This window comes from Talaromyces atroroseus (assembly GCF_001907595.1).
Source record: "Talaromyces atroroseus strain IBT 11181 chromosome Unknown scaffold_3, whole genome shotgun sequence".
In the NCBI taxonomy this organism is placed as follows: domain Eukaryota; kingdom Fungi; phylum Ascomycota; class Eurotiomycetes; order Eurotiales; family Trichocomaceae; genus Talaromyces; species Talaromyces atroroseus.
Genome location: NW_017971435.1, coordinates 81 through 143,492, shown reverse-complemented (window position 1 = coordinate 143,492; position 143,412 = coordinate 81). Strand labels below are relative to the sequence as shown.

The following is a 143,412-nucleotide window of genomic DNA, read 5'->3' as shown; positions in this document are numbered from 1 at the left end:
TTGTAAAACATTTGGCAGCTGCGCTGCCAAAGGCACGACCAGCGAAGAGACAAGCCTGATCTCAAAGCTATGGCGACACCATATGACCCAGAAAAACGGCGGCATTGACGACCTGGACATTGCATCGGAATGTGCCGACCATCTACTCGCCGGCATCGATACTACAAGCGACACCCTGATGTTTCTGATCTGGTCCCTATCTCGACGGGAGCATCGTGACTTCCAAAAGAGGCTTATACAAGAAGTCCGCGATATGTCTACTGAGAGCATCAATTCTGATGGTGTCCCCATGGTAGACAAAACCGACAATCTGCCATATGTAGACGCGGTCATCAAGGAAACACTTCGCCTATTCGCCCCCTTACCAGGATCCGAGCCACGCTCACTCTCGCAATCGTCGACAATTGATGGCTATGCCATCCCAGCTCGCACCGTAGTCTCCATTTCGCCATATACCCTCCATCGCAACCCAGATGTGTTTCCGGACCCGTTCAAATTCAACCCCGAACGCTGGCTCAACTCGTCCCAGAACCTGGCCCAGATGAAAAAATGTTTCTGGGCGTTTTCGAGTGGAGGGAGAATGTGCATCGGGATACAGTAAGGATTTCTACTTTCCCCCTTCTCCCCCCTAACTTTCATCCTCTCAATAGTATGTAATATGCTTACTTTACCATCTCATAGTCTTGCCATGGCCGAGATGACTACACTGGTAGCTGCGATATACCGCAAGTATACGACGACAGCTGTTGCTGGGTTTGACACTTTATCGCCGGGCATCACAAGTCGATATGAGGTGTTTTACGACGAAGGTTGTAGTGGTGTACGGGTAAGTCTGATCCAATGAACTGATTTCAATTCTGTCTACATTTCACTTACAAGGCTTACAGGAACATGAATGCCGGATTGAGTTCAAACGTCAATGATGAGTTGGGCATTAAATAATCATTATAGAAATTCATAAATGGAACTATAATATCCAATAATTAACAATCATCATATTGGTAATATCAATTTCCCCGTCTGCCGGAGTGCATCTCGCCAGTCCGTCATATCCTCGTTTGCATCCATGATAGCCCAGATCTGCTGAATAATTTGCCATTGCCTTCTGAAGTTCCCGATCCCATATCCCTGTATTCGGGTCCACCATTCGATCCATGGCTCTCGGTCCGTTGCTTCGCAGGAGGCAATGAAAGCCGGCCACGACATTGGTGCAGTCCGTTTATTTGCACCAATGTAATCTTCCTTTAGATTCTCGGCCTGGGTGAGGTTGACCCAGATCGAGCGGACTCTACTTTGTATGTTGATAGAGTTGTTGTGGCTGGGTATTGTGCGATGGTAAAAGATCAAGACGGCCGCATGGAAGGCGCGCGCTTGACAGTGTACGATCTCCAGATTTGTCTGCTGATCCGATGTTATGAGATAAAACGACTCTGAATCGATGTGCCATGTCAAAAGCTCATCTCGCAGGATTTCACACTCATGAACAAGGTCGGGGGGTGTCGGTCGCCCTTTATAGAAGGCGAGGTGCTGGGCGATATCGCACGTCTTCCATAGAAGGATGCCTAAAATTGGGGTGACGCCGTAAATATACTCGACACTTCTATCGTTGCTAAGAAAACGTAGCGGACTCGACAATAGGGTTTCCCTCGATTTCCACGGGAGCGGCTCGACATCATGCGATGTAGTCCGAGCAAGAAGGGTGAGAACATTGCAGATACTCTGCACCTGGTTATTTGCATCACTAGGCATGGTGATAGAATGAGGCAACTGACGCAACTGTTTACAGCCGTTCAAATGGACTGGGAAGTCGGACGCATCTTCTTCGACCATAGTCTAGGAGTCCAGTGAGCAATAGACAACGAGAATCAAGGTGGGACAAGACTACATACGTCAATTGTAACTAAAGCAAGCATTGCTGTTAGATATACAGTATATAGCTGTGGATTGGTAACCTGAATGGGGATAGAGTTTAGAGCCTGAAGGGCTTTGATTCGATGTCGAATACCAAGTGTATGGAAAATAGGAGAGGCATTAGAGGAGGTGTTGGTAGCGTTGTGAAGGTGAAAAGCAGCTGATGAGAGTAGACTGTGGAATAGGGAAATCGAAGCGCAAGAAGCGGATGTAGAAGTTTGCGCAAGAAAGAGATCTGGGCATCCTTGGAGCGCAGAGGGGAAGTAGATTGTTTTCCACGGGTTGCGTGGGTGTAAAACTGGCTGAAGCAAGTCAGCCACATGGTTCATGTAGTGATGCAAGAGGATAGACGTGTAATGGTCCTGAAACAGGGGCATCGAAAGTTCGCGGTTGTGTGGAAAAAGTAGGCGCCGTCGTTTGGCGCGGGGTTGTGGAACAGAAACTTGTAGATTTGCGTCTTCTTCCTCCTCTTCTCGTTCTTCTGTTTCTTGTCTTTCGTGTACTACACTCCAATGAGGATGGACCTCACGATCCAGCAAGGATGGTGATTGGCTAATTGGGCTCAAGGCAGCTTGAGGCCGATCTGTAGTGCGATGATTGTTTAACATGGCCCGTTCTCGGGGGGGGAAAGGCAATTCGTTATCCAGAAATGCAGTGACGTCCTCACTTGGTGCAATTTCAGAATAGCGATCTTCTCGCAGACCAGTTGGTTCTATGTTCTGAGCGAGATGGTCATCCGGCTTCCCGCTATCTGTTAGGGTATCTGGGTGGCTGAGAGGAGCGGGACTGAGCTTGGCGCTAAACATGGAAAACGGGCCCATAGTGACAGTACTAGGCTCAGATGGATTTGAAACCGCATCAAGCCTGGATAAGATGCGAGAAATATCGTCATCCGATAGGCTGGCCAGATTGGGCTGATCTAACGGGGTAGGTTAATCTTCCATTGGCAAAATTGATAGTATAGCAATACATCGTAACACGCACCTGGGTGGATCTTCCTACGCCGAGACCGCTCACCAGCGGGCTTTTGCTTCTCGTCCGTGACCCAGCACAAAGTGACCGCGTAGCCGGCACACGCTAGCCCGGCGTGCTCACAGACCCGACAGCCATCTGCCTGGCGCTCGTCACATTTGACCTTGCGCGACCTACACGTCCAGCAGCTATATGGGACATCGCTTTGTCAGTCGAGCTATACTTTCGAGGTAGAATCCCGGGGAATGCCTACCCGGTGAATGTGACGGACTTCAGCTTGTTGGACAGCCGTTCGCGTGGAATGGAAGAGCGGGGACTCGGAAGACTGCTCATGCTTGAAATCAGTGATCAATCGATCAGAATTACCGTCACGATAATGGCAATTCTCCTGAGCGGCGGACAACGGCCCCTCTAAGACTGGCTTGCGGTGTGGTTCAACTTATCGACAGGAACAAATTGATGGACGAGCAGAGAAAATGGGAACCGCAAGGGGAAGGAGCCAGCGAGGCACCGCTGATAAGGAGATAAGCGCACCACGTCATGTGATTCTTGATTGCACGTGAGTTTGTCATAAAATTTAACACTCTTTTGGCAGTATTTTACATTTTTAAATTACAGCGGGTAGCGTGCAAATTCCGCATTTGCATCTGCCCGCAGGCACCCCTGTCCAGTACGGCTGACATCTGATCCAAGCATCCAGAATTACTCGTGGGCCACATCCACCCCCGGCCCAATATAGTTCTTTCGGCCATGCACAAACCACCACAGGGCCACCAAGGCACTCAAGCCAGTCACTATCACACAGGTGTAGTTCATTGACTCGGCGGACACGGGCATGGTATACGGGAAGCAGAAAACCACTATGGTAACGACAATATATGCGCAGGCAACAGCGTTGACCGCAGCCCCGTACCGGCCCAAAGAGAAGGGCCCTGGGCGAAGATACTTGCGTCCCGAAAGCATATGGGGCAATATCGCCAGCAGATAGGAAATGGTCGTTAGCACGGCGTACGAGCCAATGAAAGCGTTGAACGCAGTAAGAGATCCGACGTAGATTGCCCCAATGCATGTCATGAAGATGCCACATGCCAACGTGGAGTAAAATGGGCTGCCCCATGTGCGGCTAACTGCACCAATGTGACGAGAGAACGGGGTCGCATCGCCCCGGCCAAGCGCGTAGAATGTCCTCCCAGTCGTGATATAGCAGCCTACGGTTGCGCATAAAATCGGGCAGATACTCACTACCAGGAGGCCCACGGAGCCTGCTTTAGATCCCGTTGCCTGTAAGTAGATATCCCCCAAGGGGCAGATTGAGTCTCCGTTGATGATGGCAGACAGGTCATTGGTTGCGTAGAAGATAGCAACAAGGTAGCAAAACCCCGTGATGAGCCCCATTATCACCTGGCAGGCCAAAGCTTTGGGGATACTCCTACGCGCGCTAATGCAAGTGGTGTTAATAGCCAAAACGATCTTCGGATCTCGCGGTAACGTATGACATACTCTGGAATTTCTTCGGCAATGTGCGTAACACAGTCGATGGCACCTATCGCAAAGGCGCCGTTCAACATTCCTGAAATGAATACGAATCCTGTACTGGAATAACCCGTCAAGTTATTCCACTCTTTCCAGATTACGGCGTTCGAGGCATAGCCGGAGCCCGTTTGACTGGGCATGACGGCACATACAATCACCGCAATAAGGAAGCCTGCCATGATCAAAAAAGATCCCAGCCGACTAATGAACGAAAGCGCACGTTGAGCAAACATGACTGTGAAGCAGCAGCCCCACGAAATGATAAGATAGCAGATGTAGATCTGCCAACGCTCTGGGACGAAGTCTGGGTGGTAGAGGCCGTAAGCGTACACGATCATGTTGGAGAGCATGACACAGTTACTCGCGACGGCGAACGCCCAAGCTAGGCCATTCAACCACCCTGCAAACCAGCCGCAGATTCTGCCATATCGGGGCCCGGCCGTGATAGTAGCCCATTGGTAGACTGCAAGCAAGGTCAATTCTCAAAGACTTAGATCATATCATCTCGGTCATTTTATGCGTACCTCCTCCGGAAGACGGGACTGCCGAGGCCAGTTCGGCGATGGATGCTCCGATGAAGCCGTAGAAGATTGACACAACAATACTACGCGAGATATTAATGAATCGAACGGTGGAAACATATCATTTTCCGTGGTAGCAGAGGAGATCGAAGTGCAAGGAAGAAAGCACGTACAACTCATAAATAACTCCGGGAGAGCCGCCGTTGTAAAGAGAAGCAACCTGCACGATCCGATATCAGCGTACGGCTCAGGGGTTTGATGGGCTAGCATAATACTTACAATGCCACCGCCTAGAACAGCCCAAGAGTTTCCGGTGGTGACACCAGTGGCACACGCACTTATAAGGCCGAAGCTCTGCTCCAGCACTGGGGTGTGACTGGCGACACTCACTTCGATCTCGCTGCCATTTGACCTCTGATGGGGGCTGGAAGATTCCAGGTCGCCCTCTTTTGTCTTCAAAGTCATGCTGAGGATAGATTCAGAGTAACAATAGCTCTTTGGCGATGTTGATACCTAGGTAGATTGTAGCTGTTGCTGGTGGTATAGGCAGTTTGTGCCTGCCACGATACCCCCAATATATATAGTCAACCACCATTTAGGGGGTGCTCTTATCTGTCAAGGAAAAACGTTCTTACACATCATTCTAGAGATAGTTACTGAGCCAGCCTGATGACAATAATAGCGTTTCGTCACTATAGATATCAGTCTTTCAACTGATAGCACTCGCTGGCAGTTGCCCTTCTCGCTGGCGAGTTTTATCGAACAGATTATCATCCCGAATTTGACACTAACGACTAGAAGTATGTAGAAGTGGGAACCGGGATATACCAACTAGAGTGCGTACAGAAATGTAAATTTCATGGGAAATAATCCATATCTAGTCAGCCAGCCATATCATAGCATGCAATGCGCGTACATGTTCATGGCTGCGTATCAGTTACAAAATACACGCTGTGACGGGGCCCATATTATATTACCGCTAGTCCGAGAGCGGCATTAGCGTTGATATCGCTGGCGACTGCCTTTTTGATTTTCATCTTTTTATCGAGAGACTTCTCTCTGGATTGGCATAAATAGGCCCGACTACTGTCAATGGAACTGTTGTGATACAAGAATCGATCTCTGCCTGATTCAATATGTCGTTCTATCTCGCGAATCAACATATCCTTATAGAAGGACCCCAAAAAGCCTCTGTTGAAGATTTACGGGCTGAATTCTCTAGTAAGCTTGACATTTTCTTCTACATTTGGAGACTTCAAATGCTCACAACGCACAGAGGCTTGCGGCGCCGATAGTGTTGTTGTGATAAAGAAGATATCGGAGAATCACAGCGGTAGTAATGACCTGGCTGAAATTACCCGCGAAGTTGGGTCAGCCTTCGTCGCTCTGAACGATGAAATCGATGTATTCGTCATTGATTCTCGATCTCATGCACCGTATGGCAAGGACCCTATCTGGGAAGTGCCTCTCAGCGAGTGGGATCTCAAAGACAACGCCCAACCCGCCCTACGCGGAGTGTTGTCTTCAATCAAATCTTTTCTTCAGCACCAAGTTCAAAAGTCCAAGTCCCAAGAGGGAGCAGCCACTCTTAAGCCTTTTTCTATCGTGATTCTAGGTTACCGAGAGGCCTTCGGAGGCTCCCTGGACGAAGTCATCTTGAAGTTGCAACGGGACATCTCCTGGATTCACACCAATTCCTTTGTTAGTTTCATCGACCTCCCGCAACCTGCGAGCGAAGTACGTGCGGAGGCGATTTTAGCAGCAGTTGGTATGCTGTTATCAACTAAGCCTAGCAGTGGTATCGTGTCTCTGAACTCCATCTTGGCAACGTACAAGGCCAAGGCCGGGTCTGATTATAGCTCTCGTCCTGATGTCGAGGAAAACACCCAAATCTCCATCCCAACCTCACTCAGCGCAAAGAAACCAAAGGTCAAGATTGCCCTGTCGTTTGATTTTGACGCACTATCTGCATTCCTGGGAACGGGGGACCACCCGGACAATAACATGTCTGACTACAGCACGGGCATCTTTGCCGGGCGTATTGGTGGTCGCCGATTGCTGCGCATGCTAAAGAAACACCAGGTAGCTGACAAGGTTACTTGGTTTATCCCTGGGCACACGATGGAGACATTTGAATCGACAGTTAAGGAAATTGTTGAATCAGGAGCGGAGATTGGTCTGCATGGCTATGCCCACGAGGGCGCCTACCAGATGACACTAGAACAGGAGAGGGATGTGTTGCAGAAATGCATGGAAGTGTCACTGCGGCTTACTGGCAAGAAAGTACGTGGTTACCGGGCCCCCATGTACCAACTGCGTGAGACGACAATTGGGTTATTGAAGGAGTTTGGATTTCTATACGATTCGTCCCTCAACCATCATGACTCGCAGCCATATTTTACCCCGACCGACCCGCCTGTCCAGAGAATTGACTTTGAAAAGCCGGCTAGTAGCTGGATGCGCCCTACAGCACTTGCCCCAATGAACACACCTTCAGGCCCTCCCCTTGTGGAAATCCCAACCGGCTGGAATAATGAGGATATGATGGCGCTCCAATACTTTCCACACTTACATAACAGTCACGGGCATGTTGACGTCCGTGTTGTTGAGCAGAGATGGAAGGATATCTTCCTCTGGCTGTGGGAGAACGCCGAAGCTGAAAGCCCCGACGGCACTTTTATATTCCCGCTTTTGATGCATCCCGACACAAGTGGAATGGCTCATGTTGCAGCCATGGTAGATCGTTTTGTTGGCTGGCTCCGCAGCTGGGGCGATTCGGTCGAGTTCCATACTTGCGCGAGTATTGCTCAAGACTGGCTAGATAAGGAAAGAGTGCAGATAGATTGAACAGTACATTTTATAGCTGACAATTCAATTCCATGTACTTAAATGAATCAAAATCTTGTCACTCGCCCAAATATGTATGGTCCTTCTCTTCACTAAACACGATAACGTGGCCACGGTTGCCCTAACATGTTGGCAGCTGCAACACCTTGGCGCACATCAGTGAACTCAGTATAGGCATGAAGACGCGTTATTTGAAAATTTAAACTTGGTACTAAATGGATCAGAATTATTCTTAATCAGTGCCAGCATATTTAAGGAACTTCAATATGGTGAATGCAAAGAGTTGGCTGGTCGCTGTAAGTCATGGCTCTGCCCTATTATGCCGAGGTACTGTTGCCTCATAATTCTACTCATAGCAGTATACTTAGCGTTATTCCCGACGCATGACCCGTGCACCAAAACACGGTCCTCAAAATTAAAATGGAACAGCATCTATTCCAGCAAATGGTTAAAAAAAAGTAGAGCACCAATGCTTCTATTGTTCTTGTTAACTCATGACACTTGGGAGTATAGCTTCCATGACCTTGAATGAATTTATTGAGTTGATGCTTTTCTTCACGAAGAAAAAGGGGATTAACACCACTACCTTATCTGGAGAACTAAAGTTCTGCAAAATATGGCGAGATTTGACTTCAGGATGGTCAAAGGTCTGCTCTCTACCAATATGTCAGGCCCTCATCATTGGAAATGAAGCTCGGGAAGCCCTTCGCCAGTGCTTTGCCTCGAGTAATCCGATAATCTATGTCGTCAAAAATAAAAGAACGGCTTTCTGTTGCAATGGTATTCTTCAAAAGTCTGAGAAACTTTTATTAGTCATGCTCCGACTTTGAAGTTCATAACCTGGCCGAAAGTAGATCATACGCAACGGAGGCTGAAGAATAGATAAGTGAAGCGAAGCTATCTATTCATTACATCTGTGAATCCTACGCTGTCTTCATGTAGTAAGAAAACTCTGTACTGAACTCATCGTATGCATTCTGAATCCGGAAGCAACATCCATTTTACGTTATTTAGCAATTTACTCAACTATTAGAACAAAAGTCTATTAACAAAGTCAGTAGTCAGGTATGACCTGCGTGGAAAGTATATAATCTTATCGAAGTGAAGCGGATCAACCAACCTGGACTTCCGATGTTAATATTTGTCATTTCCCGCGCCGCCGCAGGGCACAGATGTCGCTAGGTACAACTTTATATTTGATATAGACTCATAGTAGATGCACATGTTGGAATATAGTTCAGGCAAGCCTACCAAGTACTTACTCCTTTGGGGCTAGGCCCTGAGCCGGTTACTCCTAGAAGTTAGCCGACTCCAGGGCACAACACCGTCAACACCAAGAGTTTCCAACAGCCTTGTCAGGGAAAGCTTCCCTGAACTAACTTTGAAAGAGAGGGGGTTTAAGTCAATGGCAGAAATAATTAGTGGAGCAGCACGGTGTCGTTATGGAGACGGGGATCCGAGGCAGCGGTAGACTTGGACGCCAAGAAGAGTCAAAGCCACGCTGAATACCAGTAACAGAAGCCCCAAAGGAGAAATCGTGGATGTTAGGGTTTAGTGCAAACATTGATATACGGGGAGCGGGATCTGGTTCCTCGACTTGCATCTCGCGCACGAGCATCTTCGCCTCGGTTGTTGGATTGCAGACCGAGATGTCGAATCATGAATCATGCAGCTGCCTCACGGATCAAAACCCTATTAGTATTCTGAGAACCCGACTCGCTGAGAAATAGGGGTTCAGCACACCAATAACAATCGACTGCCCATTGAATAAAGTGTACAGTCCCCGTATCATCAAGCCACTTTTACACGGAGACCCGAGAAAACATTCCAAAAATTGGCCATCGCGTTAGCGACAAGCGGGGAGCATAAGGATGTTGATATTCCGGTCATGTAAACATGATCGGCATCTGCTCAATGCCTAGCTGGGACCGGAAAGTACATAAGGGAACAACTTTGCTCTCGGAATACGACAGTCTTGGTTGAGTGAAACTAGTTTATTTTCTACTTTTCATGTCCAAATTCCTCCTGTAAATGTGACATCGGATGAGAATTAGTTGGCTAATTTTGCTCAGACCCTGCGTTTATGTTGGGCGAGAGTGGAAATACAAGGCACCAGTTAGCGCGGTCAACAATGAAGGATGGCATCGACCCCGAGTGGCAAGAGCTTGTATTCGATCCAGCCCAGAAAGGACGTTTCCTAGGTGTTGGCCTAATCGCCTGTGTATCTGTCGTCGCCACAGGCTGTTTACTCGGTTTCCTGACCTACCGGATGATCTTCTGGCGACGTTATTATACGCGGCCGCTCGCAGAGAATCAATACGTCGTTCTGATCTACAACCTGCTCTTGGCCGATCTCCAGCAAGCCATCGCCTTTCTGATTTATCTCGTTTGGGTGGATCGTGGCAGGTCACAGTATTATACCGCGGCTTGCTACTTGCAAGGCTGGTTCATCCAAACAGCTGATCCCGGTAGTGGTCTCTTTATCCTGGGAATCGCCAGCCATACTGCTGCCGTCATTCTTCGGGGGCGCCAGCTTCCGTATGGCGTCTTCTGCGGCTGCATTATTGCTCTTTGGATGTTTATTCTGATGCTTGGATCTATACCAGTTGGGATGTGGGGAAAGAATGTGTTTGTCGTCTCCGAGGCTGGTTGGGTACGTACTCGTCTTCATTATTAGGTTCAGCTCACTCGTGCTCACAGAATCAACTTTGATTAGTGCTGGCTCAGTCCTGCACACGAGGATGAGCGACTTTGGGGTCACTACTTTTGGATTTTCATCGCTGAATTCGGAACCATCGTCCTTTATGGCCTCATGACTATCTACCTTCGTCGCCGTATGCAACAATCCTCGGCTGCAATGCAAACCCAGCAAGAATCGCTGCGCCGCCTCAACCGCGTAGTTATTTACATGGTGATATACCCTGTTGTCTACGTTATTCTGTCACTACCCCTCGCCGCCGGTCGTATGGCAGTTAGTCGCGGCGTCGTGCCCAGTAAAACGTATTTTGCTGTAGCCGGTTCGTTCATGGCTCTGTCCGGCGCTGTGGACGTGATTGTTTATACCATCACACGTCGTCATCTACTTCTCGATAGCGACGGAAGTATCCCGACCAAGCCATATTCAAATCAGCGCAACGAGTCTAGGATCCCGGGAACAAGTATTTCAACGATCATAGCTGCAGGGAAGGGGAACAAACACAAACAAGGGAAATTTGGCTCGCGGTTCCGCACGACAGAATCCTATCAGATGGACACGATCGACTCGCACGGTGAACGCGATCTGTCAACGGATGACATTGTTTCGAAGATGGATAGGGAGTATGATCTGATGCATCAAGGGGTTTACCAAGAAACGACGATCGAGATTGTGCATGAGCCGGCAGTCGGAGATAGGTCTGAGGCATTAATGTCGGCGACGAGGAAAACTAAGAGGAATAGCGGTGGCTTATGAACATAAAGAATTGATGCGGCGGATTCCATTGAGTTACGCTCTCGTCTCGCAGTTGTAAGCCAACTGTCAGCGAAATCCCTTCGCGTTTTAGATAAATATTGGATTTATTATGAACAGAGTACGAAACATCTTGCAAACACGGAGTGGATATCTGAAATTTCAGCCATTGTACTGAATGATTTTAGTCACTCGTGGTATAGTCTCAATGCGATAAACGGAGGAAGGGTTTACACCCATTTCATTTTCTCCTATTGCAGAAATCTCCACTCCGAGCAGCCCCAGGTAGCTTCGTAGGTCGCTTGTTACCTTAGCCACTTGATCTCTACACGATCTGTGTGTGTTCACACCGTCGGAAATGTTCTAAAAAGCTGTCTTGCGCATATACTTTGTCTCGAGCATCGAATGCCCAGTTCTCGGCCCGACTGCCGATAATGCCCTTTTCGAGAGCAAGTTGACAGCCGGCACATGAGATCCCATCTTCGACTTTTCCACTTTGCTTATTGTAGTAAGGGAGTGCACATGCTCCCATAAAATTGGATTTCTGCTTTCGTTCCGAGTCTACTTGCTGGGTTTCTGGCACTGCGTGCGGTTGCCCTCTGCAAGTCAAAATAGCTTGGTGAAGAGAAACGACCATAATGCGGGATTTGTGTACCGATTCCTGCATCGAATATATTCTAGGTAAAGACTTGAACGGCTTCAATTGCTCTAATTCCCCTTTGATTAAATGGAATTGCTTCCGGACCGACGCAGGGGGTTCGCACCTGGGTTACCGGAGCCTCCTGAAGGCATTTCAAACAGCATCGCTTCCAAGCTAGAAGGGACATGAATCCACCAAATTCGCGGCAAAGGTTACAAGGCTTCGTGCATAGTGCACTGTAAAAGTCGAAGAAGGTAACATTACTGGCGAGTCGTGTTCGTAACAAGGCGCAGAATAGGTTCAGTCCAAGCGAGACTACTACCTGGTGCTTGCTGGGAGAGTCTACCAGCTGTCGCGATAGAAGAATTATTTGTCGACGCGAATAGAGAGTGTACATCTAAATGGAACAACGTGTCATGCAAGAGCTCAAAGGGTAGCCGATCAAGAGAGCCGAGGCCAACACTCGCATTCCGGGGGAAGATGTTGCAATTCAAGGATGAATATTGACGTGTTCACGAAGTGAAAACCAGATAACGGACAGGGTGTGTCTTTGCGATGGTAGGCAGCGGTTCGAAATGGCGTCCGCTTGTTCTTCGTCGTAATGATAACTGCCGGCGGAGCGATAACCGCGGGGCATAACGATGCTCAGTCTCGAGACCTGTTTTTAGTTGAGAGAACCCTAGTCGTCGGAAATTATCATTATATCGCCGGGTTTCCCCTGAATTGATTCCCTATCTACTCTATGCTTGCTTGAATTATGAGTTGCGCAACACCTGAAAGGAAAAGTAACGTCAATGGGACTAGGAAGGAAGGCGAGAGAAATCAAGAGGTTCATATTGGTTGCCCTATTGAACGTTGGGGAAGCTCTGGGATCTTGTCTCTTTCCCACACAAATGACAGTCGTACGTCGACGTTGATGCTCTGGGTAGGAATATAAGAGACCCCAGGCTACTATGCGGGAATTTGATTTTATTTACTAGCTCAACAGGGGCATCTGGTAAGTCGGCTCGGAAGGTTAGTTTGCCCGGTGGTTTAGTAATACATATACCAAGGGTCCAGTCTGTAGTTTGGATATTTTCTTACTGATCGAATAGTCACTCCTTACACACTTTACTGAGATCCGCTAACAAACTCGCCACCATGCATGTAGACTGCTACTAGCAAATGCTTATTGGAAGTAAGATAGGTAGATAGACGGATATTCAAAGACAACCCATTGGCATTTGAGATACTTGGCGTCTGGTGTTCGGAAGGAACAATTTGTTGAATCAAAACCAATTCATTTTTCAAAGGAGCCCTAGGGCTTTAGGATGTTGAGAGTAGCGAGTAGACTTTTAACAGCGGATTTTTGGCCATTAAGCCACCAGAAAGGGACCCCTTCTGGGGCTTTTCTGGTAATCGTATAAATGGTGCCTTTTTTGTCAACTTTGAATACGAGAACATCTTTTCGTAATATCTTAATTGGAATTACCATAATAAAAACGTATCCCATGCTGAATATTCTATAATTTGCGCGTCAGCCAGGCGATTGTCCAATGTCAAATATTTTATTCCCAGATACTATGATTTTCGCCATACACAACACTTTGGATCTTCACAGCCAAACTGTGGTGCATCCCTGTTTTTTTCGGATAAACGGTGGGTGACAACAGAATAAAAGTTCAGAAAGATGTATCAACCAGCATTTGACTTTGAAATTACAAACGGTGCCCGCTTCCGTTTCCAATACAGTAGTATCATTCTTTGAGAATTTGAAGCGACAATTTCATGAAACATTATGAATAGAATACTTCATTGGCAAAGGTCACAGCAGTGGCAGCGTGTTAACATGATACTCCGCGAAAATTTCAGCCAGTACTAAAGCCCTAGGCCTATGTATCTCGCTTGTGCCCCAGCTGAGGTGAAGCAGTTGATGTGTCTGGATATTTTTCTCAGGATTCCGGGGTTCTTGGTAAGAATTGCATACTGCAGGACCATGGCAATTTTTTACAATTAGGGCTATAAATAATAACCCTAGTTTTCTGTAGAATGATGTACGCCAGTCTCTATATGGCTAGGCTCTGCAACAGGATCGTAGATCATTGGTTAGCATGGGCGCGCTTAACCCTGTGTGGACTAGCGCAATTCTCTCGATCTGCATATTCAACTGTTTGGACATCGTAATTAGAGGCCTTGCGCAGGTGGGTCCTCAACTAAATCTTCACAACTATTGCCTTTTTGGGCAGGCGGTAGCACTAGCGTAGAAACCTAAAGCCTTAACGCTAAACTATAAAAGGAAGGAAGTTGAGGACTTATATGTGACGGCCTAGTACGATTTGGCTTGGCGGCACGCGGTTACTGCGGAAGTACCCGCGGGCCGCCTCCCGTGGACGAATCATATGCAGGGAAGATGTGGGGCTAGATATGCCTTGTGGGGATTACCCCGTGTTTTGATTCACGCTGCAGATTGCCGGAGGATCTATGTGATATCAAGAAGGGCAAATGGCCTTCGCCGGCCAGTATTCTATATTGTTGGAACCTTCCAGAAATCTAGATTACTAGGCACCGGCACACAATGGAGATAGCCCACAGGTATCCGAAGTAGAAGGAAGTATAAGTAGGAGGAAGGGGGCCGGTAGTTGTTCTTTTCTCTTCTTCTTCTCTCCAGTTTAGTCTCTTCGTGTTTAGCGACCAAATAGATTTGGCATTGCATCGTCACATTATATATAAAAGTTTTATATAAGTCCTCAACTTTAATCATAGTTAGTACCTGTCGGAAACTTCGGTTCGATTACCGTCGAGTATAGCTAGGATAGCTATTAATGGGCGAAGTTAATAGGCTTCTGGTATACAAAAGTTGTAAAAAATAAATGAAGTCTTAAAATAAGATAGAATATCCTGATTAATGTGACGGCCTAGTACGATTTGGCTTGGCGGCACGCGGTTACTGCGGAAGTACCTGCAGGCCGCCTCCTGTGGACAAATCACATGCAGGGAAGATATGGGGCTAGATATGCCTTATAAGGATTATCCTGTGTTTTGATTCATGCTGCAGATTACTAGAGGATCTTTATAATATTAAGAAGGGCAAATAATCTTTATTAGCTAATATTCTATATTATTGAAACCTTTTAGAAATCTAGATTACTAGGTATTAATATATAATAAAGATAGCTTATAGATATCTAGAATAGAAGAAAGTATAAATAGGAGAAAGATAATTAATAATTATTTTTTTCTTTTCTTCTTCTTTTTAGTTTAGTCTCTTAATATTTAGTAACTAAATAAATTTAATATTATATTATTATATTAGACTAAACTCTATTTACTTATTAATACTAATCCTTATAAATCTATAAGCAGATTAACACCCTAATTTTAAATAACTTAATATACTTAATTTAGAATCACTTTTTTTCTTATTTTATTATTCTTAAATCAAGATCTAGATTCTAGACTTAAAAACTAAGATAATTTAACTACTTAAACTGGTGTTAGAGAAGCTAGATGAATATTATCTATTATATCTTTCTTTAAAAGTAGAAGATAATAAAGAATAAAAATCTTAGAATATTAAATATAAGATATTTAAAAAATATATAGATAAGAACCTAGTTATATTATTTAGTTAATTAATATAAGAACAGTATAAGAACTTATATTAAATTAATATATTAGAGAAGTAATAAGATATTTATAAAGAGACTATTATAAATTAATATAAAATAATAAAGGAATTAGTAGAAAAATAAGACCTTTTATAATATTAATTTATTAAACTAAGTCTTAAAGAATTCTCTTTTATTATTAAAGATAGCAGTAAAAAGACTATTAAATTTTTTAATAAATTAGTCCTAATTAATAAAAAAAATTCCTCCTTTAAATCCTAGCTTATTAGAGTTAAAGATAAATTAAAGGCTAATATTAACTATTATCTAGACTCCTTAACCTATATAATATATATATAATATATATACTATAAAAAAACAACAAACCATATTCTTTCTTAATTCCAAGATGATGCTATTAAACTATATAGGGATATTAAGAATATTTTTAAACATCTTAAGACTATCTACTATAATATAAAATAAGTTATCAATATAAAGACTATATTTTATTACTTAATTATAAAGCTAAATAACTGATTTCAGACCTTCTTATTAACATTTATATATTATACTTAAAAATTAAAGACTTTATATATATAATAAAAAGATAAGTTATATAATAAGCTAAACCCTAAATTAATAAAATTAATAATTAAAGAGATAAATAATAACAATATTTCTTATTCTAAATTTATAACTCAATATACTTAGATAGCTAATCACTTAGAGTAGATTTAGGAAATTAAGAAATATATTCATTTATATAATAATAAAGAAGGTTAAACTACAGAAATATTATATAATCAATCTAATACTAATACTAATAATAGCTTTAATAATAATAATAAGGAAGCGCAACAGAACTATTTAAATAAGAAAGAATATATTAAACTTTTTAAAGAAAGAAGATATTATTATTATAAGATCTAAGAATATTAAGCTAGTGATTGCCTTTTTAAGAATAGCTAATCTAGGAATAATGTTACTAGATAATTTAAGATAATAGATAAAGATAAGTAGGTTATTATCTAGGAAGAAGATTCTAATTTAGAAAATAATAATGCTTAGGAAAAGTCTTTATCCTAGATAAAGTTTATACTAATTTATATAAATTAGATATTAGATAGTTAATAGGATCTAATAAAGAAAGTTTTATTATACTTATATAACTTGCTTAAAGAACACACTTAATATCTATCAAAATATTGATTAATATTAAAGTAAATAGATTAGCATTTATTAATATCTATTTAGTTATATTGCTGGCAAGATTTTTTAATCTTAAAATAATACCCTTAAAAGAGCCAGTAAGAGTGAAAAGATATAATAAAAAGAGATAGAATAAAATCTCTTATATACTTAAGTTAATATTAGTTATTAATAGGAGATATTATATTAAAATGCTATTTCTAATTCTTAATATTAGAACACATAATATAATACTAGATAAGATGTGGCTCGCTAAGTATAATATCTTAATAGATTGTTGAAATTAATAATTAATTTAGCCTAAAGATATCTCTCTAAAAGATTAAGTTATAAAAACTAATTATTATATAATTCCTAAGGCCATTTTATAATAGCTAAGAAATATTAATCTATAATATTAGAAGAATATAATGTGTTATAATTATTTTATAGAAATAAAGGACTAGATGATAGAAAAATTTAATCTAAGCTACTCTTAGATCTAAGGCTTAGAAGTGAAGAATCTTGCTAACTAATTAGAAGAGAAAAAAGTCTAATTAGATATCCTTCTATCTCTGCTTAGAAAGGCTATTTTAATTATACAGGGCTGTACATATTAGTGAAATTATTAGGAATCACTTAAAAGAATGAGAAAAGCCTTAACTAAAGCTCTAGAAGAAGAAATAAAAGATAAATTAAAGAAAGAATTCCTAGATATAAAGTAAGAATAGGTGCGTTAAGAGAAAGTCTAAGAAATATTAAAGAGAATAGATATAGTACTTATTAATATAGTAAGATTTAGTATAAGTACTAGGATAAAAAATTTAGTCTTATTAATAATAAATCTTTATAAGATTGATAGTACTATTAAGATAAAAAAGAATCTACTAAAATCTGTAATACTTAATATTAAAAAAATCTAGAAATAATTATTAGAGATATATAGAGATTATATAAATATATTCTTAAAGAATCTATTAAATCAGTTATTAACACTTAAATCTTATAATTATAAGATTGAACTGACTAGGAAGAATATATTAAAATATAACCCTTTTTATAAGATAATCTTAAAAGAATTAGAAGTAGTATATAAATATATTCTTAATAATCTTTATAAAGGATTTATTAAACTAAGTAACACCCCTTTTACATTATTAATCTTAATAATCAGTAAACCTAGAGGGGGAATATAATTCTATATTAACTATTAAAAATTAAATATTATAACTAAAAAGAACTAATATCTTCTACTTTTAATTAATAAGGTTCTTAATCAAATTAATAAAGTATAGATTTTTACTAAATTAGATATTCAGTAAGATTTCTATTAAATAAGAATATATTCTAACTTAGAAGATTTAACCATCTTCTATATATAATATAGCATATATAAATATAAAGTAATGCTCTTTAAAGTGATAAATAGACTGGCAACATTCTAATATATAATTAATAACATCTTTATAGATATACTTAATAGATTTATAATAGCCTTTATAGATAATTTATTAATTTATAATAAAAATGAACTTAAATATTAAGTATATATTAAAAAGATACTTTAACATCTCTAAAAGATAAGATTATAAGTGGCATTTCATAAATATAAATTCCATATTAAGTGAATTAAGCTTCTTAGATTTATTATTATATTAAATAATATTAAAGTTAACCCTAAAAAGATTAAAGCTATTTAAAAATAGAAGTCTCTAATAAATATAAAAAGAGTATAGTTATTTCTAGAATTTTATAATTTCTATTATATCTTTATTAAATATTATAGCAAGATATTATAACTATTTAATTAACTGACTTAGAAAGGAACATTTTTTATATAGAGTAATACTTATAATATAGCATTCTAGAAACTTAAGAAAAAACTAATATTAGTCTTAATTCTTAAGTATTACTAGTATAATTTAGAAATATAATTAGAAACTAATATCTTAAGAGAAGTTATTGCGGCAGTATTATCCTAATAATATATTAATAACAAGTAGCACCTAGTAACCTATTTTTCTAAAATAATAGACTCTATATAAGCTAAATATAATATTCATAACTAAGAAATACTAGTAATAATATAAGCCTTGGAGACATAACAAGCTAAGCTTTAAGAATTAACTAGAAATAAACCTATCTAGATTCTTACTAATTACTAAGCCTTAGAATATTTTATAATAATAAAAAAGCTTAATAGCAGATAAGTATAATAATTAAAAACCTTTTTTAAGTATAATTTTTATATTAAATATTAATCTAGACTCTTAAATAAAAGAGTTAATGCTTTAATCTAATATATAAAAAATAACTAATAATCTAAAAAAAAGGACCTCTCACTATTATCTTCTAGTTAATTTAACCCTCAGATTATAAAAAAACTTTAAGAATAGAATTATATATAAAAAGTAGAACCTAAGTTAGAAATCTTAATTATTATAGATAATATGCTATATATTATTACTAGAATCCTAAAGAGTAATTAGAAGAATTAGAAGACTATAGATTATTATAAGGCGGCTAGGGATTCTAGATCTAACTAAGATTTAACTAATAGTTAATTAATATTTAAAAAGAGATTTTATATACTAGATAAGAGAGATCTTAAAGTATAATTATTAGATAAAATATACTAATAATCTGCTATTATTTACTCTGGAAAGAATAAGATAAAGAAGCTATTAAGAGAATAATATTATTAGAAAATATAGAACTAGGATATTAAGTAATATATTAATAATTATCTTATATATAAGAGAATAAATATATGTAAAGACTTACTACTAAGATTATTAAAACTACTACCTATATTTATTTAATTATAGCAGTATATATTAATAGACTTTATATCTTACTTAAAGGATAAATATAGTTTTAATATAGTCTTTATGGTAGTAAACTAACTAAATAAAAGACTAAGATTAATTCCTTATACTAAGAATATTATAGCTAGGAAGATGGCTAGATTATAAATTAGATATATATTCTTTAAGACTAGCCTATTAGATTTAATAGTATTAGATTAAGAGGGACAATTTATATTAGAATTCTAGATAGAGATATACTATATTTTAGAGATTAAGCTGAAGCTATTAATAATATATTATATATCTATAGATAGGCAAATTAAAATTATAAATTAATATTTTTTAGTTTATTTATAATCTTATATTAGCTTTTACTAAGATAATTAATCTAAATAATTATTAATAATAAATTTTACTATAGCATTCTTATTTTAAGAATTAATTAGACTATTACTATTTAAGATTAAGAGAGATTTTATATTAAGAATATCTTTTAATTAATTATTACTAAATGATAAGAACCTTATATAGAATTAGAAGTAAGCCTAAATCTAGATAAAATATTTATAATAAATATAGGATTATATAAGATAGAATATAATATAAGTATAAAAATAATAAAAAATATAGGTAAATAAATATTAACAAGAGATAGATTTTAATATTAAGAATAAAGTTATATTAATAACTAAGCATTTTAATAATAAATAATCTAGCTAGAAGCTTTCTTATTAGAACTTAAACTTATTTAAGATTATTATAAAAAAAGAAAATATATTTAAGTTAAAGCTTTCTAAATATTTTTAAATATATTTAATCTTTTTATTAGATAAACTTTAAAAGATATATTTAATAGAATTATTATTAAGGCAGATTGAGGACCCTTTACTATTAGTTAAAATTAATAATTATAATAAATAAGAAGTTAAATAGATTCTTAATATATAGATATATTATTAAAAATTATAGTACTATATTTAATAGTAAGGCTATAATAATAATATAATATAATACCTAGTAAGAAATTTTAAGAATATATTAAATATTATAAAGACATTCTATAATTCTTATCTAGAAAAACCTAGACTATTATTATATTTGAAGAATTAGCTATAGGCAGTTAAGAAGAATAAATTCTTATTTAATTATAATAAGGATAATATACTATTATTAATTTAATATTTAGGATAAATATTACTTAGAATAGAAAATAATATAATGGTCTAGTATAATTTGGCTTAGCAGTATATAATTATTATGAAAATATCTATAGGCTATCTTCTGTAAATAAATTATATGTAGGAAAGATATAAGGCTAGATATATTTTATAGGGATTATTCTATATTTTAATTTATGCTGTAAATTGCTAGAGAATTTTTATGATATTAAGAAGGGCAAATAGCTTTTGCTAGCTAGTATTCTATATTATTGAAATCTTCTAGAAATCTAGATTACTAGATATTGGTATATAATAGAGATAGTTTATAAGTATCTAGAGTAAAAGGAAGTATAAGTAGGAGGAAAATAGCTAATAGTTATTCTTTTCTCTTCTTCTTCTCTCCAGTTTAGTCTCTTGGTGTTTAGCGACCAAATAGATTTGGTATTGCATCGTCACAATTAATAGAAGATCATATACTTAAGTTATCTTAGTTAATTTAAGATGATAGAAGAAAACTAAATATATAATAAATGAGTGTCCTTTTATAATTTTCCTTTATTATAACTATTATAGCTATTTTCTTATACTAGGCTCTGACAAGTCTAATTATATCTATTATAGCTATATGCTAACACCTAGCTCTAATAGCTATAATAGCCCTAATTCTGATATATCTTAGCTCTACTAATAGCATTTTTAGATAATCTTTTATTTCTATATATTAGTTGTCAGAGAATCAGAACGTCACAGCCAATGGATATGGAACGCTAATGCGTGGGGACAAAAGATTATCCGAAGATGCCGCTAGTGAAGCTAGGACATATCAGGATTAGGGCTATCATGGCCATCAGAGCCAGGTGTTAGTATATGGCTATAACGGATATAATCAGACCCGTCAGAGCCCAGTGCAAGAAAATAGCTATAATGGCTATGATGGAGGAAAGCTATATAAGAACGCTCATTTACCATGTATTTAGTTTTCTTCTATCGTCTTAAATTAACTAAGATAACTTAAATATACAATCTTCTATCAATTAGGATACTCTATCCTGCTTTAAGACTTCATTTGTTTCTTTACAACTTTCGTATACCAGAAGCCTATTAACTTCGCCCGTTAATAGCTATCCTAGCTATACTCGACGGTAATTAACCGAAGTTTCCGACATTAGTATTCTATATTTATTAGCTATAACATTCTAATTCTTTAATAATCCTCTTCTCTAAAGACTAGCGTCTCAATAGCTTAATAAATAGCCTGTGTTTCCCTAGAATATAGATAATTAATTCTAACTTCCTAAATATTCTAAATATATAATCTTATAGTTTTATATTAACTATATCTTTAAAGAAAAACATTTTTAAGAAGAATTTTTTTTTAAGAATTGAGTTTACTAAAGTCATTCTTATAATTTCTTATTTTTATTATACTAATCTTAGAAAGTTGTATATAAAATCTAAAATTTCTAAATATTATAGTGAGTATATTTATATAATCAATTATTATTATATAAATATATCATCTTCTAATCTTGCTTAGAAGAAGCTAATTAAGGTATAAAATAAAATTTATCTTTAATAGAAAAAGGCTCACTTAAAACTTTTAGAGATAATAGCTTATTTAAAATAACTTAAGAAATAAGATAACCTTTTTTAAAAAATAATACTAATATTAATCCTTTTTAAACAGCTAATCTATTCTCAATTACTACTTCATCATTATATAATACTATCTACAGTATTTTATCATTTCTAATAACTTCTACCATCTTTCTATAAAAATCTTTACTTTTTATTATAATTATTATTGCTAGTATTATCTTATTATTATAGTAGATCCCATCTTTATCTTTTACTAGTATATTTATTCATAGTTATTATATTCTAATTATATAATCTACTCTTCTATTTAACATATCAATAATAATATTTTCTTTTCCTTTGATATGTTTAATTCAAAACTTAAACCTTAATAAATATTTTAATTATCTAATTTATCTATTAATAAGCTCTTTTATCATCATAAAGTATTTTAGATTATAATAATTACTTTTTATAACTATTTCTTCTTTAACTTCTTATAAATAATATCTCTATTATTTAAATACTTTAATTATTATAAGTAGTTCTCTATTATAAATATCATAATTCCTTTTTATAATGGTAAATTATCTAGAGTAAAAGATAATAGATCTTAATTTTCTATTATTTTCTAATTATTCTAAAATAATTTCTAATACATACTCTAATACATCTAATTAAATTATATTTAGTTTTTTCTAATTATAAAACATAAGAATTAATACTTCTTTAACTAATTTCTTAATTTTCTTAAATACTTGCTATTATTATTCTATCTAATTAAATTCTTAATCTTTTCTTAATAATTTTATAATTAATTATATTATTTCTATATAATTTTTTAAATATCTTTTAATGTATCTTATTATACCTAGAAACTATTATATTTTATTAACATTTATTAGGATAAGCCAGTTAAATATTATATCTTTCTTTTTTAGTTAAATCTTTAATCCTTTTAGTATATAAACTATTCCTAAGTAATTAATAGTTGTAATGTCAAACTTATATTTCTTGATCTTAAGCGTTAATCCTTTATTTATAAATGCTGTTATAACTAGTTATATATGTTTTTTATGTTTCTCTAGATTTTATAAATATATAATGATATTATTAAAGTAGACTGTAATAAATTTATTTAAATATTTCTATAGAACATATATTATATATTATATAAATTATGCTAGTAAGTTCTTTAAATTTATAGATATAACTATCTATTTAAATAATCCTTTATTTATAAGGAAAGCTGTTTTCTAAATATTATCTTTAGCTATTTATAGATTATAATAACTCTATTAAATATTAAAGACTATTATAATCTTTACTCCCTATAAAAAATCTTTCTTTTATTTCTAATAAAACATCTTATTTATATTATCTACTATTCTATTATTTAATGCTCTATAATTAATAACTATTTACTTAATCATATCTTTTTTATTAATAAATATTAGTTATACTAATGCTTTTCTATATTCTAATCATATATATATTACTTTATAAAATTTATTAGTAAACTTGTTCTTAAGTTCTAACTTATCTCTTAATTTATAATATTACTTAACTAAAGATAGTATAAATCCTTCTTTCAGTTTAATTTATACTTCAAATTCTTTATTATATATTAATAATTACTATTTCTTCTTTATAAATAATTCAATAAACTTATAATATTTCTTAAATAACTTTATTAAAACTTTTATAAGTTTCTTTTTATATAACTTCTTTAGTTTTAATTTTATTTTTTATATCTTTTCTATAATTCTTATTTTTTTAATTATTTATGCTTATTAGATTATCCTAATTTCTCTTATTTCATTATTTCTAATTTTCATTTTATTTTTATCACTTAGATTCTTTTAATTATTTTATAGCTTTTCTCTTTATACTTTATTTCTATTATTAATATATGCAATATCTTCAGTAAACATTACCTTCCACTTCTATTTATCTATTTTCTATCCTAATTCTTTAGTGACTAGTAATATATTAAGACTTTATCTTAATTCCTTATATAGCTAAATAATTTCTTTAATCTTCTTCTTGATGATTCTTATTTATAATACTATATTATTAACTATCACCATTCTATTTATCTAGTCAATTACTAGGTTCTATATTTGTAACTATGTTATTCTAAATACAGTATTATAGTATTCTCTTAATACCAGTGCAATATTAAGTATAACTATTATAGTATGTTATCCTAATCTTATAATAACATTTAATATCTATTTCTTATAGTCTTAACTGATTGTTTTTTTATTAATTAAGATAATCATTATTTATTTATTTATTTATATAATAAATATTTCAGCTTTTTTTATAAATTTTTCTCTAATATAGTTATAAACTACTTCTAAATCTAATAAGATTCTTATATTTTTTCTATTGATTTTTACTAATATCATAATTATTTAACTAACTATTCTTAATTCTATAGTTATTATAATAAATTCTATTATAATTATATATTTTTCTTAAAATTATTATTTCTATTCAAAAAATTCCTTTATACTAATTATATATTATTTATATAATTCTTTTATCTAGCATTCTATTATTATAAGATTATTATAATAAAGATATATTAGTTCTTTACAAATATATTAATATTTTAATCATTCTTATAGACATTTTATTTTTAATTTCAGAATAATGGATAAAGTGTTTAAAAACCATCCTGATATTGTTTTTAATCTAATATAAAGTTTACATAAATCATTATAATATATTATCTAGTGAACTTTATAATACAAATTTCTTTTAGTAGATAAATAATAATAATAAGAATAATTCTCCATATATTTATTTTATCTATTACAAAAGCATATTCCTCTTTTATATGAAATCTACTTGTATATTGCTACTAGAGATAAATGTATTTGTTTATGCTTTTAATACATATAATATATCTATTTATTATATTTCTTACATTCCCTAATATGGTTCTTCCATTTCTATTAAGATTCTTTCTAGCAGATTGTATTAGTAGATATATAACTGTATAAATTATCTCTCTAAAGATTTATAACATTCTTCCATGCTTCTGTTTTTATTTCATCCTTAATAGGGTTTTCTGTTTGTTCTTAATATAGGTCTTTATGGGTTATTATCCTTGATCCATCGTCCTATAATATTGATTGAGTATGAAATAACTCTTTTAAAGGGGAATCTTTTCTAATACCTTTTACACTAGATTCTCTTTCTGTCTCTTCTTTACCAGGATAACCTTCTTTTCTAAATGATTCTTAAATATAGCTTGTCTAATCAATTTATTCCTTATAATTATGAGATTAATATTTTATTCTTATATTAATGTTTACTTATTTCATCTATTTAATACTTCTTCTAAAGTTAAATCTTTCTTATTTTTCTTCTCATATACTTTAATATTATATCTTATTTTTACTTAAATTATTAAGTATTTTCTTTAACTATACTAGTATATTTTCTTTATTTATTTATCTTATTTATTCTACTCAGATTCTTTTATAATTTATTATCTATTCTAGTTATTATTCTTCATCTTTAACTAACTATTTTAATTCTTTATTAAAATTAATCTTATTATTAACTATTCCATTAGCTTCATTAATATTAACTAAAACTAGTAAGATCATAATTACAATCTGCTTCTTTAAACCTAAAGTAGCCAGTTTCTAGTTCTTTTTTAACTTTTAATATTTATTTATAAAATAATCTAATTTTCTATAATTAAAGTAAATTTTATCTTTTCTTAACTTATCTTTTTTTTCTTTAAACAAAATTACATTCAACTATATAACTATATCTCTATTATAATCTTATAATAGATTTCATTATATTATCTAATTCATTCTAAATTATAAGAATCTTTTATATTTTTTTTATTATTAAAACTTTTATTTCTTTTATTTTATCTTAAACAGTTTATTATTAATCTTAACTATTATTTTAATAAAATTATTAATATCTATTAATCAATCTATTTTAATTAATTCTATTTAAACTTTTTCTTTTAGCATATTTTTAAATATAGTAATCTACACTCTATCATTATATCCTAATAGTACTATTATCTTTTAAAATTCTATTACTAATTTCTAGACTAATCTAATTTATTATAGATATCTTAATTTTTATTTAATAGTATATATTTCATTAATATTCCTAAATAACTATATAAATTATTTCTTAAAGCTAGCATAACTTATAAATATTTTAATAATAATTGCATTCTAATCTTCTTATATTAAATTATAAAAATTATTTATTATTAGCTATATCTAATTAGCTATATTATTAGTAAAACAAGTTATAATAAAAATTATCTTATTATAGTCTTATTTAATCTTATTAGCCTTTATATATATACTTATATTTATTAAAAATAACTTAAGTTTAAAATATATTCTATTAAATTTTATTAATTTAAATAACTTAACTTTATTAGTAACTAATAATAAATTTAACATTATCTAAGCTTCTAATTATTTAATATAATCTTTTTATTTAATTTCTTCTTATTCAAGTTATTTAGAATATTTCTTAAACTAATTTATCTAATTATTCTTAACCTTTAGCTTATTTTTAAATTGCTATATATATTTGACTATCTAATTAAACCATTCTTTAAGAGTAGTATAGCAGGCTAATATCTTATTATCTTTATTATAATATATTATTATTATATATTATTACTATCTTATAACAGCTTAGACTGCTTATTACAATTATTACTCTAAGATAGATAAATTATTATTATCTATTATCTTAAATATTTAAATAAAGACTTTATCTTTTATATCAAGGATTTTAAATTATTAAAAACTTTAATTAGATTACTATTAAATATAATTAGAATAACTATTAATAGATAAAGTTAATAAATTTCTAATATATAAAAGTTATAATAAAATAAATAAAGTCTTAAATAAAATAGAATATCTTAATTAATAGAAAATTATATATTTAAGTTATCTCAATTAATTCAAGACAATAGAAAAAAACTAAATATATAGTAAATGAGCATCCTTTTATAGCCTTTCCTTTATTATAATCATTATAGCTATTTCCTTTCATTAAGCTCTAATAAGTCTAATTATATCTATCATAACTATGTACTAACAACTAGCTCTAATAGCCATGATAGCCCTAATCCTGATATATCCTAGCTTTGCTCATAACGTCTTTCAGATAATCCTTTGTTCCCACGCATTAGCGTTTCATATCCATTGGCTGTGACGTTCTGATTCTCTGACAAGTAGTTTTATAATTAATTATATTGTTTCTACATAATTCTTTAAGTATCTCCTAATATATCCTATTACGCCTAGAAACTGCTATATTTCATTAATATTTATTAGGATAGACCAGTTAAGTATTATATCTTTCTTTTTTAATTAGATCTTTAATCCTTCTAGCATATAAATTATTCCCAAGTAATTAATAGTTATAGTGTCAAACTTATACTTTTTAATCTTAAACATTAATCTTTTATTCATAAGTACTATCATAACTAGTTATATATATTCTTTATATTCTTCTAGTTTTTATAAGTATATAATAATATCATTAAAATAGACTGCAATAAATTTGTTTAAATATTTCCATAGAATATATATTATATATTATACAAATTATACTAGTAGATTCTTTAAACCTATAGATATAACTATCCATTTAAATAATCCTTTATCTATAAGAAAAGCTATTTTCTAAATATCATTTTCAACTATTTATAAGTTATAATAATCTTATTAAATATTAAAGACTATTATAATCTTTACTCTCTATAAGAGATCTCTTTTTTATTTTTAATAAAACACTTTATTTATATTATCTACTATTTTATTATTTAGTGCTCTATAATTAATAATTATTTATTTAATTATATCTTTCTTATTAATAAATATTAATTGTGCTAATACTTTTCTATATCCTAATTATATATACATTACTTTATAAAACTTATTAATAAACTTATTTTTAAGTTTTAACTCATCTCTTAATTTATAGTATTACTTAACTAAAAATAATATAAATTCTTTTTTTAGTTTAATTTATACTTCAAATTCTTTATTATATATTAATAATTATTATTTTTTCTTTATAAATAGTTCAATAAACTCATAATATTTCTTAAATAACTTTACTAAAACTTCTATAAGTTTCTTTTTATATAATTTCTTTAATTTTAGTTTTATTTTCTATATCTTTTCTATAATTTTTATTTTTTTAATTATTTATGCTTATTAAATTATCCTAATTTTTCTTATTTTATTATTTCTAATTTTTATTTTATTTTTATTATTTAGATTCTTTTAACTATTTTATAGCTTTTCTCTTTGTATTTTATTTCTATTATTAATATATATAATATCTTCAGTAAATATCACCTTCTATTTCTATTTATCTGTTTTCCATCCTAATTCTTCAGTAATTAATAGTATACTAAGGCTTTATTCTAATTCCTTATATAGCTAAACAATTTCTTTAATCTTCTTCTTAATAATCCTTATTTATAATACTATATTATCAACTGCCACCATTCCATTCATCTAGTCAATTACCAGATTCTACATTCATAACTATATCATTCTAAATATAACATCATAGTATTCTCTTAATACTAGTGCAATATCAAACATTACTATCATAGCATATTATCCTAATCTTATAACAATATTTAATACCTATTTCTTATATTCTTAACTAATTATCTCTCTACTAATAGAGATGATTATTATCTATTTATTTATCTATATAATAAATATCTCAGCTTCTTTTACAAATTCTTCTCTAATATAATTATAAACTACTCCTAAATTTAATAAAATTCTCACATCTTTTCTATTAATTTTTACCAGTATTATAACCATTTAACTAACTGCTTTTAGTTCTATAGTTATTATAATAAATTCTATTATAATTATATATCTTTCTTAAAATTATTATCTCTATTTAAAAAATTCTTTTATATTAGTTATATATTATTCATATAACTCTTTTACCTAACATTCTATAGTTATAAGATTATTATAATAAAGATGTGCTAGTTCTTTATAAATATATTAGCATTCTAACTACTCTTACAAACATTTTAGTTTTAGTTTTAAGATAATAAATAAAGTGTTTAGAAACTATCCTAATATTGCCTTTAATCTAATATAAAGTTTATACAAATCATTATAGTATATTATCTAATAAACTTCATAATATAAATTTCCTTCAATAGATGGATAATAATAACAAGAATAATTCCTTATATATTCATTTTATCCATTACAAAAGCATATTCCTTTTTTATATAAAATATGCTTATATATTACTACTAAAGATAAATATATTTATTTATGCTTTTAATATATATAATATATTTATTCATTATATTTCTTATATTCCTTAATATAATTCTTCTATTTCTATTAAGACTCTTCCCAATAGATTATATTAATAGATATACAATTATATAAATTATTTCTTTAAAGGTTTATAACATTTTCTTATACTTTCATTTTCATTTTATCTTTAATAAGATTTTTTATTTATTCTTAATATAGATCCTTATAGGTTATTATTCTTAATTTATTATCCTATAATATTAATTAAGTATAAAGTGACTCTTCTAAAGAGGAATCTTTTCTAATACTTTTTATACTAGATTTTCTTTCTATCTCTTCTTCACCAGGATAACCTTCTTTTCTAGATAATTCTTAAGTATAGCTTATTTAATCAGTTTATTCCCTATAATTATAAGATTAGTATCCTATTTTTATATTAATGCTTACTTATTTTATCTATTTAATACTTCTTTTAAAACTAAATTTTTCTTATTTTTCTTCTCATGTACTTTAATATTATATCTTATTTTTATTTAAATCATCAAGCATTCTCTTTAATTATATTAATATATTTTCCTTATCTGCTTACTTTATCTATTCTACTTAGATTTTTTTATAATTTATTATCTATTCTAATTATTATTCTTCATTTTTAATTAACTATTTTAATTCTTTATTAAAATTAATTTTATTATCAGCTATTTCATTAGCTTTACTAACATTAACTAAAATCAGTAAAATTATAGTTATAATCTACTCTTTTAAATCTAAAATAGCCAGTTTCTGATTCTTTTTTAACTTTTAACATTTATCTACAAAATAATCTAGTTTTTTATAATTAAAACAAATTTTATCTTTTCTTAACTTATCCTTTTCTTCTTTAGACAAGATTATATTTAACTATATAACTATATTTCTATTACAGTTTTATAATAGATTTTATTATATTATTTAGTTTATTCTAAACTATAGGAATTCTCTATATTTTTTTTATTATTAAAACTCTTATTTTTTCTATTTAATCTTAAATAATTTATTATCAATCTTAACTACTATTTTAATAAAATTATTAATATCTATTAATTAATTTATCTTAATTAATTCTATCTAAACTTTTTTTTTTAATATATTTTTAAATATAACAATCTACACTCCATCATTATATTCTAATAATACTATTATCTTTTAGAATTCTATTACTAGTTTCTAAGCTAATCTAGTTTATTATAAATATCTTAGTTTTTATTCAATAATATATATCTTATTAATATTTCTAAATAATTATATAAATTATTTCTTAAAGTTAATATAGTTTATAAATATCTTAATAATAATTACATTCTAGTCTTCTTATACTAAATTATAAAAGTTATTTATTATTAGCTATATCTAATTAGCTATATTATTAGTAAGGTAAATTATAATAAAAATTATCTTATTATAATTTTATTTAATCTTATTAGCTTTTATATATATACTTATATTTATTAAAAATAACTTAAGTTTAAAGTATATTCTATTAAATTTTATTAGCTTAAGTAGCTTAACTTTATTAATAACTAATAATAAATTTAATATTATCTAAACTTTTAATTATTTAATATAGTTCTTTTATTTAATTTTTTCTTATTTAAGTTATTTAGAGTATTTCCTAAGCTAATTTATTTAATTATTTTTAACTTTTAGCTTATTTTTAAATTGCTGTATATATTTAACTATCTGATTAAACTATTCTTTAAGAGTAGCATAATGGGCTAGTATTTTATCATCCTTATTATAATATACTACTACTATATATTATTACTGTCTTACTGCGGCTTAGACTACTTATTATAATTATTACCCTAAGATAGATAGACTATTATTATCTATTATCTTAAATATTTAGATAAAGATTTTATCTTTTATATTAAGGGTCTTAAATTATTAAAAACTTCAGTTAATTACTATTAAGTATAATTAAAATAGCTATTAATAGACAAAGTTAATAGACTTCTAATATATAAAAGTTATAAAGAAATAAATAAAGTCTTAAAAGCAAGATAGAATATTCTAATTAATAGAAGATTATATATTTAAATTATCTTAATTAATTTAAAATGATAGAAGAAAATTAAATATATAATAAATAAGCATTCTTATATAGCTTTCCTCTATTATAACTAATATAACAATGGCTCTGTTCGCTCTATTCTAACTAATATAATCAATATAGTAACAGCTCTGCTGGCTCTGTTACCCTAACCTTAAGGCTTCACAGGTAATCCTTTGTTCTGATGTGCATTAGTCTCGTAGTGACTAACCTGATCCATTGGCTGTGACGTTCTGATTCTCTGGCATTTCTATATATCTTCTTTAGATCTATATTCTTTCTATCTTATAAGATAATAGATATGTCTTTTTTCTAACTTATATTATAATATTCTTTTAACTTTATATTCTTTATTATCTACTACTTTATTTTTATTTATTAAGTTAATTATTAATTCTAATAATAAGATATAAAATATTAGATATATTTGTATTCTTACTAATAACTAGAATTTATAATTATTATTTATAAGTTTTTCTTTAATAGTAAATAGCCTAAATTTAACTATATCAAATTTATTACTTAGTCTTATACTTTTGATATTAAAATTTTTTAATCCTGATATTTATTATAGAAGATAAACTCTCTCTTCCTTTTTAAATGCTAGCACATCTTTGTGCTTCTTATTATAATATTTTTTTATTCTTATTTCTACCTATTTAATATCTTTTAACAAGTTGCTATATATCAATTGCATATATATTGCTTAAATATTTATTTTATTTAATGCTTTTTCTTATTTAATATTCTCCTAACTTATTCTTAGAATTTTTTCTAGATTAGTAAAATACAGTACTTGTTTTATTAATATATTTATTATATTATTTATTATAAATTGAGTAATTAGTAGTAATTCTATCTAATTATTTTAATTCTAATCTAAGTAATATCTTAAATATTATTTAACTGCTTAAATTATTTATTTAGTCTAGCTATTAGTCTATTAATAATATATAATTAATAGATTATATTCTATTCTATAATTTTTCATAATTGTTTACTAAAATTTAGATATAAATAATTTATCTTAGTTAAATATAATCTTGTTTAGTAATCTAAATATTATAAATATTTCTTATAATATTAGTATTGCGTATTATTATACTATTAAACTCTTTAATATTGGTTTTAAGATAATATATTTTATAAGTTTATCTATAATAATAATAGCTTTAATATACATAATTTTTAAAATAGGATCTTTTAACTCTAGTAAGCCTTATATAAAATCTATTATAATCTTTTATTATACTTTTATTAGTGTCTCTAGAATCTATATTTTTCTATATAATTGATAGTTAATTAGTTTATTATAATTATAATTATTATATTTCTTAATATAATCTTCAACTAATTTTCTTATTCTTAGAAAGTAATATATTTATTATATCTTTTTTACTATTCAGTTAATTCTATAATATCTTTTGATTGGTAAATTATAGTTTATTTAAATAATTTCTATAATTATTAAAAATAGTACTAATACTGATTCTCTCTAAATAGTTAATCTATTCTTAATTACTGTTTTATTATTGTGTAGTATTATCTATAGTATTTTGTTGTTCTTAATAGCTTCTATTATCTTCTTATGAAAACCTGTACTTTTTATTATAATTATTATTGCTAATATTGCTTTATTATTATAGTGAATTCTATCTTTATCTTTTATTAATATATTTATTTATAGCTGTTATATTTTAATTATATAATCTGCTTTTCTACTTAATGTATTAATGATAATGTTTTCTTTTCCTTTGATATATTCAATTTGAAATTTAAATCTTAATAGATATTCTGATTATTTAATTTGTTTATGAGTAAGCTCTTTTATTATTATAAAGTATTTTAGATTATAGTGATTATTTTTTATAATTGTTTTTTTTTTTAATTCCTTATAAGTAATATCTTTATTGCTTAAATGCTTTGACTATTATAAATAGTTCTCTATTATAAATATTATAGTTTCTTTCTATGATAATAAATTATCTAGAGTAGAAAATAATAGATCTTAATTTTTTATTATCTTCTGATTATTTTAAAATAATTCTTAATATATATTTTAATATATCTAATTAAATTATATTTGGTTTCTTTGGATTATAAAATATAAAAATTAGTGTTTTTTTAACTAATTTCTTGATTTTCTTAAATACTTATTGTTATTGTTCTATCTAATTAAATTTTTGATCTTTTTATAGTAGTTTTATAATTAGTTATATTATTTCTATATAATTTTTTAAGTATCTTTTAATATATCCTATTATACCTAGAAATTACTATATTTTATTAATATTTATTAAAATAAACTAGTTAAGTATTATATTTTTCTTTTTTAATTAGATCTTTAATTCTTCTAGTATATAAATTATTCTTAAGTAATTAATAATTATAATATTAAATTTATATTTCTTGATTTTAAGTGTTAATCTTTTATTTATAAGTGTTATTATAATTAGTTATATATATTCTTTATATTTTTCTGGATTCTATGAGTATATAATAATATTATTAAAGTAGACTGTAATAAACTTGTTTAGGTATTTCTATAGAATATATATTATATATTATGCAAATTATATTAATAGATTCTTTAAATCTATAAATATAACTATCTATTTAAATAGTCCTTTATTTATAAAGAATATTATTTTTTAAATATTATCTTCAACCATTTATAGATTATAATAATGTTATTAAATATTAAAGATTATTATAATCTTTACTCTCTATAAGAGATCTCTCTTTTATTTCTAATAAAATATCTTATTTATATTATCTATTATTCTATTATTTAGTACTTTATAATGAATAATTATTTATTTAATTATATTTTTTTTATTAATAAATATTAATTATGCTAATATTTTTTTATGTTTTGATTATATATACATTACTTTATAAAACTTATTAGTAAACTTATTCTTAAGTTCTAACTTATCTCTTGATTTATAGTATTACTTAATTAAAGATAATATAAATCCTTCTTTTAGTTTAATTTATATTTTAAATTCTTTATTATATATTAATAATTGCTATTTTTTCTTTATAAATAGTTTAATAAATTTATAATATTTCTTAGATAATTTTACTAAAACTTCTTGTCAGAGAATCAGAACGTCACAGCCAATGGATATGAAACGCTAATGCGTGGGAACAAAGGATTATCCAAAGATGCCATGAACAGAGCTAGGACATATCAGGATTAGGGCTATCATAGCTATTAGAGCTAGATACTAGCATATAGCTATAATAGATATAATTAGACTTATTAGAGCCTAGAGCAGAGAAATAGCTATAATAACTATAATAGAAGAAAGCTATATAAGGATGCTTATTTATCATATATTTAATTTTCTTTTATTATCTTAAATTAACTAAGATAACTTAAGTATATAATCTTCTATTAATTAAGATATTCTATCTTATTTTAAGACTTCATTTATTTCTTTATAACTTTTATATACTAAAAGCTTATTAACTTTACTTATTAATAATTATTCTAGCTATATTTGATAGTAATTAATTAAAGTTTTTAATAATTTAAGATCCTTAATATAAAAGATAAAATCTTTATTTAAATATTTAAGATAGTAAATAATAATAATCTATCTATCTTAAAATAATAACTACAATAAGCAGTTCAAACCATAATAAGATAGTAATAATATATAATAACAGCATAATATAATAAAAATAATAAAATATTAGCCTACTATACTATTCTTAAAGAATAGTTTAATTAAATAATCAAACATATACAGTAACTTAAAAATAAGTTAAAAATTAAAAATAATTAAGTAAACTAGCTCAGAGAATATTCTAAACAATTTAAATAAAAAGAAATTAAATACAAAATTATATTAAATAATTAAAAGCTTAGATAATATTAAGTTTATTATTAGTTACTAATAAAGTCAAGCTATTTAAGCTAATAAAATTCAATAAAATATACTCCAAACTTAAGTTATTTTTAATAAATATAAATATATATATAGAGACTAATAAGATTAAATAAAATTATAATAAGATAATTTTTATTATAACTTACCTTACTAATAACACAGTTAACTAGATATAGCTAATAATAAATAACTTTTATAATTTAGCATAAGAAGATTAGAATATAATTATTATTAAAATATTTATAAATTATACTAGCTTTAAAAAACAACTTATATAGTTATTTAGAAATATTAATAAAATATATACTACTAAATAAAAATTAAAATACCTATAATAAATCAGATCAGCTCAGAAACTAGCAACAGAATTCTAAAAGATAATAACATTATTAAAATACAATAATAAAGTACAGATTACTATATTTAAAAATATACTAAAAGAAGAAATTCAGATAAAATTAATTAAAATAAATTAATTAATAGATATTAATAACTTTATTAAGATAGTAGTCAAGATTAATAATAAATTATTTAAGATTAAACAGAAGAAATAAGAGTTTTAATAATAAAAAAAATATAAAGGATTCCCACAATTCAGAATAAACTAGGTAATATAATAAAATCCACTACAAGACTATAATAAAAATACAATTATATAACTAAATACAATCTTATCTAAAGAAGAAAAAAATAAACTAAGAAAAGATAAAGCTTATTTTAATTATAAAAAATCAGATCATTTTATAGATAAATATTAAAAATTAAAAAAGAACCAGAAATTAGCTACTTTAAATTTAAAGAAGCAGATTATAATTATAATTTTACTAATTTTAATTAATGCTAGCAAAGCTAACAAAATAGCTAATAATAAAATTAATTCTAATAAAAAGTTAAAATAATTAATTAAAGATAAAAAATAATAATTAAAATAAATAATAAATTACAAAAGAATCCAAGCAGAATAGATAAAATAAGCAGATAAGAAAAATACACCAACACAGCTAAAAAAAATACTTAATAATTTAAACAAAAATAAAATATAATATTAAAATACATAAGAAGAAAAATAAGAAAAATTTTATTTTAAAAAAAGCATTAAATAGACAAAATAAATAAGTATTAATATAAGAACAGGATACTAATTTTATAGTTATAGAAAACAAACTAATTAGATAAGCTATATTTAAGAATCACTTAGAAAAGAAGATTATCCTAGTAAAAAAGAAATAAAAAAAGAATCTAGTACAGAAAGCATTAGAAAAGATTCCCCTTTAGAAGAGTCACTTTATACTTAACTAATATTATAAGACAGTAGATCAAGAACAATAATCTATAAAGACCTATATTAAGAATAAATAGAAAACCTTATTAAGGATAAAATAAAAACAGAAGTATAAGAAAATGTTATAAATCTTTGAAGAAATAACTTATACAGTTGTATATCTATTAATATAATCTATTAGAAAGAGTCTTAACAGAAATAAAAGAACTATATTAAGGAATATAAGAAATATAATGAATAGATATATTATATATATTAAAAATATAGATAAATATATTTATCTCTAGCAGTAATATATAAGCATATTTTACATGAAAAAGGAATATACTTTTATAATAGATAAAATAAATATATAAGGAATTATTCTTATTATCACTATCCATTTATAAAAGGTCATATTATATTATATTATAAAGTTCACTAGACAATATATTATAATAATTTATATAAACTTTATATTAGATTAAAGGCAATATTAGGATGATTTCTAAACATCTTATCTATTATCCTAGAACTAAAACTGGAATATCTACAAGAGTGATTAGAATACTAATATGTTTATGAAAAACCAGCATACTCTTATTATAATAATCTTATAACTATAGAATGCTAGGCAAAAGAGTTATATAAATAGTATATAACTAGTATAAAGAAATTTTTTAAATAAAGATAATAATTTCAAGAAAAATATATGATTATAATAGAATTTATTATAATAATCATAGAACTAAAAGTAATCAGTCAAACAATTATGATATTAGCAAAAATTAATAGAAAAGATATAAGAATTTTATTAGATTCAAGAGCAATCTATAACTATATTAGAAAAGAATTTGTGAAAGAAGCTAAAATATCTATTATATAGATAAATAAATAGGCAACAATCATCTTTATTAGTGAAAAAATAATTAGTTAAGAATACAAGAAATAGGCATTAAATATTATTATGAGATCAGGACAATATACTACAACAGTAATACTCAACATCATATTAATATCAAGAGAATACTATAACGCTATATTTAGAATAATATAATTATAAATGCAGAACTTAATAATCAACTAGACAAATGGAATAGTGACAGTTGATAATATAGTATTATAAACAAGAATTATCAAGAAAAAGATTAAAGAAATTACTCAGCTATATGAGGAATCAGGGCAAAGCCTCAGTACGCTACTGGTTATTAAAAAATCAGGATAGAAAGCAGACAAACAGAAATGGAAAGTGACATTTACTAAAGATATTGCATATATCAATAATAGAAATAAAATATAAAAAGAAAAGCTATAAAATAATTAGAAGAATCTAAATAATAGAAACAAGATAAAAATTAGAAACAATAAAATAAGAGAAATTAAGATAATTTAATAAGCACAAATAATTAAAAAAATGAGAATTATAGAAAAGATATAAAAGATAAAACTAAAACTAAAAGAATTATATAAAAAGAAACTTATAGAAGTTTTAGTAAAGTTATTTAAGAAATATTATAAGTTTATTAAACTATTTATAAAAAAAGAATAATAATTACTAATATATAATAAAGAATTTAAAGTATAAATTAAATTAAAAAAAAGATTTATATTATTCTTAGTCAAGTAATACCATAAATCAAGAGATAAGTTAGAACTTAAGAATAAATTTATCAATAAATTTTATAAAGCAATATATATATAACTAGGATATAGAAAAGCATCAGCACAATCTATATTTATTAATAAAAAAAATATAATTAAACAAATAATTATTAATTATAAAGTATTAAATAATAAAATAGTAGATAACATAAACAAAACATCTTATTAGAAATAAAAAAGAGATCTTTTATAAGAAGTAAAGATTATAACAATCTTTAATATTTAATAGGATTATTATAATCTATAAATAGCTAAAAATAATATTTAAAAAATAGTTTTTCTTATAGATAAAGGACTATTTGAATAAATAGTTATACTAATAGATTTAAAGAACCTACTAATATAATTTACACAATATATAATACATATTCTATAGAAATATTTAAATAAATTTATTATAATCTACTTTGATAATATTATTATATATTTAAAAAATCTAGAGAAATATAAAGAATATATATAACTAGTTATAATAGCACTTATAAACAAAAGATTGACACTTAAGATCAAGAAGTATAAATTTAATACTATAATCATCAATTACTTAGGAATGGTTTATATACTAGAAGGATTAAAGATCTAATTAGAAAAAAAAGATATAATACTCAACTAGTCTATCCCAATAAATATCAACAAAATATAGCAGTTTCTAGATGTAACAGGATACGTCAGGAGATACTTAAAGAATTATATAAAAACAATATAACCAATCACAGAATTATTATGAAAAGATTAAGAATTTAATTAAATAGAATAATAATAGTAAGCATTTGAGAAAGTTAAGAAATTAATTAGGAAAGCATCAATTCTTATACTTTATAATCAAGAAAAACTGAATATAATTTGACTAGATGTATTAAGATATATATTAGGAATTATTTTAGAATAACTAGAAGATAATAAAAAATTAAGACCTATCGCCTTCTATTCTAGATAATTTACTATTATAGAAAGAAACTATAATATTTATAATAAGAAACTACTTATAGTAGTTAAAGTATTTAAGTAATAAAGATATTACTTATAAGAAGTTAAGGAAAAAATAGTTATAAAAAGTGACTATTATAATCTAAAATACTTCATAATAATAAAAGAGCTTATTAATAGATAAATTAGATGGTCAGAATATTTATTAAGATTTAAGTTTTGAATTGAATATATTAAAGGAAAAGAAAATATTATTACTAATATATTAAGCAGAAGAGTAGATTATATAATTAGAATATAATAACTATAAATAAATATACTAGTAGAAGATAAAAATAGAATTTACTACAATAATAAAGTAATACTAGTAATAACAATTATAATAGAAAGCAAAGGTTTTCATAAAAAGATAATAAAAACTACTAGAAATAACAAAATACTATAGACAGCATTATATAATAATAAAATAATAATCAAGAATGAATTAGCTATTTAGAGAGGATTAATATTAATACTATTTTTAATAATTATAGAAGTTATTTAAATAAACTATAATTTACTAATCAAAGAACATTATAGAATCAATTAAACAATAAAAAAGATATAATAAATATATTACTTTCTAAGAATAAGAAAATTAGTTAAAGACTATATTAAGAAATATAATAATTATAATTATAATAAATTAATTAACCACTAACTATATAGAAAAATATAAATTCTAGAAATACTAATAAAAATATAACAAAAGATTATAATAGATTTTATATAAGACTTACCAGAGTTAAAAGATCTTATTTTAGGAATTACATACACTAAAGCTATTATTGTTATAGATAAGCTTATAAAATATATTATCCTAAAACCAATATTAAAGAGTTTAACAATACAATAATATATAATACTAATATTATAAAAAATATTTATAATATTTAGATTACCAAATAAAATTATATCTAATTAAGATAAATTATTTATATCTAAATTTTAGCAGACAATTATAAAAAATTATAAAATAAAATATAATCTATTAACTATATATTATTAATAGACTAATAGCTAGATTAAATAAATAATTTAAGCAGTTAAATAATATCTAAGATATTATTTAGATTAGAACTAAGATAATTAGATAGAATTACTATTAATTACTTAATTTATAATAAACAATATGATAAATGTATTAATAAGATAAGTATTACATTTTATTAATTTAAAAAGAATTCTAAGGATAAGTTAAGAAAATATTAAATAAAAAGAAGTATCAAATAAAATAAATATCCAAGCAATATATATATAATTAATATATAGCAACCTATTAAAAGATATTAAATAAATAGAAATAAGAATAAAGAAATATTATAATAAAAAGCACAAAAACGCACTAGCACTTAAAAAGAAAAAAAGAGTTTATTTTCTATAATAAACACTAGAATTAAAAAATTTTAATATCAAAAGTATAAGATTAAATAATAAATTTAACACAGTTAAATTTAGGCTATTTATTATTAAAAAAAAACTTACTAATAATAATTACAAACTCTAGCTACTAGCAAGAATATAAATATATCTAATATTTTATATCTTATTATTAAAATCAATAACTAATCTAATAAATAAAGATAAAACAACAAACAATAAGAAATATAAAGTTAAAAAAATACTATAACATAAATTAGAAAAAGAACATATCTATTATCTTATAAGATGAAAAGAATATAGATCTAAAGAAGATATATAGAAATTTATTAAATATTTAAATTATTCTAAAAAAATTCAGGAATAGAGACAGAAATATAATTAAGAAAAATAGAAGGATTAAAGTTAGTATTAAGAATAAGATTATTATTTTATAAAGTAAAAATAATAGCTAGAAGCTCTTCAGCCTCTTATTATTCTTTTACTTATTTTACTTTTATCTCTTCTTCTACTTTTTCTAACCTTTCTAATTCTTTAACATCCTTTATATCTATTTAGATAAATTCACCCATACACTTCTAGAAAAGAGTATCTTATTTTTTAAATCACTCTAAATAAGTTATTACTTCTAAAAACTTTAAATAAGCTTCTTTTTATTAAAGATAAATCTTATCTTATGCCTTAATTAGCTTTTTCTAGGTAAGATTAGAAAATAATATATTAATATAATAGCAATTGGTCATATAAATATACTCACTATAATATTTTAAAATTTTAGATTTTATGCATAATTTTCTAAGATTAGTATAATAAAAATAAGGAATTATAAGAACAATTTTAGTAGACTCAATTCTTAAGAAGAGATTCTTCTTAAAAATATTTTTCTTTAAAGATATAATTAACATAAAATCATAAGATTATATATTTAGAATATTTAAAAAGATAGGATTAATTACTTACACTTTAAGGGATAAGCTATTTATTAAGCTGTTAAGATATCAGCCTTCAGAGAAAAAGATTATCAGAGAATCAGAATATTACAGCCAATAGATATGAAATGCTAATATATAGGAATAAAGGATTATCCAAAAATACTATAAATAGAGCTAGGACATATCAGGATTAAGGCTATTATAGTTATTAGAGCCAGATGCTAGCATATAGCTATAATAGATATAATTAAACTCATCAGAGCCTGAAGCAGGGAAATAGCCATAATAACTATAATAGAGGAAAGCTATATAAGGACATTCATTTACTATATATTTAATTTTCTTCTATTATCTTGAATTAACTGAGATAACTTAAATATATAATCTTTTATTAATCAAGATATTCTATCTTATTTTAAGACTTCATTTATTTCTTTACAACTTTCATATACTAGAAGCCTATTAACTTCGCCCGTTAATAGCTATCCTAGCTATACTCGACGGTAATTAACCGAAGTTTCCGACACTTCTATAAGTTTTTTTTTTATATAACTTTTTTAATTTTAGTTTCATTTTCTGTATTTTTTCTATAATTTTTATTTTTTTGATTATTTATGCTTATCAGATTGTCTTAATTTCTTTTATTTTATTATTTTTAATTCTTATCTTATTTTTATTACTTAGATTCTTCTAATTATTTTATAACTTTTTCTTCTATGCTTCATTTCTATTATTAATATATATAATATCTTCAGTAAACATCACCTTTTATTTCTATTTATCTGCTTTCTGTTCTAATTCTTTAATAACTAGTAGCGTATCAAGGCTTTGCCCTAATTCCTTATATAGCTAAGTAATTTCTTTGATCCTCTTTTTAATGATCCTTATTTATAATACTATATTATTAATTATCATTATTCTATTTATCCAGTTGATTACTAGATTCTATATTTATAACCATGTTATTCTAAATACAGCATTATAATATTCTCTTAATATTAATATAATATTAAGTATAACTATTATAGTATAATATCCTAATCTTATAATAACATTTAATGCTTGTTTTTTATAACCTTGACTAATTATTTCTCCACTAATTAAGATAATTATTACTTATTTATTTATCTATATAATAAATATCTTAGCTTTTTTTACAAATTCTTTTTTAATATAATTACAGGCTATTCCTAAATCTAATAAAATTCTTACATCTTTTCTATTAATCTTTGCCAATATTATAACCATCTAATTAATTACTTTTAATTCTATAATTATTATAATAAATTCTATTATAATTATATATCTTTCTCAGAATCATTATCTTTATTTAAAAAACTCTTTTATACTAGCTATATATTATTTATATAACCCTTTTGCCTAATATTCTATAGTTATAAAATTGTTATAATAGAGGTATGCTAGTTCTTTACAAATATATTAACATTTTAACTATTTTTACAGATATTCCAGTTTTAATTTCAAGATAATAGATAGAGTGTTTAGAAACTATCCTAATACTGTCTTTAATCTAATATAAAGTTTATATAAGTTATTATAATATATTATCTAGTAAATTTTATAATACAAATTTCCTCTAGTAGATAGATAGTAATAATAAAAATAATTTTTTATATATTTATTTTATCTATTATAAAAGCATATTCCTTTTTTATATAAAATATACTCATATATTGCTGCTAAAAGTAAATATATCTATTTATTATATTTCTTATATTCCCTAATATAGCTCTTCTATTTTTATTAAGATTTTTTCTAGCAGATTACATTAGTAGATATACAACTATATAAATCATCTCTCTAAGAGTTTATAATATTTTCTTATACTTCTATTTTTATTTCATCTTTAATAGGGTTTTTTATTTATTCTCAGTATAGATCTTTATAGGTTATTATCCTTAATCCATTATTTTATAATATTAGTTAAATATAAAGTAACTCTTTTAAAAAGGAATCTTTTTTAATATCTTTTATATTAGATTCTCTTATTATCTCTCCTTTACTAGAATAACCTTTTTTTCTAGGTGATTTATAAATACTATTTATCTAATTAATTTATTTCCTATAATTATAAGATTAGCATTCTATTCTTACATTAATATTTACTTATTTTATTTATTTAATATTTTTTTTAAAGCTAAATCTTTCTTGCTTTTCTTCTCATATATTTTAATATCATATCTTATTTTTGCTTAAATTATTAAATATTCTCTTTAACTATATCAGTACATTTTCTTTATCTATTTATCTTATCTATTCTACTCAGATTTTTTTATAATTCATTATTTATTCTAGCTGTTATTCTTTGTCTTTAACTAATTATTTTAAATCTTTATTAGAATTAATCTTATTATTAGTTATTCTATTAGCTTTACTAGTATCAACTAAAACTAGTAGAATTATAATTATAATCTGCTCTTTTAAATCTAAAATAGCTAATTTCTAGTTTTTTTTTAATTTTTAATATTTATTTATAAAATAATCTAGTTTTCTATAATTAAAATAAGCTTTATTTTTTCTCAGCTTATCTTTTTCTTTTTTAGATAAAATTGCATTTAGCTGCATAACTATATCTTTATTATAGTCTCTTAGTAGATTTTATTATATTATCTAATTTATTCTAAATTATAAGAATCTTCTATATTTTTTCTATTATTAAAATTTTTATTTCTTTTACTTCATCTTAAACAGTTTATTATTAATCTTAACTGCTATTTCAATAAAGTTATTAATATTTATTAATTAATTTATTTTAATTAATTCCATCTAAATTTTTTTCTTTAATATATTTTTAAATATAGCAATTTGTACTCTATTATTATATCTTAATAATACTATTATCTTTTAGAAGTCTATTACTAGTTTTTAAGCTAATCTAGTTTATTATAAATATCTTAGTTTTTGTTTAGTGGTGTGTATTTTATTAATATTTTTAAATAATTATATAAGTTGTTTCTTAAAGCTGGTATAATTTATAAATATTTTGATAGTAATTATATTTCAGTCTTTCTATGCTAAATTATAAAAGTTATTTATTATTAGCTATATTTAGTTAGCTGTGTCATTAGTAAGATAAATTATAATAAAAATTATCTTATTATAGTTTTATTTAATCTTATTAATCTTTATATATATATTTATATTTATTAAAAATAACTTGAGTTTAGAGTGTATTTTATTAAATTTTATTAATTTAAATAGCTTGATTTTATTAATAATTAATAATAAGCTTAATATTATCTAAGCTTTTAATTATTTAATATAATCCTTTGATTTAATTTTTTTTTATTTAAATTATTTAGAATATTTTCTAAATTAATTTACTTAATTATTTTTAACTTTTAATTTATTTTCAAGTTATTACATAAATTTAATTATCTAATTAAATTATTCTTTATAAGTAGTATAATAGGCTAATATCTTATTATCCTTATTATAGTATATTACTATTATATATTATTGTTATCTTACTATTATTTAAACTATTTATTATGGTTATTATTTTAAGATAGATAAACTATTATTGTCTATTATCTTAAATATTTAAATAAAGACTTTGTCTTTTATATTAAGGGTCTTAAATTATTAAAAATTTATCGGAAACTTTGGTTTGATTACTGTCGAGTATAGCTAGGATAGCTATTAACGGGCGAAGTTAATAGGCTTCTAGTATACGAAAGTTGTAAAGAAACAAATAAAGTCTTAAAATAAGATAGAATATCCTAATTAATAGAAAATTATATACTCAAGTTATCTCAGTTAATTCAAGATAATAGAAGAAAACTAAATATATAGTAAATAAGCATTCTTATATAGCTTTTCTTTATCATAACTAATATAGTAATAGCTCTATTCACTTTATTCTATCTGATATAGTTAATATAATAATGGCTCTGCTAGCTTTATTACTCTAACCCTAAGATTTTATAGGTAATTTTTTATTTTAATATATATTAGTCTTGTAGTGACTAATCTGATTTATTAGTTATAATATTTTAATTCTCTAATAATCCTTTCCTCTGAAGGCTGATATCTTAATAGCTTAATAAATAACTTGTGTTCTTTAAAGTATAGATAACTAATTCTAATTTTCTAAATATCCTAAATATATAATTTTATAATTTTGTGCTAATCATATCTTTAAAGCAAAATATTAATAAGAATAATCTTATACTACAAATTAAGTAATCTAATATAGAATTATCTTTATCTTGTCTTTATTACTCTTTATTAAATAAAATTTGCATAAAATCAGAAATATTATTATACTATAGTGAGTGTATACAGAATAGTTATTATAAATATATTTTAATAGTTTTATTAGATCTTATATAGAAAAAGTTTTTTTATGCTTAAGAGTATTTAGAAGAGGATAGTAATAAAGTAAATATTAAAATTAAGACTTTTCTAGCAAAATATGCTTATCTTAATAAATAATAAAAGTTACTATAAAAGTGTACTAGTTAATTCATTTAGTCTGATATTAAAGATATTAAAGAATTAGAAAGATTAGAGAAAGTAGAAGAAAAGATGAAAGCAAAATAAGTAAAAGAATAATAAAAGACTTAAGAGCTTTTAGCTATTACTTTTACTTTATAAAATAATAACCTTGTTCTTAGTACTAATTTTGATTCTTCTATTTTTCTTAATTATATTTCTATCTTTATTCCTAAATCTTCTTAAAGTAATTTAAATGCTTAATAAATTTCTATATATCTTTTTTAGGTCTGTATCCTTTCCATCTTACAAAATAATAGATGTGTTCTTTTTCTAACTTATGCTACAATATTCTTTTAATTTTATATTCCTTATCATCTGTGGCTTCATTTTTATTTATTAGATTAATAGTTAATTCCAATAATAAGATATAAAATATTAGATATATTCATATTCTTACTAATAACTGGAGTTTATAATTATTATTTGCAAGTTTTTCTTTAATAGTAAATAACTCAAATTTAACTATATTAAATTTATTACTTAATCTTGTGTTTTTAACATTAAAATTTTTTAATTCTAATATTTATTATAGAAAATAAACTCTTTCTTCCTTTTTAAATACTAGCGCATCCTTACGCTTCTTATTATAATATTTCTTTATTCTTATTTCTACCTATTTAATATCTTTTAATAAATTGCTATATATTAATTATATATATATTACTTAGATATTTGCTTTATTTGATGCTTCTTTTTATTTGATGTTTTCTCAACTTATTCTTAGAATTCTTCCTAGATTAGCAAAATATGGTACTTATCTTATTAATATATTTATAGCATTATTCATTATAAATTAAGTAATTAATAATAACTCTACTTAATTATCCTAGTTCTAATCTAAGTAATACCTTAGATATTATTTAATTACTTAAATTATTTATTTAATCTAGCCATCAATCTATTAATGATATATAATTAATAGATTATATTTTATTCCACAATTTTTCATAATTATCTGCCAAAATTTAGATATAAATAACTTATCTCAATTGGACATGATTTCACTTAATAATCTAAATATTATAAACACTTCTTATAACATTAGTATTACATATTATTATACTATTAAATTCTTTAACATTAGTTTTAGAATAACATATTTTATAAGTTTATCTACAATAATAATAGCTTCAGTATACATAATTCCTAAAATAGAATCTTTTAACTCTAGTAAGCCTTATATAAAATCCATTATAATCTTCTGCCATGCTTTCATTGATATTTCTAGAATCTATATTTTTTTATATAGTCAATAATTAATTAATTTATTGCAATTATAATTATCACATTTCTTAATATAGTCTTTAACTAGTTTTCTTATTCTTAGAAAGTAATATATTTACTATATCTTTTCTACTGTTCAGTTAATTCTATGATATTTTTTAATTAATAAGTTATAGTTTATTTAAATAACTTCTATAATCATTAAAAATAATATTAATATTAATTCTCTCCAAACAGCTAATTTATTCTTGATTACTACTTCATTATTATATAGTACTATTTATAGTACTTTATCATTTCTAATAGTCTCTACTATCTTCTTATAAAAATCTATATTTTTTATTATAATTATTATTACTAATATTGCTCTATTATTATAGCGAATTCTATTTTTATCTTCTATTAATATATTTATTTATAGCTGCTATATTCTAATTATATAATCTACTCTTCTATTTAATATATTAGTAATAATATTTTCTTTTCCTTTGATATATTTAATTTGAAACTTAAATCTTAATAGATACTCTAACTATTTAACTTGTCTGCTAGTAAGCTCTTTTATTATTATAAAATATTTTAGATTATAATAATTACTTTTCATAATTATTTCTTCTTTAACTCTTTATAAGTAATATCTTTATTACTTAAATGCTTTAATTATTATGAGTAGTTCTCTATTATGAATATTATAGTTTCTTTCTATAGTAGTAAATTATCTAAAGTAGAAGGTAACAGATCTTAATTTTCTATTATCTTCTAATTATTCTAAAATAATTTCTAATGCATATTCTGATGTATTTAGTTAAATTATATTTAGTTTTTCTAGATTATAAAGCATAAGAATTAGTGCTTCTCTAATTAATTTTTTGACTTTCTTAAATGCTTATTATTATTATTCTATCTAGTTAAATTTTTAATTTTTTCTTAATAGTTCTATGATTAGTTATATTATTTCTGCGTAATTTTTTAAGTATCTTCTAATATATCTTATTATGCTTAGAAACTACTATATTTTGTTGATATTTATTAGAATAGACCAGTTAAGTATTATATTTTTCTTTTCTAATTAGATCTCTAATCCTTCTAGTGTATAAACCATTTCTAAATAATTAATAGTTATAATATTAAATTTATACTTCTTAATCTTAAGCGTTAATCTTTTATTTATAAGTGCTATTATAACTAGTTATATATGTTCTTTATATTCTTCTAGATTTTGTGAGTATATAATGATATTATTAAAGTAGACTGCAACAAACTTATTTAGGTATTTCTATAGAATATATGTTATGTATTGCGTAAATTATACTAATAGATTCTTTAAATCTATAGATATAATTATCTATTCAAACAGTCCTTTATCTATAAAAAATACTATTTTCTAAATATCATCTTTAGTTATTTATAAATTATAATAATCCTATTAAATATTAAAGACTATCATAATCTTTACTCTCTATAAGAGATCTCTCTTTTATTTCTAATAAAATACCTTATTTATATTACTTACTATTTTATTATTTAATACTCTATAATTAATAATTATTTACTTAGTTATATCTTTCTTATTAATAAACATCAATCATGCTAATACTTTTCTATGTTTTAATTATATATATATTACTTCATAAAACTTATTAATAAATTTATTCTTAAGTTCTAGTTTATCTCTTAATTTATAGTATTACTTAACTAAAGATAGTATAAATCCTTTTTTTAGTTTAATTCATACTTTAAATTCTTTATTATATATTAATAATTATTATTTCTTTTTTACAAATAGTTCAATAAACTCATAATATTTCTTAAGTAACTTTGCTAAAATTTCTATAAATTCTTTTTTATATAACTCCTTTAGTTTTAGTTTTATTTTCTGTATTTTTTCTATAATTCTTATTTTCTTGATTATTCATATTTATTAGATTATCTTGATTTCTTTTATTTTATTATCTTTAATTTTTATCTTATTTTCATCACTTAGATTCTTTTAACTATTTTATAACTTTTCTCTTTATACTTTATTTTTATTCATAATATATATAATATTTTCAGTAAATATTATCTTCTATTTCTACTTATCTACTTTCTATCCTAATTTTTTAGTAACTAGTAGTATACTGAGGCTTTACCTTAATTTCTTATATAGCTAAATAATTTCTTTAATCTTCTTCTTAATAATCCTTATTTATAATACTGTATTATTAACTGCTATTATTTTATTCATCTAGTTAATTACTAGATTCTATATTTATAACTATATTATTCTAAATATAGCGTTATAATATTCTTTTAATATTAATATAATATTAAATGTAACTATTATAGTATATTATCCTAATCTTATAATAATATTTAATACTTATTTCTTATAACCTTAATTGATTATTTCTCTACTAATTAAGATAATTATTACCTATTTATTTGTCTATATAATAGATATTTCAGCTTCTTTTGTAAATTCTTCTTTAATATAATTACAGACTACTCCTAAATCTAATAAGATTCTTACATCTTTTCTATTAATTTTTACTAGTATTATAATTATTTAACTGACTGCTTTTAGTTCTATAATTATTATAATAAATTCTATTATAATCATATATCTTTCTCAAAATTATTATTTCTATTCAAAAAATTTCTTTATACTAGTTATATATTATTTATATAATCCTTTTGCTTAGTATTTTATTATTATAAGATTATTATAATAGAAGTGTACTGATTCTTTATAAACATATTAGTATTTTAACCATTTTTATAGATATTTCAGTTTTGGTTCTAGAATAATAGATAAAATATTTAAAAATTATCCTAATATTGCCTTTAATCTAATATAAAGTTTATATGAGTTATTATAATATATTATCTAGTAAACTTCATAATGCAAATTTCCTTTAATAGATAGATAGTGATAACAAGAATAATTTCTTATATATTTATTTTAACTATTATAAAAGTATATCTCTTTTTTATATAAAATATATTTATATATTACTACTAGAAGTAAATATATCTATCTATATTTTTAATATATATAATATATCCATTCTTTATATTTCTTATATTCTCTAATATAGTTCTTTCATTTCTGTTGAGACTTTTCCTAGTAGATTATATTAATAGATGTGCAACTGCATAAGTTATCTCTTTAAGGATTTATAGTATTTTCCTATACTTCTATTTTCATTTTATCCTTAACAGAGTTTTTTATTTATTCTTAATATAAGTTTTTATAGATTATTATCCTTAATCCATTATTCTATAATATTAATTAAATATAAAATAATTTTTCTAAAGGGGAATTTTTTCCAATATCTTCTATACTAGATTTTCTTATTATCTCTCCTTTACTAGAATAACCTTCTTTTCTAGGTGATTTATGAGTACTACTTCTTTAATTAATTTGTTCTCTATAACTATAAGATTAATATCCCATTCTCACATTAGTGCTTACTTATTTTGTTTATTTAATATTTCTTCTAAGATTAAATCTTTCTCACTTTTCTTCTTACATACTTTAGTATTATATTTTATTTTTATTTAAATTATTAAATATTCTCTTTAGCTATATCAGTGCATTTTCTTTATCTACTTACCTTATCCATTCTACTTAAATTCTTTTATAATTTATTATCTATTCTAGTTATTATTCTTTGTCTTTAATTGACTATTTTAATTCTTTATTAGAATTAATCTTATTATTAGTTATTCTGTCAGCTTTGCTAGTATTAACTAAAACTAGTAGGATTATGGTTATGATTTGCTTTTTTAAATCTAAAATAGCTAGTTTCTAGTTCTTTTTTGGCTTTTAGCATTTATCTATAAAATAATCTAATTTTCTATAATTAAAATAAGCTTTATTTTTTTTTAGCTTATTCTTTTCTTTTTTAGATAAGATTATATTTAGCTATATAACTGTATCTCTATTATAGTCTTATGATAGATTTTATTATATTATCTAGTTTAATCTAAATTATAGAAATCTTTTATATTTTTTTTATTATTGAAATTCTTATTTCTTTTATTTTATTTTAAATAGCTTATTATTAATCTTGATTGTTATTTTAATAAAGTTATTAATATTTATTAATTAATTTATTTTGATTAATTTTATCTAAACTTCTTCTTTTAATATATTTTTAAATATAATAATTTATATTTTATTATTATATTTTAATAGTATTATTATCTTTTAGAATTCTATTACTAGTTTTTAAGCTAATCTAGTTTATTATAAATATCTTAGTTATTGTTTAGTGGTGTGTATTTTATTAATATTTTTAAATAACTGTATAAGTTGTTTCTTAAAGCTGGTATAATTTATAAATATTTTGATAGTAATTATGTTCTAGTCTTTTTATATTAAATTATAAAAATTATCTATTATTAGTTATATCTAATTAACTGTGTTATTAGTAAGGCAAGTTATAATAACAATTATCTTATTATAGTTTTATTTAATCTTATTAGTCTTTAAATGCATGTTTATATTTACTAAAAATAATTTAAATTTAAAGTATGTTCTATTAAATTTTATTAGCTTGAATAGCTTGATTTTATTAGTAATTAGTAGTAAGTTTAATATTATTTAAGTTTTTAATTATTTAATATAATTCTTTTACTTAATTTTTTTTTATTTAAATTGTTTAGAATATTCTTTAAGCTAATTTACTTAATTATTCTTAATCCTTAGCTTATTTTTAAGTTACTATATATATTTAACTATCTAATTAAATTATTCTTTAAGAGTAGTATAATAAACTAATATCTTATTATTCTTATTATAGTGTGCTGCTACTATATATTATTACTATCTTACTGCAGCTTGGGCTGCTTATTATAGTTATTACTTTAAGATAGATAGGCTATTATTATCTACTATCTTAAATATTCAAGTAAAAATTTTATCTTTTATATTAAAAGTTTTAAATTATTAAAAATTTTAGTTTAATTACTATTAAGTATAGCTAGAATAGCTATTAATAAATAAAGTTAATAGATTTCTAGTATATAAAAGTTATAAAAAAATAAATAAAGTCTTAAAATAAGATAAAATATCCTGATTAATAGAAGATTATATATTTAAGTTATCTTAGTTAATTTAAGATAATAGAAGAAAATTAAATATATAATAAATAAATATTCTTATATTATTTTTCTCTATTATAACTAATATAGTAATAGCTTTGTTTACTTTATTCTATCTAATATAGTTAATATAACAACAGCTCTGCTAGCTCTATTGCTTTAACCCTAAGACTTCACAGGTAATCCTTTGTTCCGATATACATTAGTCTCGTAGTGACTAACCTGATCTATTGGCTGTGACGTTCTGATTCTCTGACAAAATTTTAGTTTAATTATTATTAAGTATAATTAAGATAACTATTAATAGGCAAAGTTAATAGATTTCTAGTATATAAAAGTTATAAGAAATAAATAAAGTCTTAAAACAAGATAGAATATCCTAATTAATAGAAGATTATATACTTAAGTTATTTTAGTTAATTTAAGATAATAGAAGAAAACTAAATATATAGTAAATAAATATCCTTTTATAGCTTTTCTTTATTATAGCTATCATAGCTATTTTCTTATACTAGGCTTTAATAAGTCTAATTATATTTATTATAGCTATATGCTAACACCTAGCTCTAATGGCTATGATAGCTCTAATTCTGATATGTTCTAGCTCTGCTAGTGTTATGAAACCAACCTGTATGATATTAGGCAGAAACTAGTACTATTAAAGGAAGGTGTTTAGTTAAAGCAGCTAATATTATAACCAGTTATTCATATATATTAATATGTAAGATAGTTACTAAATATACAAGTTTATAGCTAACATAAGAAACACATGATCAGTATATACTATAATATATATTATAGGGTGTAAGAGAAATATATATAGTACTAGATAGAATTATTAGATATATAATCAGGTATATATTCTAAGATATATATAATATAGAGGATATTAACTATATAAATATACTTATTCTTATACTTAGTTTTTACTCAGCATAACTCTTTAATCTAAGTTATTTAATTATATATTAAGAGGGTTAGTAAGATAAATCTACTTAAAGTATTATAATACTTTAAGATGTTTCTTTTATTTTAAATTATAATTAACTAATCTTTATTACTGACTAGTCAGAATTATGTCTGATCTTATTGACAAGTTATCCTCATGAACCTTTGTGTGGTTCAACCATCGTATTGTACTTTGACACAACTAGTGACAACTAAGGTGGATCTAGGCGCGTGACAGCTAGTGGCATTTTCAGATAATCCTTTGTTCCCACGCATTAGCGTTCCATATTCATTGGCTGTGACGTTCTGATTCTCTGACAGTACCTCTTAATAAGACTAGATTAGTAAGATTTACTAGGATATTTCTAAGAAGGGATTTAGTATGTAATTTTATTAATAAGTTAACTTTCTACCTATTTTCTAATATAAGAAAACTAAACTCTAAAATAAAGGATTTTGAAGTTAGGGATATATCTTCTTTAGAGGGTGGCCTTTCTATCTTATTAATGCTAGCGTTGCCTTTAGTTGTCGGAAACTTCAGTTGGGTTACCGTCAAGTATAGCTAGGATAGCTATTAATGGGCAAAGTTAATAGGCTTCTAAGATCAAAAGGTCTCGATAGATGAAAGAAATAAGAATAAGATTATAAATATTCTAATTAATAGAAAATTATATATTTAAGTTATCATAGTTAATTTAAGACAATAGAAGAAAACTAAATACAAATAAAGAAGCATCCTTATATAATTTTCTTTTATTATAGCTATTATAGCTATTTCCTTATACTAGACTCTAATAAGTCTGATTATATTTATTATAACTATATACTAATAACTGGCTCTAATAGTTATAATATCCCTATTTTTAATATGTCCTAGCTCCATTTATAATGTTTTTAGATAATTCTTTATTCTTACATATTAATATTTTATATTTATTAACTATAATCTTCTAATTTTTTAATAATCTTCTTCTCTAAAGGCTGACATCTCAATAGCTTAATAAATAGCTTATACTCTCTAAAATATAAATAATTAATTCTAATTTTTTAAATATTCTAAATATACAATTTTATAATTTCATACTAACTATGTCTTTAAAGAAAAATATTTCTAAGAAGAATCTTTTCTTAAGAATTAAGTCTATTAAAGTTATTCTTACAATTCCTTGTTTTTATTATACTAATCTTAGAAAGTTATATATAAAATCTAAAATTTCAAAATATTATAGTAAATATATTTATGTAATTAACTATTATTATATAGATATATTATCCTCTAATCTTACTTAAAAGAAGTTATTTAAGATATAAGATAAGATTTGTTTTTAATAAAAAGAGACTTGCTTAAAGCTTTTAGAAATAATAGTTTATTTAGAGTAATTTAAGAAATAAGATAGTCTTCTTTAAAAGTGTATAAATAAATTTATTTAAATAGATATAAAGAATATTAAAGAACTAAAAAGGTTAGAAAAAATAGAAAAAAAGATAAAAGTAAAATAAATAAAAAAATAATAAGAGATTAAAAAATTTTTAACTACTATTTTTACTTTATAAAATAATAATTTTATTTTTAATATTAACTTTGATTCTTTTATCTTTCCTAACTATACTTTTATCTCTATTCTTGAATCTTTTTAAAATAATTTAAGTGCTTAATAAGTTCTTATATATCTTAAGTCTATATTCTTTCTATCTTATAAGATAGTAGATATATTCTTTTTTTAACTTATATTATAGTATTCTTTTAATTTTATATTCCTTATTATCTGCTATTTTATCTTTATTTATTAAATTAATTATTAGTTTTAATAATAAGATATGAAATATTAGATATATTTATATTCTTATTAATAGCTAGAATTTATAATTATTATTTATAAGTTTTTCTTTAATAGCAAACAGCCTAAATTTAATTATATTAAATTTATTACTTAATCTTATACTTTTAATATTAAAATTTTTTAATCTTAGTATTTATTATAAACAATAATCTCTCTTTCCCTTTTTAAGTATTAATATATCCTCACACTTCTTATTATAATATTTCTTTATTCTTATTTCTATCTATTTAATATCTTTTAATAGATTACTATGCATTAATTATATATATATTACTTAAATATTTGCTTTATTTGATGTTTCTTCTTATTTAATATTTTTGGAACTTATCTTTAGAATTCTTTTTAAATTAATAAAATATAATACTTATCCTATTAATGCATTTATTGTATTATTTATAATAAACTAAATAATTAATAATAGCTCTATCTAATTATCTTAATTTTAATCTAAGTAATATCTTAAATATTATTTAACTACTTAAATTATTTATTTAGTCTAACTATCAGTCTATTAATAATATATAATTAATAGATTATATTCTATTCTATAATTTTTTATAATTATCTACTAAAATTTAGATATAAATAGCTTATCTTAATTAGATGTGATTTTACCTAGTAATCTAAATATTATAAATACTTCTTATAATATTAATATTATATATTATTATGCTATTAAACTCTTTGATATTAATTTTAGGATAATATATTTTATAAGTTTATCTATAATAATAATAGCTTCAGTATATATAATTCCTAAAATAGAATCTTTCAACTTTAATAAATCTTATATAAAATCTATTATAATCTTTTACCATACTTTCATTAGTATTTCTAGAATCTGCATTTTTCCATATGATTAATAATTGATTAATTTATTATAATTATAACTATTATATTTCTTAATATAGTCTTTAACCAATTTTCTTATTCTTAGAAAATAATATATTTATTATATTTTTTCTACTATTTAATTAATTCTATAATCATTAAAAATGATACTAGTATTAATCCTTTTTATATAGCTAATCCATTCTTAATTACTGCTTTATCATTATATAATGCTGTCTATAGTATTTTGTTATTTTTAATAATTTCTACCATCTTCTTATGAAAACCTGTGCTTTTTATTATAATTATGTCAGAGAATCAGAACGTCACAGCCAATGGATCAGGTTAGTCACTACAGGACTAATGTACATTGGAACAAAGAATTACCCGCAAAAGCCTTAGGATTAGGGCATCAGAGAAATTAGAGGATTTTTATAATAGCTATAATAGAGGGAAATTATATAAGGACACTTATTTATTCTATATTTAGTTTTTTTCTATTATTTTGAATTAACTAAGATAATTTAAACATATAATTTTCTATCAATTAGAATATTCTATCTTGTTTTAAGACTTTATTTATTTTTTTATAACTTTTATATACTAGAAGTCTATTAATTTTACTCATTAATAACTATCCTAATTATATTTAATAATAATAAATTAAAGTTTCTGACAATTCAAGACCCTTAATATAAAAGATAAAGTTTTTATCTAAATATTTAAAATAGTAAATAACAATAATTTATCTATCTTAAAGTAATAACTATAATAAGTAGTCTAAGCTATAGTAAGATAGCAGTAATATATAGTAGCAACACACTATAATAAGGATAATAAGATATTAGCCTACTATACTATTCTTAAAGAATAATTTAATCAAATAGTTGAATATATATAGCGACTTAAAAATGAGCTAAGGGTTAAGAATAATTAAATAAATTAGCTTAGGGAATATTCTAAACAACTTAAATAAAAAGAAATTAAATAAAAAAATTATATTAAATAACTAGAAGTATAAATAATATTAAATTTATTACTAATTGCTAATAAAGTCAAGCTATCTAAGTTAATAAAATTTAATAGAACATATTCTAAACTTAAGTTATTTTTAATAAATATGAGTATATATATAAAAGCTAATAAAATTAAATAAGATTATAATAAAATAATTTTTATTATAACTTACCTTACTAATAACACAGCTAACTAGATATAGTTAATAATAGACAACTTTTATAATTTGGTATAGAAAGACTAGAATACAATTATTATTAAAATATTTATAAGCTATACTAGCTTTAAGAAATAACTTATTGTCAGAGAATCAGAACGTTGCAGCCAATGGATCAGGTTAGTCACTACGAGACTAATGCACACCAGAACAAAAGATTACCTGTGAAGCCTTAAAGTTAGGGCAACAGAACCAGCAGAGCCATTATTATATTAACTATATTAACTAGAACAAAGTAAACAAAACTATTACTATATTAGCTATAATAAAGAAAGGCTATATAAGAACACTTATTTATTATATATTTAATTTTCTTCTATTATCTTAAATTAACTATAATAACTTAAATATATAATCTTTTATTAATTAAGATATTTATAATCTTATTCTTATTTCTTTTATCTACTAAAATCTTTTAACCTTAAAAGTCTATTAACTTTACTTATTAATAACTATCTTAACTATATTTAATAATAATTCAACTAAAATTTCTAACAATTTAAAACCCTTAGTTAAAAGAGAAGTCTTAAAGATAAATAATAATAATATCTTAAACCTTAATTTTAATAACTCCAAGTCCTAACTCATAAACTACTAATACTAATAATAAAAACATCACAGCACTATTATAATATATTAAAGAACTAAAATAAGCAATAATTAATAATAAAAAAAAAATAAGTCACACATCTTAAGAAATTAAGATTAAAATAATAACTTTATTTAAAGAAAAATATAGAACCCTTAAGATATACCTTACTTAGATATAACTTTATTTTATACACAATAGTGAACAAATTATAAGTAAGTCTAATAAAGTACTAATAGCATTAAGCTTCTTTAATAGAGAAACTATAAAATAGTTTACTCTATATATTACTAACTAATATTATATATATAATAACAAAGAATAAAGAAATCCTAAAATAATTATAATATTTTTTAGTTATTAATACTACAAAGAAAAACTTAACTAATTATAAGGAACTATTAATAAAAAAATTAAAACCATTAATAAGATTTAATATATTAAATAATAGATCTTAGTTAAAGAGTATATTTCAAAATTTTTATAGATATTAGAAAGACTTTTATAGAATAATCAAGGATTTAAAGACTAGTTTTATAAAGAATTAAAAGATAATATTAAAAATCAAATCTTAATAATAATATTATAACCTAAGATATTTTAAGCAATAATAGAAGCAGTATCTTAGATTGATTTAACTATCTATACCTAATAAATAGAAAAGGGAGAGTTTAGAAAAAATAAGATAAATATCCACTAAAAATAAACTAAAGATAAAAATAGAGATATAATAATATAGTTAAATATAATCTTGTCTAAAGAAGAAAAAGATAAGCTGAAAAAGAATAAAGTTTATTTTAATTATAAAAAACTAGATTATTTTATAAATTCATACTGAAAGTTAAGAAAGAACTAGAAACTAATTATTTTAGATTTAAAAGAGCAAATCACAATAATAATTTTATTAATTTTAATTAATAATAGTAAAGCTGATAGAATAATTAATAATAAAATTAATTCTAATAAAGATTTAAAGCAATTAGTTAAAGATAAAAAATAATAATTAAAATAGATAATAAACTATAAATAAATCTAAATAGAATAGATATAATAAACTAAAGAACAAAAGACTTTAAAATAACTAAAAAAAATACTTAATAACTTAAGCTAGAAAGATAAAAAATAAAAATAGAAAAGACTTAATCTTAAAAGAAGTATTAAATAAATAAGATAAATTAGCATTAATATAAAGAAAGAATATTAATCTTATAATTTAAGAAAAGAATTAATCAGCTAGGCATTTCTTATATATTATCTTAAAAATATTAAAAACTTATTAGAAGAATATAGTAAAAATATTAATTCAGAGAAAATTAACATAGAAGATTTTAATATAAGAGATACTTAAGTAAAATCCCTATTAGAAGAGTTACTTTATACTTAATTAATATTACAGAATAATAAACTAATAATAATAATTTATAAGAATTTATATTAAGAACTAAATAAAAACTTTATTAAGAAAAAACTAAGAGAAATATAAGATAATGCTAATTAACCTTAAAAAAATAACTAGTATAATTATATATTAGTAAATATAATTTATTAGAAAAAATCTTAAAAAAAATAAAAAGATTATATTAAAGAATGTAAATACTATAAAGAATAAATATATTATATATACTAATAATATAGATAAATGCATATATCTCTAACAAATATATATAAATATATATCACATAAACAAAGACGACACTTTTGCAACAGAATAATTAGATATATAAGAAATTACTTTTATTATTACTATTCAGCACTAAAAGGAAATTTATATTAGGAAGTACATTAAATAATATATTATAACTCATCATATAAAATATATCTTGCAGAAAAAGAATAAAAGGAATAATTTTTAAGGATCCTAGAAGTAATTAAAGAATTAAGACTTAAATATCCACAAAAATAGATAGAATACTAGTGTATCTATCAAGAACCCATATATTCCTATTATAATAACATTACAATCACTGAATACAAAGCAGAAGGACTGTATGAATAGCATTACCATAATATTAAAGAATATTTCAAATATTAATAAAAATACCAAGAAAGATATTGTCGGAAACTTCGGTTCAATTACCGTTGAGTATAGCTAGGATAGCTATTAACAGGCGAAGTTAATAGGCTTCTGGTATACAAAAGTTGTAAAGAAATAAATAAAGTCTTAAATAAGATAGAATATCTTGATCGATAAAAGATTGTATACTTAAGTTATCTTAATTAATTCAAGATAATAGAAGAAAATTAAATATAGGATAAATAAATATCCTTATATAATTTTTCTCTATTATAACTATTATAAAAATCTTTTAATTTCTTTGATCTATAGATCATAGCTATTATAGAAATCCTTTGATTTCTTTAATGCCCTAATCCTAAGGCTCCGCAGATAATCCTTTATTCCGATATATATTAGTCCTATAATAACTAACCTAATCTATTAGTTATAATATTCTAATTCTCTGATAATCCTCTTCTCTAAAGACTAATATTTTAACAGCTTAATAAATAGCCTATATTCTCTAAAATATAGATAACTAATTCTAACTTTCTAAATATTCTAAATATATAATCTTATAGTTTTATATTAATTATATCTTTAAAGAAAATAATCTTAAAGAACTCTCTTCTCTTATATATTAAGCAATTTAATATCATCTATTACTTTTTATATAACTAGTATAGTAATTTAGAAAAAATTTATATTAAAGCAGAATTCTCTAAATATTATAATAAATATATTTATATAAATAATTATTATTATATTAATATATTTATATCTAAAATAGCATGAAAGTGTCTTTCTAAAGTCTAGAAGCATCTTTAAAAAGAAAAAGAGTAAATTTTAGCTAAAATTCTTTATTTATAGAAATAGTAAAAATTATTAAAGAAATAAGCTAATAAATTTCTCTAAAAAGATATAAAAGATATTAAAGAATTAGAAAGACTAAGAAAAATAGAAAAAAAGGTAAAAGTAAAATAAATAAAAGAATAATAAGAGGTTAAAGAGCTTTTAGTTATTACTTTTATTTTATAAAACAATAACCTTATTCTTAATACTAACTTTAATCCTTCTATCTTTCTTAATTATATTTCTATCTTTATTCCTAAATCTTCTTAGAGCAATTTAAGTGCTTAATAGGTTTCTATATATCTTTTTTAGGTTTGTATCCTTTTTATCTTATAAGGTAATAGATATATTCTTTTTCTAACTTATATTATAGTACTTTTTTAATTTTATATTTTTTATTATTTACTGCTTTATCTTTATTTATTAAATTAATTGTTAGTTTTAATAATAAGATATAAAATATTAAATATATTTATATTCTTACTGATAGCTAGAGTTTATAATTATTATTTGTAAATTTTTCTTTAATAATAAATAATCTAAATTTAATTGTGTTAAATTTATTACTTAGTTTTATATTTTTAATATTAAAATTTTTTAATTCTAGTATTTATTATAAAAGGTAAATTTTCTTTCTCTTTTTGAGTGCTAGTACATCTTTATGTTTCTTATTATAATATTTCTTTATTCTTATTTCTATTTATTTAATATCTTTTAATAAATTATTATATATTAATTATATATATATTACTTAGATATTTGCTTTATTTAATACTTCTTCTTGTTTGATATTCTTCTAATTTATCCTTAGAATTCTTTTTAGATTAGTAAAATATAATACTTATTCTATTAATGTATTTATTATATTATTTATTGTAAATTAAGTAATTAATAATAACTCTATCTAATTATCTTAGTTCTAATCTAAGTAATATCTTAGATATTATTTAACTGCTTGAATGATTTATTTAATCTATTTATTAATCTATTAATAATATGCAGTTAATAGATTATATTCTATTTTATAATTTTTTATAAATTGTTTATTAAAATTTAGATATAAATAACTTATTTTAGTTAGATATAATTTTGCTTAGTAATCTAAATATTATAAATATTTCTTATAATATTAGTATTATATATTATTATGCTATTAAATTCTTTAATATTGATTTTAGGATAATATATTTTATAAATTTATTTATAATAATAATAGCTTTAGTGTATATAATTTCTAAAATAAGATCTTTTAACTTTAATAGGTCTTGTATAAAATCTATTATAATCTTTTATTATGTTTTTGTTGGTGTTTTTGGAATCTGTATTTTCTTATATAGTTGATGATTGATTAATTTATTATAATTGTAACTGTTGTACTTCTTAATATAATTTTTAACTAATTTCCTTATTCTTGAAAAGTAATATATTTATTATATTTTTTTTACTATTTAGTTAATTTTATAATGTTTTTTAATTAGTAAATTATAATTTATTTGAATAACTTCTGTAATTATTAAAAATGGTATTAATATTAATTCTTTTTAAATAGCTAATCCATTCTTAATTACTATTTTGTCATTATATAGTGCTATTTATAGTATTTTATTGTTTCTAGTAGCTTCTACTATTTTTTTATAAAAATCTGTGCTTTCTATCATAATTATTGTCGCTAGTATTGTTTTATTATTATAGTGAGTTTTATTTTTATCTTTTATTAGTATATTTATTTATAATTATTATATTCTAATTGTATAATCTGCTTTTCTGTTTAATGTATTAGTGATGATATTTTCTTTTTCTTTGATATGTTCAATTTGAAACTTAAATCTTGATAAGTACTCTAATTATCTAATTTGTCTACTGATAAGCTCTTTTATTATTATAAAATATTTTAGATTATGATGATTGCTTTTTATAATTATCTTTTCTTTAACTCCTTATAAGTAATATCTCTATTGCTTAAATGCTTTAATTATTATAAGTAATTCTTTATTATAAATATTATAGTTTCTTTCTATAATAATAAATTGTCTGGAATAAAAGATAATAAGTCTTAATTTTTTATTATCTCCTAATTATTTTAAAATAATTTCTAATATATACCTTAATATATTTAATTAAATTATATTTAGTTTCTCTAAATTATAAAGTATAAGAATTAATACTTCTCTAACTAATTTTTTGACTTTCCTAAATGCTTATTATTGTTGTTTTATTTAATTAAATTCTTGATCTTTTTATAATAGTTTTATAATTGATTGTATTATTTCTATATAATTCTTAAGGTATCTTTTGATATATCTTATTATATCTAGAAACTATTATATTTTATTGATATTCATGAGGATAGACCAATTGAGTATTGTATCTTTCTTTTTTAATTAGATCTTTAATTTTTCTAGTATATAAACTATTTCTAGATAATTAATAGTTGTAATATTAAATTCATACTTTTTAATTTTAAGTGTTAATCCTTTATTTATAAGTATTATTATAACTAGTTATATATATTCTTTATATTCTTCTAGATTTTAGGAGTATATAATAATATTATCAAAGTAGACTGTAATAAACTTATTTAAATATTTCTATAGAATATGTATTATGTATTATATAAATTATACTAATAGATTCTTTAAATCTATAGATATAACTACCTATTTAAATAGTCCTTTATTTATAAGAAAAGCTATTTTCTAAATATTATCTTTAGCTATTTATAGATTATAATAATTCTATTAAATATTAAAGACTATTATAATCTTTGTTCTTTATAAAAGATCTCTCTTTTATTCTTAATAAAGCGTCTTATTTATATTATCTACTATTTTATTATTTAGTACTTTATAGTTAATAACTATTCACTTAATTATATCTTTTTTATTAATAAATATTAATTATGCTAATATTTTTCTATATTCTAATTATATATATATTACTTTATAAAACTTATTAATAAATTTATTTTTAAGTTCTAACTTATCTCTTAATTTATAATATTACTTAATTAAAAGTGGTATAAATTCTTTTTTTAGTTTAATTTATACTTTAAATTCTTTATTATATATTAATAATTGCTATTTTTTCTTTATAAATAGTTTAATAAATTTATAATATTTTTTAGGCAATTTTGCTAAAACTTCTATAAGTTCTTTTTTATATAACTTTTTTAGTTTTAATTTTACTTTTTATATTTTTTCTATAATTCTTATTTTCTTGATTGTTTGTATTTATTAGATTATCTTAATTTCTCTTATTTTATTATTTCTAATTTTTATCTTATTTTTATTATTTAGATTCTTTTAACTATTTTATGACTTCTCTTTTTATGTTTTATTTTTATTGTTAATATATATAATATCTTTAATAAATATTATCTTCTATTTTTATTTATCTGCTTTTTATCCTAATTCTTTAGTAATTAGTAGTATACTAAGACTTTATCTTAATTTTTTATGTAGCTAAGTAATTTCTTTAATTCTTTTCTTAATAATTCTTATTTATAATACTATATTATTGAATATTATTATTCTGTTTATTTAGTTGATTACTGGGTTCTATATTTATAACTATATTATTCTAAATATAGTATTATAGTATTCTTTTGATACTGGTGTAATATTAAGTATAACTATTATAGTATATTATCCTAATTTTATAATAATATTTAATACTTATTTTTTATAATCTTAACTAATTATTTCTTTACTAATTAAGATAATTATTACTTATTTATTTATCTATATAATAGGTATCTTAGCTTTTTTTATAAATTTTTCTTTAATATAATTATAGACTGCTTCTGAATCTAATAAAATTCTTATATTTTTTCTATTAATCTTTGCTAGTATTATAACTATTTAATTAACTACCTTTAATTCCATAATTGTTGTAATAAATTCTATTATAATTATATATCTTTCTTAGAATTATTATCTTTATTTGAAAAATTCTTTTATACTAGTTATATATTATTTCTATAACCCTTTTACTTAGTATTCTATAGTTATAAGGTTATTATGATAAGGGTGTGCTGGTTCTTCATAAATATATTAGTATTCTAACTACTCTTATAGATATTCTAGTTTTAGTTCTAGGATAATAGATAGGGTATTTAGAAATTATTCTGATGTTGTCTTTAATCCAATATAAAGTTTATATAAATTATTATAATATGTTATCTAGTAAACTTTATAATATAAATTTCCTTTAATAGATAAATAATGATAGTAAGAATAATTCTTTATATATTTATTTTATTTATTGCAAAAGTATATTCCTTTTTTATATAAAATATGCTTATATATTGCTGCTAGAGATAAATATATCTATCTATATTTTTAATATATATAATATATCTATTTATTATATTTCTCATATTCCCTAATATGATTCTTTTATTTCTATTAAGACTTTTTCTAGCAGATTATATTAATAGACATGTAACTATATAAATCATTTTTTTAAAGGTTTATAATATTCTCCTATACTTCTATTTTCATTTTATCCTTGACAGGATTTTCTGGTTATTCTTAATATAGATTTTTATAGATTATTATCTTTAATTTATTATTTTATAATATTAGTTAAATATAAAGCAATTCTTCTAAAAAGGAATCTTCTTTAATACTTTCTATACTAGATTCTCTTGTTATCTCTCCCTTACTAGAATAACCTTTTTTTCTAGATGAGTCGTAAATACTGCTTATCTGATTAATTTATTCTTTATAACTATAAGATTAGTGTTTTATTCTTATATTAGTGCTTACTTATTTTATTTATTTAATATTTCTTTTAAGACTAAATTTTTCTCATTTTTCTTCTTATACATTTTAATATTATATCTTATTTTTACTTAAATCATTAAGTATTCTTTTTAGTTATATTAATATATTCTTTTTATTTACTTATCTTATCTATTCTACTCAGATCTATTTATAATTCATTATCTATTCTAGTTATTATTCTTTATCTTTAACTAACTATTTTAAATCTTTATTAAAATTAATTTTATTATTAGCTATTTTATTAGCTTTACTAGCATTAATTAAAATTAATAAGATTATAATTGCAATCTACTTTTTTAAATTTAAAGTGGCTGGTTTTTATTTTTTTTTTTAGCTTTTAGTATTTATTTATAAAATAATCTAATTTTTTATAATTAAAATAGACTTTATTTTTTTTTAACTTATCTTTTTTTTTCTTAGATAAGATTATATTTAGCTACATAATTATATCTCTATTATAATCTCTTAATAGATTTTATTGTATTGCCTAGTTCATTCTAAACTATAAAAATCCTCTATATTTTTTCTATCATTAAAACTCTTATTTCTTTTATTTTATTTTAAATAACTTATTGTCGATATTGACTATTATTTTAATAAAATTATTAATATTTATTAATTAATCTATCTTAATTAGTTCTATCTAAATTTCTTCTTTTAGTATATTTTTAAATATTGTAATTTATACTCTATTATTATATCTTAATAGTGCTATTATCTTTTAGAATTTTATTACTAGTTTCTAAGCTAATCTAATTTGTTATAGATATTATAATTTTTATTTAGCAGTGTATATTTCATTAATATTTCTAAATAATTACATAAGTTATTTCTTAAAGCTAATATAATTTATAAATACTTTAATAATAATTATATTCTAGTTTTCTTATATTGAATTATAAAAGTTATTTATTATTAACTATATTTAGTCAGCTATATTATTAATAAGATAAGTTATAATAAAAATAATCTTATTATAGTTTTATTTAATCTTATTAACCTCTATATACATGCTTATATTTATTAAAAATAACTTAAGTTTAGAGTATATTCTATTAAATTTTATTAGCTTTAATAGCTTAACTTTATTAATAATTAGTAGTAAATTTAATATTATCTACACTTTTAATTATTTAATATAGTCTTTTTATTCAATTTTTTTCTATTTAAGTTATTTAGAATATTTTCTAAATTAATTTATCTAATTATCTTTAACCCTTAACTTGTTTTTAAATTACTATATATATTTAACTATCTGATTAAACTATTCTTTAAGAGTAGCATAGTAGATTAGTATCTTATTATCCTTATTATAGCATATTACTATTATATATTATTATTATCTTGCTATAGCTTGGGCTGCTTATTATAGTTATTACTTTGAGATGGATAAATTATCATTATTTATTATCTTAAATATTTAGATAAAAACTTTATCTTTTATATTAAAAGTCTTGAATTATTAGAAATTTTAATTTAATTATTATTAAATATAACTAAAATAGTTATTAATAAATGAAGTTAATAGGCTTCTAGTATATAAAAATTATAAAAAAATAAATAAAGTTTTAAATAAGATAGAATATTTTAATTAATAGAAGATTATATATTTAAATTATCTTAGTTAATTCAAGATAATAGAAGAAAACTAAATATAGGGTAAATAAATATCCTTATATAATTTTCCTTTATCATAGTTATTATAGAAATCTTCTGATTTCTCTAATCTATAGATTATAGCCATTATAGAAATCCTCTGATTTCTCTGATGCCCTAACCCTAAGGCTTCACAGGTAATCCTTTGTTCCGATGTGCATTAGTCCCGTAGTGACTAACCTGATCCATTGGCTGTGACGTTCTGATTCTCTGACAATTATTTAGATTATTTTATTTAAAAGAATAATCTTTTTTTTAATTTTTTATATAAGTATTGTTTATCTTAAAATAAAGTTTATATTATAGATTCTAGAAGCTATAATTGTGCCTTATATATTTATTATAATTATAAATATAAAAAGTATTTTTATAGCTTAAAAGAATAATTACTTTTTAAGAAGAAATAAAATAAATTAAAGTCTAATCTTGAATTAGTTAAGCTTTAATTAGAATAATATATAAAGATATAATAAAAGTTATTTATTAAGATTTACTATATTTAAAAATAATAAAAGTTTTTTAAAGAGTATAATAATAAAATGTTGAATTATAATATAAATATTATAAATATTCTTAATAAGAAAAATCTTAAAGATTTTATTTTAATTTCTTTAAATGAGTAGCATTTTAATACTATTATATTTTTTTTAGATATTGAGGTATTATTTGCTAATCCTAAATTATTTCTATTAAATGTGCTCTTATCCTAAGATTTTCTTCTCTTAGATTCTAGTATTAATAGAATTCCTCAATCATTTTTCTTGCTCTAGTAAGGTTTTTGATAACTTTCTAAATACTTTCTAATTTATTATACTCTTTCTATTTTACTAAATATCTTTTGCGGTTTCCTAATATTTTAGTTATTAATATCTTTTTAATTTTATAAATTTCTTGTTCAATAATAATCTTAGTTTATATTTTTATATTTTATAGTACTAATTCTAATAATAATATATAGAATACAGGATAAATTTTTATAAAGTCTAATAATTTAAGTTTATAATTAACTTCTCTAATTTTTTCTTTAATTTTAAATAATTCTAGTTATAGGTGATTAAGTTTATTATTTTCTTATAATATCTATAGATTTTTTTGAGAGAAATAGATCTTTTTCTTTTTTTTAAAATTAGATTCCTTCTAATTCTTATAATTGTATTTTTTTATATTAATTTATTCTTTATACTTTATTTCTTATTGTAAGTAGAGATGTATAGCTTTTATATTATTAATTATTCTTTCTATAGTTTCTATTACTAGCTGATTGTAGTATGGTTATTCTAGTATTTTTACTTCTCTTCTAGTATTTATTATAAATAGTATTATCTTTGTTGTAGATTATTTGCTTATATTATATGTTAGTTATGTTATTAAGAGTAGTTCTATCTAATTATCTTATTAATAGTTTATATAATTTTGTAGATATTATTTAAATGTCTAATTTATTTATTCTATTTATTTATTAATTTATAAATAATAAGCTGAACTTAATTATTATTTTTTTCCTATTAGATTTATTATAGATTTCTATAGTTGTGATATAAATGCTAATCCTTTATCTGATATTATAATTTTTAGTATACTATAATGTTGGAATACTTATTATAATAGTGATTTAGCTAATAGTAGTATATCTATTTTTTCTATTATTAGTATAAAGTATATATATTTTATTATTCTATCTACTATTACTAGGATTGAGTTATGTCCTTCTAACTTTAGTAGTTTTATAATAAGATTTATTATTACCTATTGCTATGGATATTCTAGTGTCTGTAATGGTTATATTTATCTGTATAGTTTATGTTTTATAACTTTATTTTTTGGTATATATTGCATTCCTTAATGTAGTTATATATTATTTTATGTATATTTAGTTAGTAGTAATTTCTTAATATTCTTTTTAGTATATTATTAATTCTTAGATATCCTGCTGTTAGTTTATTATAATATATTTTAATAATTTTTTTTTTAATTATTTTTAATATATAGATTAAACTATACCAAAATATAAGTCTTATTTTATTAATAATTATTTTTTTATATTTTTCTTCTTATTATATATTATTTAGTATTTCTTAAATAGTTTTATTGTTTACTGTTTCTTTAATAATCAAATCTTGTAATTCTAAATTAGTATTATATTTTATTATTACTACTAGAGTAGTAATCTATAGATTATATTCTAGATTTCTATTTTCTGTTTTCTTAAGTAGTATAGATTCTAGTATTTATATTTCTTCTTTATAATCTAGTTGTCTATTAAGTGTGTCTATTTATTTATTATCTTTTTCTTTGTAGTGTTTAATTATAAATTAGTATTATAATAATATTTCTAATTATCTTATTTGTCTTCTTGTTAGTACTTTAATTAATAGAAAGTAAGTAAGGTTTTTATAATCTATAATAATTTATATAAAAAACTTAATTCCTTCTAAATATATTCTTTAATATCATAATACTATTACTATTGCTAGTAATTTCTTAATATATATATTATAGTTTAATTCTATATTAATCATCTTTTTTAAGTAGTATATGATTACTCTATTTTTTATTTTATCCTTCTTGTATCATTATTGCTTTAATAGTATAGTTAGAGATGTTAGTTTTTAATATTATTAATTTATTATTATTAAATTATGCTAGTATAGATATAGTTATTAAATAATATTTTGCTTTTTTAAAGGCTTCTTTCTATTCTTTCATCTATTTATATCTGATGTTCTTTTTGAGTAATCTAAATATAGGTGCTATAATATTTGTATATTCTTTAATATATCTTTAATAGTAATTGATTATTTTAATAAATAACTATAGTTTTTTAATATTTTTTAATGTAAACTAGTCTCTTATTACCTGTACTTTTTCTTTATCTATTTGTATTCCTTTCTACATGATTTAATATTCTAAGAAATTAGTTTCTTATATATAAAATTTATATTTTTCTAGTTTTACTTGTAGTTTTATTATCTTTAAATTTTATAATACTATCTTGATATGCCTGATATAATCCTCTAAGCTATTTAAGAATATTATTATGTTATTAAAATAAGCAATGATAAAGTTATATAGGTAATCTTTGATGACTAAGTTAATATATCTTTAAAATATTACTAGTGTATTAGTTAATTTAAATAGTATAATTAGATATTTATAATGTTTATATTTTATTTTAAATATTATTTTCTATTCTTTCCCTTCCTTGATTCTTAAATAATTATATGTATTAGTAATATCAAGTTTAGTAAACTATTTTTTTTCTTTTAATCTTATCCTATATTTTAGTGATTAATAGTAAAAAGTAAACATCTTTAATTATAATATTATTGAATTATCTATAGTTGATGCATAATTATAATTTTATTATCTCTTTTTTTGGTATAAATAATACTAGATATCCTATTAGTGATATTAATAGTTATATATTTTTCTTTTCTAGTATATTATTAATATATTCTTTTAAAGTCTTGTCTTCTAATTTTAATATTTAATATATTTTCTATGATTTTAGTTTTTTATCTTCTATAAATAGAATAATATAGTCTTATTTACTATACTCTAGTAATATTTTATATGTTTTATTAAATAAACTTCTGAATCTTTTATATTCTTTAAGTAACTTATTTTTCTTTTAATTAATACTCTTAAAACTTTATTTCTCTTCTATAATCTTAATAATGATTTAATATTATACCTTTAATTTATTAGATGATTTATTTTAAAATAAGACTTTTATTTACTTCTTATCTAAAGTAATTCTTAGCTTTACTAGCCCCCCTTTTAGCTTAATAGCTTTTATAGTCCAGGTTTCATAGTTATATCTTATTAGATTTAACTAATCTTACTTTTAATAGATCTCTAGATTATACTTCCTTAACTAAGATATATTAAGAATTATATTATCTCTTCTTAATTTTATAATATTAAAGTTAATGCACTTATGATATATTTTAATGCTTATTATAAGCTATATGCTTTTATTTTTAATAGTACTATTATTTATAAGTTATTCTCTATTTAGTTCTATTAATAATAGTAGTTTATATTTTTTGATTTTTAGTTGTCGGAAACTTCAGTTAGATTACCATCGAGTATAGCTAAGATAGCTATTAACAGGCGAAGTTAATAGGCTTCTAAGATCAAAAGATCTCAGTAGACAAAAGAAATAAGAATAAGACTATAAATATTCTAATCAATAAAAAATCATATACTTAAATTATCACAGTTAATTTAAGACAATAAAAGAAAACTAAATACATAATAAATAAATATTCTTATATAATCTTTCTCTATTATAACTAACATAACAATAGCTCTATTTACTCTATTCTAGTTAATATAATTAACATAATAATAGCTCTACTAGTTCTATTATCCTAATTTTAAAACTTTACAAATAATTCTTTATTCTAATATATATTAGTCTTATAATAATTAACCTAATCTATTAAATATAATATTTTAATTCTCTAATAATCCTCTCCTCTAAAAACTGACATCTCAATAGCTTAATAAATAGCCTATATCCCTTAAAGTATAAATAACTAATTCTAACTTCCTAAATATTCTAAATATATAATCTTATAGTTTCACACTAACTATATCTTTAAAATAAAATATCAATAAATATAATTTTACATTATAAATCAAGCAATTAGACATAAAACTACTTTTATCTTATCTTTATTGCTCTTTACTAAATAAGATTTACATAAAATTAAAAATATTATTATACTATAATAAATATATATAAAATAATCATTATAAATACATCTCAATAGCTTTATTAGATCTTATATAAAAAAAACTTCTTTATGCTTAAAAGTATTTAGAAAAAGATAGTAATAAAATAAATACTAAAATTAAAGCTCTTTTAATAAAATATACTTATCTCAATAAATAATAAAAATTATTATAGAAGCATGCTAATCAATTTATCTAATCTAATATTAAAAATATTAAAAAATTAAAAAGATTAAAAAAGATAGAAGAAAAAATAAAAATAAAATAAATAAAAAAATAACAAAAGATTAAAAAGCTTCTAGCTATTATTTTATAAAATAATAATTTTATCCTTAATACTAACTTTAATCCTTCTATCTTTCTCAATTATACTTTTATTTTTATTCCTAAATCTTCTCAAGACAATTTAAATACTTAATAGATTCTTATATATTTTCTTTAGATCTATATCCTTTTCATCTTACAAGATAATAAATATATCTTTTTTCTAACTTATATTATAGTATTCTTTCAATTTTATATTCTTTATTATCTACTACTTTATCTTTATTTATTAGATTAATTATCAATTCTAATAATAAAATATAAAATATTAAATATATTTATATTCTTACTAATAATTAGAGTTTATAATTATTATTTATAAATTTTTCTTTAATAATAAATAACTTAAATTTAACTATATCAAATTTATCATTTAATCTTATACTTTTAATATTAAAACTTTTCAATCCTAATATTTATTATAAAAGGTAAACTCTCTCTCCCTTTTTAAATGCTGACGCGTCCTTATACTTTTTATTATAATATTTCATTCTTATTTCTACCTATTTAATATCTTTTAATAGATTACTATACATCAATTATATATATATTACTTAGATGTTTGTTTCATTTAATATTTCTTCTTATTTAATATTTTCCTAACTTATCCTTAGAATTCTTCCTAGATTAATAAAATATAGTACTTATCCTATTAATATATTTGTTACATTATTTATCACAAACTAAATAATTAATAATAGCTCTACCTAATTATCTTAATTCCAATCCAAGTAATATCTTAGATATTATTCAACTACTTAAATCATTTATTTAGTCTAGCTATCAGTCTATTAATAATATATAGTTAATAGATTATATTCTATTTTATAATTTTTCATAATTATCTACTAAAATTTAGATATAAATAACTTGTCTTAATTAGATATGATTTTACTTAGTAATCTAAATATCATAAATACTTCTTATAACATTAATATTACATATTATTATACCATTAAATTCTTTAATATTGGCTTTAGAATAATATATTTTATAAATTTATCTATAATAATAATAGCTTCAGTATATATAATTCCTAAAATAAAATCTTTCAATTCTAATAAACCTTATATAAAATCTATTATAATCTTCTACCATACTTTTATTAATATTTCTAGAATCTACATTTTTCTATATAGTCAATAATTAATTAATTTATTATAATTATAACTATTACATTTCTTAATATAATCTTCAATCAATTTTCTCATTCTTAGAAAATAATATATTCACTATATTTTTTCCACTATTTAATTAATTCTATAATATCTTTCAATTAGCAAATCATAATTCATTTAAATAACTTCTATAATCATTAAAAATAGTACCAATATTAATCCTCTCTAAACAGCTAATCCATTCTTAATTACTACTTTATTATTATATAGTACTGTCTGCAGTATTTTATCATTTCTAGTAGCTTCTATTATCTTTTTATAAAAACCTTTGCTTTCTATTATAATCATTATCGCTAGTATTACTTTATTATTATAATAAATTCTATCTTTATTTTCTACTAATATATTCATTCATAACTATTATATCTTAATTACATAATCTACTCTTCTATTTAATGTATCAGCAATAATATTTTCTTTTCCTTTAATATATTTAATTTGAAACTTAAACCTTAATAGATACTTTAATTATTTAATTTATTTACTAGTAAGCTCTTTTATTGTTATAAAGTATTTTAGATTATAATAATTATTTTTTATAACTATTTCTTCTTTAACTCTTTATAAATAATATCTTTATTATTTAAATACTTTAACTACTATAAGTAGTTCTTTATTATAAATATTATAATTCCTTTCTATAATAATAAATTATCTAGAATAAAAGACAATAAGTCTTAATTTTTTAGTATCTTCTAATTATTCTAAAATAATCTTTAATATATATTCTAATATATCTAATTAAATTATATTTAGTTTCTCTAAATTATAAAGCATAAAAATTAATACTTCTTTAACTAATTCCTTAACTTTCTTAAATACTTATTATTAATATTCTGTCTAATTAAATTCTTAATCTTTTCTTAATAATTCTATAATTAATTATATTATTTCTATATAATTTTTCAGATATCTCCTAATATATCCTATTATATCTAGAAACTACTATATTTTATTAATATTTATGAGGATAAACTAGTTAAGTATTATATCTTTTTTTTCTAATTAAATCTTTAATCCTTCTAGCATATAAACTATTTCTAAATAATTAATAATTATAATATCAAATTTACACTTCTTAATCTTAAGTGTTAATTCTTTATTCATAAATACTATTATAACTAGTCATATATATTCTTCATATTCTTCTAATTTTTATAAATACACAATAATATTATTAAAATAGACTATAACAAACTTGTTCAGATATTTCTATAAAATATATATTATATATTGTATAAATTATGCTAGTAAATTTTTCAAACCTATAGATATAACTACTTATGTAAACAGTCCTTTATCTAACGTAATCGGTAAGCGAACCGGCCACGTAAGCGAGCCGGCCATCTCTTTCCGGAACGGCGCTCTATATTGATTTATTATATTACAACGCGTTAAAATGCCACCAATTCGCAAAAAAGACATCCTAAAATCTGCTCAGGATAAGGGAAAAATTGAATTAGCTATTTCCAACTTAAAAAATAGAAGAATTTGCAGTATTTATGAAGCTGCTTAAATCTATATAGTCGCTTGTATAACTCTCCAAGATCGGATACACAGAGTGTCATATCGACAGCTAATATATACTAATAGCTATAAATTAGCTTAATCTGAAGAGGAATCCCTTGTTAAATAGGTGTTTGATTTAAATTAATATAGATTATTCCCCCAGCACTCTCTTATATAAGAAATAGCTAATTATCTTCTCTTATAATATAAGACTCAATAGATTAGAGAAAAATAGATATATAATCTTGTTAAATAGCACCTAGAGATTAATTTTAAATTCTTATAAAAATATATTTATAAGCATGCCAAATATGAAGATCTAAAGATTATAAAAGAGTATTTTAACTATATATAAGATACTATATCTTAGTATAAAATTTTTTCAGAAGATATCTATAATTTTAATAAGATTAGCTTTATAATAGGACTTTATATAACTATAAAGATTATTATTAAAAGTAATTAATATACTCAGCTAAAACTTTTACAGCCTAAAAATTGAGAGTGGGTAACTATAATTAAGGTAATAAATTTAACTAAATAGGCTCTGCCTCTATATATTATCTTTAAAGCAAAGAAAAATATATAATTAGGCTAGTTTAACAAGCTTTTAAATAATTAAAAAATTAATATTAGTAAGAATAGCTAGATTATAGATTAAATAGAATTAGAATAGCTCAAAATCTATTTTATTTCTCTTATTAATAGTCGTATAATGGGAAGATATTAAATATTGATTCTTAATAATTATAAAAATTATTTAACAGCAGAATTTAATTGTATATATATAGAGAATAATATTATCCTAATCTATATGCCATCTTATTCTTCACATCTCTTACAGCCTTTTGATATTAGTTGTTTTACAGTTTTAAAGCAATATTATAGACAACTAGTTGAGCAGCGGATAAGGCTTAGTTTTAATTATATTAATAAAATTAACTTTTTAACAGCATTTCTAAGTATTTATATAGTGGCATATAAAGCTCAAACTATCTGGAATAACTTCATAGCCATTAGATTAGTATCTTTTAATCTAGATTAAGTTATACAACAACTTAGTATTTAATTAAAGACCCTAATATTTTTTTCTAATCAATCTAGTAATATACAATCATCCTATTTATAAATACCATAAAATATATATTAATTTATACGGCAGTTAATTATAATTAAGAAATATATAAATAAATATATAAGAAATTCAAATTAAGTGATTAATTAGATAATTATGTGAATATTAAAAGTATATAAAACAACTATGAATGACCTCTTGCTTATATAGAAAGAAAACTATAATTTACAAGCTGCGCATGAAAAAGAGAAGCAAAAGTATAAGAGATTTAATAAATAGATATTTATTAAGTAAGGGGTTACTAGAAAGAAAGCCTAAGCACTTATATAAGGTTAGATTAAAACATCTTAAGCTACTATTACTGCTTTGGCTGAGTCAGAGCTCCTAACTTCTCAATTAACTATATACTGTTAATTTTGCTGCAGTAGTTATAGTGCTAAAGGGTATAAAATTAACTGATGTCCTAGTCGTACTGTTAATTAATTTTTTATATGAGAAATGTATGTGGATTTGAAAAATATGATTTGAAATCGATATAGAGCGCCGTTCCGGAAAGAGGTGGCCGGCTCGCTTACGTGGCCGGTTCGCTTACCGATTACGTTATAAGAAAAGCTATTTTCTAAATATTATTTTTAGTCATTTATAGATTATAATAATCCTATTAAATATTAAAGACTATTATAATCTTTACTCCCTATAAGAAATCTTTCTTCTATTTCTGATAAAATATTTTATTTATATTATTTACTATTCTATTATTTAGTACTCTATAATTAATAATTATTCACTTAATTATATTTTTCTTATTAATAAATATTAATTATGTTAATACTTTTTTATATCCTAATTATATATCTATTATTTTATAAAATTTATTAATAAACTTATTCTTAAGTTCTAGCTTATTTCTTAATTTATAGTATTACTTAACTAAAAATAATATAAATCCTTCTTTTAGTTTAATTCATACTTTAAATTCTTTATTATATATTAGTAATTATTATTCTTTCTTTATAAATAGTTTAATAAACTTATAGTATTTCTTAGATAATTTTATTAATACTTCTATAAGTTTCTTTTTATATAATTCTTTTAGTTTTAATTTTATCTTTTATATTTTTTTTATAATTTTTATTTTCTTAATTATTTATATTTATTAAATTATCTTAATCTTTTTTATTTTATTATTCTTAATTTATTTTTTACTTCTATCACTTAAGTCTCTTTAATTATTTTATAGTTTTTCTATATTTTATGCTTTATTTTCTTTATTAATATATTTAATATCTTTAGTGAATATTATCTTTTATTTCTATTCTTTTATCCTTTATACTGATCTTTTAGCTTCTGATAGTGTATTAAGGATTTTTCCTAATTTCTTATATAGCTATATAATTTTTTTAATATTCTTCTTAATCATTTATATCTTTAATATTATTTTATTAATAGTTACTATTTCTTTTATTTAGTTAATTATTAGATTTTATATTTATAATTATGCTATTCTAAATATAGTATTATAATATTCTCTTAATACTAGTACAATGTTAAGTGTAATTATTATAGCATATTATCCTAATTTTATAACAATATTTAATGCTTGTTTTTTATAGTCTTAATTAATTATTTCTCTATTAATAGAGATAATTATTACCTATTTATTAATCTAGATCATAAATAGTCTTGCTTCTTTTATAAATTCTTTTCTAATATAGTTATAAACTGCTTCTAAATCTAATAAAATTTTTATATCTTTTCTATTAATTTTTACTAATATCACTACTATTTAACTAACTATTTTTTATTTAGTAATTATTATAATAAGTTTAATTATAATTATATACTTTTTTTAGTATCTTTATTAATATTTAAAGTATTCTTTAATATTATAATAATATTATTTATATAATCCTTCTGCTTTACATTTAGTGGTTATAATATTATCATAATAGAAGTATATAGATTCTTAATAAACATACTAATATTCTATCTATTTCTATAAACATTTAAGTCTTAATTCTTTAATTACTTCTAAGATCTTTAAAAACTATTCTTTTTATTTTTTTTCTATAAGATATATTTTATATAATAAGTTATAATATATTATCTAATATACTTCCTAATATAAATTTCCTTCTAGTGCTAGATAGTAATAATAAAAATAATTTCTTATATATCTAGTCATTTTATTATAAAAGCGTCGTCCTCACTTATGTAATATATATTTATATATATTTGCTAGAAGTATATATATTTATCCATATTATTAATATATATAATATATCCATTCTTTATAATATTTACATTCTTTAATATAATCTTTTTATTTCTTTTAAGACTTCTCCCAGTAGATTATATTTATTAATATATAATTATACTAGTCATTCTCTTAAGACCAATTAACATTATCTTATACTTCTTTTAGTTCTTTCTTAATAAGGTTTTTATTTATTTCTCAGTACAGGTTTTTATAAGTTATTATTATTAGCCCATCATCCTATAATATTAATTAAGTATAAAATAACTTTTTTAATAAAGATTTTACTTAAGTATCTCTAATATTAAAGTCTTTTATATTAATTTTCTCTAAATTAATATTTTTACTGTATTCTTCTAATAAGTTTTTAATATTTTTAACATAATATACAAGAAATACCTAGCTAATTAATTCTTCTCTTAAATTATAAGATTAATATTCCTTTCTTATATTAGTGCTAATTTATTTTATCTATTTAATACTTCTTTTAAAATTAAATTTTTTCTATTTCCATTTTTCATCTTTCTTACTTAGATTATTAAGTATTTCTTTTAATTACTCTAAAGCCTTCTGCTCTTCAGTTTATTATATTTATTCTATTTAGATTTATTTATAATTTATTATTTATTTTAATTATTATTCTTTATCTTTAACTAATTACTTTAAGTCTTTATTAGAATCAATCTTATTATCAGCTATTCTATTAGCTTTATTATTATTAATTAAAACTAGTAGAATTATTATTATAATTTGCTCTTTTAAATTTAATGTAGCTAATTTCTAATTTTTTTTTAGCTTTTAGTATTAATTTACAAAATAATCTAGTCTTTTATAATTAAAATAAGCTTTATTCTTTTTTAGCTTATTTTTTTCTTCTTTAAATAAAATTATATTTAATTATATTATTATATCTTTATCTTTATTTTTAGTTTATCTTTAGTAAATATTTATCTTATTTCTTCTAAATTTTTTCTTTTCTATTTATCAGGTGTAGATAATTAAATTAATCTAAGATACTACTTCTATTATTACTTAAAAATTTTAGATTATAATATTATTATTAAGATTTAGTCTTTAATATTATCTTTCAATCTTTTATAAAACTAGTTTTTAAATTCTTAATTATTCTATAAAAGTCCTCTTAATATCTATAAAAATTTTAAAATATATTCTTTAATTAAGATCTATTATTTAATATATCAAATCTTATTAATAGCTTTGATCTCCTCATTAATAATTTCTTATAATTAATTAAATTTCTTTTTATAATATTAATAACTAGAAAATATTATAATTATCTTAAGATTTCTTTGTTTTTTATTACTATATATATAATATTAATTAGTAATATATAAAGCAAACTATTTTATAGCTTCTTTATTAAAAAAGCTTAATACTATTAATATTTTATTAAATTTATTTACTATTATATATAAAATAGAATTATATCTAAGCAAGATACATTTTAAAGATTCTATATTCTTCTTTAAACAAAGTTATTATTCTAATCTTAATTTCTTAAAATATATAACTTATTCTTTTTTTATTATTAATTACTACTTATTTTAATTTTTTAATATATTATAATAGTGCTACTATATCTCTATTATTAATAATTATAATATTCTTATTACTAATATTAATAGTTTATAAGTTAAAACTTAGAATTACTAAAACTAGAATTTAAGATATTATTATTACTTATCCTTAAAACTTCTCTTTTAACTAAAAGTCTTAAATTATTAGAAATTTTAATTAGATTATTATTAAGTATAATTAGAATAGCTATTAATAGATAAAATTAATAAACTTCTAAGATTAAAAAATCTCAGTAGACAAAAGAAATAAAAATAAGGCTATAAATATCTTAATTAATAGAAGATTATATACTTAAATTATTATAGTTAATTTAAAATAATAAAAGAAAACTAAATATATAATAAATAAGTATCCTTATATAGTCTTCTTCTATTATAGCTAATATAGTAATAGCTCTATTCACCTTATTTTAGTTAATATAGTTAATATAGCGATAGCTCTACTGGCTCTATTGCCTTAACCTTAAGGCTTCGCGGGTAATCCTTTGTTCCGATGTGCATTAGTCTCATAGTGACTAACCTGATCCATTGGCTGTGACGTTCTGATTCTCTGACATTAGTATTCCTAGTTTATTTATAATCTATAGATTTATATAATTTCTAATTGCTTCTAAATTAATTATTACTTAAATATATTGTCCTAGTATATTAACTTTAATCTTTAGATACTTTTTATATGCTATTACTTTTAATATTTTTTTTTCTTCTAGAGTAATAATAAGTAGTTATAGTTAATTAGTTTCTTATTCTAATTCTTTATCTTTTAATGTTATTTATTTTTTTTAAAAATCTATAGAGGTTATTATAAAAGTCTAAATCTTTTTTTTAAAATATAATATATTTATAAGATTCTATTTTATTATTTTATTTATTAATTTTTTTTTTAATTTCTCTTTACTTTTTTTAGTACTTCTTATTTGATATATCTTATTTTTTAAGGATTCTTTTTTCTTTAATTAATTCCTGTTAAGTCTAGCTTAAGCTTAATATAGACTTTTAATTTTTCTAACTTCTAGTTTTTATTAATTATTAGAGATTAAAGTATATTTTTTTTATCTTATTCTTTAATTTTTCTATAATTAATAGTTCTTTTTATTTATTTTTTTTTTATTTAGTAGCAGTTTTTTAGAGATTTGATTTTTTCTTTTTCCTTAGGAAATTATACAGTATTAACCTTGATATTTTAGTATATTAGATAATTATTATTATAGTAAGTTATTTATGATAATCCTTAATATCTAGGATAATCTATTTTACTATATTAATATTAACAATTATTTATGCATTCTAAGATCTTATTTTTCTATTTATCTTTAATATTAATTTCTTTATATAATTCTAATATCTTATTTTTTTAAGTATCTTAAATTCCATCCTCATTTTCTTAGATATCTTGGTCTCTTTCCAGATTATATATATATTTAAGATATATTGTTTTTTTATGTAGCTATCTAGCTTTTTTAGTTCCTAAAAAGCTGCTATAGATATTATTGTATTCATAGATATTATATCTTTTATTAGTTATAACTTTATTATTATATCCCTTATTATGCTTTATAACTTTAAATTATTTTTTCTTAATTATTTTAAGTTATTATTCTTTAATTATCTTAAATTATTATTTTAATTAATTTCTATATTTTTATTTATAGTATTCTTTCTTTTGATAGTTAAAGCATTTTATCTTACTTTTATTAAATTATCTTTTTAATTTCTCATTAATTGTTGCATTAAGTTTTATTAGTTATAGACTATAAAAATCTTAATACTTAAATTCTTTATTTATTTAATTTTAATATTTAGAGATAGATTTTATCTTATATCTTTATTATTTTTATATTTCTTTTCTTTTTTATTTTATCTTATGGAATTTGTTATCAATTTTAATAGTTTATTTAATAAACTTATTAATATTGTCTAATTAATTTATTCTAATAAATTTTATTTATATTTCTTTTTTTAACATATTTTTAAATACTATAATAAGAATTTTATTATTATAATCTAATATTATTATAATCTATTTAAATTATACTGCTAATTATTATGCTAATCTAGTCTAGTATAATTATTATAATTGTCTTTTAGCATTTCATGTTTTATTTATATTTTTGAATACTAGTTTGAACTTTTTCTTGAATTATTTATAAAAGCCTAATACTTTTATAATATTAATATTCTAATTCTTCTTTTCCTTATTATAATATTTGCAAAGTATAGGTTTAATCTATTAAAAAGCTTCTCTTATTAAGTAAGTTACTATAAAGACTATCTTAGATTTTTCTGTTCCTAATACTATACTATTAATTATAATATATATATTTATTTATGTAAGAAAATTCTTTAGTTTTATTTATTTCCTATTAAAAATTTATGGTTTTAGTATCTTAAATTATTTTACTACTATAATTGCTTCTAATTCTTTAATACATTTTTAAAGTATTTCTTTATTAATAGAAGTTACTGTTAATCTAATATTTAAAGTAATTATATTCCTTATTATCTTAAATTAGTCTATAAGTATTCTTTTTCTTTATCTAAACTTCCTTATCTCTTATAATAGTATTTATCCTATATTATTTCTTAAGATTAAGATAATAGCTCTTTTATTATATATCTAATTCCATCCTAGTTATTACTAGTTATATTAAGATATAATATAATAATTAAATTATATAAAGATTTATAAAAGTAATTTATTAATAAGATTAAATATAATTCTGATTAGTTAATAATAAAAATTAATTAATTATAACTTAAGATAAAAGAAGCACTTTAAAGTATTATAATACTTTAAGTAGATTTACCTTACTAACCTTCTTAGTATATAATCAAATAACTTAGATTAAAGAGCTATACTAAGTAGTAATTAAGTATAAAAATAAGTATATTTATATAATTAGTATCTTTTATATTTTTTCTACATCTTAGAATATATATCTAATTATATATTTAATAATTCTGCTTAGTATTATATATACTTCCCTTATACCTTATAATATATATCATAATATATACTAATCACATGTTTCTTATGTCAGTTATAAGCCTGTATATTTAATAACCGCCTTGCATGTTAATGCATGTGAATAACTGGCCGTAATGTTAGCTGCTTTAACTAAGCACCTTCCCTTGATAGTACTAGTTTCTGCCTAGTATCATGCAGGTTGGTTTCGTAACAATAAATAGCTAAGTAACTAAATAAGAACTGAGCTTTATATAGTTATAAAAGAAATACTAGATAATATAAAATAATATATATAGCAAATTCTAAAGTAGGAGTATAATACTAATAATTATATTCTATATTCTCTAACTGGAAGTATTATAGTATTTATACGATTTAATAATATATAAATTTAAAATAAATTTATTAGTAAATTATATATAATTTAATTCTTTAAAGAAATAATGGGTTACCTAAAAAGATATTTGATTATACTATTATCATAAATATTAAGAAAGAATTTAAATTAAATATAAAAGTTAATAAATTTATATCTTTTCTACCTATATTATTTAAGCAAAAAGTATAATAATATTAGTATAATTTAAAATAGGACTTCTCAACAAGTTAATTTATTTATTTTTAGTATAAATTAAAGCCAGTTTAGATAAGAAATCAATGAGTAAAATTAAGTGGATTTAAAGGCTTATAGTAATACATTAAGATGATCTTAGTTAGTACACTTTTAGTGTTGTAAGGCCTTGTAAGATGGCTCTCGCTAAGAAAAAATCCACTAGGCTTAATATATACTAGTGTAAGACAACAAGGCTTTAAAAAAGGTAAAACTGGCAGTATTAAGTTGTGTAGGTTTAGTTGTGAAACCGGCTGCGCAAGGTCTCTATTATATACGTTGATTAGGGCTTAAACGTCCAGATGATCAAGTCACTTACTAGTAAATATTGTGAAGTAGTCTAAAGAGTCTATTCGACATTATTCTCATTGCTGCGGAACTTGCAGCCGATGGCGCAGGGTGGCGTAGCGATAACTTGCCACTGCATCGTCCAAATACTAAAAGTGGCCTAACAAGGCTCAACTTTGAGTCAGCGCAAAGTAAAACACCACGCGCTAATTCTCTAGCACCGGCCAAATGTAGCCCAAGTTGGCCTCGGCCGTGTAGCCGCAATAGGCAAATGAGGCTGAGAAGGATCTGAAGACAAGAATATTAAGGCCAGTGACGCAGATCAATCTACGAAATGCTCTCTCCCAGAAATATTATTATCTTGACGGAGATCAAATGTCTTCCGCAGGTGCAGAAACGCCTGTCGCCGGAAATGGCGTTAGCAGGACCGACAGCCACAACCACGACCTAAACTCGCGGGACGAGGCTGTTCTTCCCCTGCTGCCGTTACAGGTGTGAGTCAGTCACATTTCGTGTCTTTGCTTATTGTTTCGAATACAGCGAAAGCTAAGAAAATTGACCTAATCAATGTAATGCAGCTTGGCTGAGGTACAACGCCGACGCAACGAAACACAGCCTGGCGAATCCGGTCTTCTTCAGACGATCTATGGCGTAAAGCAGGCTGTCCAACTTACCGCTGATGATGAGGACAAGTTACGCCTAAGCGCGCGCCCTCTCTGTCGAGAATGGCTCAAATTGATGCCGAGTCTCGGCTTCAGGATGCTTCAAATTGCCATCCTCGCGGTGTATGTCTATACGCCCACCCCTTCTAATCTCCATTTGTAACGAGCATTGGTATTGGTTCTAATTGAAACCAGCATATTGGCATTTGGAGGCAAGCAGCAGGCCTTCAACCTGAGCGATGACCAAGTCGGGCAAAACATCGATGTATCCGTCGACATCCAGCTAGCTGTGTTTGGCGTCGTCAACAAACTACTCGACTACCTCATTGATACGGCACTTGACCATGCAGTCTCTGTAACATTGACACTGTGGATGGCTTGTAAGTTAAGCGTTTGTGTTAGTCAGTATACACGCACAATTAACTTACCAACGGCCACAGGCTCAATAAGCGATCGATTTGCTGGTATCAAAATCGACGATTTCTCCATGAAAGAGGAACTATCCAAGCCGTGGATTGCCATATGGGCCTGCTTACAACGTTGTCGGAAAGGCGATTCCTGCCTATTCTCTATCGCACGAGGGCTTCTGTGTCTAGCTGTCTCCTTGTCGGTCGTGCTGCAGGGAGCTAGTGTCAATACTATCGGGATGCCAAAGGCCCGATGGGCGCCTACCTATACTAGCGGTGTTCCTGGTGCAGGAAACACCTTGGAATTGCCCCTTATGCGGATTGTAAGTGCCAATGTCGATGGATTTTGGTCCCAAGCTGAGGCGATGACCGGCGAGCCAACAGCGGACGCAATTGGACAGATCGTAGCAGGTCTCGAGGCATCTGCCACCTTCATCGGTCTGTCGGGTTTGTGAGTGGTTTCGTCGGTCTTTTGATCTGGATGGAGTAACACTGATCAAACTAATTTTGTTAGACGAAATGCCATGAACAACGACCGAACTCAACCGGGCTGGTACGAGGCATATAAGTCCTCGGGGAGCTATATCACAGGGATCCATGTTCCTACAAATACCTCCCAGAGTTCTATTCAGACTGTCTCCTTGCAGTTTGGTGGCATCAACGCTATCTGGCAGTCGCAGTCTTTGTATGGGAATGCATGGGCTCGTGGCTCTACCGGCTATACAGGCAATCTGAATTTGACTCTGCCATTCCTCGAGACCGTATGCGCCCCCAGCACGAACCTCACGACTACCGCGAATAACACGATGCTTGCCCAACATCCAGTCGATATGAACTCGACTAAGGCCATGATCCAGGTTCTTGTCGGCGCATCAGGAAGTTTTACAGGTGCCAACTGTAGCGTAACGTTACGTCAGGGGCTTTTCCGTATGTTTTTTCGTCTTCCTTGATCATGAATATGTCGTTGAGACTTGTTCAATAATTAGACATCTAAATATTTGCTGAGTTGACCCCGGGAAAAAGCCACCGCAGTTTGGATCGTCGATGGAAATAGCCCAGATGCCTCGCTTACCAATTACAACAATTCATGGTGGCTTACTAATGATCCTCTCAACCCTCCCATCTACATGTTCCCCTCAACTCTTGACGACACGGCTTTTGTGGCCGATCTGGCCGATATCTTCAACGGAATCTCCCCCAATCTATTTGGACTCATCCAGCGCGGACCGAGTTTGACAGACCACTTGGTTGCGCTCTCGCGGCAATTTGTCAGCCTCAACCGGACAGCGTGGAACTCGGAAGCTGCAGGTATGACGCCCATTATTGGGACCATGCTAAGCCAGATCCTGAGTACGGCGACCTGGGAAGAAGAAGGCGATCCTGATAACGCCACGGTAATAAACCGGCCGGTGATATGGCAGACTTATGGATCTAGTCCGCGATTAGGGTGGGAGTGGACTATCGCTCTGGCGCTGGCAGTCATTCTGATTGTGACGGTGTGGGATATTTTTCTCATTTTTTACTACCATTTCTCTGGAGCACCGGTGACAGATCCTGGTGATCTGTGGTTACGGAAGCCCGAGGGTATTCAGGGGATGGGAACGAAGGAACTATTCGAAAAGGTATATTACTTGCGAGAGACAGATAGAGAGGTTTTTATTACGGTGGACCGAGACGCTGGCAAGGTTCTGAGAAGGGATTCCGAGTATACATGGCGGCATTGATTGGACAGAACTAGGATATAAATAATACAAGTTAAGTACTTCACTAGTAGCAGCTTTCCAATGTTTCTGTCGATTATTTGTCGATCTCACTTTCTCGAATTACGTGAGATATATAGCCATTAATATATTGGAGATATTCCGCAAGCGACGTTAAATTGCTCCCCGGGGGGGTTCTTTGGCTGACATCTCCGATACAATTAAATGCGTACATAGAGAACCACGAGATGAACCAAGTAGAAACTGCGTATAAAGACTTAGTGTCCATCGACAGAGTTTTCCTTTTTGGTGTTCTGACGCCGCTTTAACTAGGATACCGGATCAACAATCATGACCCTTATTTACAGAAACGGAAAGGTGGCTCGGCCCGTTGCCGATGACGTGTTGGCCGAGCCCGCTAGCTGTGGGACTTTTGCATTGACCGGCGGCACCAAGTGGACCTTGTATCTTGGCATTGTTGACGCATCTAAAAGCGGCAACTGGGCTCGTAGGCATGTTTTAAGTCGCTGTAATGCTGACATGTCGCTTTTGCTTCTCAAACATGTTTGTTCTTCATGTTGGTCTAACTCGTCTAATCTATTGAGTGATCTCTCGAATGCCCTTGTTCAACTTTATAGGCCTTGTCCAGAAAATCTCTAGCCAGCCCTATGTCACGCACGTGTTTCTTGATGCCTTTGGGTTCACACCGTCGGGTATGACAGCAGAGGCCTACCGTGAAGCAATGCGTTATCTACCGTCTGACTTTGCCTCTCAGTATCTCAATTTTCATATTGGCAATACTGGTGCTCCATGCGAAAAAGATCTCTATCATTTCGAAGAGCGCTCACCGTACTGTAGACCTGTTCAAAGACTGTAGTAACACTGACTATGTAAATTAGTCTTACACAACAGCAATGCAGAAAACCATGACGCATCGCTAAAATTCGCTGCTAGAGAAACCGCTCATGTGTGGATCGAGTTTGCATATGGAATCGAGCCCTGGGAGGCGCACACTTTCAACAAGAGGGTTCGAAGAGTTTGTCCGGCAGTAAAATGGGAGATAATAACTCCAAAGGCGGATAGAATCAGAGATTATGGTTATTTGAAACTTGTCGGGAAACATTTTGATAGGGTGAGAATCGTAGGACGAAGCACATTGAGCCAGCAGGTTCGGGGAGAGTTACTAGGCCTGCCACACTAGATTTAGATAGTAGACATTGTACAAGAAGCGAGGCTCAAGCTAGCAATACATAAAGACGATCCAAATTTTTGGGGAATTATTCTTCCGTTTATTCTGAACCGTATCTCCTCAAAATACAGTTCTGGTGAGTAGCTATACTGTTATTGATCAGCTGGGCGACCGCTTATTTTCTTGACACAGGAGCCAGGCGCATGTCAATCCTTTTAGCTAGGGTCTCTGGCCTAATATCCATCTCGAAGATGTCCATAGGTAAACCAATGGTAGTGCAGGCGTTCGGAATCTGTGATGAAGTCAGAAACTTTATTCTCGTCAATAATGATCTTAGGAAAACTCACGTCCACAATACCTGCAATATGGCCTTCAACCGGAGCGGCACTCAGAAGAAGATAAATCTGATAGTCATCATAGCCATATCGCTTTAAATACTCGATAACTCGAAGGCAGCTTTGGCGATAAGCTATTGTTGCGTCTAGAAAATGCTGTTTCCCGTTTTCATCGACGGAGAAGCCCTGAAATGTGGCGTATGTTAATATCTACCCAAGATTTTTAAAGATTTTGGATCCCTACCTCAAAATACAGCATTCGGCCGGGCCCGAATTGGGGCTGCACAGGGCCAGGGATAAAGATTGGAGATCGTCCATTGACCATGCCAAGTTGCTCTTGGCCGTTCTTGAGCACGGTAAACTTGATTGTGATCACGCCGGCCATTTCAATGGCACCGCAAAATGAAATTTCGCCATCTCCCTCTGGGCCTCGGTGAGTAATAGATCACTCTTCTTTTTAGTGGAAAGAAAACGTACGCGAGAAGTGGAGATCGCCAACACTGAACTTTGCCCCAGGAACATGAACTGGCAGGTATACCTTGCTGCCCCGTGACAAATTTTTAATATCACAATTGCCGCCGTGCTCTGGTCTTCCGGGAATTGTGCGTGCACCCTCTGCTGCAATTCTCTCAGCAGTAGCAGGATCAGCAGATCCAGGATGAGAATTGGTGATTAGTGGAGGGTTTGCCACGGTGCGTGAGGAACCAGATTTCTCTTGGATCAATTCGGCTTCACGGCGATTCCATTCAGCCAAAATCTCCGCCGATGGAGCGCAGCCTAAAATGCCCGGATGAATGAGTCCTGCGAATTTCACGCCAGGAATGTGTCTGGATGTGCAGTGTATTCCCTCAAAGTCCCAGATAGCTTTGGCCCTGGTATTATAAATCCACAGTATCAGAATACTACGCACGTCACTTGTACAAGGCTGTGAGTATAATCTTACGCATCGGGATAAATTTCATCCAGAAACCCACCGCCATTGTCCTTGTGGAAGACGCCTGTAAACCCCCAAGGCTGTTCTTCAAAAGGCTGAACATCCTGGATCTCGACGCGGAGCACGTCTCCCGGTTCTGCGCCTTTGATCTCAAAGGGTCCTGACAAATAATGAATCTTGGTGAGATCCACATTCAAGATATCGTCTGCCGAATCATTATTTTTAATCTGGCCGCCGGTCCAGTCAAGACATTCGATTTTGACTGTCTCGCCATCCTCAATTGAACCGCAAAAGGGGACTGAGAGAGTACGGTATAGTTAGAATCTTCGGTAGAGAACTTCAATACAGGATAGGCCTACCATCGGGATGCCATCGGTTCTAGATATGTTAGCTGGGAACTCATGATAATTTTTGGGGGGGTGTAAATCCTACGTGTAGGTATGGTTGCTTATCGGCGGGGGAGTTAAGATCAACTTTGAGAGCTGTGCGGATTGGGGTAGACATGATGTTTATGATATAATTTCAAGAGAACCCTTTCCTAGTAAAAAATCGGCCGGTGTCAAAATGGAAATTCGATTCAAGAAAAGCAAAGACAATTTGTTGGTTTATCTGAGGTAGCAGCACCGAAAATTCCGTGGCATACCTCCTCCATCACCCCGCATTGATTCGCAAGATAACACGATATGCCTCATCAGGAAGGTCTGCTACACTCACGTTTCACAGCAATTCCTAGCCGGATTGGGGGAATATTATGGAAATTCACGCGTATTTACCTGGATGCCGATGGAGTTTGTTTATTGCGAGCGAGCGAATGAAGACCCCGTAGCTTATCTAAAGCCCGAGAATACGCTCTGTCCTTCCGATCACGCCGCACTTATAGCCACCGTGGCTATTTCACCTGTGGGTACTAGAAATGATAGTAGATCTGCGACAGATATAAATTAGAGACCCGCTTCCCCCTCGCTGCCTTCACTCACTGAGTAGAACTGAGCACATAAACTTATAGGCATGTATGCTTAGTGATCCGAAGCTGAGTAGTCTACTGTGCTCACTAAGTATAAATATCTAGTCATGCCTTTATGGCGCTAGCCATTTTCCTAGACTAAGGTAAGAAGTGCTCGTTCAATATTCTATTTTCATAATATATATCCCAGATAATATACCTAGCACCTCATTTTCAGCAATCTTGGCCGTAAAAAGTGAATCAGCTAATGCACAGCGCTGCAAACATGGCGGCGGATAGTCATCTAGACCCTGGATCTTTCTTTTATACATATGCTAGCTAGATAGCTTCAAGAAACCAATCATACCCGCAAATTATAGACTTGAATGGTGGTGTTCTCCCGTTCAATGTGCAACTTGACGAACGAACATATTGCGGGGCCAAATTACCCCTCAATGCACCGGATAAGACAGCAAATATACGTAGCTGCCTGTCAGGAACTTCAGTGACTATCACACTTTGCTCACCCAGTAGTGATATCAGAGAGGCACCGTGCGAGCTCATGAGGCATCTATAAGAAGAAATGACATGCGGCGCAAATAGCAAGTACTCACAAACAAATAGCTTGGGAGTTTGTCCCCGATGCACTGCGTAAGGCGACTAAGAACATAAAATCACTGCATTTCTTTACCGATGCATCCCAGTCGATTAAGGATGCCCTGCTGCTCCTTGACGAGGGATACTCACCCAAGTCTGCCGGTAAGGAGGGCTGGAGTGTATACCCCACGTTTATTGTTGATGATGTTAGTGAGGCCATTAAAAAGGCTGAAGGTCTTGTTGGAAGTGTTAGGACGTATGTTTTCCTTTATTCACTTGAACAATCTGTACGTGAGTGGGCTTGTATACTAATTTGTGCTCTGTGCTACTAATAACAAAGTCTCCGAAATGAGATTCCTAATGGAATGGGGTATTTGGAGTACACGGTAGAGGAAGAATCCACTCCTCTTCATCGCATCCGTTGCTCGTTCTCTGATATTCTTTGACTCACGCAAGCAAAGTGACTAACTAACTACATAGCGGCAAGTCTTTCGGTTCAGCTTCTATTATTAATTGGATAAAGGAGCAACGCGCCCATCTTAGTGACATAATCGCCGCCGAAACTACAGGCTTTTGGATAAAGGTAGGTAACCTTTTCCGGCCTTTAAATAGCTATTACAATTGCGCGGATTTCTCTCGAAGAAGTGCAGAAACTTTTCCACGCATATCTCAAACTAGCATCGTTATGACTATGTCACGTCAACGGCAGACTTCGATGATGGCCGAAGTAAAGAAGGTGAGAAAGCGAACAGCTACACGCGTGGAGACAAAGTTTGGCGACAATCGCCTAGGTCTCCTCTCCTACCACGAGATTCCGGAGTGGTATCAGGACAATGAGTTTATTCTTCACGGTTATCGTTCTGTGTCAAACTCGACAACAGCCTGCTTCTCTAGCTGGCTTTATCTGCATAATGAAACCGTCAACATTTATTCCCACCTGGTACCGGGAATTGCTTTTCTAGTGGGCGAAGGCGTGATACATCAATGTCTCCAGGCTTACTATCCCAAAAGCACACTTAACGAACATGCTGTGTTCGGCTTCTTCCTTGCAGCGGCTGTGATATGCTTGGGATTATCAACCTCGTACCATACTATGATGAACCACTCTGCTTACGTCTCAGACTTATGGTTACGGCTGGATTTCGTGGGTATAATTGTTTTAACGCTGGGAGATTTTGTATCGGGTATTTCTATGGTCTTCTATTGCGAGCCAACACTGCGAAATGTATATTGGGCTATGGTATGACGCACAATCCTAGCTTGTGGATCACGAAGCTTATCGAGTATATTTGCAGATAATCACGCTCAGCTTGATCACAGTATATATTTTGGCCAATCCAAGATTTCAAGGTCCTCGCTGGCGAACATTTCGAGTTTGCATTTTCGTTGGCACCGGATTATCAGGCTTCGCACCTCTCATCCACGGCATCATTATCTTCGGTTTTTCGCTAATGATGAAGCAATCCGGCATGCCATACTACTTGGGTGAAGGGCTGCTACTAATACTGGGCGCACTTTTTTACACCGTGAGTTCTCCAATGTCGTGCCAAGAAAAGCATGAACTGATAAGCGGACACGCTTTATAGATGCGTGCTCCTGAGGCTTGGAAGCCTGGAAAATTTGACATATTTGGATGCTCTCATCAAATTTTCCACCTGCTTGTGGTGCTCGCTACAGCGCTTCATCTGGTTGGAATCATGTCTGCCTTCCACTACAACTACCACCATAGAACATGCATATAGATTTGGTGAAAGATGGAATCAAACTTACAAGTTATTGGAGAAGATTACAAACTTAGAAGACCTAGTAAGTAATTCTACTACAAGATCCCAGCAGTTAACTGTCCAGCACGATGATACTCGTACCTAACCAAATTTTTTTTCTTAGGATAGATCATACTCTCTAGCAAATGAGTGCAGAATATTCTGGTGTAAAGTAACTCTAAACTAGGCGACAATGGATCCTGTCTGAACGTAAATGGAGTGGGATTGACAACCAGAATGTATGGGAACAGCCGCTGAAACATCGCCATGAGCGTATTAGGATCCCAAATAGCATGGAGATAGAAAAGCTATGATAAATGTAAACTTATTACCAATTATAGAGGACAGAGTTGGAATTCCAATAGCCAGACAAGTGCGTGTCAAATGTTTCAAATATTCGACGCCGGTGCCTCGCTACTGAGCGCTTGGGCAACCTGGCGACGGCTAATCAATGTCTTTTTCCTTTCCCTTTGCAATACTGGCGCTAATGGCCAATAGAAGACAAGAAGAGGAAATCAAGGGTCTAAGCGAATTATATCAGTACTTTGAATGCCGAGTATATTCTCACCGATAGGCTACGATTTGTCAAAAATAGTTGGAAACTGCCAACGTTTTGGATAAACTCCACGGCGTGTTTCGGCCTTGGTTATCGGTGGCTTGGGGACAATTTTAGAGACCAAGGTTTGTAGCTATTCTTGTCCAACAAATTCTGAGGTTACTACTAGCTCAACAGACAAAAAGGCATGTACACGTTTCATGAATCGTGAAGCCCAAGTAAAATTTAGGTCTTCTGAGTCTAGATTATAGATTATATGCAGAAACGTAAAAAAGTGCCTTAGGTACAATACCCCACAATATTCTGATGCCTTTGCTAGGTACGTACCCGCCGGGGCACCGGCGGAGTGGTCATGGAATGGGGCCATGAGAAGTCCGGCCGTAATATGGACGGAATCAATGATCTAATCATTTCCAAGCTCCAAACGCATCCGAGGCTCTTGAGTGGTGCTCGCTAGCTGTGGGGGCGGTGGATTAGTTCTTTTTTTGTCGACCCTATAAAGTCATTGAGATGAGAACACACATAGCCAGTGGATGGTCATAGCTGGCGTGGTGAAAATTGTTCGTTCTTGTTTTTACGCCGCTACGGAGGTAGAAGTCGGGCATTTATACTAGTTCCCTTTTCGTTTGTGTATATACCATATCAAAACTGATCCTTACATATAATGTTATAGTAAATCCGTGAAACTTGTGCTATGGTTGGCAAAGGTGTGTCATATATCGGCATTGACTAGATTTTTAGAGACCTTTAGATACCCTGTCCATTTTCGTGGATCACTGGCTCCTTGGAGTCTATAAAGCCTTGACCACCTTGTTGCTGTGGCACTTGACCAGACCGACGGCGGTCGTTGCGCCCATAGAACGCTTTCGCGCGATCCTCCTCTGTATCTCGACGGATACTGTTCATATAAGTGCGGAATTCTCGACTCATATCCATTACCTGCTTGAAATGATTTGCCTCGACGAGAATCTCGTCGCCTTCGGTGCTATATTCACTTTCGCGAACATCATATTCAGCGAGAGCAATAGCAGTCTGCAGAGCATTGCGAATCTCACGTCCGTTCCATTCCATTGCGCACATCTCTTCACTTAGAATGAACTTGACGCCTTGAGGTGTAACGCGAATCTTGCCCCTTTGCTCTCTATGTAGCTTGTTCAAGAAGCTTTGCCAGATGTTCCTTCTCTTTGCTGGATCTAGCTTATCGAAGCCGATGATAACATGGACTCGAGAGATGAATGCTTCGTCGATGTGTCCCACTCGGTTGGTGGTTAGGAACAGTAGTCCGCCGAAATATTCCATCTTGCGCAGAAATGCTAGATAATGATCAGTAATATTCGTATGCATACTCCTTCACGGTTGTCACCAAACTCACCTGAAACAATTCCGTTGCGAGCGATATCTCTATGCTCACGACGTTCGAGGAATATATCTGCCTCGTCGAGGAGCAAGACGGCTCGCCATTTTTGAGCAAGGGAGAACCACCTTGTGAGTTCAGCTTCAATGGAGTCCTCTTTCATTCCGAGGTCCGCGATCGTAAGACTAATCAAGGGACGACCCGTCTTCATTGCAATGGTTTCTAGGATTGGTAAGCATTGCCTTTGCGTGGACAGCATCCACCAACTTACCGACTGTATACGTTTTGCCTACACCAGGAGGGCCTGTTTACATTGCGCGTTAAAGATACGTAACATAAAGTTGAGGTTAATTTGGAAAATCGTACCATGAAGCAACACCACTACACCTTCTCCTTTACTTTTGATAAAGTCTGCAGACCAGGGCACCTTGGAATTGATTTGGCGATCCGACAATGCCTTTATAATGCGAAGGCTTTCTGGGTTAATGTTCGCATCTGGAATGTCTCCCGTCTCGTCGAGCTCGAATATCGACTCTACGTTTATCAATTCTAGCAATGGTCAGCACATGCTTGCAACTATAACTAAATCCTACCGAAATCTTACCCCATGTCTTCGTCGATAATGCAAATCCCGGCATCATCGGGCTCATCATGAATCGATGATCGACGGTTAGGGTTTCTTTTGAAGAAGCCTCGATGTTAATATTGATTGGATGGGCTAGCTCGCCATGGCTGCTTGTGTTTTCGGTCATTTCATGGCCCGGATCCCAATCAAATGTCCACGTATCCCCGTAAATGTTTTCATCATTGACATCGCAAATACCCGCTATGAGTGGTCCTTTGTACTTTGACAACGTCAATTCACTGTGCGAGTTGCGTTTTGTGGCAAAGGTAGCCTTACCTCTTTCTTGCTCGTATTAAAGAGCTTGCCGTCATACTTCACATACTTATAGCTCGCCCATAGAATCTCAGCGGCCAAGGCCCCTCTACGTTCGAGGGAAGCTCTCCGCTCACCGTTGTCCTTTGTATCGTGGTAGTGTCGTGGGAACACAGGCAGAGCAGTCACAAGCTTCTCACCATCAAAACCCTCTATCTCAATAGTAAGGGGGGCAGGCCCGGTATGGGCTTTCTTCCTGAAGTCAGTGTCCTGGAATAGTACCTTCACATCCCAGCGCTCTTTCTTGTCCAAAACCTCTTCTTTATACTCCACACATGTGATGATGCCTCCCATCCAAATATTGTCACGAATGAAGTAGGAAATCGTTCCAGGCTTGAGCAAAAACCAGATATCGCTGAATAGAACCGTTGGGGGGTCTTTGCGGAGTCGCTTTTCCGCTGGGATTATCGTTCGCTGGACACGTGGACTCAAGAAATCGAGTAGGACCTGTATCTGGCGGCATTTCTCAGATGAGTCGTTGTCCGAATCACCTGTGATGCGACTCCCTAGCTGAGTTTTGAGATTCGTGAGCTCAGTCAGATGATGAATCAGCACACTGTATGGTTCGCGGATTGTAATATTGTCGCCTATAAGGTTCTGACTAAAAGTCCATGAGCATTACTTATGTACCGTTTTCCGAAAGAAAACAGAAGTTACCTTGGATAGTATTTGACAACCTCTCTGATGGCCTGTAACAACAGCGCGGAGTAAACAATCATCTTTGGGGATTCGAGTTCAACGACTTTCATGAATTCCAACGAATATTTAATGTCTTGCTGGTCCTCTGGGAGATTACGAGGAAGGCGCACATTGACCTTTGTCAGTATTTCAAAGATGTATGATGGCTCTTCAACTGGCTGAGCTGGTTCAACCTCTTTTTCGACTTGTAGGTTCAAAGGAGTATTGTAAGTTTCTGTGAAATCTCTACCGTCTAGATTGAAACATTCATAGGTGTACTTGATGCCGGAAACGGAAGCGTCTGGTTCGTCGTCATGCTTGGTTTCCTTCACCTCCTTGACCACTCCTTCGGGGCCTTTTTCATGGTCCACCGATACACTCGGTGCTGTGCTCTCAATAGTGGTGATGCTCGACATGGCAGTGAGTCTTTCTTTCTTTCTTTTTATTGAAAGAAACTTGGGGTGTAAAGTAACCAAGCGGCTGTAATCTTAGGGGGATGAAGAACTGGTTAGGTGAGATGACAATGTCGCTCGTCTCGTTCACTTGTCTAGGTGATATACCTAGGCGATGAAAACTACGCACCAGCCATATTTATTTATAATAAGAGCAGGATGAATTACAACATTATTGGTCTATAAAAGCACACTGTTATAGGTGGTCAATACGAGTTATTATTGTTATTTCCATCGTTATTATGGCTGCAGGAAGCAATTGCAACGTGGTACGAGAATCTTCATGCATACATCATAGCTGAAAGAGTTAATAAGCATAACAAAATTCTAGGCTCTCTCATTGCGATTTGGACTAGAGAGAGTTCATCCAATATTGCCTGCATATATACCTAACATTGGCAGGGATGGTGATAAACGCAACTTCAAACCATCTGTGGCCTAATGGCACGTTCCACCCCCTGCCAATGTTGGGCATATATACATTAAAAAAACTCTATAGTTCAAATTTAAATCACATTGAGCATGTGTTCATGTCAGCAGTTAGAATAGTCTACTTGGCAACTATGCAGGTCATCACAGAGGAAAGGTGGGACAAGGCTTGCCAGCAAACAGAGCGAATTACCAGCCTTGCGTACATATTTCGTATTAGGCAGCCAGCCACATTAAGAGTTTCTATGGGGAAAAAGCCTAGTCTGACAAATGATATATACTATAAATAGTCAGCGAGGTCAAAGTCAGCATAAAACCAGAACATAACAGCTTGCTTAGTGGATGGATTATTGTATCGCAAAGCCTGTTTATCTGTAGGATTCCACTCTAGTCAAGGATGCCATTCATAATTGGATATAGTTAACACAGTGACTATTATAGTGACAAATTGGTCAGAGTACATAAGGGTGCTGGTCTTGGTGACTAGTCAGCCTTGTCCCACATCTTTTCTCTGGTGATAATTTCCACCTCTGATTTTCATCACTCCGCCTGTGAAACAAAATGCATTTTCTGAGAACAAAGAAAAACACGGAGGCTCTCACGCATGTACGAGACTTCAGTCATGAAATTAACTTGCAAAGACCAGAGGAGTCACTAGCGTAAGTAAAGTGTGCGATTTTAGAAACATCCAACTTTCACTTTTGACTAACAAAAGAATGAAACAGAAAAGGCCTCGCTCAACGTGTCAAATGGGAAGTTGACAAAGAGAACAAAGGGGAGAGACTGTTCGCCGATTCTTTCAACTATTCTCTTGCTACGTATCGAGATGAAGAGCCACCGGAATATACCGAGTCGTAAGGGCTTGTTTTTGTCCGCCTTTGGGTGACCATGGCTAACTAGCATCTTAGACCTATTGAGCCGACTGACTTCAATGAGTTCTATCATATAACCAAAGAGCTTGATGACTCCTGGAAAAAAGTAATCGAGGAACTCAATAAAAAGCTCGGACAGAAAATAGACCTCACCGAGCTTTTGGAGCATCCAACTCCTGACAAGCTAGAGGGGATCGTCCGCCAAGCACAAGACTCGTTTCAAGAAAGAAAATTAACAAAAGGGGGTACCGTAAAGGAATGGGTCCACAAGATTGCAAGAAGAATAAACAATCACAGATATCTCCTTGACATGCTTCCAACGGGAGACAAGTACTTGTCAATTCTTACCGGTGGTCTAACGGCTTGTGTCAAGGTTCGTGACAAGATCATGATATTGCTAACTGTCATATTGACATTTGTGCAGGCTTCAATCGAGCATCAGGAAGTAGCAGATCTAGTATCTGACTTCTTAGAGAAGCTCTCCGACCAGACATATAAACTATTCCGCGCTGTGAAAGGAGCACCTCGAAACGATTATATTAGCTTACATGTGACCAAATTTTATTCCATTATGTTCGACGCTCTGGTGAAGATACTAAAACAATGGCTTTCATCAGCCTGGAACCGTCTCACCAACAGCTTTGGAAGCACCTTCAAAAAGGACCTGAAAGGATCAATGGAGAAGATGGAATACCATGTCAAAGAAGCTGTCGAAGAATTGAATTCGATCACTTTACAAGGTCTGGGTGCTCTGGTCCAGGCCGCCTTGGTTGGCTCCCAGCAAGACTTCATCGACGCCGCAGGATGGCCTGGGAACGTACCGATACACTTCATGCAAATTCATAATTCATCCCGCTCGCCCCCGGTAGAGATGGCTAAAAGTCACGGTCAGAAGGCTCATCGTGATGACCATCATGACAATTCTAAATATGGCAAATTTCTCTCAACCACGTCTGAGGTGCGAGAAAAGGAGAATAGTGAATCTTGGACATCGCAGACAATCCAGGAATCCGTAGCATGGATGGGTAGATTCACACAATCTGAGCATATAGCTAACCTTGTTGAACGAAGTCGCTACCTTGCAATAGATAGAGAGCTATATAGTAGCCTGATGCAATGGACGACATCAAACTCATCCGAGGCGCTGTGGATTGAAGGGCCGGCCGTAATGACAGAGCCGTCTCAAAACACACTGACAACAGCGTTCATCACCGCTATTTTTCAACACCGACGAGTTCCAGTCATATCCTACTTCTGTTACTACGACCAGAGAGACTACGAATCATTTTCCTGTGAAGCAGAACTACTGAAAATGGTCCTCGCATTGATATACCAAGTCTCAACTACCCTCCCCCCGGATATATCTTCTATTCTAGACTCTGAAGACATGCCCGACCTTTCACCGTCTAGAGTCGACTCCATCAAACCACGCTTGGAAAGTCTTCCCAACGCAATCGAATTACTTGGAGACATGCTAGCTCTTGGTCCCCCGCTATTCGCATGCTGTATAGATAGCTTGCAAATTCTCGACAAAGAGGAAGAATCAGCAAGATATAAAGCATGTTTCAGACGGTTTGTTGAGATTTTGGGAAATGCGAAACCGAGTCATCCGCGCATATTGAAGATGTGGCTATCAACTGACGGACATAGCTGGTCACTGCAGGATGCGGTAAATGAGGGATGGTTTCGGAGCCACCAGACTTATCATGAGAGTGAAGATGAACCGTTGATACTGGATATGGTTCGTGTAGCTGGAGCTACCTAGCTTTGACTATCAATATCGAGATTTCTGACGCTGTTGACTATTTTGATAATTTGGCACCAAGAGAATTACTCATACCAGCTTGCATTTTCGTCCAAAAGAGCTCTGTGTATTAGATGAACTCCAAGAAACCCAAAGCTTGGTTCTAGAGAGGAAGATGCATCGGGTTAATGGCATTAAGTATGGTAAGTCTAAAGTGATATGGCGAATCATCCCGGGCAAAAGCTAAGAATACTTCATGCTTGCTTAAACGAACGGTAGATATCCCGACATAAATCGTAGTCATCAAGCTCCTCCCAAATGACAACCAACCTTGAGAGTTAGTCTCGAAGTGGTCATAACTATAATAAAGTATGTAGTCATTAGGCTCAGGACTCTAAGATATAAAGTGCTGCCTCCACCCTATGGACCCTATTGGCATTCCAGTTCTTTTCAATTCACAATCTGCTTATACTATCACTGACAATGCGAATCACTTCCGATAAGACTCTAGGCGAGTTGAATACCACAATTACATTCTTACAACAAGCTTATGATATACTCAAGGATGACCCTAGATATGAGGATGGGATACGAGTATTGGAAAATTCGAGGGAGGATTTGAACTCGTGCCCCATGTCTCAGAATCAACTTCGGTGTATATCAGATTTTCAGCCAACGATTGAAGAATTTATAACCATTGTAAACGCCCGAAAACAAAGGAGCGTGCTGCACGGGGTTTATTCGCACTTTCTGACCTCGATAAAGCTTTGTTCGGACAACAAGGACGAGGCCCACCGTTTGTGTATAGAAATCCCATCTTTAAAGCGTTGAGGTTTTGTAAGGCATAATATATCTGGGTCCTGACTTCTCTTGAGCATCGCTGAGGCGGGTGAGGGGTATTCTTAACGGGGATATACAACTATGGAGGGCTGGGCTTGCTAGTGATGCTTCGTGATGCTTGCTTGGTTACTTCAAGGCCTTTTGTACCTAACAGTAGATGTCTATGACTTGGCTTTCTATATTTTTTTTTATTCCTTTCATTATGCACTTCATTTATTCATTTTCATTTTCTTTTGCTTCCCAAAATGAGAGCAAAAAACAAAACACCAGGAGCTTCGAGCAACTTCAACTTCATTATCTATGTCTAATTGAAATATCTAGTGGCAAACTAGAAATTAAACATAGCCAAGAGGAATCCATCTCATTTTCCAAGTCTAAGCTAAGGTATATATAATAAAAGAAAACCATCACTGCTAGGTCAATATCTACAGCTCGTACTCTTCAATCAACTTTTCCGCACATGTCAGCCCCGTGGCATATGCCACAGCCTGGGTATGACAGTTTGCCAACACAGGGGCCACACTTAAATCCGCAACACGAAGACCATCAATGCCCATCAACTGGAATTTGGAGTTGACGGCCGCATCCGAATCTTCAGGCTTACCCATCTTTACTGTGCCTGTCATATGCCAGCTAGAGGAAACATTTTGCCTCCAATATTCCAACAAATCCTCATCGGATTCTGACTTCGGAGCAGCTAGCTCTGCTATATTGTCCTTTGCGTAAGCATCGCTCTTTAGAACCCTGAACGCATCACGTAAAGATTCAATGGCTGCACGTTGGTCATATGGGTGAGCCAGGAAGTTTGGATCAAACAGAAGAGGCGCATCTGGATCTGAAGACTGAAGTAACACATCTCCGCGAGTCTGTGCATTGTAGAGAAAAACGAGCATGCATGAATAGCTCAGCGAGCTCTGGGGGAATTCAGGAATGAACCAGTGGACAGGGAAATGAGTCAAAATTTCATAATGAGGAACAGTCTCACCCAGCAAGTACTTCTGCTCGTCGGCTGGGAGGTCCTTGAATTCTTTCGACGACACAAGTTGGTCCAATTTGAACCATCCAACGCCCAATTGGCAGGCAAACTTTGCCCAAGGACCTGTTCCATCCTGGTTCCACTGGTCAAGAGCAGCATCCATCACTTTTTCGTCTCCATAGAATGCCGCTCGATCGGTACCTCCTTCCACGCGTTTGTAGACCAAGGGCACAAAGCAGTGGTCGCGAAGGCCCCGACCTATTGAAGGCACGGAACGTACAATGGGAATATTATATGCTTCTAGCTGGTCCGCGGGTCCGATCCCTGAGTGCATGAGAATCTTCGGTGTGTCAAGGGAACCCGCAGCGAGAATTACTTCTTTGGAAGCAAAATCTAGCCAGGTGAATGTCAGCAAAGATTTGAATGAATATATCCAAAACCACACGACCTACATGATTTCCCATTAGACTCAACTCCCACAGCTCTATTATCCTTTAGAATAAGACGTTGCACTGGTGTCTCAACGAGCAAGGTCAGGTTATCTGGCAGTGGAACGAGCAGATCCGCGGCGGTGGACCGCAGGCCCCGGTGAGTTGAGTTTATAAAAACAGACATCCCAATCGGATTTCCAGAGTTGTGGTCTGGGTTCAGTGGAAATCCAGCGCCTTCGAAGATATCGAGCATTGCTGGAAGGTCCCTTTCCCACTCACTTGCGAAGCCAACGTGGAGCGGACCTGAGCTGCCATGGTCTGAAGGCTTTGGATTCGCATACTTCTTGTCAATACCAGATGGAAGGTTGCCGTGGAAAGTTTCAAGGCTCTTAAATCGCTCCTGCATGCTCGTCCATTGAAACGCATCGTCACCAACGATCCTTGCCCATTCGTCATAATCCCCACGAGCGCCAACGCTATAAACCCCAAAGTTGATAGCACTCGAGCCCCCCATTCCTTTTCCACGGGAATAATCAATTTGACGGTCATTGCAATGAATCTGGGGTGTCGTTTTGTAGCCCCAGTTCATATCTTGATTCTGGAAGGTCAGCCACCGCTTGCCGTCGACACGGAGGTTGCGGTCGCTGTTGCTGCTACCAGCTTCAAGCAGCAGCACTTTGGGATGGCTGGCCGCTCGTGCCAGAGCAGAGGCTGTTGCACTGCCTGCAGGGCCACCTAACTGGAGTTAGAATGACTAACCAGCTGTATCATGTGCAAAACACTTACTGCCAACTACGATGAAATCATATTTCGATGCCATCTCTGATAGCTGACAGTCAATTATCTTTTCTGCGAAAGTCCGAGTGAGCAATACGTAAATTTTCAAGAAGAATAGTTGTAAAGAGTGTCATAACACCGAAAACAAGACTGTTAGGCTCAGGATCGAGTACAAATATACGGCGCGGCGATCATGCTCGTCTCTCTAAACGACCTACCTGATTAGGACAATTCGCTAAGCAGTCCTCGTTTTGAGTAGCAATTTGTCGATCTGTTTCAATTCGACGTTCTGTGCGCCGAAACCCACACGGCAAGTTTGATAGCTTGCTCGTCCAGGCTTCTGCAGCATTAGTCTGCGTTAGAGTGGCCTTGGGTATCATAATCCTTGCTCTTACGCAGAGAGACTTTCTCCTGTGCCGCAGAAGCCATTATCCAAATCAATAATGATGCTTTATATAGATACCCACCCCAGTAGTAGCGGCTGTATGGTTCCCATGTTCCTCTCAAATATAGGCTATTGGAGCCACTGGGAGATATAGTACGCACGTACGTAATGCTAATAAGCTGGCAATGGTAACATCAGTCCAAGAATTGGAATTAATCTGCTACTCTATAAGAGTAACAGAAATAACTACAAGCATTTCTCAAATTTCCAGGGGATTAGCTCGTGTGGTGGACGGCTCAAATGGCATAGGCACCCCCTCGATGACAACCTGCATACTTATCTTGCCTCAAGCTTACATGGCCATGGCTACTTTCCGAATTGTCTCTATGGTCTAGGCAATGCGGAACTTGGGCCGGTCTATAGTGGAAGACCCATTTTCGTGCGGACCGAAAGATAGTGCAGTGCGCCTTGACTCTTCAGAATCCAGGGATCCAGCACTGCCTTAATCATTCTGAGTACTCTACTCAACGGTTGTATAAAATAAGCACTAGTCCGTAATTATGCATTAGGTATTATATTTAAGGTCCCTCGGAAATTTACTGTGGAACTGTGAAAAAGCGTTAGTTGGCAATGTGCTCGCTGATCAGGAGGCATTGCATGCAAGACGGCTCTTATAAGACCCGTCAACTAACCCACCAACTATGTCTAGGCCTAAGAGTAGCCAACAATCTTAAGCCGTGCACAAGCTGGCATTTATCCTTGCATGGCAACGGGCGCCGTTATCATCTAAGTTTATTCCCGGTCTATGACGGGGCCGATACGCAGGATTCGTAATGGCGTTTTTCCCTCAAGCGAGATATATCCTTGGATATCAAAATCAGACTTTGGGTGAGTAAGAACTTAGTTGGCCTTAGTATAGAGAATGTTCACCGCAACTGTTTGTGCTTGTGTTTACAGAGTCCTCAAAGATCGACACCCCTTTTATACCTGACTATGTAAAACGGCGATGATGAATTGTTCGAGGGCAGGGCATCTTGAACACGTATATATGTCGAGATATCTGAGAGACCAACGAATGCACCCCTACGGTCCTGTAACAGGTGGTTGATGTCCGACTGTATCCCGGGAGAGGGATTATATCAGAATAACCAAGAACGGCAATAGCTGAAAATGTCAGCGGCATCCAGTGATGTCGAGGCATTTACCCTGCTATCTCTGGCTTTGGCTTTCATTATTGTACGGATTTATGTGCGATGGGATCTCGTCGGCCCCAAGCATTTTCAGCTCGATGACTACTTGATGCCCTTGGCAGGTGTAAGTACATTCGCTATACGTTTATTTAATTCTGATAGCGGCGCATTTGACTTCCTTGCTTACAACTGGCCCTACAGCTGGCATTCACTGGAGAAACTATAGCTGCATACCTGGTGGTAGCCCAATTCGACGGCCTCACTAATAGTTACATGACTCCGGAGGAGCGTGCGGCATTGGATCCAAAATCAAAGGAATACTACGACCGCATATGGGGTTCAAAAATACAAGTCATAGGCTGGTCCTTGTACGTTATGGTGCTGTGGTTGGTTAAATTCAGCCTGGCTGGGTTTTATTCGCGCTTGACGTAAGTCTCAAGAAATTCATCTCCTGCTTGGAATCCAAACTTATTGGTTGCGAGTGAATAGTACCGGCTTGATGCAATTTCAAAGTCGCGTTCACATTGCATACGCCCTGCTCGCTGTTACCTACCTTGCCACTGCGCTCTCTCTCATCCTTTCATGTCAACCCATGCGCAAATTCTGGCAGATCAACCCAGATCCAGGAAGTAAGCTTTCTCATGTCTCATTTCATATTGTTGATATTCTTACACAGAAACCTACAGATAAGTGTCAGCCGACAATTTCCAAGGTATACGTCGCTGTTGCCCTGACTTTTGACATAAGCACTGATCTTTTTCTGCTTTCCATTCCCTTGCCGGTATGTTCAGTCTTCGGTTTTCATGACGTTGAAGAATCATCGGGCTGACTTATTTCCGATAACAGCTCTTGTGGAGAGTTAATATCAGTATGAAGCGAAAAATAAGTTTGATGGCCTTGTTTAGTGGAGGCGTCTTTGTTATTGCAGCCGGCATGATTCGAGCGATAGTGATCCTTACGGTATGTCCAAAGATATTACCTACTTTGTAGTTATTCGCACTGACATTAAACTTGGTCTTAAGTCTGGTCCCGACGGCGCCGTATCAGGAAGCAAATGGGCATGTCGTGAGACATTTGTATCCATCGTCCTATCCAACCTACCGATTATTTCTCCTTTAATCCGGACCTGTGCCAACAAAATCGGGCTCAGTGTCTTATTTAGTTCCACCGGCCGTCCATCTCGAAGCCACCCACTATCTAGTAAGCGAGACACGGGTCATGAACTACGAAAGCGGAGCGAGCATAGTCACCCATTATCAATTCCCGGGACCACAGCTTGGGACAGTGATGAGCACATCCTTGCTCAACAAGATGGAATTAATACCAACTCCGAGAGCTCGACTTATAGGAATAAACACCATGGTCAGAGACAGAGCGAAGAAAATGGGTTTCCGAAGCAAATAACAGTTGTGCAAGAAACAGTCATTCGAAACGATCCAATGACAGACCAATCCATTCCGTCTCCAGGAGCAAGAGACGGAGAAGAACGTCACAGAAGCAATTCTTTTTCAAATTTCAATTCTACAATTACTTCTGGATTACCACAACATCGTTGGTAGGGCAAACAGATTGCATAGGCTTAAATTCTCACAAAGGATGGTTCTGGTTGGGTCTTTGTATATGGCCTTTTGAACGACGTATATTAGATATACGTTTCACGCCAAAAGATTATTAATTATTAACTACGGCTCCAGTCACATATTTAAATACTGATCCACAAATGTACCAACCCATAATGGAAGGGGAAAACGGCAGTAAATCCATCTTGCGCTATAAAATGTCCCATCTCGATGGACTGCTAAGAAGAAGTCTTGCTCCAACCAGTAAAGTCAAGCCGCGTCCCCGTAATCTCGTTAAAAATCACATTTGGATTCAAATCCTGGCCAATTTCGATATCCCATATGGTAAAAGTACCACACAAGGCATAGCTCAACTTCTGCGGCACCGGGCTGTCAAACATACTTCCATCCGTGAATAATCTGCGGATTCTGAAGTCAATACAGAATAGTTCAGTGTCAGTGAATGATTACCAAATTCACGCCCAAAGCGCAAGTGCCTATTCTAATGCTAATATATACAATATATATATGCAGAAAAATGAACAGCAATAACACTCCTCCTCCTCCTCCGCCTCCTCATCCTCCTCACGCCGCGCCTCTGGGTTGCAGGCTATTTCGAGCCAGTAAGCAAGCTGTTCACAACAATATTGCGGTCGTGTTCTACAATATATACATACCGACCTCGTCGGTAAGTCTCTACTATATGATGAGCATTAATGTAATGAAGGCTAATATATCCCAGTTGACCAGCTACAGGCCCGCGCCGCCTCCGGTGGCCACTTCTCGCGGTGTATGGGATCGTCCTCCACCACAGCAGCGCCCTCGAGCCGTCCTGGTGTCTGCCTAGGCATTAGGGCCATTTGTTGAGCTTCCATCGGAGGCTTATTTTAGGCAAGGTCGGAGGGACTGCCCTGTAGTATTGCACGGACCTCCACCGTGGAGAAGTTCGCAACCTCTCAGCTCGCGCGAGATGCTTTGGTCTCGCGAGCCCATTCTCAGGTCGGTCGATATGATCCACCTCAAGACATGGGAACAGTTGGCTCGGCGTGCCCAGCTTCGTGAGGCAATTGTTGTCACTCGTGCTGGCCGCCAGCCTCCTCTTGGCGAGGAGTGTACTGCATGCCGCAATCTTAATGCAAATCTCCCGCTTGCTCTGCGTGTCAGTAGTGGTATTGGGGGGAAGTGCAATAATTGCCTCTATCGTGGGCACGTCAGGTGTTCCTTTCAAGGTTAGGCCTTCTGCCGGCAAGCACTCTCCCCGCCAGACTTGCGACCTGGTACCCGTAGCCGGTAAGTCTCTCCCTTGTTCTATTGTGTTTGGTGGGCTGCGGCCCTTGGGATAATGTGTTGGTGGGCGGGTGGGAAAGGCTGTTTTATGTTATTTCTTTTGTGTTGTATTTAAAAGCTTTCAGAAATCGAATCCGTTTGTGTTGAAACTATAGAGTAGAGTTTTGATATTAATTAATCTCTTATTTCTCATTGACTACTTTTAGTTGAACGCTTACGTTTATTTTAATACTTTGCCTCAGGCATCAACCATAAGCCTATTTCTCTCGCTTGGTGACTATTGACGCCCGGTTGTTTTATAAACTTCCTACTCTCTCATGACAATCGACCGTAGCCATTTTTAAAAATTTCTTACTCTCTCGTCTTTGTCTCCAAACTTCATACCTCTTCATTTTTTTAGAGATACGAGGTGGCATTGTGGCATCTTAAAAGCGACAAGGTGCTTGAGATCTTATCTGTGAACAGAGATGGTCTCAGGCTGTCACTATAATAATTAGGAAGATGCTTAAGCGCAACCCCCTGGGCAACCTCTACGGTGCTGATGGCGAGACAATATTCCACAACCACATCTGTCTTAAGCTGAAAGAGTATGATGCACACAAGTTTCAGCATTTGGGTCAGAAGGAAGGAGGAAAAGATAATAAGATAACACAGTGCGTCAAGCAGCTTATGTCGATAGAGAAACAGACTCTAGTCCAAAAGGTTGCAAAAAGAGAGGATCCAGACTCAGAGACTAGTAAAACTGAAACGAGTCCGCTCGGGAAATCTACGCAATTCAACGTTAATATCATTAATCTGTCCTTTATTATTATTGATATAGTTTCCATCAATAATAGCAGGGAGACCACAAATTTCTTAAGTTATTTACTTAAAGAGTTTCTTCAGGAGAGGTCTTGCACATTACTAGATAATGATATCATTAATTAATTCTCATTCGCTGCTTGGCAGAAGGCTTTGTTTAAAGATCTAGAAGCCTAAAAACTACTAAGTATTAGTTCACTGACTTTCTTTACATCACAAGATTATATTAAGATAATTACTCCAAATAGTCACAATCTACGATCCGCTATAGTAAAGACGATTACGAGCCGTAAAGACTGCATGTCTGTGAATCTTTATATGAAGATCTCAATGGGTGAGCCTTAGAGATTGAAATGATTCTTCACTACGTTTTGGAAACGGATACTGACAGTTACTTTATGCAGATGATGAGGTGGAGTTAACACGATCAAAGGCGCTTAATGATGAGATTCAGCGTCAGAAGGGCGCTAAAGATAAAGAAAGGCGACGCAAGGAACATGAAGAAGAGGAAGCGGTTCGCAACAACACTGTCGAGGAGGAGGAGACGCGACGCAAGGCAAGCGAGGAAGAACAAGCCGCTCACAAGAAGGCTGCTGAAGATGAGGAGAGACGCAGGAAGGAACTCGAAACCATATCTCAAAAGGCACTTGAAGAAGCGGAAGCATCCAAGTCTGAAGAAGAGTCCGAGGAAGATGTTGATGATGTTGTGGAAGACGAGGAGTGGCTCGTTAGTTATGACGAGTATGTTTGTCTTTTCTACAGTCTCGTTATATTCTCAACTAATTTGAGTTTTAATAATAATTCAATTTCAGCAGAGGCCTACCACCTGTGTGAACACAACACGACCGAAGATATCGACGAGTTTAAACTGGCTTTCAAAATCAAGGGTAGCGTCTTACATCCGCAGTGGATCTTTAAGCTCCCGGATATGAAGCGCACGCTCCTCGTGTATCAGATAATGGGGGCTTGGTGGATTATCAAAAAACATCAAGATCCCTTCGTGCGCATCGCCCTTTGTGGCGATGAGATGGGACTAGGTAAAATTACAATTCTAACCAGATTGAGGCCTTACTGCTGGCCTCACTATGCTCGCTTATAAGGTCAGTTTTGGGTATAGATTCGGAATAGTGCACGAGCAGGAAGGGTCCAGGGCTATGTTGATTAGATTCCTGGCTGAAATCAGTAGGCTCAATACATTCCAATTCCTTAGTAGAGGTCTAACCAACTTGGGATTCCTGCTATGTCAGCCAGTCTTCATTTTGCCATTCTGTCCACAAATAGATATATGTTATAGATTACTTTCTAGTCGTTGTGTATGTCCAATAGCCCAGAGCGTGTCGACTTCCTTTTGTCGGCACTGCTCATTTAATAGATCGGTCATAAACACCGAGGAGATATTGCTGTTTCTGTGCCTAGGGTCGAGAACTTTTCCGTGCGTTAACGGACAATGGTGGGTCAAAACGACGACTTTCCGGCCAGGTTCCAGGCGCGAAATCGAATCAATTTTCCTGTTTAGCCAAGCAAGATCCGAAAGTTGTGCTTCTTGGTATGCTTCAATTTTTCAATCAGGAATATAGTATAATCTTTGATGCCAAAACTAATGTTCTCGGCTTGTTTCTTGATGATATGTGAGAACAACGTGCATCCAAGAATGGTGAGCGTTGGGGAAATGTCGTAGCGCGTTTGATCAAGCCAAAAAAAAAAAAAAAAAAAAAAAAAAACCCTGCCAAATGCCTCTCGTCGCCGAGAAGAGTCATCGATGCTCTCTTTATAGTGATTCACCTTGGCCTTAGTCTCAGTCCAGTCACTGTGATATGCTCCATGGTTCCCTAGAACCAAAAACACAAACTGAAGGCTCCAGCTGCTTCCGGATAAGAACGAAGAACCCATTATCTTTGATCAAGCCAATCTCATCTAGCAACGCTAGGAATGATGTCTTGGGATCGATGTCCAATATTCATAGGCAGCCGGTGACTCCAGGTGAACGTCCTCGATTCATGGCTTTCCATTGTCCTTCCCAATCGAGCTTTGGCGGGAAGACTGGCCCTTAAGGCCTTTGACAGCATTGATAGCAAACCAATCTTTGTCGAGCAAAACACAAACTTATCACAACAGGCAACGGACCCAGCGTTGTCTTCACTCAATGCTGTTCGGCAATTGCTAGCTGTTCGCCACCTAACAAGTTTACCTACCGATGCTGCGATAAACTTCTTTCATCGTAATGCATTAACAGCGCAGGCTGTTATACGAGGTCTTTTAGTTAGGCTCTCGTCATCTGGAAAATTATCCGCTCTTTCTCAGGGGCTGATTTGTGGTATTACAACCCTTTCTCAACGCGGTGCCTTACTAGTCGCTACACTCGGCACAGAATCACACGTCATGCGCAAGCAGATTTCTGCTAAGATGCTTTATATCATCAGAGATGGTGAACTTTCGGTCAGAAAGCGTGAAGAAGCAGGTCGTGTACTCGCACGACTCGGTGACCCGCGCGACTTAACGGAACTTGCCGACATTCCAGCCGGTACTTTTATATTCGGCTCGAACAGCCATCCGATTTCACAGCCACAAGGTCTAATAACGCTTAATGGCTTTCGAATTGGTATCTACCCAGTTGTGAATCGCGACTATTCACTTTTCGTTCGGGAAACAGGGCGCGAGTGGCTCAGTCCAGATGGACTAGATACCGAACGGGCGAATGCGCCAGCAACGGAAATCAACTGGAATGATGCAAGTGCCTACTGTAAATGGTTGACTAGTCGATAGCGTTCAAGTAACAAAGTAAGCTCAGACGAGCATGTCCGACTTCCTACGGAGCCGGGGTGGGAGAGAGCGTCGAATGGCGATCAGAATCAAGTGAATTGTGACGGCCCGATCTATCCCTGGGGCTGGGAATGGAAGAATAACGCTTGCAATTGCTAAGAGATCGGGCTGAATAATACATGTGCTGTCGGACTTTTTCCCGATGGTCGGTCACACTACGGCTGCTATGATATGGCAGGGTAGGTGTAGGAATGGTGTACAACCGCTTTGGGGCGAGGACATGACTACTCCCTCATTCGCATACCCCTGGCGCGACGGTGGTCGAGAAGACCTAGATGCCCCGGAGTCCATACGGTAGGTGCTACGCGGAGCTTGCTTCTCGAGGGGAAGGTTAAAGGCTTGTGGCACGTATAGAGGCAGTCCGGAGATGATCAGCTTTTGGCGCGAGAATGGTTTTCGAAGTGTAGTTGTCAAGTAGCGCACTATCACTGCTATTAGACATTTGTGTCAAATAAATTTAAGATATATGTGGGTTGATTGCACAGGAGGGCCCGATAGGCCTGATTAACGTGCTGGAAATGGGTGCATTTCGCAGTTTCCAAATTAGGGAATCTTAAATGTAGGTTTAGGGCTAACCCTAAGTGCCGGAATCTTCTACGAGCTGCTTTAAACTAAGGCATATATATATCTGCACTACTAACCTCGCGAGCCATCAGTAACAAAAGTCTGAGATAGCGAGAATCAAGCCAGTATTACTGCATAGCCAAAGCAGCCAACGTCAGATCGGAAATGGACATCATCTCCGGGCACAGAGTCTGCTTTGGCTTATGGGAGGAACATTTAGTAACGCACGTGGGTATCTCGTGCGCCGACATTCGAAACCATCTTAAGACATATTAGTACAACAACACGCTGAGTAAACAGTCGTCTTCGATTGGGCGTGGGCAGCAAAACAAGCTTTTGGCTGCGATGGTTGGCCTGAGGCTCCACTATTTCGCTAACTGCTCGTGTGCGCAAGTTCCGATTTGATTGTTGTTCTCGAAACAGAAACTCCCTGGCCTGCTCGAACGGAACTATCGGCAAAACAGGTACTCAAATCGAGAACATGCGACTTAGCAACGTTATCCATTCCATATCATACCTACCCACTGCTTTTTGCTTTAACCTCCTCCCGCCCACGGAGACGACTCGACAATACATACGTGCATAAGCACTAAGCGCTAGAGGCTGCCGTACATGCGACCCGGAGCTTAAGCCGAACGTTGATTAATTTCCTGTCGAATCATATTCTGTAAATTGTGCACCTGCCAGTGTGTTATTCTTAAACTGCTGTGCAGACATCAACGCTATGCCTTTTTTTTTTTTTTTTTTCTCAATTCTTCTCGCGCATTAGGTATAAAAAGCCATGCTTTTCCAGATCGGAGAATGGAGAAGTTGATGCATGCGTCTTCGAGAACTCTTCGGCTGAAACAGACGCCATAGGTTTTGCTCGCGATCATGTCTGTGCTACTCTGTTCAGCTTTACTGGCTTGCTGTGTTATCGGCATAGCCTCTGGCAAACCTCAAAAGGGCCAGGGACGTATTACTGCTACTAAGGGTTTGAAGAAACTCACAGTGGGGATTGTTGGTGGTATGTGGTGCTTTTACTTGGACCAGGTATCAATGGATTGATATCTGAACACACGAAAGTAAGGTGCTGACGAAGAATTCTGCAGACTATGGATGGACGGGTTGGAATCCAGCGAATGAGTACTTCTGCAACGAGATAAAGCCCATCTTTGCAGCCAACAACATTACGCTTCCTCGGGAAGTGCAGAAGGATTGCGATGCTAGTGACAGAAGCGTAATCCATAATGCCACTGCTCTTCAAAGTACGTCAAGCTCCTAGTGACCGCTACAAGTTAAATTGTGTGCTAATCATGCATGGAATCTACAGCGTCTACGTCCAACTATATTGGCCAAATCTGCGCAATGAAAAACTGCTCAGCCTTCATCTCCGTCGGTGACAATTTCTATGACAGCGGTGTGGATTTTACTACTACAGGAATCAACCGCTTCCAAGAGGCATGGGTGGACATGTACGCCCAGGGAATATTTGAATACACCCCTTGGTACCAGTGTCTTGGAAACCACGATATCGTTCAAGGTCAAGCAGGGGTTGACTTTGAGACGAAGTTGGCCCCTCTGTACGACGATCGATGGTACTTTGGCACCGAGGGGTTGCCTTACTATACTTATGACCTAGTCGGCCACGACTGGACTGCTACATTCGTCGTCCTTGACTCTGACTGCTTTATTGACAAATATCAAAAAGACACCTCACCTTACAATAACAACTATACCATCTCTTGCCACCAGGATACCCAGACGCAAGTGGATTTCCTCGCGGAGACCTTTGCCAACTCTAACGCCGACTGGAAATTCTTACAGTTGCATCATCCGATGCTGTCATCCCACGCCAACTACACCGAGCTCTGGCCACTGATCTCAGTCGTCGAGCAGCATAATGGCGTTGTCCTAAATGGTCACGATCACTGTGCTGCGCACTACTATGGCAATAACACCAACTTTGTGCTCTCCGGTGCTGCGGGATTCCCCGATCTTGTTGACTGCAACTACGGAGTACCTCTCGGCCCCTACGTTAAGTTCCTCGGCTCCAACTCCAAAGCTGCTGCCAATGGCTTTGTTACCATGGAAATAAGCTCCAAGGAGCTGGTCTTTGAGTACTACATCCGCAACATGCAGTACGATGGCGGAGACTTGTATCCCGTGAAGAACGACATGCAGCCTTCGTATTCTTTCAAAGTGAAGGAACACGCCTGGTAGATAACAAGTGACGGAAGGCAGTAAATAATCAAGTGCCTAGAGAGTATAATAGAATCGAAGAAATTCGAGAACAAAATTTGAGCTTACAACGACTAGCCAGAGTACTTCCGCGCGCTAATGTTGCACGTAGTCGTAGACCCAGAGCGTAATTGTACGGATATAAGAAACAAGAAACAGGAATAACACAGTTACCTATTTGCATGTAAAAACTTTTGTGCAACATATCTGTATGTCGGAATATTGTTGAAGATGTACAACGCGGGCAACATATTTTCCTTTCCGCCGGTGGATTCAGCCGCTCCACAAGATTGAAAGTTGACGATTGGCACTACAAACCACAAATCACAGAACTCAGAGAAACGACAAATCAACATGGCCTCTCAAGTCATCTTTGACCCCTTGGCCGCCCTGGCCCTGGCTCTTCTCGTCTCATCCACGTGCACGCTCTGGTATGCGTTTGATCAGCACCACTTCTTGACCGTCTTCAACTCGCCCGTCAACCGCACCAAGTCAGACGCCATTCTGCCTACCTATTTCAAAGAATTCTTTCAAGCGGGACTTCCTCGTGTGGTTGGGCTTCTGGGACTGACGTTTTTGACGGCGATCGGAAATTACTACTGGCGCTACGACTCATTGGTCGCTACTCGGTCGCTGCGATGGTATGTAGCCGGCGCTTGGTTGGCGGTCAGCCACTTACTGTTCGTGCCCTTGGTTGCACCGCGCATTCAATCCATCGTGGAGAATAGAGCGGCAAAGGGACGGCCAACCAGTGTCTTGGATGAGTGGTTGAACATCCACCTATTTCGCACGTGGACCGTTGATCTGGCTGCGTGGACATGTTTCGTTGTGGGCGTTGTTCGAAATGTGAATGTCTGAAGGTTTTCGGTACGTCAATGGTGTTGAGTTTTGTGAATGACGAGAACAAGGCGGACGCTGCTATCTGCAATTTGGCTCTTGCAAGGATATGGTTGTTTTTATTCCTTACATACAATCTTTTCGTTGTTCACGGGCACTTCTCGGGGTTATATGTAAGATATGCTGAGTTTTCCAGTGATCATATTGTCCATTCGTCGTAAGCCTGCTCATTGAGGGCAACCTGCCAAATCAAGTATAGCTTACAAATCTCGCACATGGTGAAATTTGCGTCGTTTGTGTATTTTTTTTGTCCAATGAAATGCACCGCAAAGGATATTCAGTCGCTGGCATCCAATTCCGACATGATAGAGACGTAGTAAGTTATCTACACTGCTGCTTGTAAGGAAAACTCGGCCACGCAAGACATCGTGCATGTCAGACAATTGCCATGATATTCCGATTTCCAACCCGAATCCTTCGAATATCAAACATTGATGTACTAGAACGACGCCCACTGAACACCGACCACGGGAGCCTACTACATATGGATAGAACAAAAACCTTCAAAGACTGGTGCTCAACTAGTATCCCACATATTCGGGGGGCACGTTCTCGATGTGCTGTCGAGCCTCGTATTTAGCCCTCTCGGCGTCGATAAAGTCAAGGCCCTTGGTCTCGACTTCGCGGTCTACAAACGCGCCGGCAAATCCGGCCATGATCTCTTTTGCTTCTGCATGGCTGGCGGGTTGGCCTATATATGATTACACTGGTTAGAAATGCCGCAGCACAGAGATACATGACAGCTAGTTAAAAGATGCCGGACGGCAATTTCCAGCTGTTTCCCTCACCATTTTCCGCGCAGTGATTCTCATAGGCCTTTGCAGCTTCGTAAGATGCGGCACCAGCAATCAATTCATGCACCAGGCTAGGGTCGTGTTCCCGAGGCTCGGCACTGTTCCAAGTGTTGTAGGAGTTTGCCTGATCAGAATCATCTATAAATAACCACCCTGTCAGTATCTGTTTCAAATATCGGGGGGAAATGACTTACCGCTGAACCAGCCCATGGTGAAGGTAGTGTATATAGGAGTCTGTGAAAATAGAGAGAGGTAGGGAAATTGTGATATTATATTTGGGAAGAAAACTGTGTGGAATAAGTGAGAGAGGAGGGGTTTTTTTACCTTAACTACCCCTCTTCGAGAGGGGCACTGACGTGTCTTGTTTATATCTAAGCACTACGCTATTATTTAGCTCCAACATTCTAAAGACTAATAATCTCGGTAAGTATCGGCGCCATCGTTTCGAATAAAGCGCGATTGGCTATAAATTCTCCGCCTGTGGAGGCCTAGGTATGTCAGGTTGGGATGTGAGACGGCGGACGTAAATCCCGGGCCCATCTCTATTAAAATATATATGGAGATGTCTGTTCGCCAGAAAATGAGGTATTAACCGCGGTTCCTACGGGTAATTGACTGCTTATAACCGCTCTATAAAAGTCTATAACAAGGACAAGTACAGTAATGTAAATTCTGTCTAAATTATGTATTGAACTGCGAGAAGCAATTGACAGCGGTATTATCAGTAGTGTTTCAGTCTTATGCCACGTCCCATAAAATACAACAACAACTACTAACGACAAGTTAACAAGGAAGAAAATAATCCAACATCGTAATACGTATCTAGGTATGGGAGATCAACGCAGTTGGAAGCGAACGCAATGCCATTTGACACTCCCAGGCATCGTAATTTTTGATGATTTCTGTCTCTGCACCCTTAAAATTTTTGTGTTTGTTTCTTTGTTCCAACACCTGTTGATTGTGGCCGGCGATGCTCGTATAATGGTATGCTTGCGGGTACTTGTGCTCGAAGCCAGCGCGAGCTTGCATGGCCCTAAAATTGTGAATTTAGCTTGTGGGCAGTGCTTCGTTCAAATGAAAGATGCCAATCTTACTCCAGTGCCATGGTTTGTCCATCTCTTGCGATGGAAATGGCCTCCCTTATCTCGGCACCCTGGGCTAGAGTAGGTGTATGATTTTGGCCAACCTCCTTTTCGTGACTTTCTTTAGAAATTTACTTGGATCTGCCTTCGTGTCAGATAGTCGGTGGTATTCTGCGCGCTCAGCGCTCATAAGATTTGTCCACGGTTCTGGACGTACTTCGTAAGGACTGGAGTATTGGTGTTGCCGTATAGGTTCGTGGAACGAATGAGCACGATGGCGGCGTTCTTTTCGAATGTCTATGTTATCCATGCTTTGCTTCAAATGTCATATCTTCTTGGTCTCCTGGATTGCCCATATCTCTTCCTGAAGGGGTCCCTTCTCGAAATGGGGGCCGTAGTGACTTGGCCCTGATTGAGGTATGCCTATGGAGCTACTCATTCTCATTCTGCTCCAGATACCTGATCATGCCTCCCTTCAGTCATTCGTTCATTCATCGCTAATATGCTATCAAGCATACCTTGCCGTGCGACAGAGAGCTCTCTACCGCATTTTGAAAACGCAATACGGAGCACCTCTGGATATCAATGAGGCAATCACTGCTGTGCGGTCTGAGGGAATGATATTCAAGACCCGCAAAGAAGAGGAGATTGCTTTGTTGGACAGTTGGCGGCGCAGAGATAAGACGTCGCAAGCTGGCTAAACCATTGAAATCGCCATGCCAGCTTCATGACCTGTTAACTTGGAAGAAACAATAAAACTAGTACCACTTTTCCGTATGTTATACTTCTTTCAAGACTATACACAGCATATATCACGGCGGAATTGGATAGAGTCTGCTAAATGAAATGATGAAATGCGCCCTGTAGAACTATCCCACATTGAAGAACGCCGCATCCTCAGAGCACTATGTCGACTTCAAATTCTTGCCAATATCTTTGGCGTTGCTGAAATCCATCTTGATCTCTCATTTTAAGTGAATGACTTGGACCCAATGGACTGGGCCACAAAAAACACTAGACTCGAGGCCTACCGTTTGTTTCATGCCACAATGCCTCTTTTGGAATACGAAGAAATGGTTTGTATGTTAACCTACATCATAAAGAAATATGAACCTGTGTCGAGGAAAATATCTGAAGACTTGCGGAAGCTCCTCAATGATGCCGGGTGTGATGCATTTCGGAATCTCCCCGAGGATCAACAGCCGCCCCTTCAATCCGCGTATGTAGTGTGCTTATAACCTCGTTTATTTCTAATACCATTTTCCCACATTAGCCGCGATTGGACCATGGTTTCTCTATCGCATTCTACATTCGGACGATCGTATCCAGCGTGACATGGTCGTGGCCAACGCGGGCGAATGTCTTTTTGAAATCTTCATTGGATTAGATCTTGAGATTTATGGAGATGAGAGATTTCCATGAATTTAGCTTGCGGATCGACACACAGCCCCGAATTTTGAACAACTCTGGTCCACATTATTGCCTATTGAGCAACCCAGTCTTGGTTGGAAATGGCGTGGATCGCACCGCATACAGCAGATCAAGAGCTCGCGGACGCACCGAAGGAAAAACATGAACGACGAGGAAGACTGGAAACGGGGGTACGCTTTATGGGATGACAAGCGGCTACAAGACTGGTACTCTTATCTACCTGGTACCGCGTGAGCGTGTCGTGTTTCTTAACATATTCAAATTCTGAGTTCCTCTGAATAGCAGATATTGACTAGAATTTGTTATGATTATCAAAGTACAAATCGCTATTATAACTACAACATATTGCCAATTTCAACCAAAATAACTGCAAGACTAAATACCAGGTCTCTGCGCATAATCGTGTCCACATGTCTACGTAGGTGCTAGCTGCCACACATCAAAAAGACAGATCGTATTCTTGATGACGGGTGCGGTCCAGGCACTATCACCACGGGTTTCGCCAAGTACGATTGATTGAGATGAGGAGACTTTTGAAGCCGGGTGGCATTCTCGCTGTACGCGACGGTACCCACCAGCACTTCTACCCACCAAGCCTAGGGCTCGACCACTTGTGGGTCCGTAATCAGGGTCGGGCATTGCTCAAGGGGGCCATGTGTGTAGACCCAACGGGGACAATTTTACCAGCATTGTTTCGTCGTGCGGGCTTTGATGCCGATGGCGGCAAAGTCCTGATTGGATGCGGAACGACCGTCTTTTCAGGGCCGGAAATCCGAAAGTGGTTAGCCATTCGTGCAGCCAGCCAGCTGCAGCCAGCAGATGCTGTCTACCACAGCTGGCTGGATGCTGGCATTACTGAGGGTGAAATTCAGCAGACGCTGCTGGCCGTTAATAAGTGGGCCGACACCGAGGATGCCTGGTACGGCGTCTTGCAATGTGAGATGCTTGCGTGGAAGTAAGCGAAGTAGCCCTAATATTACAATCAGCCACCAGCCCTACCGAATGTGGTGATATTAGGGTTACATGGTCACATATGAGTTGGATGACAATGACAGTAGTTATGTTTATGTATTGATACGCAGTTAACGCAGGCCTCTTGAAATTTAACGCTTTTGCTGTTTGGAAAGCAGACTTCAATGGTGGTTGTAAATCTTGCCATAAAATGAGACGCTGAGGAGAAAGATCATCAGCACACCTTTGAGGATCTATTAAATTAATCAGGCCATGGAGTCCATCGCCATCAATTTCTCTTGTAAAGCAGCAAAATTTCGTTTCATCGCATTTTCTGTGAACTGTTGTCCCGTAACCATGGGATATTTTTTCAGTGGTCCCTGGATCGTCGAGTCTGTACAAGGCTGGTTGAAATAAGCAATGCTATATCGGTCGCCATAGTAATCACCGGGCTCGCACGGTGCTTTGACACGGTGGAAAGTCGATTTGAAACGATCATCGGACCAAGACATAAGCAAGTCTCCAATGTTGCATACAATTTCTCCGGTTTTTGGTTCAACTTTGGTCCATATATCTCCAATACCAAACTCTGTTACTACTTCGCGGCCAGGACATATCTCAAGCCCACTCTGACCCGCGTTCTGAAAGAGCAAAGTCAGGAAGTCCCAATCCGCATGGGCTCCTGCTCGATGATATACTTTCCCATCAGACTCTTCAGGCAGCGCGAAGTAGTGCAGCAACCGGCAGACCGTCTGTGAGTTTGGGCGCGATACGTCGTGGGCTTTGATAAAGAAATCTTCCGGGAAACTCAGTCCACGTGCAAAGCATCGCATGAGCCTTTCCGAGATTCCCTGAACCTTGTGCATAAATTCGAGGGAGGTGGTTTTAAAATCGGGAAGATGGGCTTCCGCGATCCAAACATCCGTCATGTTCTCGCCGAACTGCAGTTGATATGATTCCTTTGTGTCCGGCTTTCCTGTAGACGGGCGTACTTGTCGATTCTTCTCCCATCCCACGTTTTTCGAGCTCCACGGGACTGTTGCTTTGACTTCGTCCGAGAGGGCGAAGAAGCTATATGAATTGGAGAACATGCGTTCAATTTCTTCATTGGTTAGCCCATGGTTAATCACGGTAAAGAAGCCGACGTTCTCAGCGGAGTCAATAAGCTCGGAAGTGATGCTATCAATCCTCGCTTCGAAATCATGCAGGGAGATCTGCGGGATTTGTCGCTCGGCGTATCTGGTTTTGCTGCTCATGGTGGACGAGAGTGCTTATTACTAGTGCCGTAAGAGTGTATCAAAAATTTCCTGCAGACAGAGAGCTAGTAGGTCAAAGCTGTGCAAGTGGGCGGTACAAATAAATAACTGGTGATCCTCTCAAACAGAGCGTGTCGGAGGCGCTGCGGCACCCTCGGCCGACAGTTGGCAGCCTGAGGCATTCGCTTGTTATCAGCATGTCGGAGGCCGCCGAGTTCATCCAGGACATACCTCGCGTCTACCAGACGGAGGCTCGGCCGAGCAAAAACACACCTTTCACGGCGCTGGGAATATCCCAATGGCATAGTCTAGACAGTGTCTGCGTCGTAGCATCCATCAAGAAAGACAAGCACCACATTACAAAACGTGGGTTTCTCAATCCGAAGATAGCGACTGGCCTGCGTTGAATGCTCCCGGCGCAAGGTTCGATGTGATAAGAGCCTGCCTTGTCGAAATTGCGTAGTGAAGTAAGTTTCCCCAATTCTAGTACCGAGCAGGGATCTAGCTGAGCATCAACAACACATAGAGGCATTGATTGTTCACATCCGAGGAGCCACGTCGACCAGTGTGCGACTGAGGTGTTGAGTCCAGATCCCAGTGCGTGTCTCAATAATAATCCACAGTATAACTGCAGTGACCTGCTTGAAAAACTCAAGCTAGAATCGACCTTCTGGAATCCACGGCCAAACAGCAACAGGCCGTCTTTGCTCGAGAAATATCAACTGGTCCAAGTCAACTGTCCGCGATAGCAACCTCGCCAAGGACCCCGTTAGATATTGATCGTGACAGTGGACATAGAGCTTCAGGGCCACAACAAGACTCCGAAGTCGAAGATGCGGCCACAATATTGGAATTCTTAGCATGGGGTCGACGCAAGGACACGAGATTCGAGGACATCATCACTGCACCGAGAGAATTATCTCGTCACTCTCTTCGCGACATCGATATGGAAGATGACACGACGCTTTTCGCTTCACAGGTAACTGTTCATTCTTACCTAAAATCACTTCTTCCTAGCCGATGTCAGCTTTATACTCTCGTCCAATACCACTGCGACTGTCTTCTTTGGTATCATGGATGAACACAATGGGCGGTATGATAACCGCCTGCAGGTATAGGCTGCTGCTGGTACTCCTCGTGGGGCTCCAAAATCTGCATACCAAGAACTAGGAACTGCCTGTTCATCGCACGGAATATCCATAACCATGCATTGTGCAGAAGCTCCCAAAGATCTAGAAATTTACCGCAACACATACGGATATAGTCCAATGAAGTTTGTGGGAGATACAGGCATGTGCTCTCAAGTAGAAAGTTCCGTAACTCCTGGAAAGTTACACAGGCTCGTTGTCGCACACATGGTTAACCTCGACTTGGCCAAAGGCATTCCTCTGCTATCTTCCACAAACATATCGGTGGCACACAACCCATCATCGAATCTTAAGCTTGCTTCCGGCATAGCTCCCGTACCACTCATGGCATCCTCCGACAAGCCAGACCAGTCCATCAATGTTTCCTTGGGAACTGACGGTGCGCCATGCTCTAATCATTATGACATGTTTCAAGAAATGCAACTAGTTTCTATTCTCCACAAGGGTGCTACTCATGACGCATCCTTAATCACAGCCGAAACAGCGCTAGAAATGGCCGCGATCAATGGCGCACCAGCATTGGGACTCGAGAACGAAATTGGTAGTATCGAAGTAGGTAAGAAAGCTGACCTCGTCCTCCTTGATCCTTACGGAAGGGGAAATGTGGGTGTTGCGCCATGGGATCCTGATGATCTGAATGGGGTGTCGCCTGTTACTACTGTTGTGCATGGGTGTACTGGACGAGACGTTGATATTACGATCATAGATGGCCGGATAGTCGTAGAGAATGGTGTTTTGGCAGTGAGAGGGCGAGCAAAAGTGGCGGAAATAATTGAGAAAGCTCAATGCGCGGTCAAAGGAATCTTGCAGAGATGCAATGCGGATCGTACGAAGGGAGAACAACGGATTGCCGGCAGCCAAAAGAGTGGCTGGACATATATCTAAATCGTGGGATGCATCCTTCCAACTGTCTCCAACCAGAAGTTTCTTTCGATCAGGGTTTGCATAACTAGCTATTACTCAACATTCGGCTAGATGGCCCCGACCACCGCGATACCTAGGTATGGTTAGGGTCATGACCTAAGTAGGGACCGACATCTTCAACTCGTCGTACTTTCAAATATATTTGAATCTATTTTCATAAATATTTTTACGTGTACCTAGGTAAAGTACCGGGAAACTCTCGAAAACATTCGGAGAGTGGTTTACACAAACTCCGACGCAGTGTCGGACCAATGCAACTAATCAACCGAAATAGCGACTCTCTACGTTTAAAAAGAACAATCATTTGCTACTGCCCCAAGTTACTTTGACCAAGCGTCAGTCGACTTCGTAATCGATTGCGAACTTGGTGCATGCTGCTGTTTCTGGTCAAAAGACAAGCATCCGCTCGTTCACTTCAAAGTATTTCTAGCCTTCTCACCTGCTCACCTGCAAAACAAGGATCATTGTCAAGAATTGGAGATGTCTGACTTCAGCAAGTACGGCATTCCCAGTGAAGAATGGCTGCAACTGGCGTCCACACTTCCGCCGATTCCAAACTTGAGCCCCGAAGAGTTAAAAAGAGCAACTAACCTGAGAAGAGATGCCGGAGCAGAGAAAATAATGAAGCAATTTGAACTCACCGAAAAAGTCTCGTCGCAAGATCATTCAATTCCTGCGCGCGATGGCTATCATTTGGAAGCGCGGACCTATCGACCAAGGGGAGCAGCAGCCTCTGCAGAGAAACTTCCAGTCTACATGAGCCTCCACGGAGGAGGGTTCTTGTATGGTACTCTTAATTCAGAAGACCCTCTTTGTTCATTCGTGGCGCTCCGCCTCAACGTTCTCGTCCTCAATCTCAACTATCGCCACACACCGGAATACCCCTATCCCACAGCCTGGAATGACGCAGAAGATGCCATGATCTGGCTATGTGAAAACGCGGCCAGCATCAATGCGGATATTGAGCGCGTCGTAGTCGGAGGATCATCCGCTGGCTCTGAGCTGAGTGCATCATTGACACGAGTAATCTCGCAGTCAGAGCTGCGATTGTCACCGCAACCAACGATCCTCGGGCAAGTTCTGATGCTTCCGACTGTAGTATTTGCCGACTGCTATGAACCTATGATGCGCCAAATTAAGGACCACAGTGTATCCTCTTATCATCAGTGTGCGGAAGCCAACTTCATGGACTCGAAGACAAGGAATATGTTCAATGATCTTTTGAAAGTCGAGAATCCAGACCCAGACGACAAGAGGCTGAATCCAGGCTACTTGACGACTGAAGAGGCGGAAAAAATGCCCCCAACGACGCTTCTAATAGCTGGCTACGATCCACTACGCGATGAAGGGCTGCTATACGGTAAACTCCTAGCCGACAATGGGTTAGTAGCCTTTTTCCCTCTTTTGGCTTGTTAATTTTGTCTTTGAGACTTCGTTATCTCCGTCATGTGGAGGGAACATGAAATTCTCGCAGAGCAAACAGTGTGAAATTCACACACTATATACACCTTGTTCGAACGCTGACATGTTTTATTATCTGTAACTCTAGGGTTCCCACCAATGTCCATGTTTTTAAGGGTTTACCTCACGGTTTCCGCATGTTAGGAGACAAAGTATCGGTCACTCCCCAATGGGATGAAGCTATGCTTGAGGGGATTATGTGGGCACTAAGTAAACCTACTGCGTCAGAGGAGTTCTGTGTGCAGGAACACTGATGGGCTGGGGGTGGATGTGTGGCCACATGTTGGTTTTTCATAGTGTAGAAGCGGGCATGTCCCTTCACCTGCAGATCCATATTGGTATAACCTTTGCAAAACCTAACTTTGTACTGAACATTTTTCATAGCCACCGATGCACCTATGCGATGTAGTAGTTCATTCAGGGGCAGTAGGGTTGATTGTTAAGGACCCAAGGTTGGCTTGAAGATAAGGGTTACGTTTGACTACCTACCATGCATGGTAATTGCATAGGACCTCACTCATAGAGACCAAAGAAGAAAAAAGAAAAAAGAAAACCAAAAATCTGGTTGTTGAATCTGAATAAGTATGTACAAGAAGAGAAGTCAAGTTTCCACCGGAATGTGCTTCATCGGCCTCGTTGAGGCTAAAATATAATGAATGGTTTCCAAATTTGTCAATATTTCAACGAATTTCCTTATACGAGGAAACAATCACCACATCCATGCTCTTATGCGCACCATATGCACAAATCATTTACTGGCAGGATGACCACCATTCAGTTTCCTCAACACAAGTGTAAGGAGAGGCGCAAACGGTGGAGCCGGTGTAGCCAGAACCTCCGCACTGTAAAACAAACGAGCGTTAGCTGAGACTATCATCAGAATCTATCAGAAGCAAACCCATATACTGACCTGTCCCCACTGCCCAACGGGCGTGCCTGTGGCAGTGGAAGTGGCGGTGGTAGTGGTAGTGGTGGAAGTGGAAGTGGTTGTAGAAGTGCTGGTGGCGGTTGCGGTAGGGGCAGTGGATGTGGTCGTGGTGGTGCCGGTGGTGCTACCGCAAGGAGAGCCAGTCTCCAAGATGCTAGCAGCTTGTTCGGCGAATGTGCAGCCATCAATCACATTGGAGTCAGAGAAGGCAGCATCCCACATCATAATACCACCCCAGTTGGAGCTTGTATCGACTGCAGCAACCTCGGAAGCCAGTTCGGCAGGCGTCATGTAATACTCTTCACCACTAGTAGTGCCGGTAGAAGCAAGAGTTGAGGCGGGCACGCCCATGAAGATCTTAGCGTCTTCAGAGGGGGTGCCAGAAACGTAGGTGACCCAGTCGTCGTAGTTGAGTGTTTCTGGGTAGGAGCAGCTAGGGTTGTTGTAGAACTGAACCCACAGGTAGTCAAACTGAGCAGCAGTAATGATTTCTCCCATATTAGCGTCGGGGATGACACATTGGGGGGCACCGCTTATGTAGTAGGTGTTGTCCGAGTCGGTGTCAAAGTTAGTGCGCAGGGTAGAGATCATATACTGATAATACTCATTACCGCTGTTGGCTTCAAGGTCAAGGTCGAATCCGTTGACATAAACGTCACCGAATGGCCGTGTTACGCTGCTGTTAGCAGAGGTGTCTCCACCATAGGCATCCCAGAGGTACTGGCCGATTTCCTCAGCCTGTTCCTCAGACTCCAGGGAGTAGGCACCGGTTGCACCGCCAAGGGATAGGATAACTGTGACGCCGTTGGACTGGCAAGTGCTAATCTGAGAAGCAAGATCATCACAGCCTGAAGCAGCGCCAGTGGTGCTAATAGTGCAGTCCAAACCAATTGTGCCAGATGGAATATTGCCAGTCTCGCCGTATTCGTTGAGGAAGGCCAGAATAATGATGTCAATTCCGGCATCGCTGCAGTAGGTGGATAAATCGTTGTTTTCGGATGCCGCGAGAGAGTTTTGACCCCAGTAAACAGCAACGTCGCCGCCTGGAGCACGTGCTGAGAGCTTGTGAGGAGCGGCGAGGGCAGCGCTGGCCATCAAGCCGAGGCTGATCAGAGTCGTTGTAGGCTGCATGGTTATTGATCTGCTGTGAAGCAAAGTAAAGGAATATGGTGAATGCTGCAATAAAGTATATACAGTGAATGTTAAGGATAGACAGGAGGGAGTGTAACGATCCGTCGAGGATCTAATCAGTGTCAAACTGAGGGTAAAGGAGAGACTGGCTCGAATACTGAATGAGTGATGATGGCCTGACGAAAAGAAACGAGCTGTGAAGATGGGACACACGTGGGTACTTATACTCATCTTTGGTTCCCGAGCCCTAAAACACTGGGGCCTGCCTTTTTCGGAAACAGGGTTCCATTTCGAGAGCCACGCAACTTCTTTAGTTTTGACGCAGAGAGCTCCCTGTTGATAGCTACCTATTCGTGACAACGGTTACATGGCCACACCCTCAGATAGTAACCAAGCTAACGCCTCGTTCAAGGCTATATTTTGTTCCGTTTCAATACATCAACTGGCCGCACGATGCATGCAGAACAGGTTACAGCTGAGAAGTACGCATTTCTTGGTCCACTCGGGAAGAGACGACGAATTAGCCCCCATACCTTCAAGGATCTGAGATTAAGGTTGAACCTCCAGAGACCTTATTTGGGCCAGTGAGGACAGAGAACTGAGGGATGACTGCGATGAACGGTGTGTTTACGTGGTTTAGTTGGATTGTGGAGTAATCCAACGTAAAGTATATGTAGCTATAGCATGAGCTTGGAAGTCAGTTTTCAAGTCCTGTCTGTACAATAATAAAGTTTAGCTCTGATCATCTCGTCCGTCATCTGCCACCAGGCATGATGCCAAAAGCGTTTCAATCCTCGAAAACAGCCAGACTCGTCGTTTCGTGATAGGGAGATCGACGACGTAAAGTGCCTTAGAAAGGCGTTTCGATATTAGGCACACTCAAGGTAAAACGTGCCACTGGCGAAAACATGCGACCCACTGCCATGCTGCTAGCGAGCATTAGTGATGATTACCGCGTAGCACTAGCCAGTCGCCTGTCGAAGTTCTGCTTTTTTCAAGATGACTAGTAATGGCGCCGTAGCAGTGTGGCGTCGACTAAATATTCATGCGCCGATTCAAAGGAAAAAGATATCGCCATTGATCCTGATCCACACGCATTGCATGCCCCCCATCTGCTAAATTTACAGTTGATAGTATAATGACATGATATTAGATAGTTCCCTAAAACCAGAGGCCATTTGCAGGACAGCAGCAAACTATCAAATATCGCGCCTACGAATCACATAATTTTTCATACTTAGTGATGGAGTACATACACTAAGCACTTGACTAGTGAACTAGTTAGAGCGATTCTATGCTGACCAAACAGAACGCCAGCTGACGCGAAAAAAGCAGCATTAGACCGAGTTAAACATGCTAGTCCAACCACTCTGACGTTTCATCTCGCAGACCCCCTTGTTCCTCTGGCGTGATTGGCAGCGGGCGAAGATTAAACCGAGTTATTTCGATTTTTAGTATTGCATAGTACCACTAACACGATGTCCTATAAGCTAGCTAAAAGACAGATCGTTACTAATTATTATATATTTGCTGCGTCATCGCGTCGGGCTTTTTGCTCCAACTCCTTGCCTCTGCTTCGTAGGTAGTCTTCGTATGTTTTCAGGGCTATCACTCTAGCACTAATTCCATGCTTACTCCATAAAGCCCATGCAGGTACCAACTCAGAATAACTACTTAGACTACTCCGTAGCTGATCGGGTCCGTAAAACTTTGTCAAACAGCCAATGGCCTCGGTAGTATTTGAGCTATATTCATGCTTCGTGTTATAGGGTTTCGACTCCGTCCTCCGAGGCTAGGAACTCGAATGTGCTGGAATGTAAGAAAAACTGTATGCAATACTAAGGCGACGCAATACCGTTATTTGAGTGAAAGAGAAACTAATGACTATGCGCACTCCCAGCTACTCTCAGCATAGACCTCACGTCAACGCCATTCCTAGAAATTCCTCAACTTCATCCATAGATAGGGCCACGCCTGGATTTCATTTGCAGAAAAGACTCGGGGCAATCTCAAGTCCATGAGAGCATACCCCTACAAGTGCTACGACTTTCAAATAGGCAATAGGCGATAACGCTTAAACTAAGGAGCAGTCATCGATTGGCCCCCATGTTGTCAGTGCGTTTGGAAGGGTAGCTGTCCGGTGTCCTCCATTCGCCTTTACCCACCCCGGTTGGACTTTGCTCCTTTATACCGTACTTCTAGTATTCCGTAGGTGGTCTTTTGACAGCGTCAATGTTAACCTACATCTATCGGTTACATCAACCGATATTAGTCCACGTCATCATAGACGATGTAGCTTGCCATTTTGACTCGAAATGCACGTGTGACCGATGTGATCACAAATTTGGATCTCAAATGCTGCCGCTAGCAGTCGGATCAAGTGGTCTATATGCTAATGTGCGTACCAGGTTGGCACCGTAGCAGTACTTATGGTTGTAATAAACATGAAGCATAAAGCGAACTTCCAAAAAGATGCAATTGGAGTGCGGACATACATTCCTGAGCTGCTATACCTGCGTTATGCTCTCACCTAGCTCCTTTCTTTTTATTATTTATTTTTAATCTTTATATATATATATTTTCATTACAAGTGTTGCAGTGTTCGCGAGACTTCCAACTTCGAAGCCCAAGGTCACTAAGTGCTATGAGAATACGAAGCAAATAATATTACTGACAAGTAATCCTGCTAGTGCCGAGATTTTTTCTCCTGTCAGACCATACTCAAGTGCACGTCTTCGAGAACCATTTCGTTGCTCTGGGGCTGTTCTGAGCCGTGGTGCAGTGCACACATATTATTAACCATTGCCTTGCGTTCTTCACGTATCCAGACTTTTCCAGTGAGTTATTCAATAACGATCGTCTTTCGAACGGCTTCCAGGTGCCAGTACATTTACAGCGTTTAAATTCCTGAATTGTCCCCCGACCAGTAACACAACACAGTCTTCCTTTGCAGGTTGTTGCTCTTCTAGTCGGATGTGTGTGATTAAGAGTCAGATCACCGGATCATCTCCAAATCCACACGGGTGTGTCAACATATAGTTTCTAAGTTGGACCCGTCATATAGGGTTCAACGTTTAGAAATTTGCTCGTGTTGGGTGATAATACGCAGATAGATGCATTGTCAGTAACTTCATGCAATACGTACAAAAGGGTTATCCATTGACTATGCATTGGCATCAGTCTGCTCGGCTCATTTCGTGAATCTATATGACGCGAGAAATAAAATGTTCATTGATACATACCTAGGTATTAAGTCGTGAGTTTAGATGAACAAATATCTATCTAGGCTGTACCTAGTTACTAGATTAAGTTCATATCTATTGATAGATATTCTGTAATATCTACAGGTCAATGAGTGATAATAAACAGCGCACGGCTATAGACAACGGTGAATCATTTCCCTAGAGCAACTTGACATCATAGACTTACGCTCAAGGGCTGGGTTTTGATTGAATTGAGTTTCTTGAAAACAATTACTTAGGTAGCTTATGCTTAGAGACTCGTTCGTGGGATATACGTAGATATATTTCTAGAGTTTGTTTCCATCCTTGAGGAATGGCTCTTCACAACTAAGTGCTGACCAACAACGGCCATAACTGACAAGCCCGAAGGCGGTCTCGCCCTGGAATAAAAGTACCGAAGCACGATGGAAAGTTTTTGCTGATCTAGTTCAATAAACATAGCGGAAACTGCAATTCTCCTTATCCGTCAGACCAGACCAGGCTTCGGAATTGAAAGTCTCGCTTGACGAGTCAATCGCTTCAGGCTCGGCAGCAGCGCGAGCATCGCGACGCTTATTCTCCCAGACGTAGTAAGCATACAACACCACAGCCAAAACGGCAGCTCCAGCTTGGGTAGCCAGAACTGCAATCTTGGCAGGACGATACTGCGGTGCGTCGCGGGCTTGGAACGTCTGAGGTCCGATGATGTTTCCAATGGAAAAGGAGCCAGCCACGAGAGCACTGCAGAAAGAACGCTTGGTGTATCCGGCACAGTTGGCAGCGGTCCAGTGGTAAATGACAGGCAGCGGTGCGACGATGGCATTGACCAAGTACACGCCTATGAGCAGACCTGCTTTATTGCTGTTAGGGAGGAACGACATCAGACCACCACCGATGATTCCTGGGATGCTGCACATGAAAACCCAAGCCCAGCGGTGATCTAGTTTGCGAATACCAACACCAACAAGTATGGTAAAGAAAATGCTGACAACGCCGCCTGGCATGTTCAACAGAGCTGATTGTTCACCGGTGAAACCCATGTTCCGGATTAGAGTAGAGGAGTACGTAGTGACGACACCAGATGAGACCGATTGCTATAACAGAAATGTCAGCTTGTATACTCGCTGTAGAGCCGGAATTTAGTACTTACCAGAACAACCATCAGCGTGAGTAACCACACTTGTACGTCCAAGACAGACTCGAAAATGTGCTTCATCTCAAACTTTTCATTCCAAATACCGGTCTTGTTTACACTGATGTGCCTCAAGAGCGCAACCTTTTCAACCTCACTCAAGAAGCGAGCCTTCATCGGAGTATCAGGAATGAAGAAGTAGACAACAACTCCCACCAATGCAGTGAAGATCCCGAGAACAATGAACATAATGCGCCATCCGCTCAAGGGTGCGTTGGCATCGACGTGCTGGAAGCCAAACGAGATCAATCCGCCAGTGATTTGGGCGACGCCAAGGCCAAGATACCAGAAACTAAATCGCGGGGCTTGCTCTGACTTGGTGTAGTACTGGCTGCAAATGATCATAAGGGAAGGACCAATGGTGGCTTCAAATATTCCGAGGAATACTCGCGCGACAACCAGAGTGGCATAGTTTTTGACACCAGCTGTGCCTGCGACAACGACGCCCCAGAGGAAAACGTTGAAACCTAGCCATTTTCCAGCCGGGACTTTCTGCAGGAGAAGTGCTAGTTCGTCTCATGTCAGTTGATCGATGAGTTGTCAACGGATATTGCTCTGAACATACTGTTTGGTGCTTCGAACACCAGATACGCGATGAAGAACGAGGTGCTGGCATTTGTGAAATCGTTGCCGACAAGCTTTAATTCCTTTGTCATTCCCATAACAGCAGCATACTTCATCGATGAGCCCCGAGGTCAGTTACTTGATCAACCACAGCGGGCCAGGCGCAAGGGACTGGAAACAGAATGTACTCACGTTGATGATGACTTTGTCGATGAACTGTAGCCAGTAGCACATAAACATCAATGGCACAATGTTCCAGTCGACCTTGGTACGCAGTTTCTTGAGGTCTACCGCGTCGACTGCGGCAGAGTCTACGTTGTGGCCTTCGAGATATTGCAAGGCTTCATCTTGCTTCTCCATTGCCAGCTGTTCAGCCGCTACACCAGGTTCCTTCAAGCCTGTGTCTGCCATGCTCATGTTTTATGCAGGGCAGATGTACAGCAAAAGCTCCACGTGATAATGCCACACGAACGGCAGGATGCTAACACGAGGGTGCAGAAAAAAAGAAAAGGAAAAGAAAAGAAAAGAAAAAGCGTGGAAGTACAGAAACAAGAAAAAGAAATGCCGATCAGCCGGGAATATTTCTCCGTCTATCTTCTCGACTTTGAAAACCTTGTAAAGAAAAATCCTAGGAAAAGAACTTATAGGCATGACGTGCATTATATTACGGAGTAAAGGTCCTGCGACTTCTACCGTCCATGCATGATGCATAAGACGCTAACAAACTAGGTAGAGCGTGGCAAAAGCCATGCTGGACTAAGAATTGATGAAATTAATCTGGATCAAATTAATTACGAATCCTTGATGTCTTTCTTCACCGTAGCTAGGGGGGTGCTTGTCTCCCATGAGACAAGCCAATCTACGGAATGCGGCCACTGCAAATCGCATTGGGGATATGCTCGCTGAGTTATCAGCGTGTTTTAGAGTTTGAGATGCAGCTGAGTGGAACTTCTTGCATGCAAGGCGGCTTAGTGTTACAGTGGCTGGCCTCGCTTCTGGTCGTGGTAACTATAACTAGTTACTATCTAGGCAACATCATCTATCTCTCTTGCTATATAGCCGGCGGCGTATTTCGCTAAGGAGACAAGCACTCCACACGAATATCTTTTCTTGATATGAGCAAGTAAAGTCAGGGATGAAGCCAGAAAGGTATAAAAGAAATACAAAGTTTCCGGATAGGAACAAGACCTTTATTTTTACTCTGCCCCCGCCAGCATCATTGTTTTCTCTGCGTTCACGGAAATGCATGCACAGACTTGCGAAGAAAGCGTACTAACAAGCCCCATAAGCAGACCGTGGTACAAAAATCCTGCAATGGACCCGCCAACTAAATGATATACTTCGTACAGACCGCGGAGTACGGGTCAGGGTCTAAACATTCGCTAACGGGGAGGCAGCGCCATCCAGCGACGCCAAATCCTGCTCAATACTAGTGCTTCGTATCATGACGGTCACCTAATACTCAGCAGTAATGGGCTTGTCCCTACCAGGAAAATCGCCGAGACCCTAGAACAGACTACAAATCCATTTGTTCAAGGGTCCCGGAAGAGCCGCCAGCCACCAGAATCACGCCAAAGGATCGGTCCACGTCTGAAGAAAAAACCTACGAAATAACTCGGGCTCATTAATCGCATCAGCTTAGATTAAGTCCATACTAGGGATACAATTAATTGCCTGGATATGCAGTACAGAAGAGAATCGTTCCATGTGATCAGGCCTAATAAGTAATTGATAAGCACCATGTGTTTCACCGCATAACCAAGTAATTTTTATATAATTTTTTTCTTTTACTGACTGGATTAGGTATCTCCTGGGGGGGGGAAAACAGGGGTGGAGCAAAGACGAGATGGAAAAGGGCTAAGGGTCAGACAAAAAAAGCAAATATGCCAGCCAATGTTTCCACATACCAGCGCAGGATTCGCCAATAACAAGACCCGGAACAGCCCGTCTGGGAAATGATGCGTGTTTAGTTACAGCCTACAGGTGGGCCTCTTTGGCTCGTGGGATGCACGATTTGCACGGCGTAGAGGCAAGGGGGCTATTTTTCTCTCGCCCTGTGACTGGTCAGAACGTTGAACTGGTTACCTTCGTAGTCACTCAGCGCTTGCCACCCTTGTCTTGAAACGGAGGATTGTGGCACTTAGTAGTTATACGCTCAGCAGGGAGTTCAAGGCAGATTAGGTAAATTTAGGGCAGGAGTTGTTCGTCATGGTCAATATCATGATACAGCTTTCTTCTTCTCTAGATCCCAGCAGTACCTTTATTCGATCCCTGTGATTCATCTGACTGGTCTTTCATCATGGGCTGGGTATACCATGCCTCTCCGGAGCTACAGGCCGCGTCCGAGTACCCAAAAATCATTTCAGTGTCCATTGCATTGACCCTGCTAATGACATTGACCGTGTCAACTCGTATTGCAGTCCGTTGGGCACACCATCGGACAGGTCCTGATGACTATATAATGGCCGTGGCGATGGTATGTTGACATCAGAAAGGTGATCGGTGAAATACTAATCTTATTTCAGTTGTTCAGTATAATCTACAACATCCTTTGCATTGTTCGTATGTGCGCAGATCTCTTCCTTGAGTATCACCACTCTATCAATAACTAACTATCCGCATAGAAACGAGGTACGGGCTTGGTCTACCTTTGGCTGTGAGGCCAAAGGCCTCTCTGAGTACATACACCAAGGTAAATATGAAATGCTAGGACAACGAAAAAGAGAAATTCACATCTAGATAGGTCAATTTTGCCGGTCGACCATTCTACCAATTTGGCATCGGACTTTTCAAGCTGGCTCTATGTGTCAGTTACCTACGGCTCTTATCTGGCACATCGAAACGGGTTTATAAGATTATCATCATAACTGTTGCCACAATTTCGACATTGGGACACCTTGCATGGACATTGGTTCTTATCCTTAATTGCAACCCGGTAGGTTCAGCTGCATTGCGCTCCGTGGCACTCGCCTACTTCTTCCATGTCCCTGTCTCCTCTTACGAAATACATCGTTCCTAGGTCAGCAAATCATGGATTCCATCTGAATCTGGCACCTGTCTACCATTTGGCCCCACCAACTATGGTATGTCTGGGTTCTCAATCGGCTGCGACGTCGTCACAATCCTCTTACCCATCCCTGTTCTACTGGAGTTGAAAGTGCGACCAGCACAGCGCGCCGGTATTATCGCCCTCTTCTCTCTGGGCTTTTTCACGACCTTTTGCTCCATAATGCGAATGGAGCAGATCAAGGTGATTGCGTACGGGAACGGAAACTCAACCATGCTGGTGCTCTGGGGTACAATTGAGTTCAACGTTGGCGTAAGCTCCTGTGCTCTTTTCTTCTACAATCGCCGTCAGTGTCAGCTAATATACTTTCTGGATTGATTCAGAACTTTATCACATCGATCCCGTACTTGGCTCCGCTCTTCAGACGCTGGGTATCCGACTTTGGCTACCGTATGGGCTACGGCAGCCGATCACACACAGCGCGAACCACAGACCAATACGCATTGCAAAGCTATGGAAAGAACAGCGTCAAGTCTAGAGCCACTGGCGATCATCTATCGTCAGTGGTAACAAAGCGAGGCGTCGTTCGCACCCCAAGCGAGGAACTCATCTTAGGCGTAGGCGAGCCTGGACCGAACGAAATTATGCGGACCACAGAATACCGGGTCGTGGTCGACGAGGACAAAAATATTAGGAGTTACAACAACTAAAAGATCCTAAAAGTTTTCCTATGTACTTTTATTCTGAACAAAAAAGAGATCAATTAATTATGCCACTTTTGCTGCTGGGAGTGGTAATAAGGACAGTTCCGGTGTAAGGCGACGATTTACGGGGGTTTCTCAACTTAGGGCTACGATTATCGGGCTAAATTCTAGCCAGAGACGTTTTTGGGGGGTGTTATCTCCTGAGTTAGGATTATTACAGGGTTGTTGTATGATTTTCTAGATCGGAATCTAGAGAAGATACAGAAAATCACTCCGTATGCTGTCCACGGATCCTCACTCGCCCATGGTCACTCTATACTGCGGACAAACTATCAAACTATGACCTAGGATCTCAGTCGCAACTCGCAATCATGGATTCATTCGATCAGATTTGGCGGTTGGGACGAGCTCCAGCGGGAAATAGATGTCGCAAGACTTCCAGTACGCCGTTTGGCATGGTCTATGCGAATGATTTAATATGAATTTGCAGTTGTGGGCCAGAAACATTATGAGAAAACAAAGAAAAAAGCAATGTGAAACTATAATTCGAGCCCATTCCCATTTTCTACGAAGCCCGGAGACCAGCTTCCGGCGATTGGTGGGCCATTCATAGTAATTTAGCCCTAAGCCGGGGGGCAAATCCTCCATCCAGAATACAGCGTACTAACTAATAAGCACTAGCAGACCCCTGTAGACTGTAACCCCTGTACGTAAAAGCTAGTATATGCACTAGTACATTAGTGTATATTGATCTTATGAGGGTTGAAATTCGAAATTTTCGTCATCTGTAGCTATCGGGCGTAACTCTACTCCGTAACCCAGGGCTCGGAGAGATCCAGACCCTCATTTACTTCTACGCGACACCAGGGGACTGTTCTCGGTTACCAATGAAAACTCATGAGCATCGAGGCAGGCCCGTCGAGCATTGACCACACACGGCTGGCCTCGGTTGAATACGTCCTGGTCGTACGCTTCCAAGGCCGGTTTAATCTTCTCCCGTGCTATGCCCTGGTGAGTAGAGGTTGATTCTAGTAGGGGACCAACTCGTTTAGCGAAGTCATAAGCATCGGTCACGGCATTGTTACCGCCCTCACCACGGACTGTAAACGTGATTAGTTTCAGGTAAACGAATTTTATGGTGGGGAGAGGGGATTAATACTCACACATGGTCATGGTGTGGGCTGCATCGCCCATGAGGACCACGCGTTCATCCTCCCGTTTCGTAGTCGGAAACCAATCGGCGAGCTGGATCGCCGTTGCTTCTGCGTCTTCTGGGATGACCTCAACAAGGCTGCGTAGATGCTCAGCCCAGTCAGACGTAATGTTTTTGATCAGAGTAATACGGTCCGCATTGCCCTCAGGAATGCTAATCCCCTTGCTCTTGGCCCACGAGACGATGACCTGGCAGATATAGTTGCCGCTGTCATTTCCCCCGTTGTATGGGGAGTTCAAGACTGTAATCTGTTAGTGTTGGAGCCCAGGTCATAGGGGATTACCGGGTCAAAGCTTCCTGCTTACAGCTAAAGAACAAGTAAATATTCGAATCTGAATGCGTTCCCTGGAAAAAATACGGATCAATGGCTAAAGCGGCGGCCACTTGCTCAGGGGTATAGGAGACGGTCACGCCCAGAAGCTCGACAGGTACCGGTATATTCTCGAATGCAGATGGATGCAGATATTGTCGAATGCGAGAGTTGGTGCCATCGCTGGCTACCAGCAGCCAGCCCTGGGCGACTGTACCGTCTTCAAATGAGATGGTAACGCCGTCTGAGCTAGTGGACAGTCCCACGTATCTCTTGGACCACTACGAAGTGTCTCACATGTTTAGTATGAATCTGAAGCAATGAAACAAGCGAGGCACGGGAAGCTTTTTAGTATACCTCAACATCAATCCCAGTAGCTAGTAGATTTCGAAGCTTGGACCGGATTACACGCAAGCGGCCTGTTTTGGGAAACGTGGCAGCATGCAAGGATTCTCCGGTCTTGAGATCCAGAAATCGGTATTTGCCCGCATCCTGAGCGCTAGGGTTCACGTTGCACTCTCCGAGACGCGCATATAGCTCCTCAGGCAAAAGCTTCTCGAGGGCTGGCAGGCCCCAGTGGAAGGTGAGACCCCAGCCACCAGTGCGAGAAGCGATAGAGGCATCTCGATCGAAGATCCGGAAAGGAATGCCGGACTTGCGCAGGTACTGGGCCAGGGAAAGGCCGCTGATGCCAGCGCCAACGATGAGAATAGGGAGAGGGGTTTCGGCCGCCATGGTATTCCGGCTTGAGCACAGGCAACGATGCAAATGATTTGAAAAGTGCACTTACCCCGTTCAAATAGCAGCGCCAGTGTCGGAGAATGTCTTCAGACACTTTGACTTAGGGTTCCGGATTGTAATTTTGGCCTAGAAAGGAAGCGATACTAATGCGTATTTGTAAAGTTGCATCCGTAACCATGTGAGAAAAAACCTCACGGGCCCGCTGATGCAAACCGGATACGTGGATGTATTTCAAAATCTGTAGCTAAATCAACGGGCCAGTTTAGTGCGGCGCAGCTCTCCATAGCCAGGATTAGTGCGGAATAATATTAATGTTTATTAGATAAGAGACAAAAGTACAAAACAAAACAAAGGTTGAATCTATATAGTTGCTCCACCTTCCTTCTGCCGTGTCAAGGTTAGCTGACCCAGAGCTATAACTATCGTGTTTTGAGATTCTAGACGTGTCTCTTTCTGCATGGGAGTGTTGCGTTACATTCGCTCGGCGTGGGTGGTCCACTGTGCAGATATGCATGACATGAAGCCAAAAAAAAAAAAAAGAAAAGAAAAGAAAAGAAAAAAAGAGGAGCATAGGAGTTGCTGTAGACAAGAGACAAAAGTACAAAACAAAACAAAGGTCGAATCTATATAGACGGACGTCAGGGAGTGAGTGGTATGTGCGTAGTATGGCAGGTAAATCAGGGACAGACCTAGATTCCTCCTACGCAACCTTTTCACCACCATCAAGATGTTTGCTATGTCTTAATCACAACCATACTACCATTTCAGACTGCGAAATGTTCTCAGTCCATTACCTAGTACCTACCTAGATAACAAAGGGCAAGATGGTGCCTGTCCGAATCTAGTTCGTGCGGCCGCCACTATAAGGTGCGGCATGAGAGCGCAGCGCATAAACCCACTCGTGTGCTGTCATTGGATTAACGTATTTCCCGAGTAAACCGGACACTGAGGACCCATATTATTTTTTCAACCCTTATAAATTGTATATAGAAGTAGAAAAATATAGATTTAACTAGCTAGAAGGATTAGGGCACCTATTACGTTTATGCCCTAGTTACTAGCAATTACTATATCTAGAAGGTATATACTGAGGTGCCTATAAAGTATTATTTTAATTAACTAACAGAGAGGGGTTATCAACTTTATTAAGTAATTATATTAGCTCTCTATCTTTAGAAACTATTAAAATACCCTTATTTAGAAGGGCTCTTATACATTTACTATAATATCTCTATAATTAATTAATTAAATCATATAAATTATAATTTTTTTTAGCTAGAATAATAGTATTATATATTATTATTAAGAAGCCCTTCCTTAATTAATTAAGTGCCTAAGTTAATAGTAAAGAAAAGTTTAAATTAAATATATTAAGAAGCTTTTTAATAAAGGTAGCTTATTATTCTAATATATATATATTATAAGGTATTTTAGAGCTTTAAATAATATTTCTTAATAAAAGAGATAATATTCTCTTTTTAATACTAATTTATAATTAAGATAATACTTTTTTAAAATTATAAGATATAATTTTAGTATATAGAAAGCTTTTTATAATATTTTTTATAGTATAGATTTCTTAATATATAAAAGAAAGAATTTTTAGAAAGGCTTTTTTATTTATATAGTAAATCCTATTCTAAATCTAACTCTTAATAGTACTTTCATATAAGTGTTTTAATATTAAGAAAACATTCACATCTAAAGGCTAAAAAAAATATATAGAATATAATAATAGATAGTATAAAATAATATTATATTTATTACATACTTAATTAAATTTTAATATTAAATAGTTACTATAGCTATCTAGGATTAAAAGATAATATATACTAAAAATAGAAGGCTTAGTAAATAGCTTAAATATCTTTTCTAATTACTATAATCTAATTTTATTTAACATCTAGCCTTTTTAAGAATATATAATTAATTAATTAGATAACAGCTAACAGCTAAAACATAGTATATTATTTAGCTTAATAATAAATTAATTTAAGGATAATTAATAAGAATATTATATTATCTTTATTTTTAATATATTTAATAATAATAACCCATTCACAATTTCTAGATTAAATAAGACTAGGTTTTCCTAAATAATTAAAACTATATATAATTTTTATTATAGTTATTATCCTTATAATAAAACCCATTTCATTGAAATTATAAATATTATTATTAATAATACTATATTTAACTTTCAACTATTTTAATTACTTAAAGAAAGAATAAATAATAATTAGATTCTTATACTAGGCTTTATTATAAACTAATTAATATATAAATCTTATTTTAAGATTTAATTATTACTTTAAAAAAAATCTTATCTAGTTTTTATCTACTTTATTAGGAATCTAGATAGAATTTCTTATAGTAAGTAAAAGATTTACTATATTATAAAGTATATTAGGCCTAAAGGGATATCCCCAATATTTTAGAGAGAATATTTAATCTTAGAATAAAACCTCCTTGGTAGAGATTAATTTTCTATATTTTATACTAGCTTTTTAGTATTTAATTAAGCTTTATTATTATTCTAATAATATTAATTTACTAATATTAAAAAGACATATAGCTTCGCGTAAATTATTAATTTATTTATTTTTTAATATATTAATAATAAGAAGAAGTCTTCTCTTATAGCTAGGATCTATTTTTATATATTTTTTAGATATTTTTAATATTGTAAAGTTCATGTAAAAATAATGATTAAAAATCAAGTGGAATTTTTAGTAGGGTGTCCGGTTTACTCGGGTGTCCGGTTTACTCGGGAAATACGTTAGTGTTGTGTCATGACACAGCAGAGCTCTGTCAGCGTGACTGTTACGAAACCAACTTGCATGATACTAGGCAGAAACTAGTACTATCAGGGGAAGGTGCTTAGTTAAAGCAGCTAACATCATAACTAGTTATTTACATGTACTAGCACGCAAGGCGGTCACTAAATATATAGATTTATGGCTGATATAAGGAAATATATAATAAGTATATACTTATTAAGGAGACGTGTAGTATATATTAGTATATATTATAGCTATATATTAGAGTATATACTAGTATATACTTAAGATATATACCAAAATATATATTAAAAGAATTATATAAATATACTTATTCTTATATTTAGTTTCTACTTAGTATAGTTCTTTAATCTAAGTTACTTAATTATATACTAAAAGAATTAATAAGATAGATCTATTTAAAATATTATAATACTTTAAGATACTTCTTCTATCTTAGTTATAATTAATTAATCTTTATTATTAATAAGTCTAAACTATATCTAATTTTATTAATAAGTTACTCTTATAAACCTTTATATAATTTAATTATTATATTATATTTTAATATAACTAATAATAATTAAAATAAATTTAAATATATAATAAAAGAGTTATTATTTTAATCTTAAGAAATAATGTAAGATAAGTATTATTATAAGAGATAAGGAAGTTTAGATAAAAAAAAATATTTATAAATTAATTTAAGATAATAAGAAATATAATTACTTTAAATATTAAATTAATAGTAATTTTTATTAATAAAGAAATACTTTAAAAATATATTAAAGAATTAAAAACAATTATAATAGTAAAATAATCTAAAATATTAAACTATAAATCTTTAGTAGAAAATAAATAGAATTAAAGAATTTCCTTATATAAATAGATATATATATTATAATTAATAGTATAGCATTAGAAATAAAAAAATCTAAAATAGTTTTTATAATAATTTATTTAACAGAAGAAGCTTTTTAATAGATTAAATTAGTACTTTATAAATATTATAATAAGGGAAAGAAGAATTAGAGTACTAATATTATAAAAATACTAGACTCTTATAAATAACATAAGAAAAAATTCAAACTAATATTTAAAAATATGGATAAAATATAAAATATTAAAAAATAATTATATTAATTATATTAGACTAGATTAGTATAATAATTAGTAATATAATTTAAATAAATTATAATAGTATTAAATTATAATAATAAAGTTTTTATTATAGTATTTAAAAATATATTAAAAGAAGAAGTATAAATAAAATTTATTAAGATAGATTAATTAGATAATATTAATAAGTTTATTAAATAAGCTATTAAGATTAATAATAAATTCTATAAAATAAGATAAAAGAGAAAAGAAATATAAAAATAATAAAGATATAAAATAAAATTTATCTCTAAATATTAAAATTAGATAAATAAAGAATCTAAATACTAAGATTCTTATAGATTATAATTAATAGAACTTAATATAATAATTAATAAGAAGTTAAAAAGATAATTTAATAAAAGTAAGATAGAATATTTTAACTATATAAAAAAAACACTATAAATAGGAATATAGAAATTAATTAAAATAATAATTTAAAGTAATTAAAGAATAGCAATTTAAAATAACTAAGAAAAGATAACTTAAAATTATAAAATATAATAAGAGATATAATAGTGAAATTATAATTAATAAAGAATATAATATCTATAAATATAGTAATATATGTAGCAGTTTCTTAGAAATAAAAAAAATTAGGTAGCTGTATAAAGAAATAATATATTCTAAATATATATATAATCTAAAAAGAAACTAAAATATTTAAAAAGATAATAATAAGATCTAAGATATTTAATAAAATAAAGTACTAAAGTTATATAAAGAAATTAATACTAAAGATAAATAAAAAAAATAGTATCCTAGAATATATAAATAATTATCAATATTAATATAGCAAAGTGAATTATTCTAGATATTAAGGATTATTATAAATAGCTTATTATAATAATAATTATTTAATATATTAAGATGCTAAGATTAATACTGTATAGTTTTTTAAGGAAAAAGAGAAAATTATGTCTTTAGAAAGCTGCTATTAAATAAGAAAAAAAAGTGAATAAAAAGAATTATTAATTATAGAAAGATTAAAAAATAAGATAAAAAAAATATACTTTAGTCTCTAATAATTAATAAAAATTAAAGATTAAAAAGACTAGAAGCTTATATTAAACTTAAATTAGACTTAATAGGAATTAATTAAAGGGAAAAAAAATCCTTAAAAAATAAGATATATTAAATAAAAAGTATTAAAGAAAGTAAAGAGAAATTAAAAAAAAAATTAATAAATAAAATAGTAAAATAGAATTTTATAAAAATATTATATTTAAAAAAAGAGATTTAGATTTTTATAATAATCTTTATAGATTCTTAAGAAAGTAGATAATATTAAAAGATAAAAAATTAGAATAAGAAATTAATTAATTATAATTATTTATTATTATTTTAAAAGAAAAGAAAATATTAAAAATTATAATATATAGAAAGTATCTAAGAATTAGAGTTAATATATTAAGATAATATATTTAAATAATAATCAATTTAAAAGTAATTAGAAATTATATAGATCTATAAATTATAAATAAACTAGGAATACTAGAAGTTAAGAAGTATAAATTATTATTATTAATAGAACTATATAGAGAATAACTTATAAATAATAATATTATTAAAAAAGAAAGTAGATAGCTTATAATAAGTATTAGAATATATTATAAATATATTAACTTTAATATTATAAAGTTAGAAAAGAATAATATAATTTTTAATATATCTTAATTAAGAAAATATAATTTAGAGATTTATTAGAAATAGGATTAGTTAAATTTAATAAGATATAATTATGAAATCTAGATTATAAAAACTATTAAGTTAGAAGAAGAGTTAGTAAAATTAAAAATTATTTTAAATAAAAAATAAATAAAAGTCTTATTTTAAAATAAATTATCTAATAAATTAAAGATATAATATTAAATTATTATTAAGATTATAAAAGAGGAATAAAGTTTTAAGAGTATTAATTAAAAAAAAGATAAGTTATTTAAAGAATATAAAAGATTTAAAAGTTTCTTTAATAAAATATATAAAGTATTACTAGAGTATAATAAATAAAATTATATTATTCTATTTATAAAAGATAAGAAATTAAAGCTATAGAAGATATACTAGATATTAGAATTAGAGGATAGAGTTTTAAAAGAATATATTAATGATATATTAGAAAAAAGATATATATAATCATTAATATTATCAGCAGAATATCTAGTATTATTTATATTAAAGAAAGAAATAATAAAAGTATAATTATATATTAACTATAAATAATTTAATAATATTATAATTAAAGATATTTATTCTTTACTATTAATTACCAAAATACAGGATAAGGTTAAATGTAAGGCGGAATCCTGGATGGAGTTGGGAATAGCTTCAAAGTACAGTGGGCACGTGACCTCGCCTGGCTTCCCGCCGCTAATTAGACTAGCAGCTTGGCATACACCGCCTTATAACCACAGGTGGCCTTAGACCTTTGTGAAGTAGCAATTAGCTGCTAAGCATACATATATATATATTATATATTTAAATCTATTCCTAGGCTAAAATCAAATCCCAGCTATATTCTTATAACCCCTGTTATAGTCTAATTGCTCACTTTATAAAGGCCTAGCAATTATTATCTAGAATAGCTTCAAAACACATCTTTTTATATATCTAAGAATAAGCTCCTAAAGAACTATTATTGTCACGCGCCTGGATCCACCCTAGTTGTCACTGGTTGTGTCGAGGTATGATACGATGGTTGAACCATATAGAGGTTTATAAGGATAACTTATCAATAAGATCAGATATAGTTCAGACTTATTAATAATAAAAATTAGTTGATTATAACTAAGATAGAAGAAATATCTTAAAGTATTATAATATTTTAAATAGATTTACCTTACTAACCTTTTTAATATATAATTAAGTAACTTAGATTAAAGAGTTATAAAAAACTAAATATATAATAATAAATAAATATCTTTATATATCTAGTCCTCCTTATTCTATATATTATATATTATATACTTCTAAAATAGATAATAGAAAGTTAAAAGAAAATAAAAGTAATAAAAAGAGTAATTAAAAAAGTAATCAACCTTACTTATATACTCTTTCTAGAAATCTTTATCTTAAATAGGAAGATTACTTATATTATAATAAATAGATTTAAGAAAAAGACTGGATTCTTAATCTAAAAAAAGCTAGAGTAATAACTAAGAATATTACTAGATGTAAGGCGGAATCCTGGATGGAGTTGGGAATAGCTTCAAAGTACAGCGGGCACGTGACCTCGCCCGGCTTCCCGCCGCTAATTGGACTAGCGGCTTGGCACAC

At 31.6% G+C, this 143,412-nt stretch overlaps 25 protein-coding genes across 25 annotated transcripts in view, besides 42 other annotated features; 16 read left to right on the top strand and 9 right to left on the bottom strand.

Annotated features, from left to right (window-relative positions):
- Window positions 1–923, top strand: part of UA08_03098 (hypothetical protein) — a gene marked incomplete at both ends in the record, with an annotated part of 1,714 nt that extends 791 nt beyond the window's left edge. The window contains 3 exons of the mRNA XM_020265621.1: window positions 1–597; window positions 682–826; window positions 888–923. The exon at window positions 1–597 is cut by the window's left edge and continues 791 nt beyond it. Of these exons, the coding sequence (XP_020121239.1) occupies window positions 1–597; window positions 682–826; window positions 888–923 (778 nt within the window). The remainder of the gene's footprint in view (window positions 598–681; window positions 827–887) is intronic.
- A 70-nt stretch (window positions 924–993) lies between these two features.
- Window positions 994–5,402, bottom strand: UA08_03097 (hypothetical protein; the record flags this gene model as incomplete). Its single annotated transcript, XM_020265610.1, has 9 exons — window positions 994–1,833; window positions 1,890–2,830; window positions 2,896–3,056; window positions 3,137–3,217; window positions 3,590–4,321; window positions 4,384–4,879; window positions 4,941–5,020; window positions 5,111–5,157; window positions 5,217–5,402. 9 exons carry the CDS (start codon window positions 5,400–5,402, stop codon window positions 994–996), a joined length of 3,564 nt encoding a protein of 1,187 aa, XP_020121240.1.
- A 671-nt stretch (window positions 5,403–6,073) lies between these two features.
- UA08_03096 (hypothetical protein) lies at window positions 6,074–7,784 on the top strand (the record flags this gene model as incomplete). Its single annotated transcript, XM_020265599.1, has 2 exons — window positions 6,074–6,158; window positions 6,214–7,784. 2 exons carry the CDS (start codon window positions 6,074–6,076, stop codon window positions 7,782–7,784), a joined length of 1,656 nt encoding a protein of 551 aa, XP_020121241.1.
- Window positions 7,785–9,915: 2,131 nt separating this feature from the next.
- Window positions 9,916–11,235, top strand: UA08_03095 (hypothetical protein; the record flags this gene model as incomplete). Its single annotated transcript, XM_020265588.1, has 2 exons — window positions 9,916–10,437; window positions 10,501–11,235. The coding sequence occupies 2 exons, from the start codon at window positions 9,916–9,918 to the stop codon at window positions 11,233–11,235; spliced, it is 1,257 nt and encodes a 418-aa protein (XP_020121242.1).
- A 1,978-nt stretch (window positions 11,236–13,213) lies between these two features.
- Window positions 13,214–13,288: a repeat region (Identified by RepeatMasker using a combination of RepBase library and repeat library created with RepeatScout).
- An 879-nt stretch (window positions 13,289–14,167) lies between these two features.
- Window positions 14,168–14,570: a repeat region (Identified by RepeatMasker using a combination of RepBase library and repeat library created with RepeatScout).
- Window positions 14,571–14,622: 52 nt separating this feature from the next.
- Window positions 14,623–14,758: a repeat region (Identified by RepeatMasker using a combination of RepBase library and repeat library created with RepeatScout).
- Window positions 14,738–21,152: a repeat region (Identified by RepeatMasker using a combination of RepBase library and repeat library created with RepeatScout).
- Window positions 21,077–21,346: a repeat region (Identified by RepeatMasker using a combination of RepBase library and repeat library created with RepeatScout).
- Window positions 21,340–21,800: a repeat region (Identified by RepeatMasker using a combination of RepBase library and repeat library created with RepeatScout).
- Window positions 21,787–27,460: a repeat region (Identified by RepeatMasker using a combination of RepBase library and repeat library created with RepeatScout).
- Window positions 27,433–31,020: a repeat region (Identified by RepeatMasker using a combination of RepBase library and repeat library created with RepeatScout).
- A 406-nt stretch (window positions 31,021–31,426) lies between these two features.
- Window positions 31,427–31,890: a repeat region (Identified by RepeatMasker using a combination of RepBase library and repeat library created with RepeatScout).
- Window positions 31,865–34,785: a repeat region (Identified by RepeatMasker using a combination of RepBase library and repeat library created with RepeatScout).
- Window positions 34,718–35,180: a repeat region (Identified by RepeatMasker using a combination of RepBase library and repeat library created with RepeatScout).
- Window positions 35,181–35,585: 405 nt separating this feature from the next.
- Window positions 35,586–36,285: a repeat region (Identified by RepeatMasker using a combination of RepBase library and repeat library created with RepeatScout).
- Window positions 36,112–42,247: a repeat region (Identified by RepeatMasker using a combination of RepBase library and repeat library created with RepeatScout).
- Window positions 42,247–44,195: a repeat region (Identified by RepeatMasker using a combination of RepBase library and repeat library created with RepeatScout).
- Window positions 44,196–44,895: a repeat region (Identified by RepeatMasker using a combination of RepBase library and repeat library created with RepeatScout).
- Window positions 44,896–45,077: a repeat region (Identified by RepeatMasker using a combination of RepBase library and repeat library created with RepeatScout).
- A 251-nt stretch (window positions 45,078–45,328) lies between these two features.
- Window positions 45,329–51,914: a repeat region (Identified by RepeatMasker using a combination of RepBase library and repeat library created with RepeatScout).
- Window positions 51,915–52,353: 439 nt separating this feature from the next.
- Window positions 52,354–52,819: a repeat region (Identified by RepeatMasker using a combination of RepBase library and repeat library created with RepeatScout).
- Window positions 52,816–53,151: a repeat region (Identified by RepeatMasker using a combination of RepBase library and repeat library created with RepeatScout).
- An 18-nt stretch (window positions 53,152–53,169) lies between these two features.
- Window positions 53,170–53,742: a repeat region (Identified by RepeatMasker using a combination of RepBase library and repeat library created with RepeatScout).
- Window positions 53,743–53,748: 6 nt separating this feature from the next.
- Window positions 53,749–53,828: a repeat region (Identified by RepeatMasker using a combination of RepBase library and repeat library created with RepeatScout).
- Window positions 53,829–54,031: 203 nt separating this feature from the next.
- Window positions 54,032–56,486: a repeat region (Identified by RepeatMasker using a combination of RepBase library and repeat library created with RepeatScout).
- Window positions 56,482–56,879: a repeat region (Identified by RepeatMasker using a combination of RepBase library and repeat library created with RepeatScout).
- Window positions 56,880–57,471: 592 nt separating this feature from the next.
- Window positions 57,472–60,053: a repeat region (Identified by RepeatMasker using a combination of RepBase library and repeat library created with RepeatScout).
- Window positions 60,054–66,139: a repeat region (Identified by RepeatMasker using a combination of RepBase library and repeat library created with RepeatScout).
- Window positions 65,954–66,732: a repeat region (Identified by RepeatMasker using a combination of RepBase library and repeat library created with RepeatScout).
- A 339-nt stretch (window positions 66,733–67,071) lies between these two features.
- Window positions 67,072–67,507: a repeat region (Identified by RepeatMasker using a combination of RepBase library and repeat library created with RepeatScout).
- Window positions 67,508–71,352: a repeat region (Identified by RepeatMasker using a combination of RepBase library and repeat library created with RepeatScout).
- Window positions 71,353–74,838: a repeat region (Identified by RepeatMasker using a combination of RepBase library and repeat library created with RepeatScout).
- Window positions 74,839–76,724: a repeat region (Identified by RepeatMasker using a combination of RepBase library and repeat library created with RepeatScout).
- Window positions 76,725–80,559: a repeat region (Identified by RepeatMasker using a combination of RepBase library and repeat library created with RepeatScout).
- Window positions 80,533–83,156: a repeat region (Identified by RepeatMasker using a combination of RepBase library and repeat library created with RepeatScout).
- A 1,060-nt stretch (window positions 83,157–84,216) lies between these two features.
- On the top strand, window positions 84,217–86,634 carry UA08_03094 (hypothetical protein; the record flags this gene model as incomplete). The annotated part of the gene is made up of 6 exons (XM_020265577.1): window positions 84,217–84,335; window positions 84,420–84,626; window positions 84,699–84,883; window positions 84,944–85,361; window positions 85,425–85,837; window positions 85,934–86,634. 6 exons carry the CDS (start codon window positions 84,217–84,219, stop codon window positions 86,632–86,634), a joined length of 2,043 nt encoding a protein of 680 aa, XP_020121243.1.
- A 327-nt stretch (window positions 86,635–86,961) lies between these two features.
- On the top strand, window positions 86,962–87,811 carry UA08_03093 (hypothetical protein; the record flags this gene model as incomplete). Its single annotated transcript, XM_020265566.1, has 3 exons — window positions 86,962–87,118; window positions 87,249–87,464; window positions 87,510–87,811. 3 exons carry the CDS (start codon window positions 86,962–86,964, stop codon window positions 87,809–87,811), a joined length of 675 nt encoding a protein of 224 aa, XP_020121244.1.
- Window positions 87,812–87,974: 163 nt separating this feature from the next.
- Window positions 87,975–89,572, bottom strand: UA08_03092 (putative formamidase; the record flags this gene model as incomplete). Its single annotated transcript, XM_020265554.1, has 7 exons — window positions 87,975–88,091; window positions 88,147–88,320; window positions 88,379–88,557; window positions 88,612–89,006; window positions 89,078–89,366; window positions 89,428–89,446; window positions 89,501–89,572. 7 exons carry the CDS (start codon window positions 89,570–89,572, stop codon window positions 87,975–87,977), a joined length of 1,245 nt encoding a protein of 414 aa, XP_020121245.1.
- A 1,081-nt stretch (window positions 89,573–90,653) lies between these two features.
- Window positions 90,654–92,350, top strand: UA08_03091 (hypothetical protein; the record flags this gene model as incomplete). Its single annotated transcript, XM_020265543.1, has 6 exons — window positions 90,654–90,662; window positions 90,716–90,864; window positions 91,089–91,191; window positions 91,318–91,848; window positions 91,904–92,134; window positions 92,195–92,350. The coding sequence occupies 6 exons, from the start codon at window positions 90,654–90,656 to the stop codon at window positions 92,348–92,350; spliced, it is 1,179 nt and encodes a 392-aa protein (XP_020121246.1).
- A 1,324-nt stretch (window positions 92,351–93,674) lies between these two features.
- Window positions 93,675–96,312, bottom strand: UA08_03090 (hypothetical protein; the record flags this gene model as incomplete). The annotated part of the gene is made up of 7 exons (XM_020265532.1): window positions 93,675–94,240; window positions 94,300–94,503; window positions 94,553–94,585; window positions 94,648–94,830; window positions 94,886–95,126; window positions 95,183–95,819; window positions 95,876–96,312. The coding sequence occupies 7 exons, from the start codon at window positions 96,310–96,312 to the stop codon at window positions 93,675–93,677; spliced, it is 2,301 nt and encodes a 766-aa protein (XP_020121247.1).
- A 1,026-nt stretch (window positions 96,313–97,338) lies between these two features.
- UA08_03089 (hypothetical protein) lies at window positions 97,339–99,414 on the top strand (the record flags this gene model as incomplete). The annotated part of the gene is made up of 5 exons (XM_020265521.1): window positions 97,339–97,436; window positions 97,503–97,631; window positions 97,686–98,022; window positions 98,074–98,674; window positions 98,738–99,414. 5 exons carry the CDS (start codon window positions 97,339–97,341, stop codon window positions 99,412–99,414), a joined length of 1,842 nt encoding a protein of 613 aa, XP_020121248.1.
- A 1,244-nt stretch (window positions 99,415–100,658) lies between these two features.
- UA08_03088 (hypothetical protein) lies at window positions 100,659–102,460 on the bottom strand (the record flags this gene model as incomplete). Its single annotated transcript, XM_020265510.1, has 3 exons — window positions 100,659–101,602; window positions 101,662–102,375; window positions 102,427–102,460. 3 exons carry the CDS (start codon window positions 102,458–102,460, stop codon window positions 100,659–100,661), a joined length of 1,692 nt encoding a protein of 563 aa, XP_020121584.1.
- Window positions 102,461–103,972: 1,512 nt separating this feature from the next.
- Window positions 103,973–105,551, top strand: UA08_03087 (hypothetical protein; the record flags this gene model as incomplete). Its single annotated transcript, XM_020265499.1, has 6 exons — window positions 103,973–104,116; window positions 104,194–104,420; window positions 104,482–104,621; window positions 104,679–104,773; window positions 104,839–104,952; window positions 105,015–105,551. The coding sequence occupies 6 exons, from the start codon at window positions 103,973–103,975 to the stop codon at window positions 105,549–105,551; spliced, it is 1,257 nt and encodes a 418-aa protein (XP_020121583.1).
- Window positions 105,552–106,089: 538 nt separating this feature from the next.
- UA08_03086 (hypothetical protein) lies at window positions 106,090–106,398 on the top strand (the record flags this gene model as incomplete). The annotated part of the gene is made up of 2 exons (XM_020265488.1): window positions 106,090–106,239; window positions 106,294–106,398. The coding sequence occupies 2 exons, from the start codon at window positions 106,090–106,092 to the stop codon at window positions 106,396–106,398; spliced, it is 255 nt and encodes an 84-aa protein (XP_020121575.1).
- A 941-nt stretch (window positions 106,399–107,339) lies between these two features.
- On the top strand, window positions 107,340–108,473 carry UA08_03085 (hypothetical protein; the record flags this gene model as incomplete). The annotated part of the gene is made up of 4 exons (XM_020265477.1): window positions 107,340–107,574; window positions 107,911–107,973; window positions 108,044–108,380; window positions 108,452–108,473. The coding sequence occupies 4 exons, from the start codon at window positions 107,340–107,342 to the stop codon at window positions 108,471–108,473; spliced, it is 657 nt and encodes a 218-aa protein (XP_020121574.1).
- Window positions 108,474–111,896: 3,423 nt separating this feature from the next.
- UA08_03084 (hypothetical protein) lies at window positions 111,897–113,225 on the top strand (the record flags this gene model as incomplete). The annotated part of the gene is made up of 3 exons (XM_020265466.1): window positions 111,897–112,029; window positions 112,115–112,270; window positions 112,336–113,225. The coding sequence occupies 3 exons, from the start codon at window positions 111,897–111,899 to the stop codon at window positions 113,223–113,225; spliced, it is 1,179 nt and encodes a 392-aa protein (XP_020121577.1).
- Window positions 113,226–113,597: 372 nt separating this feature from the next.
- On the top strand, window positions 113,598–114,101 carry UA08_03083 (hypothetical protein; the record flags this gene model as incomplete). The annotated part of the gene is made up of 1 exon (XM_020265455.1): window positions 113,598–114,101. The coding sequence occupies one exon, from the start codon at window positions 113,598–113,600 to the stop codon at window positions 114,099–114,101; it is 504 nt and encodes a 167-aa protein (XP_020121576.1).
- Window positions 114,102–114,661: 560 nt separating this feature from the next.
- Window positions 114,662–115,144, bottom strand: UA08_03082 (hypothetical protein; the record flags this gene model as incomplete). The annotated part of the gene is made up of 3 exons (XM_020266310.1): window positions 114,662–114,831; window positions 114,929–115,072; window positions 115,129–115,144. The coding sequence occupies 3 exons, from the start codon at window positions 115,142–115,144 to the stop codon at window positions 114,662–114,664; spliced, it is 330 nt and encodes a 109-aa protein (XP_020121579.1).
- A 920-nt stretch (window positions 115,145–116,064) lies between these two features.
- Window positions 116,065–116,717, top strand: UA08_03081 (hypothetical protein; the record flags this gene model as incomplete). Its single annotated transcript, XM_020266299.1, has 3 exons — window positions 116,065–116,097; window positions 116,269–116,433; window positions 116,550–116,717. 3 exons carry the CDS (start codon window positions 116,065–116,067, stop codon window positions 116,715–116,717), a joined length of 366 nt encoding a protein of 121 aa, XP_020121578.1.
- Window positions 116,718–117,588: 871 nt separating this feature from the next.
- Window positions 117,589–118,406, top strand: UA08_03080 (hypothetical protein; the record flags this gene model as incomplete). The annotated part of the gene is made up of 2 exons (XM_020266221.1): window positions 117,589–117,677; window positions 117,929–118,406. 2 exons carry the CDS (start codon window positions 117,589–117,591, stop codon window positions 118,404–118,406), a joined length of 567 nt encoding a protein of 188 aa, XP_020121581.1.
- A 258-nt stretch (window positions 118,407–118,664) lies between these two features.
- UA08_03079 (hypothetical protein) lies at window positions 118,665–119,654 on the bottom strand (the record flags this gene model as incomplete). Its single annotated transcript, XM_020266110.1, has 1 exon — window positions 118,665–119,654. The coding sequence occupies one exon, from the start codon at window positions 119,652–119,654 to the stop codon at window positions 118,665–118,667; it is 990 nt and encodes a 329-aa protein (XP_020121580.1).
- A 197-nt stretch (window positions 119,655–119,851) lies between these two features.
- Window positions 119,852–123,441, top strand: UA08_03078 (hypothetical protein; the record flags this gene model as incomplete). The annotated part of the gene is made up of 5 exons (XM_020265999.1): window positions 119,852–120,020; window positions 120,311–120,633; window positions 120,773–121,358; window positions 122,022–123,108; window positions 123,276–123,441. The coding sequence occupies 5 exons, from the start codon at window positions 119,852–119,854 to the stop codon at window positions 123,439–123,441; spliced, it is 2,331 nt and encodes a 776-aa protein (XP_020121199.1).
- Window positions 123,442–123,939: 498 nt separating this feature from the next.
- Window positions 123,940–125,246, bottom strand: UA08_03077 (Endochitinase 2; the record flags this gene model as incomplete). The annotated part of the gene is made up of 2 exons (XM_020265888.1): window positions 123,940–124,029; window positions 124,098–125,246. 2 exons carry the CDS (start codon window positions 125,244–125,246, stop codon window positions 123,940–123,942), a joined length of 1,239 nt encoding a protein of 412 aa, XP_020121200.1.
- Window positions 124,126–124,239: a repeat region (Identified by RepeatMasker using a combination of RepBase library and repeat library created with RepeatScout).
- A 3,670-nt stretch (window positions 125,247–128,916) lies between the features above and the next one.
- On the bottom strand, window positions 128,917–130,640 carry UA08_03076 (hypothetical protein; the record flags this gene model as incomplete). The annotated part of the gene is made up of 4 exons (XM_020265777.1): window positions 128,917–129,561; window positions 129,618–130,165; window positions 130,225–130,333; window positions 130,416–130,640. The coding sequence occupies 4 exons, from the start codon at window positions 130,638–130,640 to the stop codon at window positions 128,917–128,919; spliced, it is 1,527 nt and encodes a 508-aa protein (XP_020121197.1).
- Window positions 130,641–132,522: 1,882 nt separating this feature from the next.
- UA08_03075 (hypothetical protein) lies at window positions 132,523–133,940 on the top strand (the record flags this gene model as incomplete). Its single annotated transcript, XM_020265666.1, has 6 exons — window positions 132,523–132,699; window positions 132,749–132,785; window positions 132,848–132,915; window positions 132,967–133,158; window positions 133,243–133,542; window positions 133,614–133,940. 6 exons carry the CDS (start codon window positions 132,523–132,525, stop codon window positions 133,938–133,940), a joined length of 1,101 nt encoding a protein of 366 aa, XP_020121198.1.
- A 661-nt stretch (window positions 133,941–134,601) lies between these two features.
- Window positions 134,602–136,192, bottom strand: UA08_03074 (hypothetical protein; the record flags this gene model as incomplete). The annotated part of the gene is made up of 5 exons (XM_020265555.1): window positions 134,602–134,638; window positions 134,872–135,034; window positions 135,098–135,388; window positions 135,453–135,738; window positions 135,815–136,192. 5 exons carry the CDS (start codon window positions 136,190–136,192, stop codon window positions 134,602–134,604), a joined length of 1,155 nt encoding a protein of 384 aa, XP_020121196.1.
- Window positions 136,193–137,126: 934 nt separating this feature from the next.
- Window positions 137,127–137,855: a repeat region (Identified by RepeatMasker using a combination of RepBase library and repeat library created with RepeatScout).
- Window positions 137,856–137,995: 140 nt separating this feature from the next.
- Window positions 137,996–138,429: a repeat region (Identified by RepeatMasker using a combination of RepBase library and repeat library created with RepeatScout).
- A 504-nt stretch (window positions 138,430–138,933) lies between these two features.
- Window positions 138,934–138,981: a repeat region (Identified by RepeatMasker using a combination of RepBase library and repeat library created with RepeatScout).
- A 38-nt stretch (window positions 138,982–139,019) lies between these two features.
- Window positions 139,020–142,434: a repeat region (Identified by RepeatMasker using a combination of RepBase library and repeat library created with RepeatScout).
- Window positions 141,314–142,241: a repeat region (Identified by RepeatMasker using a combination of RepBase library and repeat library created with RepeatScout).
- Window positions 142,242–142,774: a repeat region (Identified by RepeatMasker using a combination of RepBase library and repeat library created with RepeatScout).
- Window positions 142,746–143,119: a repeat region (Identified by RepeatMasker using a combination of RepBase library and repeat library created with RepeatScout).
- Window positions 142,895–143,228: a repeat region (Identified by RepeatMasker using a combination of RepBase library and repeat library created with RepeatScout).
- Window positions 143,229–143,412: part of a repeat region (Identified by RepeatMasker using a combination of RepBase library and repeat library created with RepeatScout) that runs on past the window's edge.